The sequence below is a fragment of the Rosa rugosa genome, chromosome 2 (assembly GCF_958449725.1).
Source record: "Rosa rugosa chromosome 2, drRosRugo1.1, whole genome shotgun sequence".
NCBI lineage: Eukaryota > Viridiplantae > Streptophyta > Magnoliopsida > Rosales > Rosaceae > Rosa > Rosa rugosa.
This window is the reverse complement of record NC_084821.1, coordinates 54,280,019-54,424,197: the sequence shown is the minus strand read 5'-3', so window position 1 is coordinate 54,424,197 and position 144,179 is coordinate 54,280,019. Positions and strand designations below refer to the sequence as shown.

The 144,179-nt window shown below is 37.7% G+C and overlaps 10 protein-coding genes, 3 long non-coding RNA genes and 3 pseudogenes across 17 annotated transcripts; 5 read left to right on the top strand and 11 right to left on the bottom strand.

The window, feature by feature from the left end:
- LOC133731043 (NDR1/HIN1-like protein 26) overlaps positions 1–491 on the bottom strand; it is a 2,064-nt pseudogene extending 1,573 nt beyond the window's left edge.
- A 14,032-nt stretch (positions 492–14,523) lies between these two features.
- On the bottom strand, positions 14,524–15,815 carry LOC133731042 (F-box protein CPR1-like). The gene is made up of 2 exons (XM_062158518.1): positions 15,669–15,815; positions 14,524–15,622 (listed from the first exon to the last, which is right to left on the bottom strand). Exons 1-2 carry the CDS (start codon positions 15,813–15,815, stop codon positions 14,537–14,539), a joined length of 1,233 nt encoding a protein of 410 aa, XP_062014502.1. The 3' UTR covers positions 14,524–14,536.
- A 4,743-nt stretch (positions 15,816–20,558) lies between these two features.
- Positions 20,559–21,554, bottom strand: LOC133728339 (membrane-associated 30 kDa protein, chloroplastic-like; annotated as a pseudogene).
- A 1,939-nt stretch (positions 21,555–23,493) lies between these two features.
- LOC133734369 (cyclin-dependent kinase C-1-like) lies at positions 23,494–25,342 on the top strand. Its single transcript, XM_062162004.1, has one exon. It carries the CDS (start codon positions 23,859–23,861, stop codon positions 25,209–25,211), a length of 1,353 nt encoding a protein of 450 aa, XP_062017988.1. The 5' UTR covers positions 23,494–23,858; the 3' UTR covers positions 25,212–25,342.
- Positions 25,343–27,463: 2,121 nt separating this feature from the next.
- Positions 27,464–32,185, bottom strand: LOC133732266 (pentatricopeptide repeat-containing protein At1g53600, mitochondrial). Its single transcript, XM_062159780.1, has 2 exons — positions 29,147–32,185; positions 27,464–27,764 (listed from the first exon to the last, which is right to left on the bottom strand). Exon 1 carries the CDS (start codon positions 32,111–32,113, stop codon positions 29,918–29,920), a length of 2,196 nt encoding a protein of 731 aa, XP_062015764.1. The 5' UTR covers positions 32,114–32,185; the 3' UTR covers positions 27,464–27,764; positions 29,147–29,917.
- Positions 27,805–28,495, top strand: LOC133732267 (uncharacterized). The gene has a single exon (XM_062159781.1). The coding sequence runs from the start codon at positions 28,115–28,117 to the stop codon at positions 28,484–28,486; it is 372 nt and encodes a 123-aa protein (XP_062015765.1). The 5' UTR covers positions 27,805–28,114; the 3' UTR covers positions 28,487–28,495.
- Positions 32,186–65,083: 32,898 nt separating the features above from the next.
- Positions 65,084–71,680, bottom strand: LOC133731041 (F-box/FBD/LRR-repeat protein At5g56420-like; annotated as a pseudogene).
- On the top strand, positions 66,203–68,793 carry LOC133732263 (uncharacterized). 5 transcript variants are annotated; one of them, XR_009857001.1, is made up of 7 exons: positions 66,204–66,496; positions 67,412–67,478; positions 67,622–67,681; positions 67,803–67,881; positions 68,024–68,137; positions 68,257–68,346; positions 68,438–68,793. It is a non-coding gene; the product is annotated as an uncharacterized LOC133732263 (long non-coding RNA). The 5 variants fall into 5 exon arrangements; XR_009857000.1 differs by having other exon boundaries at positions 66,205–66,496; positions 67,809–67,881; XR_009857003.1 differs by having other exon boundaries at positions 66,203–66,496; positions 67,628–67,881.
- Positions 71,681–77,068: 5,388 nt separating the features above from the next.
- Positions 77,069–78,328, bottom strand: LOC133728449 (uncharacterized). Its single transcript, XR_009855856.1, has 3 exons — positions 78,179–78,328; positions 77,487–77,618; positions 77,069–77,423 (listed from the first exon to the last, which is right to left on the bottom strand). It is a non-coding gene; the product is annotated as an uncharacterized LOC133728449 (long non-coding RNA).
- A 10,804-nt stretch (positions 78,329–89,132) lies between these two features.
- LOC133731040 (uncharacterized) lies at positions 89,133–93,847 on the top strand. Its single transcript, XM_062158517.1, has 6 exons — positions 89,133–89,728; positions 89,889–90,145; positions 91,198–91,280; positions 91,985–92,110; positions 92,510–92,797; positions 92,883–93,847. The coding sequence occupies exons 4-6, from the start codon at positions 92,068–92,070 to the stop codon at positions 93,845–93,847; spliced, it is 1,296 nt and encodes a 431-aa protein (XP_062014501.1). The 5' UTR covers positions 89,133–89,728; positions 89,889–90,145; positions 91,198–91,280; positions 91,985–92,067.
- Positions 93,848–94,267: 420 nt separating this feature from the next.
- On the top strand, positions 94,268–97,228 carry LOC133731039 (uncharacterized). The gene has a single exon (XM_062158516.1). The coding sequence runs from the start codon at positions 94,268–94,270 to the stop codon at positions 97,226–97,228; it is 2,961 nt and encodes a 986-aa protein (XP_062014500.1).
- A 3,676-nt stretch (positions 97,229–100,904) lies between these two features.
- Positions 100,905–102,499, bottom strand: LOC133731565 (uncharacterized). Its single transcript, XR_009856718.1, has 3 exons — positions 102,311–102,499; positions 101,305–101,468; positions 100,905–101,172 (listed from the first exon to the last, which is right to left on the bottom strand). It is a non-coding gene; the product is annotated as an uncharacterized LOC133731565 (long non-coding RNA).
- Positions 102,500–110,213: 7,714 nt separating this feature from the next.
- Positions 110,214–114,338, bottom strand: LOC133731038 (FBD-associated F-box protein At3g52670-like). The gene is made up of 5 exons (XM_062158515.1): positions 113,384–114,338; positions 112,945–113,076; positions 112,769–112,850; positions 110,380–110,837; positions 110,214–110,264 (listed from the first exon to the last, which is right to left on the bottom strand). Exons 1-5 carry the CDS (start codon positions 114,308–114,310, stop codon positions 110,214–110,216), a joined length of 1,650 nt encoding a protein of 549 aa, XP_062014499.1. The 5' UTR covers positions 114,311–114,338.
- A 1,481-nt stretch (positions 114,339–115,819) lies between these two features.
- Positions 115,820–118,793, bottom strand: LOC133732254 (FBD-associated F-box protein At4g10400-like). Its single transcript, XM_062159752.1, has 4 exons — positions 118,500–118,793; positions 116,991–117,894; positions 116,285–116,410; positions 115,820–116,207 (listed from the first exon to the last, which is right to left on the bottom strand). The coding sequence occupies exons 2-4, from the start codon at positions 117,885–117,887 to the stop codon at positions 115,935–115,937; spliced, it is 1,296 nt and encodes a 431-aa protein (XP_062015736.1). The 5' UTR covers positions 117,888–117,894; positions 118,500–118,793; the 3' UTR covers positions 115,820–115,934.
- A 5,517-nt stretch (positions 118,794–124,310) lies between these two features.
- Positions 124,311–126,451, bottom strand: LOC133731037 (FBD-associated F-box protein At4g10400-like). The gene is made up of 3 exons (XM_062158514.1): positions 125,561–126,451; positions 124,826–124,948; positions 124,311–124,735 (listed from the first exon to the last, which is right to left on the bottom strand). The coding sequence occupies exons 1-3, from the start codon at positions 126,449–126,451 to the stop codon at positions 124,463–124,465; spliced, it is 1,287 nt and encodes a 428-aa protein (XP_062014498.1). The 3' UTR covers positions 124,311–124,462.
- Positions 126,452–127,438: 987 nt separating this feature from the next.
- On the bottom strand, positions 127,439–129,309 carry LOC133731036 (F-box/LRR-repeat protein At3g26922-like). Its single transcript, XM_062158513.1, has 3 exons — positions 128,365–129,309; positions 127,901–128,032; positions 127,439–127,807 (listed from the first exon to the last, which is right to left on the bottom strand). Exons 1-3 carry the CDS (start codon positions 129,307–129,309, stop codon positions 127,526–127,528), a joined length of 1,359 nt encoding a protein of 452 aa, XP_062014497.1. The 3' UTR covers positions 127,439–127,525.
- Between the last annotated feature and the right edge of the window lie 14,870 nt (positions 129,310–144,179).

Here is a 144,179-nt window from a genome sequence, read left to right as displayed (position 1 = left end):
CAATCCACGTTCACTCTGTATCTCCCGGACACCCAAGTTCCTACCTTCCACCTTAGTCGTCCGAGCACTTAGAGATTCAAAACCAATCTCCCAGCCGTCTGATCACGACCCACTTCATAACCGAAAGAGGGAGCCACCGGCAAACCATTTCCAATCAAAGAAGCCGTCAAGACATTGCTGTCTTCGTGTCCTTGGTAGAAAGGAGGCAGAGATGTGTAAACTGTGATCTGTTGGCCTTTGTATTGAGCATAGATTTGAAGCTCGTCGTAGTAAATGCCAACTTTTTGATTGGGATTCTTGGAAAGCAAGGTGAGTTGGACGGAGGAGTTGAGGAGGTTATTGGTTCCTGAGAGGTTGAGCTGGTAGATATCAGCTTCTTTGAGAGAGAACTGAGGCTTGGTGGGGTGTAGTATAAGCCAAACAAGTAATATTAAACAGAGGATTGTGGTGAAAAGTGTAGAGAATACTGCGAATAGAAATCTCTGAGATCGGTGATTGGGTGCCCAGATGAGTTTTTTTTTTTTTTTTTGTGGTAAAATGTGGCAGAAGCCCAGAAAGAAAGAAAAAAGAAAGGAAAAAAAGTTTTATTGAGGGACAATAGACGTCTATTGTTGGGGGGCAATAGACGTCTATTGCGGGGCAATAGATATTTTAAATTAATGTAATCTCCTCTTTTTTTTCTTTAATTAAAGTTATATTTGTGTAATTTTGGAAAAATTAGTTCTCATTTCGGTAATCGAAACGTCTATTGGGGGGCAATAGACGTCTATTGGGAGGCAATAGACGTTTTAAAATTGATATAATTTCTTCGTTTTTTTCTTTAATCAAAGTTTTATCTGTCAAATTTTCGGAAGATTAGTTCCTATTTCGGCTACCGAAAGTTCTATTGGGGGGCAATAGACGTCTATTGGGGGGCAATACATGGCTGATAGTCGTCTATTGGGGGGAAATAGACGTCTATTAGGGGGCAATAGACTATCGGGGCAAAAGACGTCTATTGGGGGGCAATAGGAGGCAATAGAGGTCTATTGGGGGGCAATAGATGTCTATTGGGGGCCAAAAAACCTTTCCGGTGAGATTTTCAACAAATTCCGGTGATCGGATTCCGGCCGCCGGTGATCGGAATCCGGCGAAAGTTGGCCGGAATCCGGCGGCCGGTGACCGGATTCCGGCGAAAGTTGGCCGGCGACCGGTGACGGGCTCCGGCGAAGTCTCCTATGGTTTCTCTCTCTTCTATTTTCTCTCTCTCTCTAAGTAAATAAGGGGTGAGGGGTAAAATGGTATTAAAAAAAAATTAAAAACAAAAAAAAAATCTTAATGGGGTATTAGGGAAGACTCCCTTTAGAGTGTATTGGGTAAGAGAGAATTAAAAAAACTCAATGGGGTTAGTGGGAAAAAAATCCCTAGAAATGGGGTAAATGGACAAAAACCCTTAAAAAAAAAAGAAGAAGAAGAAGAAGAGGAGAGAGGAAATTATAAAAAAATTATTTAATTAAATAATTAAAATGTTGGTAAAATTGAGGGTTATTTTGGTCATTTGGCATCTCTGTTTTCTTCACGTTCTTGCCACGTCAGCTCTTTAACGGAACCGTTACGAAAATTTAACGGAAGTATGTCGTTGATAGCAATATAAGACTTTAGGTATCACATTGATACATTTGTGAGTCTGGGTATCAAACTGGGCGGTGCACAAGAATTGAGGGACTGTTGGTGCATTTTTCTCTTATTAATTTACAGTTGTTCTGACTTTGATATTGCTGGTTTTTTTTTTTTTTTGAGTTAAATAATAATTTCATTCATAGTAACACAGGCCAGAATGGCACAGTACATAGTTCCCACTAGGGAGAATAGGTGTCATTATACTTGAAACAATTCCGCTCTTTTTCAGAAGCCTAGCAGAATAACATAATTCTAAACTAAAAATAATAGCAGACAAAGTTCCCTGTGCCAATGCGCTCAATTGCGGTACACCAAAAAAACTTTGCACCTAGATGTGTAGAATCAACGATCATTCTGTAGGCAAAGTACCAAAGCTATGGTCCCTAAAAAAATTAGGGAATTATTGAAAGTAAACAAAGCTACTAACATAGGATCCCGAAAAAAACGAGAAATAATGTGGGCCTAGAGGAAATTAATGGATTTAGACTAGCTAAAAACATCAACAACCCAACCCAAAAGACCAAAACCCAAAGAGCACGAGCTCTCCTCTTCTCGTCTGGGCCTTAACTTAAATCAAGCGTAACTGCCGTGTTTTAAGCTTCTTACAAGTAGATTTTCCGACTTTTAGATGAGTCCAGTCCTTAAGCTAAGGAAGGACTCAAGTCGTAAAGCCTATCTATGGAGCCTCTGGCTTTAAGGAAGGATGGAAGTAGTAAAGCGTAACAGTTTGATTGGGTTCCTTAGATTTCCCATTAGGCTAATAAAGGGACCGGGCCGATTCTTCTATTCTAACAGCTATCTCGCATCCATAGAGATGGTCTTCTTTAACCACGTAGTCTTATCTCCAGTAAAATGATCCGTCAATCGAGCCGAAACTCGACCTATGAGTGTCAAGGGAGGATTCCCCACTTAGGGCACCCAAGCACGCCTTTTTTATTAGTACTAAACGGAGGATGGAACGAAGAAGAGAGACCGATCAAGGACCAAAGAAAAATGAGCCCCAAACTCAAGGCCCAACATTACTGGACTGGCCTAATCCCAAACGTCATTTCTTTCTCACACCAAGAGATAGCACCGCCGCACGACCTCGGCCCCACAGCTCCGTGACCCGTACCACCACATCCCCACGCTGCCTCAGCCTCCTCTACTCGTACCGCCACGCTGCCATGGTACAACGCCGCCTCGACCCAAGCAATAACCAGTCCGCTCCACTACGAAACCACCAATAATGCAGCGCACCAGATCATAGGCACCACGAACCAAACGTCCCACGCTGTCCTGGAACCCCAACGAAGTATCAATACCCACCGTGATTCAGAGGCAACGCCCAGAGACCTCCTCCAAAACCCATCATACCGAAACCTCAAGCGGAAAACCCTCTCCCATGAAATCTCCTGAGCAATAGCATCAATATCCCATCCGGCAGCAGACCGCAGCACGTCGGCGAGGCCAGAGGCCGGCCAAGACGTCCCGGTGTCGCCGGACAGGGCTGATCTTCACAGACACAGACGCCAACGGCCTTAGAATTTTCTCAGCGCTAGAGAGAAAACCTAGGTTAGATCAGACTTAAATTATCCTCATGATATTGCTGGTATATATAAAGATAGAACATTTTAATTAAGTGCTAGTTTAACGTTGTTTCCGTCAAATACTCCATAAAGAAAATATATGTAATCCAGCTTGAGAAATGTTGATCGTGGCAACAAATGAGTTTTCCATTGAGCTTTCGATCAGTAATATTTACAGTGGCGTCCTTGAGCTGATGGATCATGGGAGAGATTCATGATTGAGTTTTTCTTCTGGTTAGGTATGCAATTCCACGACTATAAAAAAATAAGACGTTTCAGCCTCTCTACTAGTAGCTACAAGCTAAATCTAATCTTTTCAACAACATATATACTAGAATTTTAGCGCAAGTGATTTGTGTTCACTCCAAATCAAGGGTCAAAGGTGCTACAAAGTGTTTAAAATCAATATTTGAAGAAGTCACATTAGTCGATTGGTTGTTTTTATAAGCTAGTTCAACAGATCCTTTATAAATCTCGGTGTTGTTCAAATCGTGTATGTCAAAATTGAAGTTGTCTTATTTATTTATTTTGAATAAAGGGCCGGTACGACTGCCCTCAAGCCTTGATTAATCGAATACAGGGGGGGACATTGAGCCTAAACCCCTGATTACAATAAGCATATAGAGAATATCCTGAAATACTATCATGAGTCTCCACTAAACAACTGTATTCAACAAGGCACCAGCTAGCAAAGAGCACTCTACTGGCGACGCTATTTGCTTTGACACAACGGTGACATAACGGAAAGATAACTCGATCTGCAACTCAATTACAGCATAGCATAATTTCCATATGCACATCTTTCCCATCATGATGCCACTAGAAAATACATCTAGTGAAACTTAGTTTCACCCTGCCACTAGGAGGCAGCTACCATTTGACCAAGTAACACTACAAAAAAAAATTGCAATAGCCACGGCGCCATGCCGTGGCAAAAGCCTCTTTTGCCGTAGCAAATTTCTTTCTGCGACGGCAATGCTTCAGACGCAATTGGTGGCGTCGCCAATAGTATTAGCGACGGCAAATTCGCCGTCGCAAGATTATTAGCGACGGCAAATCATTTGCCGTCGTAAGAATTTTGCGACGGCATTATTCCGTCGCAAATACCAATGGCGACGCCACCAATTGCGTCTGAAGCATTTTGCCGTCGCCAAAAGAAATTTGCTACGGCAAAAATGCCGTCGCAAAAGTAGTATTTTTAAATAAAAAAAAAAATTTGGCATGCAAATATGCATGCCAATTTTTTTTTTTTTTTTTTTTTATGGAGAAAAGCTATACAGAAAGGAATAAAGCTATACATTCAAGACGCCCTATAACCCAAATATAGGCAACAGTTGAACAAATAGTGTGCTAATAAAAGTGAATTGTGTGGCAAGTTGGCTAATCAATCTGCACAAGTCTCCTACCAAGAAACACTTTAGTGGCTGACCAATAGCTTGCAATCCTTTATTGCAAAATGTTTGTTCTGCTATATGTTCATCCAATAATGCACCCTAGTATACCAGAAGCAAAAAGCCAAACAATCGAAATTAGCAAACTAGTACAACAAATCATGAATGCATAACAAGACTAGTATGTTTAGGACAGTAACAAGATTCTATACAAGGTACACACACACACATATATTGAAATGGATGTAGTTCCTATATGATAGTAAAAGGCCAAACTAGTACAACAAATCATGAATACATAACAAGACTAGTATGTTTAGGTCAGTAACAAGATTCTATACAAGGTACACACACACACATATATTGAAATGGATGTAGTTCCTATATGATAGTAAAAGGCCAGCAAAACAACACCATGAAACACATAGTATTGAAATCACCTTGGCTGCAAGTATTTCTGGGCACCACTTTTCAACAAAATAATCAGTTTCAGGCCATTTTTTAGTCGCACGCCACTAGAAGTACACATGCACCTGCAAGACAGGAACAACCGGGCAACTAAGCAGGTTTTTCAATATTACAGGATATACACAAACTAAATTGGCCACTGCAGTATGAGTGACTATCATTGATATATAGTCAATATTCTTATAATGTATGGTTGATTAAGTACCACATCATCCGAGTATGGTTTTTATAGCGAACATGTTAAAAACAAGAAGAGATGAATGGAGACTAGTGCTAGCAGAGTAAGAAGAAGAGACCAAATCCTGGAAGCAACCGAATTTTAGGTAAGCTAGATCACATGTAACATTCAATACTGGTTCTGAAGTAGGATTCTGGAACACTATATGCTCTTATTGTGATGGGAGTTAAAATAACCAGCCAAAAATGGAAAAGAAGTTACAAGGAAATAACTATTATTATTTAATTTCTTAAAACAGAAATAGACATAGTTGTACCTTAGTATCCAGACTCAAAACCTTGAATCAAATTAAAGCCACAGAAATTGAATCGCTATAGAGCTCTACCAGATGTGTAACTTGAAACACAAAATTCACAAGCCAAGCAAACCTGACCTTACAGAAACTTTAAAAATTGATTGCATTTAATTCATGCTCAACCCAAAGGTATACCAACACAAGCCAAGCCAAAGTGACATTACATAAAGTTTTAAAATTTGTTTGCATTTAATTATGGATATGCTATATTTGATGACTAGCTTACCTACAGACTAGTGGTTGGAGGAAGGCATATGTTGATAGTTGACATGTAAGGTCTCTTACTGTAGAGCCTGTAGCTTCTACCAAAAAACATTTGTCAAGCTTCAGACATTGAACTTTTAACATGAATTGTTGACTAAAATATATATGCACCAATATTATTACAATTCTAGATATAGATTGCAGAAAAAGAAACAACCCACCGTCGTACAAAATCGTGCAGCTCCAACTTCTGACCACCATTACGTTGAACTCATTTTGCATCTACAAATCTCTTCTCCTGGTAAAATACAATTACCAAGCTTCAAACGCCAAACATTAAATGGAATATGTAACTGGAATATAGTGATCCCTTTAGTTTATTACAAGATATATATGATATACCTGGGAAACCTAGCCCTGCAACAATTCGTGCCGCTCCTCAATATCTGTTAATGGATTCATAAGTTCGGTGAGTAGATTTACTTTTGTTTCTCTGATAATGAAAAGTAAAAAGTTAACATCAAGTTTCTCATCTATCAACGTGTTCACTTACCCCTAAAACTGAAAAGAGGAAAAACCATAGTTCCCAGAGAAGAAGAAGAAGAAGAAGAATTAGAGAAAATAATATTACCTATAACGATGGTAATTGATAATTGCACTGAGAAAATACTCAGTGCGATTGCACTCGGGTCTAAGGAGATCTTTAAGGGCAAAATTGTGAGGGCAATCGACTAAGGCCAGGACTTGCTTGATTCTGTTGCAGATCGAGATTGATGGTGTGGTCGGTCTATGAAAATCGGGATTCTCAAACTGCTCCAAGGCATCGAAATCAACTTGCCCAAAATCCTTGCATATCCAGAATACTCAGATTAACTCCAACTCAAATAAGAAAATAACTAGAATTAATCGGGAAGAACAGAAATACTGATGATTGAAGAAGTCGAGAGCGATGAGGATGCAGGTGTAGAGTAAAGCCCGCATGTATTGGCAAAAAGTAAAGCAGAGTTACAAAGGGAACTCATAGCTCTTTCGATCTGCAAAATTAGACAAAAACCTAACCTATCTTATCCAGAATTTGATATTAGATTACATGAAAGTTCACATAATATGAAAACCCAATCAAATTAACAGAAACTTAAAACGAACCCAATCAAATCAAAACCCCAACCTTTTCCTTTTTCTCACACTTTTGCTGGGTTTTATAGAGGACGTTTTGACGAACGATTGGTTGGTAGATCTTATGATAACTCGCCGGATTTGACCTAAATTGGTGCCTTTGATGGGTGTTGCATTCCGCCGCGAATTTGAAAGATCGAGAGTGGAAAATAGCTGAAGGAGGTGATGGAGAGAGGAGGAAATCTGAAAGTACTTATCGGTATCGGATCGAGACGGAGTCATGGACTCGAAGAAGAAAAAGGGCGGAGCAGAGAAAGAAAGAATAGGGATTCCAAGAGATAAAATCGTTCAGATGTTTAAATCTTAAAAGAATACAAAGTATGAGAAAAGAAACATATAAACCACCCTAACACGACGGCAGCTACTTTGCAGTCGCAAACTGTTAAAATTTTGCTACGGCTATTCTCGCTGAAGTAGACCAACAGTGGCTGGCCACGACCAGTGGCCACGGTAATTATTACAGTCGCAAATATTTCACACAATTGCGACGGCAACTGTTTTGCCGTCGCAAAATAGTAGGTTTTAGCGACGGCAATTATACGCCGACGCAAATTAGTGTAGCCATTAGAATTCTTTTTTGTAGTGTAAGGAACTCGTATTTTCATAAAGGTAGAGAAATGTAAAACAACATACTCTAAACATAAACATAAGATCAACATAAAAATAATTTACGAAAGACTAATGATATTAATTTGTGTGTTCAATTAAATTAGGGCATAAAACACTCATGAATGTGGACTAGTCCAATAGAGAATGAAGTTTATGATAAGATCCATGTTGACAACTTATAATGATTGAATTTCAATTAAATTATTAAAAATTTGAAGGACTAAGTGGAGTTTGAAGCGGTTCATTGGTAGCTTGTTAATTAAAGAATGAAGCAATTACTGATAAAATTGAATTTGACTACTAAAATTGATGGGTTTGGTAGATACGTGCCAAATTCCTACGTAAGAAATTCTGGTATTAGTAGACTTTTTTTATTTTTATTTTTTTATTGCGGACAAAGGCACCTGTTAGTAGATCTGAAAATGGATCAGATTTTGATCCAGATCCGTGGTTATTGGACGAGTTCGAATTGAAAATTTGATCCGTTGACCCGTTAATGATCCGGATCCGTTAATCCGTTTATTTAACGGATCAAAAACGGATGAAACATGGATTTAGGTTAATCCGGTATTTTTTTATATAATAATAGAATATAATTTTTTATTAATATATAATTATTTTTCAAAAATATAAAATGTTAAGAATACTTGGAAATTTATAATTTGGTTACCTTAGTTTATCATTCTAGGATAATGTTTTGATAATGTAATTCAATTTTTGGCTATACTCTTCATGTTTTTTAATATTTTATGAGGTATCGTGATAAAAATTTAATATTACTATTTAAAATTAAAAAATATTCATAATTATAAACTGATCACGTTTCGGATTTAGGTCGATCCACTCCAAATCCGGTCCATTTACAAGTCTACCCGTTAGATAGGAGTAATGATTCTCCCATCAATACTACTATTATTTATTTTAGGATAGTACAATGAGGGGACATAGAACATGGACCTCGAGATAAAATACATCCATCCTCAATAAGAATATCCTGAATAATATCAGGAGTATCACCAATCCAAAACTCATCTAAACTCGATGACCTAACAAGGTGCGCAAGCCTATTGGCGACATCATTTACTTCACGAAAAATGTGTCTAAGAGACACCAAGTTGAAAGCCCTCAAATAATGATGACAAAGGGTGGAGAAAGAATGCAATTTATTTATTTATTTATTTATTTTTTTGAAGGAGGTCCAAACGGCTGCTCATAAGCCATAACTATTAATGAAACCATAGAATACACCGCGGGGGTGGGGGGAGGGGGACATAATGCCTAACCCCAAATTATAATAAACCAAAAGAGAACATCCCTAACTAATATCAGAAGTCTCAACTAATCCTGTGTATTCTAAAACACATCAATTAGCAAAGAGTGCACGACTGGCTACTCCATTTGCTTTACAATTTTGGCGACATGCCAGAAAGATAATGCTCACGCTGAGCCATAATACGCTAAGGAAACATCTGTCCTAAGCCAAGGAAAGTGTTGGAGAAGAATAAGGTGAAGGCTGCAACAGATTGTATTCCTACTTCAATGGTGGTGATGAGGCTGAGGTGGAAAATATTGAAGGAAACAAGAATGTGGTCAACCTTAGATTGAGGACATGTAGCTGTAGAAGATGGGACTTGACTGGAATCCCATGCAAGCATGCAGTTTCTGCAATACATTTGAGGAGGCAAGACCCGAATGATTATGTGGCAGATTGCTATTTGAAGAAAGCTTATATGGCTATATACAACAACTTGATAAGGCCTGTTAATAACATGGACTTGTGGGCAAGAAGTGAGGATCCACCAATCTTACCTCCAGAATATATATTCAAGGAAATTGTGGATTTCACTCCTCAAAAATAAGTTCTCTCTCTCGACCACACTTATATTCTTCTTTTGCATGATACTCACAATCTTAATCAAGCTTCGAACTCAACTATGCTCAATCAAAAAAAAAAAGTAAATGATTTATATATATATATATATATATATATATATATATATATTTTTTTTTTTTTTTTATGACAATAAGACAAACAAAAAACCAAAACAGAAAACCTCTACTAACACCCCCTCCCAGCTGATCCAACTAGAACGCTTAGTGTACATGCTAGAAAATACTTCAATGTCACAAGGTTTCATACTATCACCAGACCCCGCAGGACCACCCAATTTCCAGGTCATGGGCCGGGCACGGCACCCAGCAAGACGGTGCCCATAATGGACTGCACCTTAGGCGGTACAGGTCTTATCTTAACCCGGTAGGGCTAACCAAAGTACACACTAGAATCCAATATCAGCCTACAAACTATGGAACTGCGTCCCACATTGAAGAAATGGGAAACTCCTTCCCCTTGCTCAAGGTATATAAACGAAGCTCAACCACCTTAATGAGGGTAATAACTTCTTATCTATTGCTGTTACTTTGTCAAATTACATACATAACCTTACTTAAGCATCGGAGAGGCATAAATCGATTGGCGATCGGAGAGGCATAAACCGATTGGCTCGGTTTATACCTCTGACGTTGTGTATTTCCTTTGACAGGGACCCGGAGTTGTCTTCCTATCCGCCAGCGGGTACAAAATTCTACCTGCCCACCCAGAGAAGCCATCAGAAACACTTGGAACATAGTAAGTGGAAAACAGAAAAATCATACAGAGCTATTTTGAGAATTATGCGCTAAAGAAGCCAGATGATCTGCTACAAAATTTGCTTCCAGTAAACATGCCTGAAGATGATGGAGTTAATTGTTGTGCTAAACTTCTGATATCCTGGACTAGAAGTTTAATTCGCCAATGCACTTCACATCTTCCATGAATGCAATCGATGAGCAACTTGGAATCACCTTCGACAGAAATGTTTGAATAATTATGAAGAATAGTAGTATGTAAACCATCCCTTAAAGCAGTTGCTTCAGCAATAAGAGCATTAGTATTGCCTAACTTTTTATTAGCAGTAAATAAAGGGTTACTGTCTGAATTTCGAATAACATAAGCAATAGTTGCATTTCCATTTTTAACAGATCCATCAAAATTCAATTTAACCTGGTCAATGTTAGGAGGCTGCCATTTAATATGAAAATATTTTGAAACTTTAAGAGTGGTAGTCCTAGAATTAGCTTGAGTGTAAATTGAACCAAACAAAACAGTTTGACATAAGGTGTAGTAACTATATTATGAAACACTAGCTTATTCCTAGAATTCCAAATAGACCAACCAATCAAGAGAATGGAAGCAAGATGATCTTTAGAAGAAGCTATATTACTAATATGATCAATCCAAGAAACACACGAATTATTCCAATTAAAAGGCTCAGGAGAGAGAGCGCTTTAGACCAAACTTGTATGTAGAAATGACAATGCATAAAGTGATGATCAACAATTTCTGTAGCATCAGAACAAAAATGACAAATTGGAGAAATATTATAATTATAATGCGAAATTCTATCTCTTGTTTTGAGACGATTCCTGATTAGGAGGAATATTCAGTTTCCGCATCTTAATTAAAAAGAAGTTCTAGAGTGATTAGGAACTTGTGAATCCAAGATGCACTTTTAATGGTAAAATTATCAGATCTTAAAGGTCCCCAAACAAAAGTATCACGAGTTGGATGGATAGGCAGAGAAATAGCTATAATCTCATTTACAATTTCCTGAGGGAGAATGTTTAGTAAAGCTTTTTTTTTACTATTTCGATCTAAATTTAGCTAATCTGGTAGCTCGAATCTGTAATTTGAAAAAACAAAACATTACATTACAAATTTACAATGTGTGGGAAATTAGTGATTACATCAGTCACAAGAAATGCATTCTAGGAGCCAAATTAGGCTTAAAATGTATTGTCGGTCTCAAAACTCTTCAAATTGTTCTTCCTAACCAGTAGTAATCTAACAAAGATATTAAATCGAATACCGGTGGATGACAAAGAGACGGATAAAAGGAGTGCCTTCTGAAATCCAGCATGTTAGATAGAGTAACTAAAACAGGAAAATCCATGAAGCAACTTTATTGCAGCTACAGAAAACCCATAGTCTTTAGAGTAGTTTGCCCATTCCCGACTCTAACGATATGAAGTGAACAATTATGCTTTACATAGGTATACTAGAATATGTAATATTGCATATTATCCAGCTGCAAAAGTGAGAAACTTGGCTATCAAGCCAATTCTTTCCCCATACCATGTATTTGGCATGGAGGCACAACCGAACCAAAGCCTTTTCCATGCATTTGTGTTGGATTCACATCTTCATTCTCAAGAATCTGAAGCATTTAGTCATTGGTCATAGCATCAAAACCAAACTTAAGATTCCTTCAACTTCGGATATGATGCTATGACCAATGACTAGAATATTCCCATGGACCTTGATGATCTAACAACCTTTTAGTCACTGGTCATAGCATCAAAACCGAACCAAAGATTCCATGAAGCTCAGGTATGATGCTACGATGCTACGACCAATGACTAGAATCTTCACATAGAGCTTGATGAATCTAGCAACCTTTTAGTCATTGGTCATAGCATCAAAACCAAACTAAAGATTCCTTTGAGTTCGGGTATGATGCTATGACCAATGACTAGAATCTCCACAATGACCATGAGTGGTGAAGGTTAATCATTGCTTTGCAAGGGAAATAGTCTCTCATTGCTTCAAATTTCAATCCCCTTAACTGCAATTTCCATAGAGTGAGAGAAACTAAATTCCAACCCATTCAGATTCAAAAAGCAAAACCAACTAATATTCATACAGCAAAATGGTAGACAGCTTTGAAAGAAATCAAACGAGATAAGAAACAGAACCCGAATAAACCACTAACAGGGCAAAGTAACATGGAGGTAAACCCTCAATCGTCCTATTTCAAAGCGCACTATAATAAAACAGCTACCATGGAGATTCTCCATAGATCATAGAACAGAGTATCATTGCTACAAATTTCAATTTCCTCGTGAAGTTTGTCCATGACAAGCCGATCTAATTATATTCGTATCTGCAATTTACATTTGCTGTGTCATTCAAATTGATAACTAGGCCCAAATGACTACAGATATATTTACAGATTGCATCTTTCATTGCAATTCACAGTGTTCCTTCCTCTAGGTTATAAAAACTTGATCTCAAATTAGTAAAAATCTAACAGCTCTAAGCTTTGAAATCATGTGAAAGGCGTAAAACGAGCAAGATTACCTCGATGAATTCCTCTTCTGTATAACCAAGGTGTCGGCGCAAAACCCTAATGATAAACTATAGGATGCTCTGTATTTATAGGCTTAAGTAGCGCTCCACCGATAATCATATAAATTAAACAATTAAAAAATAAATAAATAAAGATTCCCGGCCCAAGTCTAAATGGGCCGAACAGTAGGCGCATCCTAGTCCATTTCAAAGAAAACCAACGCTTGCTTAGCATTAATAAGGATCCTTACTGCAATACATCAGAACATCAAATTTCATCAAAAGATACGCTTCTCCTGATGATTTAGAGCAACTTCTGTCTCAAAGATCAAAACACATATATATCTAGAGCTAGCTTCAAGCACATTAATCCTAAAATCTTTCTCTCTAACCGGTAGCAATAATACAAAAAACATTGCAAATTTAGCCACGTAATACTCATCATAATGCGGATATATATTACATAGGAATACAGTTGGAATGAACAAAGCAATAGTATTAGATAGATAAAGTGCCTTTACAAATTCAGATGGTTGGTAGAGTAAGTGAAATAGCAAAATCCATGCAGCAACCTTATCGCACTTTGTAGCTACAGAAAACTCAGCAGAGTCTTGAGAGTCATTTCCCCCTATTTCCGACCTGCACATAATTGATTTAATGTAGTCTTCAACTAGGCTTTAGCAAGCTATATTACAAGTATAAGTATATAATGGAAAGTAAACTTATCCTTTGTGGTCTAATGGGAAATAAGCAAATAAGCTATATAGCAATATTACAAGCTATACTACAGATTCAGTTTCCCACATTGCGTTTGAAGTATGAACTTATCCTCTGTGGTCTAGTGGGAAATAAGCTAACAAGCGGCCATAATAGTTTAAGTACAACCACAAGGTGGTCAGCAAATATTATATCCTTCCCCATTTTTCATTTGCAGAGCCACTTAGCCTAATCCTGAATTTAGAGCACTTGCCTAAGAAACTAAATCAGAATTTCAGAATACAGTGTCAAACTCTACAGGCCACATGTCCCAAAAAAAATTACAAGCAAAGGATGTAACGAAACCCCATGTTAGTCAGTGTGAAGTATTATATCTGACATCATTAGTCAAGAAAACTTCTCCTTTTACTTCTCGGAAGTGGGAATCAAACTTCCCGCCACAAGAAACATGAAGGAGGCTTAGTTGGAAAATGAACTATTGTAGAGCTAAATTTATAAAAAAAAAAAAAACAAACAAACAAACAAAAAACAAAACGAAACAAAACAAATCCATTGCAGGAACTATTGTACAGATCTATATATCTACTGCAACAGTAAATAAAAACATGACATAGCAATAACACTATAGTAACATCAACAATTCCACAGTCCATAATTTTAGGTAATTCCAAGCTGATGTTCCATGAAACAAGAAACTAAAATCACTGATAATAGGAGCAGTGTAACCATCTTTACTACCATTTTGTTTTACATCTAATGTTGAGAAATTATATAATCAAAATGTATGAAACGACATCAACAGAAACCTGACGACAAAAACAGCCAAAAAACTAAGAACAGAACCAACTGGATTGCAAAGAAAAGATAAGACAGTTGGCAATGGTAATAAATCAATCAGCATACAGAATATCAAACTTTGTGGCTGTGCTACGATGTAACAATCTTAGGTCGCATAAAATTAGCAGCATATGTATTTGAACAAGAAGAAAAACAAACATCATAGAGAGTAAGTGTTGTAAAGAATCACCTTATGTATTCTTTCCCTCAGTAAGAAGCTGCATCCTTCCAGTCAAGCAAGACAAGGCTCTCTTCATAAGAGTCAACAGAGCACAGCTGACCTTGAGAACTCCCAAGACTTTTGAACTGTTTGCTCTGCAGGTCAGCTGAAACTAATTCACAGCTATCTTCAAGTACCAACACCATTTCTCCACTCTTCCTAAAGCATAACGCCATGGGTAAACTCCTTTCCGGACCTTGTGGAGTGAGCATCATCAATTTGATCCACGAATTCTCCACGCGATACTCTTGCATTACCCATATATCAAGAAAACAATCTGTATCACTCTTGCACCTTGCAAACAGAGCAATGGATTTTTGGTCTCCAGAAACAGACAATCGCAAGGCCAATGACGGATCCAATATGAAGTTCTTCAGCAACAATATCTCTCGAATTGACTCAGTGCTCACATCAAATGTCAAAACGAAGTAGATATAATCACCACCGGTGAGACGGAAAGCCAACCAGTGAAGTGCTCCATTAACAAAAGCCTCGGACGAGCAGCCATGCATTTGACATGGAGGAAGATCAGAATTAAGCCCACCCCAACACTTCTTGGCCAGTGAATACACCTGAGCTATAGTTGGGCATCCAGAGAAGCTGTCTTTTTCATCAAAAAGAGTGACAAGCCTCACAACCTTATAGTCATTGGTCACAGCATCATAACCAAGACCAATAGAAGCATCATAGTCACCATGAGTAGAGAGCTTAATAAGGGGCTTAGGAAGGGTCACATACTTTCTCACAGAAGGGTTCCATATAACAAAGTTATAAGAATAAGACACCGCATCATCAGCAAGGCAAACCAACCCATTACAAGTACCCACAACACGAAAACACGGATTCTCCAATATTTCCTTGAGCCCAGTTGGAAATTCAATCTTGCAATACTCCCCAAAAGCAGGGTTTTCATAATGCAAAGAGTAAAGGTCCTCTTTAAACCCTTGGATGGGGGTTTCTCTTAAAAACCAGCAATCATCATCACTAAACACAGAGTGGAGCAGTAGGAGGTGAGTGGAATTCTGGGTATTGAATTTAAGTGTGGGTGAGGTAAGTGCGAATAAAGGTTGGGGCTTTAATCATGGATCTCCATGACTTGCAGACTGAGGTACATTTGACCACAGATTTGATGGGTAGTCTGATTAGGACTTCAGGTATGAGTTCCTCAGGAAAATCTTTGAACAAATCAGTGATAGCCAAAGAAAGCTTAGAGATGGAGGCAGGGTTCAAGAGGGTCTTACCTTCTTCACATGAATCCTCCCACATTGTGAAAGAGTCTCTTCTGTGGAGTGAGAGGGAGAGTGAAATTAAGGCAACGGCGCAAACCCTATGGAAATGATGGAATTTGTGTCTGAAAACCCTATAAGGAAATTGCACTTGATTTATAGTATGGGAAGAAGCAGTATTAGAGTAATGTTCAAAATTGCAAAGCTTCCCACCAGTTTTTGCGGTGAATTACATTTTACCACTATTTGGAAGTAGAGTTTTTTTTTTGGACCCTCTTTGGAAGTTTTTGACTCCGATGGTTTTTCACTTTTTATTCTTGCAATTTTGAAAACTACCACTTGTGCACACAACACTTTGCTCTTAGACTCTTAGTTGTGTAGTCTTTGTATGTATATATAGAGCTGTTCAGAAGCGGACGTCCGCAACCCAGAAAAAGTGCGGATGTCGGGCTGCATCAGGTGCCGACAGGCAGCGCTGCTTGTGCCGGACGGAACCAAGCTACCATGTCGACCCTCTTCTTGCTGTTGGGCTCGTCGATGAAGGGTTCGAAGTCGACCTTGATGGTGCTTCCATGGTTTCAGGCAAGCTCGCCGCGCATCGCTGAGAACCCGATCACCTTCGCCTTCGCGTTGATGGCTATGCCGTCCAAGATGTCCAGAGCCTTCGTCCGGCAACAGAAATGCCGTCATTGATGCCTGATCGAGGCCGGAGGAGCGACGTCCGCACTTTTTCTGGGTTGCGGACGTCCGCTTCTGATCGGTCATGTGTATGTGTGTGTGTGTGTGTATATATATATAGGGTAAATTCCTTCTATAGTACCTGAGGTATGCCCAATTGGACAGTTTGATACCTAATGTATTAAAAAGGACAGTTTGGTACCTGATGTCTTACTCCGTTAGACCTTGTAGTACTTCTGTCAATATTATAGTTAAAATTAGCCATGTGCCACGCATGTGACTAATTTTCAAGGTTATTTTTGTAAATCCAGTTCTAACCCTTCAAAATCAGACTTTTTTTTATAGATTAAATTATGTTTAGTCCCTGTACTATGACCTTTTTTTCGTTTCAGTCCCTGACATTCTCAATTAATCTGAAAAGTGTCTAACGTCAAAATTTCCGTCTGATTGGTCCCTCCCGCATCAAATTAGGAGTTAGCCTTAGGTGAAATGTCCAATATACCCCTCTGTTATTTCTTTTTCTTTTTCCTTTTTAATTTCTTTTTTTCTTTTTTCTTTTTTCTTTTTAATTTCTTTTTTGCTTTTTCTTCTTTTTTTCTTGTTCCTTTTTAATTTTTTTTTCATTTTTAATTTCTTTTTTGCTTTTTCTTCTTTTTTTTCTTTTTCTTTTTTAATTTCTTTTTTTCCTTTTTTTTTCTTTTCGTTTTGCCTACTTTCTTCTTTCTCAACCCACCAATGTCATTCCGATCAAACTCCACAACCCATCTGTTTCTCTCCCCAAATTGAAACCAAACCCAGCAAAGACCTAGCTTGGCGGTGCAAAGATGGACATCGAGCAAAAACAAGAGGCTAGGAGCTGATCGATCACTTCTTCACCTTCTCTGAAGCCATCTCCCTCTGTTGGGATCCGCCATTGCCTCCATCGTCGCCTACGCCATCTCCCAAACACAAGTAGATCCCAATCAGCTCAGAAATTCGCCGCTAAACCACTCCTCTCTTGTTTTCACAGCCTACTTCTCTCTCTCCCACTCAAATCTCACTTTCTCTTTCCACATCAAGCCTCAATTTGGAAACTTTTCACTGAAAACCACCATTTTTTCAGACCCTGAGGTTTTTGGGTCTTGCTCAAAATAGTGATTTGGATTTTGGGTCTGGTTGAAATGATGGTTTTTGATGGTCAAGTTGACCAAAACCAGAAGTGAAGAAGAAGAATAGTGAAGGAAAAGAAAAATGACCGCCGACGTGGAGAATAATAATTGGGGTTTCGGGTCGATCTGGATTGGTTCGCCGACGTGGCGCTACCGATGCAGCAGGATACGATGGTCATTAAAAAGGAAAAAGAAAAAAGAAAAAGGAAAAAAGAAATTAAAAAGGAAAAAAGAAAAATAAAAAAAGGAAAAGGATAAAAAATTAAAAAGGAAAAAGAAAAAAGAAAAAAAAAAGGACCGTCGGCTTGGAGAACAAGAATTGGAGTTTCGGGTCGATCTGGATTGGTTCGCCGACGTGGCCCTACCGATGCAGCAGGATACGATAGTCATTAAAAAGGAAAAAGAAAAAAAAAATTAAAAAGGAAAAATGAAAAATAAAAAAGGAAAAAAGAAATTAAAAAAGAAAAAGAAAAAAGAAAAAAGAAAAAAGAAAAAAAGAAAAAAAAGAAAAATAAATAACAATAGGGTATATTGGACATTTCACCTAAGATTAACTCTTAATTTGACGCGGGAGGGACCTATTGGAAGGAAATTGTGAGGTCAGGGAGTTTTTAGATTAAATTAGAATGTTAGGGACTGAAACGATGAGAGGAATAAATTACAGGGACTAAACATAATTTAATCTTTTTTTTTTTTTTTAATGTACTTACTCTGATCGATCAAAACCAAGACCTTGTTCGTCTCAGTGAAGAGCGAGAAAGAAAGAAGTCAAGAGACTCTTCTTGCCATTGAGATAGATGGAGTGAAGTACGATTCTCATCTTTGTTTAAAGTATCTACAGTGTATAGCAATACTGGTCACCAGAACACTCTACTCATTAACAGCTTCATTCACTACTACCATAACCATTCATCAGCTAGTTTATGCACAGATGCGATTTCGACAACTACTTGAACAAATTCTCTATCACCTTCACAACACACACAGTGACATGCGACTCTGTATTCACCAAACCAATTCAAACAATTCTATATCCATTTCTTAATTCCATCAGTTTCCAATCAGTTCACACCCAACCAAACTTTCTACAAGGAGATAATCAGTTGAGCAATTTCACTCCAATAATTTGAATTTACCTTGGGCAATCAGGTACAACTCAATTTGGGCAAACAAATTGTATCAATGATGAACACGGGCGACTCAAGCGAATTTCGAATTCACCATTTCGACCCACTCGACAAATTTAGCACAGACATGAAAATTTCGGGATTGGATACTCTCTCCTCATTCAGCGATTTGATGATTCAAGGCCATGAGGAGCTACACGATGAGGAGAGGATTCCGGTACGCTGCCTTATCGCCACCGGACGGAGGAGTTACAGCCGAGCCAATGTTTCGGGTCGTCGAGTCGAGAAACGGGTCGAGAGCTCTTGAACCTTCTGGAGCGATCTAATGCGTTGATCTGATCGAAGGTCTATATATAGTCCCCTTAATAAATTTTGAACGGTCCAGATTAAGCGGTGGAGAAATTGAATGGTCCAGATCGAACCACGACAATTTTCATTTTCCTTAAAATTATTTTCTATAATTCCAAAACTTCGAAAAATCATATAAATTAGCTTGGGTGTCCAAAAAATTCCCTGAAAATTCTTCCGAACTCATCATGTCAACTACTTTATTATCAAACCCTTACTTTGAAGAGGAGGGAAAATCAGCGGATTCATAGAGAATAGTGCAAAAAAAAATCTAATTTTGAAAGATTGGAACTGGAGTTACGAAAATAACCCTAAGAATTAGTCACATGCGCGGCACATGACTAATTTTAACTATAATATTGACAGAAGTACCACAAGGTCTAAGGGAGTAAGACATCAGGTACCAAACTGTCATCTTTAATACATCAGGTATCAAACTGTCCAATTGGGCATACCTCATGTACTATAGAAGGAATTTACCCATATATTTATATATTTTCTTAAATTGTCTAGTCTTTTCTGTTTTGAGTCTTTTTCGTGTTATCCTATATATTTAGGTCTTTTATCCTATTGTCTCAACTCTAAAGTAACCGAAGAAATTATCTGACAGAACTGAGACAATAAGAGACCAGGTGTTGGAAAATAGATTCTGATCAAATAAAGAATTTATAGCCAAATACGAATTTAGTAGTAGATGTAGATCGAGGAGAGCCCCGCTGGCCTAGAAGTGATTTAGTAGCTCATTGAGGCACCCGTAGGTTTTAATATGAACACTTATGACTCCAATCTTTTCAACATTCCTGATGTGATCCAGTAAACAACCTTGATATTCCTCTTTGGCTGCGGTTCTCCTGCATCTAGTGCAATCTTGATTTCTATCGATACTTTGATTAACAGATTTTTGAGACCAGTAATTGAAAATGTCTCCAAATTTTTATTCACAATCTCAAATAAAAATTCAATTCAATGCTTAAAGTACGACATATTTAACTGCAGCTTTATCTGAGAGAGTGATTTTTAGTGTTTGTTGATAAAAAAAATTGTATCTCATTATTGAATTTCCCGTCCAAAGCGGTTGTAGATGTCTTATACTACTGAGTCAAAAGCTCATGCTCAAAATTGCACAATACTTCATCATGACCACCATCATTGCGAAAATATGGGTGCGAGTACTTCTGAAAACCTGGTTGCTGCCGATGGGAGAGGGTTGCCGGCGAGTGTATCATATATGTAAAAACGACCACTGTGGCACATTTGTAACTTTCATATGCAAAAACAAAACCATGCAACATAGGGAAAAGAAACACATGGAGGAGAACCTAGCTAAATCGTCCTATTAATTTCAAGGAGCGTACAAATATTAAATCGAGGTACCCATTCAATGATATACCCACACTGTTCTCTTTGACAAATTAGCTGGTTAACTGCAACCAAATTACTTTGCGTCTAAATAATTCAAACAGGTGTGCCTGCAAAGCAAAACTTAGAAGGAGTCCTTAATTTGCTTTCCGTCTCATTTCATTAATCCCCATCTCAATCTCAGAATCCTTTAATAGAAATGTCTTGTTTGAAGCAGCAACAGTTCTTCCAGGCGGAAGCTCTCCTTTCTTCGAACTACCTGCAGAGACAGTTGTTTCTTCAAGTTTGCAAGGTCATCTTCAACAGAAGAAGAGCTCTCTAGCACCGCAAACTTTCCTTCCAGATCATCCGTAAGTGGCCTAGAGCTTCCATTGCCAACACTTTCTCTTCCATCATTCCAAAGGCCGAAAGGGCACTACTCGTATCAACATTCCCCACCATCTCGCTCACTTCACTAGCAATCTTTGCAGACCGAGCCCGCGCTTTTAGGTTATCCTTTTTCGACATTGCCTCTTGTATCTTGCTCTCTAAAAGCTTTGTATTGGACAAAAGACTATCAACAACACCTCTTTGTTGATCAAGTTGAGTTCTCAAAGCACTAGCATAATCCGCCAGAGATTTACGCCTCTTGAGAGCTTCGCGTGCTAAATCTTCCTCTCCTTGCTGAACAGCTAGTTGTGCTTTTCAGTACCAGTTCTCCGAAGCCTGTTGCGCAGCTTCATACTTGTTTTCCAGCCTTTTTTGAGATGCCAATACTTGTGCTGTGGCTTGTCGCATCTTCATCAAGTCATCGTTCATTTCAAGAACTGCTTGCTCCAAGATCTTCTCAGGATCTTCAAATGAAGACATGATTGCATTTGCATATGACTTGATGACCATAGCAAACCGGTCGATAAGGTTCATACGAGCAACAAAAGCAGTTCCCCGTTGTCTGAATTGATTTTGCTTATTGGAAGGAGCAACCCTAATCGTTTCAAGTTTTATAGCTCCCACTACGCCGTTATAGAACGGCGTCGTCAGAGGTCTCCTGACCATAGAGAGAGTGGTAGAGGGTGAAGAAGAAGAGGTGGGCATTGATGCCGTGGACATTCCTATAAAAATCTGCGATTTCGCGGTCATCTTTATATGCTCACAAATCTCAGATCGTTAAGCGTCGGCTGCGAACCCTAGCCTAACTCTAAGGATTAAGGAATAGGAGGATGCTCTCATGTAGCGTCCACCCAAATCATATTATTTCGGTAGTTGCCGAAAGAAAATCATATTATTTTGTACAAAATTGAAATTTTTCAAAACTTCGATAAAAAAAAATATTCGAAAAATATTCCAGACCTCAATTCTAAAATGCCGAACAGCCCAACATTTGCAAGGTCAATCTTGCTGGCACACCATCAGCTCAATAGTACATTAATCCGAGTCCACAAGAATAGCTATTTTTTACGTTGCCTCCAATTAAAAATGAGAGTAAGTAGTTGACCAAGTATTTTCAATAAACTCATGCACATGAAATACATGAGAAATTGAGAATCCCATTACTACTAGAGTAAGAATCCCATTACTACTAGAATGACAAATCTCAATGCCATTAGAACGAGAATCCCATTAGGGTTTACTACTAGAACAAATATAGAGTTTCATTCAGAGACTAATAATTCTATTATAAATATGAACCTTTACTTCTTCAAAATCTCATTCATTCAATACTCGATATCTTTCTCTTATTTTCAGTCACATATATTTTCTTTTCATTTTCCTATCAAAGATGGTGCACACAGAGGCAAGGTTCATGGTCGATGTGGTTGGGAATGTCATCTCTGGTGGGCTTTTCCTCTCTCCAATTCCTGCGTTCATACAAATATGGAGAAAAAAAAAAAGATGTACGTGGAGGCTTTTGATCCAAAACCTTACCTTACAACAGTGTTGAACTGTTTATTATGGTGTTACTACAGATTGCCATTTGTTAATCCAAACAACATTTTAGTTGTCACCATTAATAGAATTGGGCTAATTATAGAGCTCATATATCTTGGCATATTCTTATATTATGCTGTAGCAAAATGATGAAAGAGGGTTGCTACATACTTTGTACGTATGTGAACATGTTTTCTTTGGAGCTATTGTGGTTGGAACTATGTTGGCAATACCCGAGCATAAGATGAAGATGAATCTGAGGGCTGTCGTAGTTGGTTTTATTTGTGATTTTTTTCAATGTCCTTGTGTACAACTCTCCTTTGTTCATCGTGAGTGAGGTCATCAAAACAAAGAGTGTGCAATATATGCCATTGCCGCTCTCAGTTGCCAATTTTCTGAATAGTTGTTGTTGGACTTCTTATGCTCTTATTGGAAAAGTGGACTACTTTATTTTGGTTAGCAATGGTCTTGGTGCAATTGCTAGAGCAATATTTCAATTGATAGTCTATGCAATGTACTACAGAACTACATCAAAAGATGAAGACATTTATGACAAGCCTACTAATGGCATGAAGTGCAACTTTCAACCATGGTCTAATTATTGCCTATCCATCTATTCATAATTGCGTTGAATTTTTTTCTATTTAGTTTAGTTTTCATATTAACATGTACTATTTAGCTGGATTTCTGGGTTGGTTTTATTTTTTAGATTGATATGATGATATTAGTATTTTTTTTGGTTTAAAGGAAAAAACAATAGAAAGAGACTAACGAGGGGAGCAGAGAGAGAGAGAATAAAAAAGAAGTTATTGCATTAATTATGGGTAAATTGGGAAGAAAGAAAAATTAATTTTCACAGCATTAAATGTATAGGATTGAGTGAAATTAGAAGACACTTGGCAGACAATAAGTGGGAAAGGTTAGAAGGGAAAGGTAGATGGGGAAGGTTGCTAGCATTCCTCTCAAATAAATTGAAAGAAATGATAAAACAAGGACTAAAACTTTTCCATAGTCCTTGTAATCGATTTCCTTGTCATAAAAGTTTTCTTTCACTCAAAAAAAAAAAAAAAAAAAAAAAAAGCAAGCCAAAGCATTTAATAAAAACGTGAAACCATTTATTAGTTTCCTTCTTCCGGCCTGAAAAGAAATGTTTCCTGATTTTCCACCGTCCTATTTCTCCAAGGAATTAATTCGAATGTCTCCCTTTCCAAATAGGAAGTGGATTCCTAATGGGAACAACATTCCCAGCCTATAAGAGAGCACACAAGACTGATCATTCTTCAATACGCTTATCCCTCTCTCAAACACTGAAACTACCTAGGGTTTTCTCTCCGAGCACACAGACCTCGACCCATCGGCCTCCTCGGCTCTCCCCTGAGAAATTAATTAAGTGGGTCGTCTGCTTTTCCCTGTTCTTCATTAGGGTATCCTTCAATTCCCGATTTCCCCAAATTGAAATTTGATACTCTAGACATCAGCGATTCCGATTGCTGAAGTAGATCGATTTAGGGAAAAATGGCAGTAGCGGCGCTTGGGCAGCTCAACTTCGATGAAGTCCCCGGCGGATGCAGAGACTTCGATTCCTTCGAGAAACTGCGACTTCTTGGCCAGGGCACTTATGGCGAAGTTTCTCTGGCTAAAGAAAAAAGGACCGGAGAAATTGTGGCTTTAAAGAAACTGAAGCTGGGAAAGGAGAATTATGAGAAGGAAGGCTTCCCCATTACTGCAATAAGAGAAATCAAGATCCTGAGTAAGCTTCGTCACGAAAATGTGATCAAGTTGAAGGAGATTGTGACATCTCCGGTGCGAATTCCGGGTCTTGATGCCGGTGACATCTATATGGTGTTTGAATACATGGACCATGACTTGACAGGTCTAGCTAATCGGGTGAGATTTTCAGTCCCACAGGTTAAGTGCTACATGAGCCAACTCTTGAAGGGGCTTCACTACTGCCATGCCAATGGAGTGCTTCATCGAGATATCAAAAGCTCGAATCTTCTTATAAACAATGAAGGCAGTTTGAAGCTTGGAGATTTTGGGCTTGCCCGGAAAGATTATCAAAATGCCAAGCTTACCAATCAAGTTGTCACGCATTGGTATAGACCTCCAGAGTTGCTTCTTGGGGCTACCAAGTATGGTCCCGCTGTTGATATGTGGTCTGCTGGATGTATCTTTGCTGAGCTTCTATGCCACGGCCGGCCAATTTTCGATGGTAAAACAGAGGCTGATGTTATGAAAAAGATTGTTGAGGTGTGTGGAGTTCCAGATGAGGTCAACTGGCCTGGAGTTTCAGAGCATCCTTTGTATAACACATTCTTGAAGGCAATGAAACCTCAGCAGAGGCCTCTTAGGCCTCTTAGTGAGACTTTCAGACACTGTGATCGCCATGCTTTGGAGTTGTTGGAGAAATTGCTTACTCTTGATCCTTCTAAGCGAATATCTGCCAAGGATGCTCTAGATGCTGACTACTTCTGGACTGATCCATTACCTTGTGATCCGAAAAGTCTACCCAAATATGAGTCATCACATGAGCTTGATATACAAAAGCGTAAGCAGCAGCCATTGCAAGATGAGGAAAATGCTGCAAAGCGTCAGAAACCGGTGCAGTACAAACAGCAACATCCCTGCGGCATTCCAACACCCAGTCATCAGCAATCTGGACAAGCAGAAGCCCGAGAGCAACCTTACAGGCCCAGCTATTGTTCTCAGTCACCAGTTGCTGCATGGTCTCGCCACCGTTATGAGAGTAGGCCTCCTCGGCCCCCTCCTCGGCCTTCTGATGGGGGGAGAAGATATTATCAGAGTGATCGTTCTGCTTCAGGTTGGGACTCAAACATGAGGAGTGGAAGCCGCCATCGGCGTTACTAGCTATTAGAAGTGATGCTTTTACCTATTAACAATGAGTGGATTTGGCCTGATATCTAGAGTTGCTATAGGTTTTACTTGGCATGACTTGAATTGTATATGTTTCCATCTGTAATTTACCCAAACTGTTCAAATGAAAATATTAAACTTCCTTCCATGAATTACTAGTTGTTGTGATTCATCTATCTCTTCAGTTCTTGATTCTGTTATGTTTTTTATGGTTTTGTATTCTCTTTTCCGTTGATGGATTGCTATACTTTAAATAGGTGCCAACTTGATCATTTGGTTATTGATCAAGTGGAACTAAAAGAAAACCAAGAGGAATGAAATATGAGAGAAAAATGCAGTGATATATTATGGCTACACAAACTTGCCCTTTTCCACTCTAACCCTTTGGAGGCCTACCATCTATACAAAGTCAGTTCATAGGCAACTAACATTAGCTAAACCTTTTTACAGCTAATTGGAAAATTTCATTATATATACCTGTTTGTCAGCGGTTCTGTTATGGCGGTTTTAGGCTCCTGTCCTTCAGTCATACCAGGGTTCATGGTGGACTCAACAGCCAGAGTCAAAGCAAGTAGAATCCTTATTGGAAAGTCTTAATTTAACTAACCATAATTAGTCTGTATGGTTAATCTTTCAAAGGCAACTAGGGATATATAGCAAATCAAATCCCATTTCGTGTCCTTAGAAAAGGTTGCAGCTTTCACTTTCATCCAGTATTCTTCTTGCCTGCTAAATTTCATGCTTTCATGTTGGTATAACAGCAGCTTATTGTATATGTTTTCATCTGTAATTTAACCAAACAGTTCACTTGAAAATCTGATACTTTCTTCCAAGAATTACCGCTTTTTGTGTTTCATGTGTCTGATGATTTTTTTTCAGGTTTGGATTCTGTTATGAGTTATGACCTTTTGGTTTTGTATTCTTTCTTTCTGGTAATGGATTGCTATACATCAAAACAGGTGCCAACTTGATCACTTGGTTCCTGATCAAGTGAAACTAAATGCAAACCAAGAAGAAAGAAATATGAGAGAAAAATTAATATAGTGATATTTTATGGCTATGACTCAAACCCTTAGAAGGTCTACTGTATATAAATAGAGTAATTTAAACCTCAACAGTTCATAGGCAACTAACATTAACTAAACGTTTTTACAGCTAATTGGACAATTTCATTCTACTTGTTTGTCATCTGTTCTGTTATGGCGGTTTTAGTCTCCTGTCCTTCAGTCATGCCAGGGTGCTGGGTGGAATAATCACCAGCCAGAGTCAAAGCAATAAGCATCCTTATAAGAAGGTCTTTCACTAACCATAATAAATCTCTGTGGTTAATTCATATCTGGTATGATTTTCTATTTCAGAAAAAAGGAATGCATACACAGTATCTTTTATTGTGTTTCATGCATGTTGCCTTTTGTTTACGTATTGTTTCATTTATCTGGTTGAAAACTTCACTGACAAACAACTGAAGTTTGGATCCTACAATGGATGGTTTTGATATGACAAAATTTTGTTCTGACTGTAGTAAAATAACATCGATCAAGAGAGAAAAGTTTTCAAAATTCAGGTTGCATTATAGATCTTAGTGGCAAGGCAATACTTGAGATATATATCTAGTCTAATCCTATTTTCTGTCTTCGGAAAATGTTGTAGTTTTCACTTTCATCCTGTATAAATTCTTGCCTGCCTGCTAAATTTCATGCTTTCGTGTTGGTATAGCAATAGTTTATTGCATACTGAACGGGAAAGCAGCAGAGGAAAGGTTGCTACTGCTGGACTAAAACATGGATTCTTATGAACAATTGTTGTAACTTGTAAAGGGATGCAAAACAAAGATCAAATACCATATTGATTTATTATGCCATTGATGGTCCTCATAATAAGAGTTTATAAAGGTTTTACCTCTGCTCGTTCATTTTAACCTCAACTTTATCATCTGTGATCCAGTTTAATTGTACGTTGGTGATATAGCTATCAAGACCCTCCATGGGGACTTATGACTACTCGCAAGGAAAAGAGTCTTGAGCTTCAATGTTAGTTTACAAAATGGAAAAATTGAGTGAACAACTCCAAACAGACTTAGTTTTGATTAATTACTATGAGATAACTATTGCAAAGTCGGTGAAATAAGTCCGTTTGACTTCTATGATATAGCTCTCTTGTTCCAGTTTTGGCCTTAGTTTTTCTGATTTAGAAATTGCTATGTTTTTAGCTCCTGTCATCAACTCATTATCATGTAACAGCTAGTTTTATTTATTTATTTTTTCGAATTATTTCCAAACATGAACTAATTCAACTTTTCCCCTCGGTTTCTCAAAAGGTAAAGCAACACAATATTTAGTGCTCGAAGTGCAAGTGCTCTGGCTTTGCTCTGTTCGTCTACAGTCAATTTAGTTTTCTGTGCTATTTTGATTGCTAGTCAGGTTTCCTGACTTTGTCGTGGTAGCAGAAGCAACCTCCTCTCTTGGTTTTCTCAACTTTTCCACGCTAGAGCACGCTCAATATCTGGTTGAATTCCATCGAGGGATTCATGCACTTAGCTTCAACAGGCTGCAAAAGATAATCAAGTCAATTATAGAATGCCTGTACAACGAAAACAAAATCTAATGAACAAGTCTTTGGCAATATTCTTTTGCACATATAAAATTCCGATGCACCGAAGAGTCAACTTATGAACAAGCTAGGCTCGAAAGAAATGTTATCCACATATATAAATAATAAAATCATATGCGCTTCATGCTTTCTATCTTCATCCTGGAATTGATTAAACCGTAAAGATTGCAGCAAAAAAATCAAATTGTTTAATAAGGTCCAACCACAACCACTCCTAAGCTTGATCACCATGCATGTAATATAAAGAGTGCGCTATACCTTCTTGCTCGATATGCAAAGTTTCAGAAATGAAAGATTTATTTACAAATCTCATAGCCTATGGTACTGCCTCTGTGATTTGTGTTGCTTTTATAATATTGTTTATTTGTATGTACAGAAACCATGGTGTTAGGATTGGGAACCACAAGAAGAATCAGCGATATGAAGCCAGACTTGCGGCCGAACAAGCTGCTTACAGAAGCAAATTGCCCAAACCATTAGATGTTGAAAGAGGTAGTAGTGGAACCAAGGATGGTGGGATGGTGATTTTGGCAGGAGCTGGCGCTGCTGTGGCCACTGCAGCTGTAGCAGGCAGTGGAGCTAGTACTAGTGATTTTAATGGTGGCAGCGGTGGCTGTGGGGGTTGTGGAGGTGGTTGTGGGGGTTGTGGTGGAGATTGAAGTTATGGTTCTGGTGACTGTTGAAAGGTGATATTACATCATACTACTATTTCCTTTTCTTTCTACTTTGATGATATACGATTACATCTACCCTGTGAAATTCATTTGCAATATAATTACTACGTCCAATAACTCTTAGGTTTCATATGCTTTGATGTTGCCTAGTCTTCACTATGTTTTGTTAAAAAAAAGGGAATGTTTTCCTTCATTAGAAAATGAAGTTTTTCAAGAGAATTTACAAGGGTATATCGATATAAGGTTCAGATTACTTTATTATGTAGTTAGTAACTTTGTCAAATCTAACCACACAGCAGTCACAAGAATATGACAAACAATATTTTGAAATACATTAGTATCCAAAAATTCTAACAATCTACGAACGCTATCGGTCACTGGGAACCCTGGGCTCCAACTCTCGTTTTAGCCATATGCAAATTAGTGCTATTCGATCACTATATCGATCAATCTCAATCAAATGCGACTTCATTTAGGAGATAGCTAGGGTTTGGTTCATTCCCTTTTCCCACATGGATAACACATATGCTTGTAGGCGAAAATAGTCAAAATACCTAAGACTATAAATTAAACCACAACCAGCCAAAAAATATATTTTCATGCAGTATCAAAAAAAGAAAGTTGCTCTTAGCTAGCTCTACATACCTGCGCATTTCCATGGCAGTTCTGATGCAAGGTGGTCACCATGTTCCAGTCGGCTTCAGGTTTATGGGTACCGAAGAAGAGCTACTTTGTTACTATCTTCGTCACAAGATCAAAGAAGAAGGGTTGCCAGAAGGTGTTGTTCATAACTGCAATGAATATGGTGAGAAAGAACCATGGCATATATGGGAAGCATACAAAGATCCATCAGATCAAGAAACAAATGACCTCTATTTCTTTACTGATCAACCCAGGAAGAGTTCTCCAAAGGGATCGCTTACAGTCGGAAGAGTTGGCACCCGCACCTAGAGAGGCGAAAAGACTGGGAAGAAAGGCATGCTTCTGGTTCTGGTAGTGTTATCGGGTCGAGAATAAGATTTGTATACACGAAGCATGGGTCGGTTCAAGATGGTCACTGCTGGCTCATGAACGAGTTGGAGCTCAATGAATCTTTACTGCACAGAAACGATCAAGTGAAGGAGAAGAGATATGTTCTTTGTATTCTTAGAAATATGGATAAAAACAATTGTCAAATGAATAAAACAATTGTCTCTTCTATTTATTTGTTTTCTTGTTTACATGAAATCATTCCATACAGAACTTGCAATGGTAACCCTTTCCTTTGTACCAAAAGAAAAAAAAAATGGTAACCCTTTCCAAATGCGATTTTCATCTCTCAATTGCCTTAATGCTCCACTAAAATAAGCAAAGGCAGAGCTCGATCTGACACCCCTGATCGTTAAAATATTGATCGATGGCAAAGACCTCTTCAATTTACTGATGCAGAAAACAATTCAAAGAATGATCACCTTTGGACGATCCAGCTAGCTGTCCTATTTCCATTGTTATGATCCAGAGTATCACTTCAATATCTTGGAAGTCCTGATGGGATTGATCTCCTGCAAGAAATAAATGAACCTTGTCCTTCAATGTAACCCAGCTGCAGCCTGGACTCTTCCTTATCCCTTTTGAATTCTTGGTCATCCTCACTTGGTCTCCATCCTTCACTTTCCCTAAAGTAGAATATATATTGGATAAAACCACATAAGGGGTTGCATTATCAGGCTCCAATTTGATCAGGTGCTGAGTTGCAAGCTCTGCAAGATCAAGACGTAAATGAGCCCTGCTAGCACCAAGAAGCGCTCCCCAAACCCCAGCATGGGGCTCAAACGGCATTGAATGAATCAACTCGACAGCTTCATCTAGCAAGCCAGATCGTCCAAGGAGATCAACCATGCAAGCATAGTGATCCGGTCCTGGTTCTATGTGGTGCAATGATTGCATCGAATAAAAAAACTGCCGTCCTTCTTTTACTAGCCCCACATGGACACAAGCTGAAAGAACACCCAGAAATGTGATTTGGTTTGGCTCACAACCTTCATTCTGCATGCTCCAAAACAAGTTCAGGGCTTCTTCCCCAAAACCATTTTGGGCAAACCCAGTAATCATGGAGTTGAATGAAACAGTATTGGGTGAAAAGATACTTGTGAAGATCCGATTGGCATCAATGACATTCCCACACTTCGAATACATTGAGACCAGAGCATTTCGAACAGATAAATTATTTTCCATATTCACCTTCAGTGAAAAAGAATGGATCTGCATCCCCTCATTTAGAGCGGCCAAACTGGCTGAAGCACTGAGCATACTGCTCAAAGTAAGTGGATTAGGCCTGGTTGTTTTCCGAAGCATCTTGATAAACCAATGGAGAGCCTCCTCATATTCCTCATTATTTACAAAACCTGAAACTAGAGCAGTCCAAGCAACATCATCCTTCTCAGGCATCAACAAGAACAATTGGATGGCTTTCCTAGTCATGCCCTTGCTTGAGAATCCTGATATCATGGTCGTCCATGAAACTACATCCTTTTCAGGCATCATCTCAAACAGTTTAAAAGCTACTTCAACTTCGGCACATTGAACATAACCTGCGATTAAGGAATTCCAGGAAACTATATTTGTCTTGCTCATCATACGTATTATCTTAGTAGCTTCATCTACAAAACCAAACCTACAATACATAATGATAATAGAATTTCCTAAAAAGACATCATAATCAAATCCCATTCGGGAAACTAACCCGTGCATCTGAATCCCTTCTCCACATCTACCAAAAGCACCACAAGCGTCAAACATTATGCTCATGGTAGTGGAATTGACCTCCACTATACCCTCCCTTCTCATATCCAAAAACAATTCAAAACCCCTTTCGAACATTCCCTTCTTCATGTACCCATCAATCATTGCCGTCCAAGTAACCACAGTCCTCTCCAGCATCACATCAAACAAATTTCTAGCATCACCAATCCTTCCCAGTTTGCAATACCCATCAACCATGCAACTCTCAGAAACCACATTTCTCTCTGACATTCCCTCGAAAACTCTAACCGCCTCTTCGATTCTTCCCGCCTTCAAATACCCATTTATCAACGCATTTGCACAAACCGGTTCCCGCCACTGAACTGGCATCTCACAGTAAAGCCTCTCAGCCTCGTCGAACATCCACGCCTTTACGAAACCAGTGATCATCACACTATAAGACACCACATTACGCTCAGGCATCGTACAAAACAACCCAAAAGCTTCATCTACATTACCTTTACTCCGAATATAAGCCGTGATCATCGCATTATATGACGCTATGTTTCGTTGGGGCATTTCATCGAACACCTTACGTGCCGAGCTAGTTTGGCCATTCTCTGCATATGCAGTAAGCATGGCAGTCCAGGTGATAGTGTCCTTAGTTGGCATACGATTGAAAATCGACTCTGCTTGTTTGAGATCACCATTTCTTCCACTTTTAGTGATTTGGGAGTTGCAGTAAACAAGAAAGCTGCTAGCTTTTCTGCTTTGGAAGTCATAGTATGCTTGAGTAGACAAATATGAGCAGCGAGCCTTATAACGTGGGAAGCTATAGTTGAGGATGTGTTTGTGGAAAAGGTTGGTTGTAGTTTGGAGTTTTGTTGGCATCTTAGACTAGAGACTTCTCATCTCTCAGACTTGTCTTGGAAGATCTGATGAAATTTGATAATAGGCCATGGAAGCACATTCAGGTTCATGAGATTGGGCCGGGCTGACAATTCTGACCCAACCCATAACAAAGCTGGTTAGGGAATTTTTTTTTTTTTTATATATTCGGATGTCTGAACTGAGTCACCTAAAAAAAAAATTCATACTTAAGAAGTTCGAATCTTAAAATTAATTTGATACTAGCTACACTTTCTGATCCATGCGTAATGCCCAAGCTCGTGCAAGCATTTTCTTTCTCTTTGTTTGTTTTTCTATTAGATAGGAATTGACACCCCTTCTATCATTAACGATATCAGATCTATTATCTTATCAGACCAAAAGGCAAGAAAGACAAAGTGAGTGATCGATTAGGAATTTCAATTCTAGTTCGATTGAGAATATTGTGAAATTATAAAGATTTTTTAAGCAATTATTTGATTAGAATCGATTTCTTTTGAATGTTCGTTTCAGTTAAAGAGATAAATCTCTCAATCGTTGAGAAATTTAGAAGTTGAATCCTTCCAATTGCACATCTTAGGCTCTTGCATCCTTCATTATTATTGCCAATTAGAGTGGTTGTTCTTCGGGTCTTGGTCATCGACTCATGGAGGAATTGGCACAAAGTTTAGGGTAATTATGTTTTGATTATTGTATTTGATATATATTGATAGAAATTGAGTTTGATGATATGATTATATACATTTTTGAAAGAAATGTGGATTTCATTAAACGCATGCCAAGATGGCCATTACATATCCTTCTGCTGCCTTCAACTAGACAAATCAAGAAGTTGTAATAGAAGAACTACTGTGATACATAGGAGATAGACCATCTATATTCGAACTAACCGCTCACTTATTTAAGTGAGCCTATAAACTATGGAGATTGTAAGACATAGTATATAGGCCCCTACCACACCTGCCTATATTTTATCCTTGCCCTGCAAGTTAGGGCTTAGGGGTTCTGTCGAGCACAAACACTTCCTGAACCCTAAGGAGATTTGACCTAGCAGTAGAGTGAAGTGGGCCCCACTGTAGAGCCCAAGCCCATCACTTTCTTCCTGCATTTTCCTTGTCTGGCCCATAATAGCAATGTTGAGCCCATTCCCAAGAAACATAAGCATAGGCCCAATAGTTTGACCTAACCCAATTGGGTCCAAACCCAATTTCACGAAGGCATCAACGCCGCTGCCACAGTCCTCGGCATCACCGTCGCAGGAAATCACGCCGCCCATCACACTGCCAAAGACCAACCTAGCCATCTAATACCACCGGGCAACCATTATCGAAACTGATTTGGACACCCAGATCGAGCAACTTGTCTCCATCAGCTCTACCATCTCAGGCCGCTTCTATCGAGCTTGGCCGGACAACACTCCTGCCAGCAGCTCCATCCCAACTCTACCGCCCATTCGAGCCTTATACAACGACGGTATATCTCCGTCATCCCAAGACAGATGGAGATCGGGCCGCCACCAATCAGGCCACCACCCAGTAGACTACCACCCCAATTTCAGGTCGCCGTTGAGCAGAAAATTGCTGGTCGTTACCATCCATAGACGGTCTGCTATCGCCGTCCCTAAGAGTGAAGCCGCAAAAACTTTGCCCCGCCTTCGTGCGTTTCCGTTGCCCATCCCCTCCTCGATCGTTCTTGCCCAAACTTCCAGCGGCCCTAGGTCATCGCTGTCAACCCCAATCCGAAAAGAAGGATCAAGAGATCGGGAAAAATAGAGCGGTCCATACTTAAAGCTAGATTCGCCTTCCTTTGTTAAGAGTGGACGGAGTCGTCCTTGAGATTCAACATGGCCGGAACCGCTGTGCTTGGCACCGCCCCAGGGGAACAGTGTTAGGGTGAGCACGAAGAGGAGCGCTCTTAGAGAGAGATTAGGGTTTGCCATATTCTTTTTGTTTCTGTTGAGTAATTTTTGCACATATGATTATATATATGCTGCCTAGTGATTGTAAATTATTATTAATCATTCATTATGAACTCAATCTTTTATGGAGTATGATTTTGCATACTGTTTGTTACTGAAAGTCATTAATAATAGTTCTTTTTTTCCGTTTCTTTCTTTCTTCTTCTTCTCACTTCACTTTATGGTGGGTTTTTCCTTTAGAACAACGGAATTGAATGTAGCCCTTTAACAATGAAACATTTCTTGTTGTGTTATTGAAGATGAAAATGCGTGTTATCTACTAACCAAGAATCTTTTTGCTACCGAGAGTCAGTAGGCGATATCTATTATTAGTTATTGAGGTACAATAGTATTTTGAGAAAATATGTCTTAGCATGTCAATAGCAATATCTATTTGCTACTGATTGTCACTAGCAATCTTTTTTGGGCAATTAAAAATGTTCATATTGTGTTGTAAAAAGATGCAAATATCTATTTTCTACTGTGCGTTAATAACAATACTTCTTTGTTATTAAGTATCAATAGCAATCTTCTTTTGAATAAAAAGATGTTCCTATTATGTTAGTGATAATGCAAATATCTATTTGCTAGTAACTATGAATGAAATATCTATTTCCTGTCAAGATTCAGTGATAGCTATTTAGGGTCATTATGGTACTTAGGGTCAATAGCAATCTTCTTTTGCACGAAAATATGTTCATCTTATGCTAGTGATGATGCAAATATCTATGTGCTAATTGACTATCAATGAAATATCAATTTTCTACTAAGATTCAACAACGATATCTATTCTTTATTGAGGGTCAGTATGCTACTGAGAGTCAATAGCAGTCTCCTTTTGCATGAAAAGATGTTCCTATTATGGTAGTGATGATATTGCAAATATCTATGTGCTAATTGACTATCAATGAAATATCTATTTGCTATTGAGGGTCAGTAATGATATCTATTTGTTACTGAGGGTAAATAACAATATGTATTTGCTATTTATCCTGGTAATTTGCTATTATTTCTAATTGTTAGTTTTGGTAAAGGATTTCAGTCATCGGAATTGAGTGACAAAATATGGAAAATCTTGATCTCTGCATGTTAATGAGAATGATATTAGTGTAGAAATAAGAAGATTGAACCTACAACTTTGAAATCTCATGTTTTGTAGTCATGATATTAGTGTTTCCTTAGTCTAGTTAAGCCAAATATTTTGTAACTAATTTCATTTTACTTTGTATATATTGAGAGTAATGAGTTGAAATAGAATGGATTAAATTCAGTTTACCCCCTAAGGTTTGGGGGTAATTTCATGTTAGTCTCTGTCCTTTCAATTTAATCAGTTTACCCCCCAAGCTTTCCAATTTCAATCAGCCGTGTCCAATTTCTACTATTCCGTCCAATTTGGACCATTAAGTCTGACTTTTGAGGGCTAAAATGGTCATTTCAAGACAAAAAAAAAAACTAAAAACAAAAAAGGAATTTTTTTTTCTTTTTTGTGTTTTTTGTTTTTTTTTTTTCATTTAAAAAAAAAATTTCCATCTTTTTTTTTTTTATATAAATTGTGTCTTCAACCTATACACCACAAGTTATAATAGGTTTATAAAAACAAAAAGATACTCTAGGTGGTTGAAAGTCTCTCGCTGATCTACGATATTTATGATATATATATCTCCGATAAAGAGAAGAATTTTAGGATATATCCCAAATAAAGCGAAGAAATGTCTGTGTAAAATTATTTTTTACAGATAAAGTGTAAAATCGTGAAGAAATATCTGTGTAAAATCATTTTTTACAGATATTTATAAATAAAGTGTAAAATCGTTTTTTACATATATTTCTTCACTTTATTGGGGATATCTCCTAAAATTCTTCACTTTATCGGAGATATATCACAAATATCGTAGATCAGCGAGCGGCTTTCAACCACCTAGAGTATCTTTTTGTTTTTATAAACCCATTATAACTTGTGGTGTATAGGTTGAAGGCAAAATAAAAAAAATAAAAAATGATAAAACAGAAGAAAAAAATAAATAAAAAACGAAAAAACAGAAAAAATAAAAATAAAAAAAGAACAAAAATATAAAAAAAAAAATCTTTTTTTTTTTTTTTTTGTCTTGAAATGACCATTTTAGCCCTTAAAAATCAGACTTAACGTCCAAATTGGATGAAATGGACACGGTTGAGGAGAATTGACAAGCTTGGGGGGTAAACTGATTAAATTGAAAGGACAGGGACTAACATGAAATTACCCCCAAACCTCAGGGGGGTAAACTAAATTTAATCCAAATAGAATTCAACAAAATACTAGGAACATAAACCTCTTTTTGAAATGTTATTGAGAATCAATAGCTTTCCAAGAGTTGTTCTTAATAATTGCAAGCTAAAATTGGTTAATGTTTCAAGATGATTGGTAATGTGTAGGCCTGGGCATTTTAGCCTGAAAACTCAGACCAAATCGATCCGGACCTTCAGGTCAAGGCCGGGCTTTGAGGGAAAAAATACACAAAAAAATAAAGCCCTAACCATTTGTGTTTAAAAGGGTCGATCCCGGGCCCTAATATTCATAAGCTTGAAAGCCCGAAGAGTAATAACCCTACATCCCTACGCATATTGTCTTCACTAAGACCCTTGACTTCAGTCAACATTCAAAACTTCAAAGTCGCAGCCTTCTTCAGCAACCCCGACCCTTTCCCAAACTCAACCCCGACCCTTTCCTTAACTGGAAATCTGGCATCTGCAGCCTTCGTTTCAGTTCTTCGAATCCCTTTGTAACCAAAACCCTCCAATTTTGCCAGTTTCCCTTAGCAGCTCGAACCCACTAGAATTTCCCTTAGCCCTCAATCGATCCCTAGCATTCGTGATTTCGAATTCGAACGAGTACCTAGTTTTTCCCGATTTCCAAAAATCCAGCAATCCCTAGCCCTCAATCCCTTCTGGCCTTCTTCGATTACAAACTTCAAAACCCAATCCCCCCAACTAGAATTTCCCTTAGCCCTCAATCGATTCATAGCTTTCCCGATTTCGAATTCGAACGAGTACCGACCCTTTCCCGATTTCCAGAAACCCAGTAATCCCTAGCCCTCAATCCCTTCTAGCCTTCTTCGATTACTAACTCGAAACCAAATCCCCTTCAGTTTTCCATTTCGAAACCCGAAGCTTCTTCTCTATTTGTTGTTTTTTTCCTTCTTCTCTACTTAATCAGTTTCAAGGAATTGTTTTTTTTTTTCTGCTGCTTTCATTGGTTTTGCAATTTTGATATATGTTGGAAACTTAGATATTGCTGGAAAGGAGTAACTTAAGTATATGTGATATGTGCTTGCTTGTGTGCCTAATGCATTTGAGTGCATTTTGCTGTGCATTGAAATCTATGCTTGCAATGGAACTTTTAATGTGATCTTGTATTGAACTCAAACTTCTTTTCATCAGCTTGCTAGTTTCTCTGTTGTGATCAGCTTGTTAGTTTTTCTGCCAATAACTTCTTCCGTTGTAAGCTTTTAATGTGATTTGTTGTAGACTAATAATGTGATCTGCATAATGTGAAATGGTTGTAGGATGAAGCTTGTTTGCTGGACACCATTTGCTTGCAGCAGCTGGATGCTTGGAAGCAAATTAATGTTATTTACTTATTTGTTTACTTGGTCCGTAACATTATTTCATTATTTGCTATTTGATTTGGAATTTTATTTGTTCTGTAACTTTGATCTGTTTGAAACTCCAATTCTTCAGTTGGTTGTTGTATTTCAACTTTGAACTTTTGTGAACTTCACTTCTTAGTTCTTCATTCATATGGTTCGAACTTAAACTTTGAAACTTCATTTGTTTGTAACTTTGAAGAAGCTATGAAGTTTGGATGTTATTCTCTTCATTTTGTAGCTTAGTTTGTGATGTGTATGATGTTCTTCTAAACCAGAACATGATGAAACTGTGGAGAAAATGAAGGTAATCAAAATTAGACTTTTGGGCCTGAAAACCCGGCAGGACCGGCCCGGGACTGAACGGTCCGGGCCTTCATGGTCCCTATAACTGAAAAACGTTATTTGAGCCCGGCCCGAATAAAACGGGGTTGATCCCGGACCTAGCAAATTGACATGTGGTCCCGGCCCGTGCCCATGCCCAGGCCTAGTAATGTGTGTCAACCAGTTTTTGATAATGGACACGTGAATTGTCTTTTCTGCCACTTCAATGTTATTCAGTGGCATTTTTGTAATTTTTTAAAATATTAATACCTTTTGTTGGAAAGCCTCAGCTTTACCTGAATCGCGGAAGACCACTTGGTCTATACATTTGTTTCCTTTGTGCTTGGGAATTGGGGTGAGACAATTTACCAATAACTCATCTTAAAACCCCAAAATAACACACTACCATATGCCTATTCGGCTAATGTGGGAAAACTAATAAGTGAAAACGTAAGAAATAAAACAAAATAAAAACCATGTTCCAAACCCCTATACAACTCAAAGGAGCAACAAATGATACCCACAAATGCATGCAACTATGATATAAGACGTTACAAGTACCACCCATATTACATCTTCTCCTTTCCTTTTTATGACAATATTGATTTCTTTGTAATTTTTAAATGATGGTAGTGATTTTAGTGATACAATTCAGAGTTTCAGACTTCAAATTTCAACTTAGTAAAATAGAAGTCAAGTTTGTTTCAACTTTGATGTTACGATTAAGGAAAAGCGCTCGATTGACAAGCTCCTTATAACCGGAACTGTATAAAGGATGCTCTATATCTCAATAATATTGCACACTAAGCTTGAGAATCACATTTATACCTTAAGATATCTATACCCTTCATCCCAAGTCATACCATACCTTTACAAACACCGTAACTGAAATCAAACCCATATATATGCGTACGTAAGAAATGATTGTATGTTTTTGTTCTGAATCTTCTTTTTACTTTACTTAAATATTCATGAAGATAACGATAATTTCATTTTACTTTTGAACTCAGATACATCCCATCAAGCCATCTTCGATTCTTTATCTTCTCACGCAGCCATCCCAACTTTCACTCTTTGTCTCCGTTCTCTCATATAGAGAAATCTTTGTGCCTCATGCATGCACATACTGAATATCTGCATCGATCGGGAACTTTGGTTAAGTTATCACTTATTTATCAAACTAATTAATTAATAGTATCATATATATTCTAATTAACATCATATAAGGGACGGGCAGTGAGTTCTCAGAGTGTGGCAGACCTTTCTTCTTAGGGATTGAGGGTGAGACTTGCTCCTTACATCGTCCGCTTATGAGGAACTAATATCTTCTAATCCATTATTTAACTAAAAAAAGAATTAAGGCCATATACTTACTATTAGCAACAAAGGAAAAAGAGAATAGTTGCTAGCATACTACGTGCTCTTTCTCAACTTGTTCTTAATTTCTTTATTTAGTTATTCTTGTAAACAGTATTAGCCAGTCAATACATTTGCTAACTCAAAATAGGGAGCATTTCTCGATTATTTTTGTGTTACTTAAAGTTTGAGAATCAAAATAAATTTGAAATCAAATATCAAAGTACTTCTGAAATGAAGTCTTGGTCTTACATGTTTATTTTCTTCTTGCTTCAAATTCTCATCTGTCTGTCGGTGAGCCATGGCTTGTTGGTTAGCTAGTCTAACTAACACTGTGGAGGTCATGAGTTTAAATCTCACTGACATCAGGAGTGGGGTGGGCCCGTCCAGAATATTAAAATAATAATAATAATAATAATTCTCCTCTGTTCGGTTTCAATGGTAGCAATTTGCCCTACAGTTTTGGCAATAGTAAAAATGCACAGATATGTTTGCTGCAATATGCCTTCAACCACAAAACGCCTTTCTATATAAAGGGAACAGCTGGCTGACAAATAATTAAGCATCCAATTATTAATAGAACTACGTCCTAAACAATGTTTTGTTTACATAAAAATAATTATGCTTTAATTAATGGTACTAGTGTTGGTGCATTGTCGGGAAGCATATATATATATCGATCAAATCTGGGTGGGGGTTCATATTCACAACCCACTAATAGAGGAGTACAGGATTTTGGGATCCAAAACCCACCCAAATATTATGTGCTGGCACCACATGCACCATATTGTATTGGATGTCACGCATATTTTACTAGTTTGGTTGCGCAATTAATCTGTGACTTTGATCCGCAGCATCTTTCTCCAACCAAATCTTTGACTATGATCAACCCCACGATTGCTTTTTTTTTTTTTTTTTAAAAAAAAAAACCCCACCCCATTCCCACCCTTGATGGGGCTCGAACTCCTGACCTCTTATATATGAGACCAAAGCCTTACCACCCCACCAAACACACACACCCAACCCCACGATTGCTTAGACATTGTTTCTTTTATCCATAGAGGAGTAAGTGGAAAAAACAGGATATGAATTTAAATTTAGGGGGATGATTGGGTGATAAGTGGGAATTGACATGCACTGCCAACATATTTGAAAGTGTTAGCTTCCTTACGATGTAATTTTAGGAACTAATCGGTAGCGAGCTAGTGTGCTTCTTTAAAAAGCGGTTCTAACAGTACTTGGGAGCCAAATTTTTAAAAAAAGGACTTCATCAGGTGAGGCATTTTGGACAAGTGAAGTGCCTCATCTAGAAGAAAGTTATGCCTTGGTGGAAAGTGACGGACGAGTGCAAACACGTTTGCGTTTCTGGCAATATGTCAATTTCATGTTACACTTAAGAGTAAATTCCAGCTGTCCCACTTAAATTTGCGCTTAAATCGCATCACAATCGCATTACTTGGGAGCCAAATTTTCAAAAGTAGACTTCATAAGGTGAGGCATTTTGGGCGATGTCCCATGAAGTGACTCATCTAAAAAAAGGCTATGGCTTGGTGGAAAGTGAAGGACAAGTGCAAACGCGTTTGCGTTTCTTGCAATATGTCATTTTATGTTACACTTAGAGTAAATTCTATTTATCCCACCTAAATTTGCCCTTAAATCGCATCACAATTTTTTTTTTTCTCAAAACTTTTTGGAAGCATTACATCATAAAAAAAAAAAAAATAATAGAAAAAAAATATTTCCCTAATAAAAACTACATTCGTCAAACACAATCAACAACTATATCATTCTTAATCCAAAACCATAAAAGGCAGCAACCAAGTGGTACTGTGTAAGTATTCACTTCAAAGTCTTCTTAAACAAATAAAAATTGCTATCCAATCCAACAAATTACTTTGGAAAGGTGTTTTTGGTTTTCTTCAACCAAAACATAATCTTTAGACTTTAGGGTTTTTAAATGGAGTATGATGTATTTCTTCACTTTTTTATTGATGTACACCACAAGTGGTGGGTGTCCACGTGGAAATATGCCATACATATCATGATCTGCCTACTTATATAAAAAGGGCCTAAACCCTTTACACCTCTCATCAAAGTCATTTCGGTCGTAATAGAGCTTCCAACAAGTTCCTAGTGCAATTTGCCTTCTTTCAGCTCCTTAGCCTCTTTTCTGAACAACCAAAATGGCTTCTTCACTACCTGAAAGCTGGCCATGCATCAACATGGATGTGAACGAGTCTAACCTGAGCAGTGACCTAATCATGTCCTTGTGGGAAGAAACACAAGCCGATCAAGAGCACGACGAGGAGCGGCTGAGCAGCCTAATCCGAGCTCTAGAAGTGGAGCTAGATCCTACTAGTAAAACTGACGGACATCATGAAATGTTCATGGACACTAATAATCCTCAGTTCGGCAGCAGCAACAGCGCTGACAATTTTCATCCGTTGGATGTGGGATATGCGAACGGAGGTGACTGCTCGGCATCTGGATTCGGTTGGGTTGATATGGAAATGGGGTCTTCTTCACAGGGCGATGAACCCATTGATAACTGGTACCTGAATTCTTGTGATTTTGATGAGATCGACTGCATGTCGTCGAATTTTGGAGGGCCTCAGACTGATCCCTTTGAGGAACATGGGCATCAAAATGTGTGGAAGGAAACTTGTAATACAAGGATGCTTGTATAATATATTGAGTCTTATTACTTAGCAATGATATTTGTTTACTTGAAAACTCTACAAAATGATGTTGTTCATATCATAATTAAGTTTGTGAAGGTGAGAAGCCAGTAGCAAGTGACAGAAAATCAGAATTTTCTATTATTTGCTCCACAGCACCAATTGATCTAATTAACAAGAAAATTAAGCTACTTCAAAAAGTGGTTTGCTTGTGTCATTAATTAATTAAGAAATTAAGCATGTATATATTTTTCATTTGTCCTTATGGAGCACAAGACGTCAATGTTAATAAAGGGAAATTCTCAAAGAAGAATAAGTTATATACAATCAAGGTACATGGCTTCTTGTCAAAGTCCAGAGAAGCCACATCGAAGCTAGAATTAAAAGGATAAATTTCATCATCAAGAACATATATTTGTACTTGAATTTTTTCACAAGATTGGTACATGCTTTGAAGATATTTAACATCAATACGTAATCGACATCAACTTTTCAATATGTGGGTGGTTCACTACTCACGGACATAAAGGATGAACAAATCAATAGATTGATAGTGATGTGATACATCGTTAGCTATTATAGAAGGAAATTATCCTATTTTTATGCAGTAGATTTTAAATTTCCACTATTACATTAACCAAACACACACACACACACACAGTCACAGATCTTATCTAGAGCGGAGCTCCGCTTTGAAATTAAAGTGCAGATTTAGAGTTTGGGGTTACTTTTCGGTCGTATATCCACATCTCGACCGTTCAGTTTTTAGGTACTAATGTATAGATCATCTCTGCAAATTTTCATCCAAATTGATGATCATTAAGACATTAATAACTGCCTTAAAGCTAGTACGGTTTAGGTTGGACAGATTCAATTCGTTTATTGGTTTAAGTGAGTTAGATATCTTAAAAATCATCAATTTGGCTGAAAATTTGTAAAGATGATCTATACATTAGTACCTAAAAACTGAATGGTCGAGGTGTGGATATGCAACCAAAAAGTGACCCTAAACTCTAAATGCGCACTTTAATCTGTATATATATATATATATAGAGCGGAGCTCCGCTTTGAAATTAACGTGTGAAGTTCGAGTTTTCAGTCACTTTTCAGTTACATCTCCACATCTTGACCGTTCAGTTTTTAGGTACTAGTGTATAGATCATCTCTGCAAATTTTTAGCCAAATTGATGATCCTTAAGGCATTGATAACTGATTTAAATCTAGTACGGTTCAGGTTGACAGATTCAGTCCGTCCATTGGTTTAAGCGAGTTAGATACCTTAACGATATTCAATTTGGCTGAAAATTTGCAGAGATGATCTATACAGTAGTACCTAAAAACTGTATATATATATATATACAGATCCTATCCAGAGCAGAGTTCCGCTTTGAAATTAACGTGTGAAGTTCGAGTTTTCGGTCACTTTTCGGTCGCATATCCACATCTCGACCGTTTAGTTTTTAGGTACTATTTTATAGATCATATCTGCAAATTTTCAGCCAAATTGATGATCGTTAAGGTATCTAACTCGCTTAAATCAATGGACGAACTGAATCTGTCAACCTGAACCGTACTAGCTTTAAGGGAGTTATCAATGCCTTAACGATAATCATTTTGGCTGAAAATTTGCATAGATGATCTATATGCTAGTACCTAAAAACTGAACGGTCGAGATGTGGATGTGTGACCGAAAAGTGACCAAAAACTCGAACTTCACACGATAATTTCAAAGCGGAGCTCCGCTCTGGATAGGATCTATGTGTGTGTGTGTGTGTGTGTGTGTGTGTATAGTCCTTCTCTGCTAAGGATATCCTTACCTTAGCTAAGGAATGGATTTCCATATTTTGACCACTTTTCGATCACATATTCACATTTTAACCATTCAGTTTTTTAGGTCCTAATGTATAGATCACTTCTGCAAATTGTCAGCCAAATTGATGATCGTTAAGGTATCGAGCTCGATTAAATCAATGAACGAACCGAATCTATCCAACTGGAACCGTTCGCGTTCATAATTGTAAATTGCAGTTTTGAATGCCTTAACGATCATCAATTTGGTTGAAAATTTGCAGAGATGATCTATACATTAGGACCTAAAAATTGAATGGTTAAGATGTGAATACGTGATCGAAAAATGGTCAAAATATGGAAATCCGTTCCTTAGCTAAGGTAAGGATATCCTTAGTAGAGAAGGCCTGTATATATATAAGAAAAAAGATATAATATAAATTTAAGACATATTCTTCTCATAAAAATTGTTTTTTTTTTTTGTTGAAACGAAGGATTCATTGTGTTAATATGACTCTAACCGTATTCTTTAGTCTTTCACGAAATAACCTTTCACAACTAAACATTTCTTTCAAAACATGCTTAGGTTACTCTCTCTAAGAGGTAGGTGGAGGCTGTGGCCTTCTGGCGGCGGCTTTACGAATTGGGCTAGAGGAGAGAGGTCTTCCTCCTTGTCTGGTCTCTGGGAGATAAAGGATGGCAGGTTTCCCTGTCATCGGCTTCTCGAAACTAAGAGTGGTGATGCGTCTGCGCTGCAGGGTTGTCGCGGAGATATTGGATTCGGCTCAGATCGGATCGACTATGGCTGGACAGGAGTGCAACAGGGCTCCGGTGAGCGAAGTGTCGGGCTGTGGTTGGCTTTGGGTTCTCGACCTCGGTCTTGCGGCTGGGTGCTGATGGGGGATGGAAACCTTGAGGACTGCGGTGTCGGGCTTACAGGTCCAACTCTGTTCCTTGGGTTGAAGGCGACTTGGTGCGGCGATTGCAATGAGAGGCGGTGGCTGACTGTCTTGTTCCAAGGTGTCAACTGCTGCACTGGTGTGGGGCTGAAGGTTGCCAACGGTGGTGCAGGTGGTGTCGTGAAGGCGGCAGATTTGTGGCGTAGGGTTTTCTCTAGGTTCATGGATTGGGGGCCTATGAGTTTGGGCTTGGGCTTGGGCTTGGGTTTGGGCTCTGGGTTTTCTGTTTTTGGTTTATTCTTTAGGGATTCCTCCTATTTTGTGGGTGGAATTTGTAGGATCTCTCTGAGATTTGTTGCCAAAAATACTCGGGATGTCTTGGCCTCTTGATTTTCTAGGACATTTTAGGGTAGATTTGGGCTGAGCTTCATGGTCTTTAAAAAGGTTGAATTACTTAGGTAGTGACTCTTTTGACAGCCCCACAGGGGTGGGTCATTATGTGTAATTTCGCTGATTAATGCAATGAGTTGACATTTCTCTCAAAAAAAAAAAAATATGACTCTAACCAAAGTTAAAATAGTACAAAAGACTACTCCATGTAAAAATATATGAACACTGAATAGCTAAAGAGAGTTTCTATTGGGATCTCCAAATCTGCTCACTTGACCTCACTCTATTATGAATTATTAAATGACATATATAACCTACTATAAAATGACTATTAAGGACAATAATTATACCAAAAAAATATTATATTTATTTTATGTAGACTTTCCAATTCAATAATATTAGATTGTATTCCTTATTATTTTCCTTATCTATTTTCATTTTCCAATTTCACTACATACTCATTAAAGCATTCATATATATTTAATAAGAATTAAAAATATGATTAAGATCATGTGACATAAAAATGTATGATATATATGTTGAACGCATATCGGTGAGGGAAAACAAAATAAATCCTCTTATGATTTATGACCTAAATCTAAGTCAATTCATTATATTTGCAAAAAAAAAAAAAAACTAAAAATATTTAAATAATTAATCATGTGGTACAAAAAATACAGAAAAAAAAAAAACGAATGATTTTTTTTTTTTGAGAATAAAAACAAATGATTTCTTCTTGCACAGCTAAAATAGAAAAAAAAAAAACATAATAGTTGATGGCATTTTCTTATTGATTAGACATTAATTTTTGAAACTCAAGTTTGATTATGAAATGTATATTTAGTTAAGATTTATAGAGTGATTAAATCATTGAAATGACTAAATTTTTTATTTTAAAGATAATAATTTGTTTGCAAATTATATGAGTGAGGTTATTTGAGGAAGTTTAGTGAGGTTTAGTAAGTAAATTTAGTATTTGAAAATTTGATAAGAGGTGTAAAAAGCATAGAGGTCAAGTGAGTAAATTTGGAGGTTCTAATAGAAAAACTCATAGCTAAACCTAAACAAAAGCACTTTGCCTCTATAGACAATCTAAATTACTATTTTAATATACGCCCAAATTTTGTCAGATGTAATGGATTAAGCACAATAATTTTTTTTTTTCAATATACACCCAAAATGTGCCAATTAGGATAAATACTATCTCTTATTTTTTCTGAAATTTACACAATTGCCGCAATTCAACTAGAGAGATTCGTACGTAGGGCAAACGTACCACGTGGTTGGTAGGGCTGCCCAATCAGTGATCATGCAAGGGGGTGTTTTTGGGTATTTCATTTTAATAAGTAAGGATAGTTCCAAAATACACTTAAAAATTTTTGAGTTTTGATTAAGCTGCCCCATTGCCATGTGGTACATTTTTCCTATGTAAGAATTTCTCATTCAACTATAACATCAACATAACAAACGAGCATTTTTACCAAACCTACCATTCAAAAAAAGTGAGTAAACTCTGTACCTATCTTTGACCTAGCCGCAAGGGAGTGCAGTCAGAGACCAAACCCTTTTCGATCCTTCCTATCGTCCGGTGGTAGATCATTGTTAGCGCTAGCGCTGACGTTGGGATGCTGCCGGATGGGAATGGGCACCATTGCCTTTCGAGATTGTAGAGTTTGAGGCTTTGATAGTGAGTGGGCGGTGGTGCTCAGGTTCTAGGTCCCTCTGAGGTTTTGCATGTTGCAGGTACTGTTGCCGTCTGGGTTCTGCCTGGCGGCGACGATGGTGACTTCTCGAGGATCTGCTGGAGGATTAGGGAGCAAAGGGCCCATGTCCGGGTGGTTGGTCTTGCCGGATCGCTCTGGATGTTTGGGTTGCTGCATCTCTCCGGTTCGATGGGAGTCTTCTGGATAGCGGCATCGTGGCAGTGAGGCGTCGCGTTAGAGGTTTTGCTGGTCTTGGCGGGGAGGTTCCCGGGTACATGCGACTGTTCTGATAAGAGGGGTGAAGACTTGATGGGCCACGCCACTCATGTTGGGCTTTGGGTACTGCTCTCCTTTGGGCCTGGGATGCTATTTAGACTAAGTATTTTTAGCTATTTCTATTTTCATAAAATTCCCTACTTGTTTTTAGGGAACTAAGCACTTGTTGTGCAATCTATGTTTGGTTGTAGCTTGCACACTAAATTTTTGTTACACTAAATATTTGAACCTCCGGGCGCACCACAATTGCGTGCATTGGCAAAGGGAGGTTCAAGTCAAAAGTATTTTGCTGAAGCCTAGTTTAAGTTTAGTTTTTAGCAAGCTCTTTGCATCATCGAACAAGATTTGTAATAGTGAATGGTACCGGGTGTCCTTATGAACCGTTTGTATGTGCTGTTATGGCCGTTCTATCAATGGAATTCACGTGAACTCAAAAAAAAAAAAAAAAAAAAAAAAAAAAAACATAACAAACGAGCATAATTGACGCTATGCTTTTAAGTACCTTGATTATGGATTTTTATTGTATACTAAATATTTTTCTGTTTTACTTAATTTCATTATTATTTCAAGAATCATGAAGTGTTGTTATATTTTTTTGAAAAAATTAGGTGAAAGAGAATTTATTCTTTTTGTTGTATATAGAAGGTATAATTCTATAAATAAGGTATATATGTTCTTTTCAGCTATAACTTAAAAGTTTTGTATTGCTAAGGCATCTGATTATTAGAATACTTTTTATAGTTAACTTGATTTTGAGCATGTATCTAATATATAGGAGGGGTTTTTTTTTTTTTTTTGGTATCATCCCTCTTTGTTAGGTTTTTTACTATATTATACATTTATACCTATGATTTTGGAAGATATATATCATTGTGAGTCGACCTTTTTTTTTTAACTTAAAGGTTATGTTAAAGCCCTACTTACAAATACCTATTTAGTAGGTACATTGCAAATGTAATAGTTGAGAGTGAAAAGTTATCATGAGAATATGATACATATACCTAAAAAGAAGAAAAAAGTAATCAAAGAACAAGATACGTGTACCTTACAATTAGACCTTTTTCGAGTATCTAGAGAGGTACCGAATGTGAGCCTAAGAGTGCAAAATGCATTTCTTTCCGTAAAGCAAAACTCTTTTCCTTTTGTCCTGACACAGTCTCTAACACATTTCTTTTCTTTCAAAATATTTCTTCAATTGTTCATTGGAGACGCAGGTGAGAAACACCATGCATGTGACACACACTCTTTTTTTGAAGCGATAAAGGCCTTCTCTCTTAGTGTTCAAATCATAGTCTCTTTCCATCTTTTGAAAAAAAATAATTGATCCCATTGGAAAAGATATTTGAAATTTGAAAAAAAAAAAAAAACCTACATATAAGGAAAACAAGAACTAACCGTTTGTGTTACAAATGGAATACTTTTGTAATGAGCATATATAATATATACTAAAGTCAGTAATAACAATATAAAGCAAGGAAAAAACAAGGATGTAATTGACCATGACAAAGTTTAAATGAACTGATGTTTAACTTAATATTTCAAATTCAAATAGATGCTAAGATTAAACTTTTCCGGTAGTACGAATCGCTACGCTTCGCTTGTTTCTATATGATAATATGCACCTTGTCAGCAGAAGAGAAATCGAAGTCGACCTGCAAATGCCAAAGCAACTATCAACATGCCGGTACCAAAGACAGAGAAAGAAGTCAGGGCTTTTTGGGGCAAACTACTAGAGTTTTCTTGGTCATCAATACGACCTGTCCTTAATAGGGCAAATGACCGGCTCATTAGGAATTTTTTTCCTACTAATAAAACTTTGGCAAGTCAACTGCTGAAGCTGAAAAGAAAGGTTTAAACCACCCATTCCTAAGATACAATCATCCAGTCACTTCCTCTCCACATGTTCAATCTTTTTTTAGCGATTTCCCCAGAGATCTTTATCATTAATGAAACCTTCATTTTGCTCATTCATGGAGTTATATATATTTAGTAGCAAACAGCATGCTAAGAGCCGTGAGTGGCTTACCAGACTCCTTTTGAGGGTTGACTGCCTAAGCTTTGAAATAGAGCTTCTCGCACATGCCTCGACGTCGTCCTTTTGCATCTATCTAATCGTCTAGCATTTTCCTGGAATATCTTATCTACCTATAGATCCCTACCCTTTGGATTGAATCGAATGAATTTGCTCGCGCCTCCTTACGTACGCCTCATTTTTGTTCTACTTAGGTGGGAATAGAAAAGAGGTATTCTTTCAGAACCTTAGCGCTTCACACTAAGAAAGTAAACTACCGTTGATTTTCCAGTTTTTACCATATACCACTTCGAATGGTTAAGCTCCCCTTTTTACCTAGCATAATTACTAAATAACTAACAGGCTTAGAAGACTATCCCCCTATTCCTCGGATACAATTTGATCATTCTACGGCCAAATCTCAATTTGTGGAAAGCCTTCGATGGCTTCCCTATGAGAACATAAATTTTTAGTCAGCCATGCATACAAAGACACTCAGCAAGTGAACTAGGTCCCCGCATGCGGCTCACACCATTCGAGGTGGCCCAACCATTTGCAAATCCTGTAGTGAAATTGAGACTGCTCAATCTCGGGCGTGTAGGCAACGTTGTCAATGCAGAAAAAGGAATCCGTACACCAGACTATGGTGCATGCCATACCTACTAATCTGTCTACATGGTTCATTGGTTGGCATATCATGGGCTGTTGGATCAGAATCCATATGATGGTTCGAGAGCAGTTTCAAATATTCTTCGCATCCTGCTTCGGTCTTATGTTACCTGCCGTAAATTGAGGATCTTTAATTCCAAACACTATGGTAGCATCAACTCTAAGGTTGCCCAAGGTCTTCAGACATTTTATCTGGGCGTGTGTTAGCATTGAAGCCACCCTCAAGTGCAAGAGGTACAAGTTATAGAATAGGGGATTAAGTAAGGATGTCGAACCCACGAGGATTGGTAAATCCTTTCCTAGCTAGGGAAAACCTAAGGAAAAACTAGAAGAATATGCAAATGTACAATCACAAACAAAGGCTCACAAGTGAACCAAAGTTCATGGTGAGTATGTGCAAGATGGTGTGTAGAGACTTGATTTTGATTTTGAGATTGGTTTCTATTCAAATTGAAACAATGAAAGCAAGTAATATAAACTAAGCTAAACTAAACAAGTTGTTATCAAATGGATGGGAGTTAGGGCATCGGGTTTCACCTTTTGCCTCCCTTGCAAGCATTAAAGCAATTGAATATGAATGATGCAAAACTAATTGTCCAACTACCCTCTTAGCATCCGGATAGGACTACTAAGGCTTAAACCCCTTTCATTTTATTAACTCTAACCGGATAAGTCTAGAGCTAACTACCTAGAGACAAATTCAATTACCGGATAGGTCTCAATCCTTTGCCCCTAAATGCATAAAGCTTAGAGTTTAGGTAACCAAGCAAGCAAACCAATCCTATCTCTAGGTGATTTTAGCTCACCACCCTCACATGCACACCTAGTGTGCTTTCATGCTCCCTTTTTGCCTAAAGGTAATCAATCTCTAGGAAAAACTTCATGTCATGGCAAACACATAACTCAAATTGATTAGGTCTAAGTAATGCATTCAACTTTTGACTTAGCATGAGAGAATGACAACATGAATTTGCATCAATTTATAAACAAAAGCATCAATCCAAGCAAGTTTGGCTAGGGTTGCTTGCTTGGCTAGGGCTTTCAACCCTAGCCCCAACTAGTTCACTACTCACACATAGTTAGATACACAAGCTTCAACATTCTATTAAACATCAAATACATAAAGAGATAGAGAGGTAAAGGGTGACTATTGATGATGCCGGAAGAGGTGGTGGAGATGGGTCTCCAAGAACATGATGTGGTGGAAGTTACCTCCTTCTCCTTTCTCCAAGCTCTTGATATTGGTAAGAATAGTAAAATTTGGGATCTCTAAGGTGAGTTGTGGTGTTGAGTGGTGGAGGAAATGGAGGTTGTAGTGGTGGAAATGGAGGTTTTAGAGGTGGAGATGGTGGTTTTAGTGGTGGAAATGGTGGTGTCTTCTCTAGAGAGAAAAATGGATCTTGGATAGGATGAAGATGATTGAATGGAGTCAAGAATGCTGAAGAATTGCCTTTTGGCCTCTCTTTGATCAGCTATGTATGTCCTCTTTGGTCCCAAAGTGTGCAAGAGATGCTCTTACACCATTGTCCCCCAAATGGTCCCAAATTGGCAAGGTGACAAAAGGACAAGGTGAAGGGAGATATTTGAATTTCAAGTGATGGGAGATTCTCATCACCATGGTCCTCCTTTGCTGGAGAAAAGACCCTCCATGAGTGGCGGCTCGCCGGAAAAATCGCCGGAAAAATCGATTTGCAATTTTCTTCCAATCTTCGTATCTTCTTCCCCTAACTTCAAATCTCCGCATTTCAAGCCTCAAATAGTAATTTTATTCTCAATGCAAGGTTTCATACAAATAAAAGGAAATGGATTAAAAAGGGCAAAATAACATGGAAGACAAATCAATTTTCATAATTATGGGGCACAATTGCATAAGTAATTTGTGACTCAACAACGTGCTTTCTTGATTGCCTCATTCTTCAACCATGGGTTAAGATGTGGCTAAAGTATCCCCGATGGTACGCTGACAAGCAGGGAGACCAAGGCACTCACCTCATCAAGGGGGAAGAGCACCCTATTGAGAGGAAAAGACATAACCGGATTAGCTTACTATTGATGATAGGGCCCAAGGAACAGAGGCACTAGACTTAGTAAAGTAAAGGGGGTTAAGGCAAGCCCTTTCTTGATTTGTGGTGCGTTTAGCCCGCGATTCGTGGGCAATGATTTTTTAAAGGAAAGCCTGGTCCTTTATTTACAGTTCTTGCATTAACCGGTCCTGAATTAGGTGTAGCTATATCACGAGGACATTGTTCTTATGCCTCTTTGAAGTGAAGCCCTTATATCGAATGATTAATGATAGAGACCGAAATCACGACATAAAAAAAATAGGTATAGCCAAACGGAAGGTTCTTTTCTTTAGCAGGTTGGTTACACCTACAACCGAAATGGATAGCGAGCGTTTCGTGCACGTTTTGAAAACGGATTCCTCATCTTGATCGACTGTAGTTCCTACCACTTGCGAGAAACAACGTGCAAAACCTTACTAGCCCTTGACATATGAACAACAAAACCCGTTCCATTGTGTTGCGAGCTCGGTTAGGGAGTTCCTCACTTCGTGGCATCGCTGTCTGAAACTTCTCCTTTTAGCGAGACTCGTTGATAGGAAAGGAGAGGAAAAACAAAGCAATGCCAAGAGCTCCGTCAATCCGTGGACATGGTGCAACAAAAAGAGAATTAGCAGAATAGGATAAAGAATTTTATATTATCATCGACCTTCCTACCCCACCCACCACCCTGATCCTGAATCTGCTTTAGATGTGAATGCATGCTATGAAAGATAAAGTCGAGTCTGATACATCAACTGTCTACTCAATATCCTTATATGAGTCCACAATCACTACACGAGATGAACCTTGGTTTGGACTTCTTGCCACCAATGCTTTCTATTTGCATTGGACCTACCAGATCCATGTGTAACAGGCTCATACAAAGTGGGTGACGGATCCAATTGATTGTGTAAAGCCTGCGAGAAGAAAATATACATAAGTTCGCTACATTCCCCCAACAACATGAAAGTCTAAGAAATACCATTCTGGCACAATATAAGGCGGGGATGGGCATCAAATTAGCAGGTATATAATTGTCGGTAACCGATGAAAAGTGGTGGGTGTCCACTAACGGCCATTCCTGGCTCGGTTCAGATAACTCAATTTTGGGAGGAGTCAGTAGTTGGGCACTAGATTGGGAACCACGGGGATTCGAAATGTTGAATACATCGAAAATGGTCAGGAAGAAGAGGAGTTGTTGGGAATACCTACACAATCCAAATATTTCTATTTTTTCCTTTGAATTGCTCAAATATATCCTATGAATTTCATATCGTGTTAGCCTACCAAGCACTTGCCCGCTGTTCCTACCGAGAAAAGGAAGTTTTTCAATCACTAACTCAAATCCATTGTCGAACCCCACTCAGCGGAATATGGAGGTGCTTATGGTAGAACGGGGGAGCACGCAGATCCCAGAAACTATGCGTTTCTCCTATAAAAGAACTTCCCCAGTTGGAGAACACATTAGATATTTACCAAGTTAATGCTCACCTATTTTTATAGAAATATCTAAAAAAAGAATTGATTTCACCGGTATAACCATAAAAAAGATCATTAAAAAAGCATGTGTCGTTATTAAAACATTATAAAGTTGATGATTCCCACCAAGAACTCCCTTTCCTTGCTCCCCGGGCCTGACCTTCCTGACTCAGTTAGTTGGGTTCCTGTTGTACGTCCATTCTTGTGGAATTAGAAGACGGGTTTTGAGAATAGCGCTCCTACTCCTTCTCCTTTTTTTTTGCCTAAAAAAACAAAAAAAAATAGAACCTTTTAGTGATTTCCTCTTCTGTGGACGTACCAGAATTTGATCCGGGATGGAAAGAGAAAGACTTTGTTTCTGAACATCTAGTTAGTCCACTCAGGGTATGGACTAAAACAAGTGCTTGAAAGAACTTGATTGATAAAGTTAGCTAACCCTTACGGCTTGAAAAAATCTACTATGATATTATTTCGCCGTCCTGATTGAATGAGGGAACCGCTTTCTTTGGAATCGGTTAGCTTACCTTGTGAAAATTGATATTTTCATCAAAGGGAACTACACCCCCTAGCCTATTGGGCTGGGCCCTTCCCCATAAGGCCCCACCGTCAGGGCATAAGCGCCCTCTTGCTACAGAAAAAGTAGGTATACGGGGTATCCTTTCCCTTGGGGTCAGTAGATGCTCTAACAAGAGGTCTTTGGGACTTTGAAACACACCACACTTAGAGACACGAAAGCGTAGGTAACGCCAGTTAGCGAAGCGGCGTTAAGCATCCCTAGCGGTGCGAAAAGAGAGGTATTCTATTTTTTTCATTGAGATTGGGTTGGTGTTCATTGTACCTTAGTACAAGATCGTAAAGAAAGCAATGTTTTTTTTACGCTTTGTGACCTACGTACCATGGACCCATAGAGAGGGTAAAGGTTATGCGGCAGTCAAGGCGACCTTATTAAAGATAACCTTCGGGACATAAAAGCCTATGGTAATCTCGTCCTTGTAACTTGATTATAAGCGAATTTGTTGTTGTTGCACCCACGAAGTATGGAAAGTGCCAAACATTGGGAACTACCCGGGGAGGAATTAGGAACTTGTTCATTGGATTCCAGAGGAACTACTTCGTTAGGATTAGGGAATTGCTGTGATTCTTCCTGAATAGCCTGGATTCAATAGTAAACTTTCCCCTATTGACAAAGCTTACTTTACCCACGATAAGGGCATGCTTCACTCTGCCCTGTTAAAAAGACCAAAACTGCAAAAGAGATTCGCCTATTGCTGATGATAATACTTAAGATATTTCTAGTTAGAGGTAAAAGAGCCCAAGACGCGCATCCACTAGATAAGTATATAGTTCGTTGTGATCCTCAAGGGGCTCTCGGGCTCCTCTTGATCTTATTCGTAGTTGGGAAAGGGGAAGGAGTCTAAATCAATGGACATCAATGAACCATCATTGATGGACGTTGCACATGACATGAGCAATTATGATCTGGAAGTCAATCCGGAGGGATCTATTATGACATAGCCGTGAGGCGCTTAATGGACTCTTTTAATCTTGCCTCATGTTGTTACTACTACTACTACGCCTAAAAGGTTCGACAACCTAAAGGAAATAGGGCTCAAAGAGTCAATGGATCTTGAGGTTATGAAAGAAAGATAACCCACTTCCCCTTGCAAATTGGGAAGTTGCCTCCGAGATCTATTACTACATACTCATCTCACCAAGATAGAAACTATGGGACTCTTATGTATATAACATTCTGACGAATTTGTCAGAGAAGGGGGATTTACTTACTCGACCATTAGGGAGAGGGATAAACTCATCCATTGTGTAATTTTCATACTGATGTTCAAAGGAAGCAGTAGCTTCTATCCTTGGGCTTTCTGGATCAACAAATTAAGGTGCGGACGTTGACCTTTTCTTCTATTTGGATTTTTTATGGAGATAACCCCACAAATTGTTTTGAGGCATCCCAACAATTTAATGGAGATAACCCCAACTCCGAGAAGAATTCCTTTTAATTCAATAAGGGATCAATCTGACCATCAAAGGAGAGAAAGTGAGACGCGTCGGGCAATGCCTTACCAGTGTTTGACCTCAAAAGAAGATTTTCGAGCTCTGCCTCAAGCTTTGCAGCTCGGTCTTGCTGCGTCTGTGTGTTCTCATCTAAGAAAGATGTACAGGTCTCGCGGAGCGCACTTGTGAAGGACCAATGATGAGCCATATAGAGGATAAGAGAAGGAATGCTTTGTCTTTAAAGGTAACGAGACGAGCTCTCCTCTTGATCAACCATAATTTGAAGGTAAAACGGGGGGATGGGAATCTACTGGTACACCAGAGGTGCGTCCTTCCCGGTCCTCTCAATGCTCTAATGTCAGTCCATTTATTTACATATTTTTTATTTACACATTTTTTTTAGGTATTTAGTAAAAAAAAAATATATTAAAACATATACTTAATATACTGTTAATGCCTAAAAGTTCAGCGGTAGCTGAACCTTTGTTAACGCTGATCCGGTGGGCGGATCAATACTTGTGACGTTCTCAAAGCTTCCGCTACCTGTCAAGTAAAATACAGAGGGCATCAGAGGGAGACCGCGCTGGGCGGTCTTCGACTCTCCGATGCCTAAGTTAGTCAATGTATTTATATTGACAAAGTAACAGTAGATAAGTATTAAATGCGTAATTAATGAGGGGAGAGGAGAGAACCTTTTTATAGGTGAGGAGGAGGTTGATATTCTCTTTGTTTTCGATGTGGGACTGATGTGCTTCAGTCCCAAGCTCTGGGAGCTTCTGATGTTATCTTAGCGCGGCGCGTGGCGGCGCGTCGGCGGTGATCTGGGGGTGATCCGAGGCTCAGGCTGTTGCTCGCCTGGCTGTGTATCTGCATGTTATTCCCTTCGCGGGAATTAGTACTTCTAGCGGTACAATGAGCGTGACCCATTATAGCTAATTATGCTTGCAAATGTACATGTATGTACATATACTGGGGCCTGGAATTCCGGCAAAGACCAAGAAGTATGACACAAAGAAAGCGTGAAAAGATTTCGTATTCAATTATGCACGATTTACTGATGGCGAAGAAAGGCGGCTCGGCAGGGAAGGAATGGGATATCATCAAGGATGACTTCTTTGTTGGCGAAACGAAGGGTCCCCGAATACACTTGAATATGATTTTAGCATTAAATTAATGATCCTTTATTAGTTTGGTTAATCTTGGTTTACTGTGGAAGTTGTTCAACATGGCTGGGGATCTCGCTCTGGGACTCATACAACCTAGACTAAGAAATATTGACATTAAGGTTTGGGAAAGAACAAAAGAGACCAGAGAATCGTTTGGAGAACTTAAGAGCACGTTTACTTACTTGGAATGGGAGGGAATGATTACGGGGTAAAACTATTCCTAAATTTACTAACACATAAAGAAATCGGAATGATTCCGGGTAAAAGTATTCCTGCATTTACTAACACATGAAGGAATCAGAATTGGTGTAGGTCACACCTCCTTATAAGGAATCGATTCCTCAATACTCAGGAATTTGATTACGAAAGGGGGAGATGGGTTTAGGAATCAACTAATCCGGAATCAATATCAATTCATTTCTTCTACTACTCCAGTTGTCTCCGATTCATGATTATTTTTCATTCCAAGTAAGTAAACGTGCCATAAAAAAAGACAAAAGAGGACGACGTCGAGGCATGTGCAAGAAGCTCTATGTCAAAGCTTAGGCGGTCAACCCTCGAAAGGAGTCTATTGAGCCACTCACGGCTCTTAGCATGTTGTTTTCTGCTGCCCCAGTAAGAAGTTCATGAGGTGTCGCTGCATCTTATCCCCCCCCCCCCCCAAAAAAAAGGAGAAAGATGGCCCGACCCATTAGACACTGCTAACAAAATGGAAAAGGAAAAAAAATTTCACCACCAATAAGGATCCCAAATTGCATGAGCAATAGGTCTTACATGTAAAGGATCCTGTACCCATGCCTCAAAATTTCCTTGCCAAGCTACTGTGGAGGCCAAGGTTTCCGAGCCCCTCTCTCCACCACCGCCCCTGCCGGAAATTCCTGAACTGGCGTTGAGGATTGACGGCATTCATCAGTTGATTTAAAATTCACTTTTCTTTTCTAATCGAGCGTGGGTCTCTTGAGTCGTGGAATCCCTTTCATCTTGATTTAGGGAAATAGGCGCCGATCCTATGAAAATCCGTTTAAGTTAAAAGCACCGGTTTTCTTCAACCTTTAATCCCGCTAACTCCGTACTTTGATGACATCCTAATTTTTAGTTCGAGTCCAGAATTTCACTTAGAGCACTTGAGGCACTGAGCATAGCAAAGTGGAGCAGTGAAGAGAAAAGAGTATGTGCTTAGTGCAACACCTCATAGAACAATGAAGTAATGTATCTATACGCCCAAAAAGAAACTTGTTCATTTATGTTACCTGTTGTGGACCTTCAATCTTTCACCTTTCATAGATCTAGGGACTGGTACTTAAATTGGCTCAGCAACTGGAGGATCCGTATCTGACTTTTGATCTTTTGGATCAAGAACGAGTTTTGGTATTGCTACTGCACATGACTTCGGAAAGCTAGGTGGTTATCCACAGCGCTCTATTTTAAATGCTGTGCGGTGGCCCTCATGCGAGTACGGGAGGTTCGCGAGAGTGAGAGCCCTTTCCTTTAGAACTATAGAGTACAAGAATACAAAAGCTGAAGTAAAAAGTAAAAAAAAAAAAGTATCACAAACCCTATTACCTACCACAATTATAACCCATTATAGGGCTAATCCGACCTTCGGATGAGTGAATAGAGTTTGTCGCTTCCCGAAGACAGGGTATTCATTAAAGTAGTAATCATCAAAGGAGAATTCTTTGGGTCCAATAAAGCAAGCCAAGTCACTTATGGCCTTCTAAAGGCCCACCCCGATGTACACATCAGAGACAAAAAAAAATGTTTCCTGCAAGAACAAGTAGTCATAGAACTACTCGTAACTAGTCCACTTTGACTCATAAAGATGTATAGGGATCGGCTTCCACTAGTAACTCTTTCCGTTGCGTGGAGGGATAATAGGCGTTCTAGTTGCTCGTAGTTCGCGTTTGATACCAGATAAAGCAAATCTTGGTTTTCGTTTTCCTTATGATGGACCTGGAGGGGGGGGGACATGCTAAGTATCCTTTGACAACCACTCTCTCCTGTGAAACTCCTCCTTTAACTATGATTGATCTGACTATTTTCTACAGTTTGGAAGAGATTTTGAGAAAAGGTTTTAGTACCGGTGTATCCTATATGTACTCTAGTTTATTCAAAGTGGCAAAATAGATCAAAGAGGCGAGCTTTAAGACATTCTTTGATCCTTGGAGAAGTGGAAGAAGCGGGGTAAAGGAATTGGTCGACTCATCAGGCTCATGACCTGAAAACTGCAGGTTCGAATCCTGTCCTGAGGGCAAAAAAATAATAATAATATATATATAGGCAATGCAATTATCTTCTAGTTGCGCCTCTAACCTTACTATGCTAGCCCGCAGTGTATAGTGCACGCAAGAGTTGCTGCCCACTCTGCACTGACACCATGCCCTGGGTATAAACATTTTTCGAGGCCCACCCTTTCTTAGAACCTTGTCAATGATCGAACTTAAAGATATGAATTGAGTGCCATTTGATGAGTAACCGAGAATAAGGGAGAGGGATATTCTGAATTCAGAGATTGATGCCACTGCAATGAAGTCCATTGTAGGTTTTGAAGTCTTAAAATTCACAAGTTGACCCGCATAGATGGAAAAAATATTCTTAGCGCAGTTTAGTTCCTCCTTGTCAATCTTACAGTATGCTTAGTCTTACTTCACCATCGAGAAACAAAAGAAGACTTCCACCTCCAAGTTTAACTCAGACGTAGCTCGCTTCTTTTTGGGTGTGAAACGGTTTTCCTGAAAAAGTCAAAACGATATGACTTATGATACCGAATCCAGGCAGAATGACCGAAAAACCAAAAGAGATGCTATCCTCTCCTGAGGTACGTAGGTCTTCTCGCATGAAAAATCCTATGGAAGAGTTTCCTATAACTCGTGCTAGTGAATAGGAAAAGCAGATTTAGATTACTAATGATAGATGGAGACACCGAATGTGATAGAACATGTTCGGGAAGTATGTCAACCACAGACTTGTCACTTTATTTAAAACCCATGGCATCATCCATCAGACCTCTTGTCCCCACTTGCCACAACAAAATGGTGTGGTAACCGGCCACATCGGCCCGGTAACCTTCGTCATCGTCGGTTCCCGCAACCAAGCCTTTATTTTATATATATATATATATATATTTTTTTTTTTTTTTTTCTTCTGAAGATCGATTCGTCACTAGAGTCGCCTCCGACGGTAATTGATCCCGACCATAAATGGAAGCCCTTCTTTTTTATTGAAGGACAAACTCTCCTTTCTACAATATATCTACAGTTAAGCCATATTTGTCGACGCCTCAGTGTGACTTCATGACTAGAAGTCGCGCCCTGGGGTGGCCTTTCGCCCGCAGAGTGTTCTTAGGCAGAGGCGGAGGGAGGCAGGGGCCCAGTGGGTCCCGTGCCCCACTCACATTTTCACCAAAAAAAAAAAAATATATATATATATAGTATTAATATTATATTAATATCAGGTTTTTAATATATATTTTTATATTATTTTTTTTTCACTTTCAGAAGCAGTTTTTTTTTTTTTTTTTTTTGAATAACTTCTTTGTTTTCTCTGTTGGGATTGGTTGAGTGGGCTCCCACGTGTGATTTATATGATATTTTTCTTTTCCTAATTTTTTTGACATCAACAATAAAATTGATTATGATTCTTATTTCCTTTTTTTTTTTTTGAGCAAATGATTCTTATTTCCTTATTATTTACAGATTTTTAAGTCTAATAGGAAAAAAAAATAGTATTATATCAATAACATGATATATATATATATATATATATATCTCGTCAAGTAACAATTCTCAATCAATTCTTTTGTGAATAACACTTCTTTTGATTCTTACTACTACTCTATTCTTCATTCAAATATGTTAAGATACTTTAAAAGAAAAGAAAATCCTGGTGCAGAGGAGTCATCGGGTATAAATACCTCATTAGATTCATCTCCCGCAAAAAAAACAAAGAAGAATGATAGTAATTTAGAGAAGCTTTGTCCCGAAATTAATGAAAAATATCCTTCTGATCATGGAAATCGTCCTCCAATTTCAACTTATAATCCTAATGTTCAAAATGAAGTACGCAGATATTATCTACAAAAAGGTCCTTGTCAACCTAGAGCTCACGAGTTTACTGATGATTGCTTGATTTCATATATTGAGAAAGACATTTTTACTAGCATAGATAATGAGACTATCATGCAAGGATTTCAAAATATGAAATTTCATCGAGGGCAATTACCGTTGTAATAGATAGAAATTACATATAAATATTTTGTATTTTTTTTTTGGTGCCCCAGTGAACCTTAATTCCTGGCTCCGCCACTGTTCTTAGGCACGAGGTAAAAAGCAGGAGTAGTAGAATCCTATTAATGTACTAGATCGAGAGCTAGCCACTTAAAGTTAATATAAAGCAAGTATAGATGTTCCTTGCTTCTTCATTCCTCGCTGGAAGCTCTTTTGTCTTCTAATCACTTCCATTCCCGTACACGAGTACCATCCTTCAAGACCCCCTTTTGGAAAACGCACTGGCTTTCACTCAAGTTCGAGGATCCATTAAAGGAAAACAAAAAATGCATGTTACAGACGGCAGAAATACTTGAGGGAGGAGAACTTTTTTGATGCTAAGAAAAGGAATTCTTGTTCTGCAGCCTGGAAAGGAGTATTGGATTCAAGAACTCTGAGGGTGAGACATTGTATTGTGTCTATGTAGCAGTTGGACAAAAACGCTCAACTGTGGCACAATTAGTTCAAATTCTTTCAGAAGCAAGGGATGCTGAAGGCAGGGGTAGTGACTGGAGTGAAGCCGTAACAAGGTAGCCGTAGGGGGTTCATCGTCCTCCTTATTCGAGTTCTACTAAATCAATGGTGGAATATGCCCACACGTGTTCAACAATGAAAATTGTAAGGAGTGTTGTATGAGACTTGTCAAGTTGTCAGCTTGGTTATTGGGTAAACTCAGCTAGCTCTATCAAGAACAAAGAGTGTAGATACACTCTATATGGAAGGTTTGTTTATATGGAGTGGATGTAAATTGAAAGAAAACTATGTATGAGTTTTTCTAACACCACTCAAGCACCTCTAGCGCCATCAATGCTTCAAAGCCCAGATAGTGATATGAGTCATATGGCGGTGTGGTTTAGGCACCGTCACAGAAAAACCACCAAACCCAGCCGTAGACAAAGTTGGAGCCACTGAAGCAGGGACCCTAGCTAGACAAAGCTTGAAAATGATCGAAGGCCTAGGGTTGGGGTTTGTGGAAACCCTAGCTAGAGCCCATTCTAGATTACGTCGTGTCTGTGTCATTACTTTTTGTGTTTCCACTGCTAAGAGGGGTCCTGGTATGGAGCCAGAACCATCGTCACATGGTCGAAACCCCACGGACCGCCATGAAGGATACGATTGTGGTATTGTGCTTGTGTCAGCATGAAAAGAAACCTGCCATTGTGCTCCTGGACTATATGAACGTTCCATTCAAAACCCAAGCTCTCCAGAACATAACTAAGAATAATCTTTTGTTGAAAGCCCTAGCAGTAAGAAGTTTCTCGACCGGGTACGTACGACTATGTCTACCACAGTCTTGTATCCTTGAAGGAGCGGAGATCAACAAGCTTTTTCCCATCCGCCAAAACCAGCGATGCCATCAGCCGCACTGCCATCTCAACCACAAATTCCATTGCTTGCAAGGAAAGGAAATCGGAATATTTTTGAAACTAGGGTTTCTTTCATCTCGCTAAGCACGGCTAGGATTTTTTTATGAAGAAAAACTTTCCTCCCCATTTACAAATGGATCAGTTCTTAACATTTGAACGGGTGTTTTTTTTTTTTTTTTTGTTAATTTGCACTTGTTAGAATAGAATTATTCTTCTATTTTTATATCTCTAATTAGCGGACCTAGTAGAGAAAAAATAGTCTCTATTGGTCAAGATCGGAGAGTAGCCATACTGCTCATTAAAAAAAAAAAATGCTCCTAACTTTCTATTAGTCTATTTCATACAATTTGATGACTAAATTATGTAATGAAATTTTATGTCTTGTAGATTAATTAATTGAATTCTATTATAATTACTAGCTAACCAAATTATTGGTGGCAAAAAATAGAACTATTGGTCATCATGTCACCACCTCCACTCTCCAAAGAGATCCTTTGCATTATTTTTGAAAAGTATGTACGAGTATGGAGGACATATTAGTCGGTTGGTCTAAGTATAAAAGAAAAACACCCAATTATATAGTAGCTTCATGCATCAGCATATTGTCTAATGTCTATATATACTTATAAAAGGAAGGTGCATGCTTTGCTTAGAATGAATTCCAACTTGTCACATGTACCAAGTACTTGAAGATAGATGGAATCCATAGAGTTGTTAAAAGTTGGTCCATCAATTTTCTTGGTGGACATAACTCACATGTACGTTGTGGGATCATTCACCCTCCATTAATTGCTTTAAGGTTTATACACTAACTTGAGATCTCAATCTAAATACCACCAAACATGTTGCGGTGGCACCATGTGCATCAAAGCAAGTGTTGGATGGAAGGAGAACTAGCTAGCTATGGGTATCGATCAATCAAACCCTATTCATTGTTTATGTCAAAAGCTAACCCAACATCAACATGTGTGATAAAGATTGTTCAATATCATAGAGATATCAACACCCCACTTAAAAGATTCATCATCTTATTGGTACTTATCTAACATCAATTGTATAATGTAGTGTCATCAATTATTTTATGAGCAATTTGAACTTACATGAGCCACTCGATCTTTAAAACACCAAAGCAAGATATAAAAAATATCAGTACTTATCTAATAATATTGTCAAAGAATGTATCCCCTCATGTAAGCATCAAGAATGGTGCAACTCATATAGAGCTGACCACCCTTACTTTAATATTGTTGTTATTTGGTATTGGATCAAAAACTATTGAAAGATACGTGTCAACGTGTGTTGTGTCTTTCGGTTCTTCTGCCGTAGACGCACCAATTAATCTTCGTGCATGCATTAGCACCACCGATCTTCCTTGTTTTGAAAGGTGGAAAGGCTATGAGGCTCGACAATGGGACATTTCTTTAATGGTACAAATTTGAAGCTGGTCTAGTATCATTTTCAATAATTAATTCCAGCATTGAGTTTTTGGTTGAATTGATTTACAGTTGATGGTGAATTTAATGACCCTCCGTATATTCAATATTCTACAAAACAATATCGTCGAATCTTCTTATATGACAATGCTGGTTGTTTCCTCAATAGTAGTGGATTAGGATAGCGTAGGGATTGAAGAGAAGGTCTGAAAAACAACAATTTCTTTATATTATTCCAACCATTTATTCAATAATTTTAGGTTTATTTGTAAAGATGATTCTTGCAAAATGTTTACCAAATCCAACTCTACTTGGCGATATAGTCTATGCACCAAACCGTTTTGATGGATTTTTAATATTTCAAGAATGATTCTTGCTTAAGGACTTAAAAGAGAAAATTATTCCGAAACTTGAATTGCATTAAAAAAAAAGAGAGTCTTACTCTATACATTTTTCAAGTTCAGTGCAACCAAATTTCCATAAAATTAAAACAGTAGATATGCAAATGATCGAATTATCAAATTGAACTACACACCGACAAGAAGAAATGTGGTCATTAATAGCCCTAACACGTACCAAATGCCACATCTATACTTGTTAATTTGATGCTCATGTGCACATGATTGACTGGTCCATAATGGGAGATTACCCTCGAGATGCGCCTATATAGAGGGCCCAGCTCACTTTGAAGTGTCGTGTACAATCCTCAAAGTTCCAAGGACTATTGTTTCTTGAGTTTGGTATTCTCCGTGTTTCTTCTCCTTTCCAATAAGATTCATATTTCTGCACTACAATGGGTTCTAGCACCGCACAGTTAAGCATGATGGGCGATGATGATGAGTTGGGATTTGAAGCCTTCCAAACCAATGGTGCCATTCTCATGTCTTTACTGGAAGAATTTCAAGAAGAAGATAGTGACGATGAGGAAAGAGTAAATAGCCTAATCCAATCTCTGGAAGCGGAAATAACCAGTCCAAGTGCAGCGATGGACAACAATGGTTCGGGTTATATCGACTCGGAATTGACCATCAGAGATTTCGAAGAAGGCAACGACTACTCTGGTTCATTAGTTGATAGTGAGTTCGGGTGGTTTGATATGGAGCAGGTCCCTTGCTCACCAAGTGATGACATGAATTGGTATATGGATTCTTGTGAATATAAGATGGATTGTCTCAATGACTCTGGAATATGGGTTGGTGATTATTCTCATATTTGCTATGGAGCTGGCTTAGAAGATAATGGGTACAACTCAATATGGCAGGAAACTGCATATGATTCAATCATGTATGACTGAGCTAAATATTGGCATATATTGCTACCCCATTTTCATGTATATATATTTGGATGATTTTCATAGTTAATATTTAATCCCAAGGCCTTTACAAGTCTTTTCCAATAATAACCAATGCAATAATTCTCAAGTTCTCATTGGAAAGATTACAATAATAAAATTTGCCAAGTATTTAGAGATTTAATAAGTAAATAGAACACAAACGGACTACAGCAGAATGAAAGTTCAAAATTTAAATAAGTTAAAAAGTTACTTCTTGATAAATTGAACTTGACACGTTGCTGAGCCTCTTGGACACATTAAAAACTCATTGTACAAATCCTCTAGACCATGTCGAAATAGTCATCTCAGTAGAAATAATCATTTTTTCCAGAACTTTACCATTCTTTAACAAATACTTTGCGACTTGCTTTTCAATTGGCCATCCCTTGAATCCTCTCATGGAGATTGTCTTGAGATGCAACACCAAACATATAGGCACCAGTTTCGAGGGTAAAACTATGGTATGTTAATATTTCTCATACATCAACTATTTTTACCACTTTGAAGACTCATTTTACCACTTTAAGGACTCATTTTACCACTTGAAGACTCATGTAGTAACTAAGAAAATTTACCACTTTGAAGACTAAGATTACTATTTTGATGACTCATTTTACCACTTTAAGGCAATTGTATGCATGTCATACGTTAACACATTGTAGAATTTCCCCCAGTTCCAATGAGTTCCATTGTTGTCTGAAGGTTGTTTTTTATTTAAATTATTATGAAGAAAATTCAAAAAAAAAGAAAGAGATGCCTCCCCTTTAAACCTGTATATATGAGTACACAATTCGTATCAAATAACACAAATAAATAGACTTCCTTACATCTACTATGACAAGATCTTCTAGATTTGGTGTTTTCTTGAGCAACACTTCTAGAAATTCCCAATAATAGCACAGCCAACCATCAGTAACCAGCTTCAATCGGTTCAAATTATTAAAGATTTAAAGACGAGAAGATGACAATTCTACATGAAAAGTAAAGTACAAATAAACTTATGTAAATAGTTATTACCTAGCTTAGGTAACAGATGCTCTATTTAAAATCATAACTTGCTAAAATTAAAGAAAGATAAAAACAACAAATAAATGTAATTGCAAATGGTGAGCATGCATTCATGCCTCATAAGTCATACCTTAACTCTTCCTCAAATATTCTTTGTTAATCTTTATTAATTAAGCCAATTGTCAGGTAGAATGGTTAAATTTTTGAAGTACCTATAATGCCCATGGTTTATTAAAACTCCACAAATATATAAATACTGTACGAAGGATATGATGGTAATCTTGATAATAAAAGGCAGACAAAAAGTAAGGCAAGAGGATTCTGCGGCAGAAATAAGAAATTAGAAAAGAACAAAAAAGCAGTCGCACACGATCTCCAGATTAGAGGAGAACTGCCCGGGCACGATCTCAACACAGACGGAGGCTCAATACGATGTGGGAATTGATCGGAGTACCAATGGAATTGCCCGGGCATGATCTGCATCAGTACTCATTCCTCTTCCAATTTACAGTTCTTGCGAACGTAGAAAACAAACACAGAAAGAAGAACAGAGCGGAATGAAACCCAGAAGGAAATCGGCTGCCAGTTTGCAGACTTGATAATTCCCATTGGGTAATTTTCAAATTTCATTTTTCAATTGATTTTCAAATTCAATTGGTTATCTTTTCGGGTTTTCTATAATCCAATCCACGGGTTATTGCCATGGGTGAAACCTGACATTGGATTACGTTTAATACTTTAACGGTTAGTTTAGTTCATCTCTATTCAAAACTAATTACTGTTCATACTCCTTCACAATCTCATATTCACTTGGTTTTTTCTGTATCTTTCGTGTTTTTTTTTTTTTCTGGAGTAATTGTGAAGTTTGCTGTGATCCTTGGGTAATTGATTTCAAGTATGTATATTCACAATTTTGGTTCATTTGTTTAGAGTTTGTTTCAAATGAATAAATTCTTTTACTTATGGAACATGTGCATTACATTTATTTATCTTTGGGTTTTGTTTTTCTCAAGTAGTAGGGTTTATAGTCAGTTTCAAATGAATTAATTCTTTTATCTTTGGGTTTGGTTTTGCTCAAGTAGTAGGCGAATCCACTTTTGCATTCTTTTAAGGAATATTTGTGTTTGGATTCTGAATTGTGCTTCAGTTCTTGCCTTGAAGTTGTGTTAGATCGATGTAATAATTTAATTAGATAGTTAATGTTTGTGTCTGTCATGAGCAGGTGGAATACTGACCTGGGTTTCAAATGAGGAACCAATTATGACAAAGTTTATAGACTATATTATTAATCATGCAAGTTTCAGAAGTGACAACCATAATAATGTTGACAATGTAATTGCACCATGACAACTTTCTGTTCTCAAAGATAGCCATTAATTCAGTTGCCAATTCACTGGCTACAACTGCACAAACATTTCCTTCCTCTTTTTTAATGTCCCCCATGATTCTTTTGTCTTTAGTTCTGTTTCTTTCTTTTTATGTGTCTGATCCTTTAATTTGGTTTCATTAATTTTGTTTCCTATACAGGTGAAGGAAAATAATCTCAGTGGTCTACCAAAACAGTCACATTATTTGGGTTCGCATTATCACAGAGGTGAGGGAAAAAAATATTTATATGGTTTCTTTACATAGGTGAGAGACAAATACGGCGGAAAAAAAAAAAAAAAAAAAAAAAGCTTATTACTTTGTGGTTCTCCATCGGCACCTTACTGTAATACTTATACGTTCTGTGTATAGGTACAGCTGGAGGTCCAGACTTGAAAAGTTTCATTGTCCAATTTCCTGTGTCCCGAGAAGGTAGTTCAGTTAAAGGAAAATAAAGATAAATCTCGCTTAAGGGGGTTTTGTTTTGAGTCTCTCTGTGTTAGATTGTGTGATCTTCATTCAATAGCAATGCTATCAAACTATTGCTTTAAAGCTGCAGGTCCAGACTTGAAAAGTTTCATTGTCCAATTTCCTGTGTCCCGAGAAGGAAGTTTAGTTAAAGGAAAATAAAGGTAAATCTTGCTTAAGAGGGTTTTGTTTTGAGTCTCTCTGTGTTAGATTGTGTGATCCTTTATTCTTTGGGTCTTTACACAGGTCAAACACTATTTTTTCTGATGGTTCAGTTTGTTTCCCTTTATTTTGTTTTCAATATAGGTGCAGGAAAGCAGGGGTAGGTACACGAAACCAACCATAGAGTTGGAGGAAAACAATCACAGAGGTCAACAACATCAATAACATTAGTTTGGTCGCAAAGAAACAATCACAGAGGTGAAGGAAAAAGGAAAAGTTATTTCTATGGTTCTGTACATAGAAACAGAAAGTGAATCCAACCAGAATACACACTGATGTTCTACCACTTACTAACTTCATGTTTTCCTTTTACACAGGTTCAAGCTCATCAGTTCTGTACGTGAATTCAACCAGAAATAAATTTGATTTCTTTCTCTCTACACAGGATTTCTTGGTGGCTCACACAGGTGAGAAACAAATTTGAAAAAAAAAAAAAAAATTTACTGCTTATAGCTTTGTCGTTCTCTTAACTTACTTTATATTGTTCTTTTCACCTAGGTTCTCTGGGAGAATTACACATAAATATTGCTTGGAAGATGCATAACTGCACAGTCATTTAAGGAGGCATAGACGCAGCGCAGGTTAATTATCTTCGATCTTCACATGGAGTTCATGAAGATGTGATGTTATGTTTTATGACAGTTTAGAGGAACCTACCAGATTCAATGACAGATAGGGATAGTGTCATGTTGTTCAGAATGACTTATGTTTCATTCATTGCAAGAAAGCATGAATTTGAAAAATGTACTTGGATTCCAATCCATGATTGCACACTATATGCAGTGGCAACAATATGGAGCGTTTAAATGTTACTTTTAGAAGAAAGTTTTTGCACCAAACCTAACAAGGGGTTTAACTTGGTCGGCACAGTGAAATTGTGTGGGTTTACTGAAATTGTATTAGCAAATAAAAAATTTCCCTATTTAGGGAATAAGGTCAGAAAAAAATAAGGACTCTTACCCACAAAAAAAAAAAATGCAAAGATCTACACAATTCAAACTAAAGGAAAACAATACAGTATTGTTTTACCTTTTACTTTTTTGCGATAGGTTTTTTTTGTTATCTTCCACAAAAAATTATAAAAAAAAAAAGAAACCGGGCCTCACCACAGGAAAAATTGATATATTTTATGATATTTTTATAGGAACAAGCACGGAGAGATATGAATCAAAAAGAGGAAGGACAATACGCACGCGCGAGCGCGGCCCTTCCGCACGCGCATCGCGCGTGCATGAAGGCTAGTATTAATAATAGGGTTTTTGTCCATTTACCCTAATTCTAGGGTCATTTATCCCATATACCCCATTAAGTTTTTTTAATTCCTCCTTATTCATAAAGACTCTAATAAGGTCTTCCCTAATACCTAACTAAGTTTTTTTTTTTCTTTTTTGTTTTTTGTTTTTTTTTTGACTATTTTACCCTCACGCCTTTCTTACATAGAGAGAGAGAGAGAAGCCGAAGTCCGATCACCGGCTGCGGGACTCTGGCCAATGATCGCCGGATTTCGGTCACCGGTTGCCGAAATCCGTTCTCCGAAGGTCCTCAAAGAGGTCATTGGATATCTTATAGGTTGCTGGAAAGGTTTATTGCCCCAAATAGACCTTTATTCAACCCCCCCCCAATAAACCTCTATTACCCCCCAATAGAGGGGCAATAAAGGTTTATGAAACCTCATCGGAAGTCCTCAAAGTGGCTGTCAGAGATCTCATATAGGGCCGGAGAGGTTTATTGCCCTCTAATAGACCTTTCAGTTGCCGGAATGGAAACTAAGCTCCCTAAAGTTAGACAAATAAAACTTTAATTAAGGAAAAAAACGAGGAGATCGATGACATCAATTCAAAACATTTATTGCCCCCCAATAGAAGTCTATTGCCCCTCAATAGACCTTTAACACACTTCTATTGCCTCCCAATAGCTCTTTATTACGAGATAATAAAACCTTTTTTTTTTCTTTCTATCCATAGTTTACAAAAAAAAAAAAAAACTGATTTGGGCACCCAGAAAATGATTTAGGCGCCACTGCATTCTTGTTCTTCGAACCCTCAGTGGCCTTCTGGAAGTTCAATTGGTGCCCTTCAAACACATTCACCGGTTCCTTAAGTGCCTTCTTCGCACCTTCCACACTCTTGTACAAGAACAAAGCAAACCCTCTCAATTTCGGTCTGCGAATCGAAACCCATTGGCCCGGTCTCAATTTCTCCAAATCTTCCAAACAAAGCCCTCAATTTCTCCACATCGGTCTCATGCGGCACGCCGCTGACGTAAATCTTCCTCCCCGCCGAGTCGGACTAGCCGCCACTCGACGACGAAGACAGCGCCGTCGCCGTATTTTTCCCCTAGCCCACCGAGGCCAGTTGGCAGGAGGCGCTGCGGTTGTCGATGCTCTTCTAGGGCTCCTTCAATGCCTTGAGCTTCTCGAATAATCTGGAAGGATTACGTTACAGTTTTCAATGACCGGCGACCACGCCGATGAGGCTTTGGCCAAGATCGTGAGAGAGTGAGAAGAGACATGGAGTGTGATCGGAGAGATGAGAGAGAGTCGCATTTGATGTAATTGTATAATTAGGCTGAGGGTAAATTTGTCATTTTTCTTTAAATTGGGTTAGTGAGAATAAAAATCTGTTGCTAGGTAAGTGGGATAATTTTAGCTAATTTTAGTGCTTAGGGTCAAGGATCCATAATAATAACTAATGTTTCTCTTCTTTTTCTCCCCACTCTTTATTTCCTTCTTAGAATTTAATTTAAGAAATATATAGTAGAGGAACAAGAAAGGCTAGAATCACCTCCAGATACTCAACATCAATATCCAGAGACAGATATTTGACATGTGATATCAGTGCTAGTGGAACAGTTACGCAGTTGGCATCAATTCCTGAGGAGCTGTAAACAGTAAAATTGGCTTGGACTAGGGAGTTTGCACTCTCAATAAAATAGTTTGAATAGCCATCTAGCTCCAGATCAAGGTTTTCAAGCTTGGGAGCATCAATATAAACATTGTGCCCATCTCCATTATGATTTTCAACTTGCAAACTTATGCTTAAGTTCCTCAGTTCAGGCTCAGAAATGTTTAATATCAAAACTCGTTTAATTCCAAGTGTTCCATCTATAGTCAAATTCTCGAGCACAGGAAGGTGAGGAAAGAGCTTGGAGTCATGATTAGGATATTCAAGTGTAGCCTGGAGGAACTTGAGTGATGGAAATTAAACACCCCAATGTAGGAGGATTATAAGTAAGACAATTTGACCACACCTTCAAAACCTGCAGTGTCTTGCACATGAAAAGGCTTTGCGGGAACTCGATTCTTTTTTTCCTTCGTGGTTTGTCCTCACAGGTCTCACAATAGAGAGAAAGATCAAGTTCAACAACATTACACTTAATTGCAGTGCGTATCCAGCCATCAACACGAGATAAATTACCAACCCTCGAAAATTCAGATATAGTACACATTCGAAGGCGAAACTTTTGTATGTCTAATGAACCTCGACAGAAGAGTATACGCGCGACAAAAGTCTTGAATCGATCAGAGCTATAGCATCCTCTCTTGACAGTATAAAAATCTTCTGTGTTATCGAAGTTTAAATTGGGAACCGAGGTGCATGTGTCCTTCCATCTGGTGGACAAAATGGTAGTCCTCACAGCATATTTAGTTTGAAGGAATGAAAGTATATGACAAATAAGGGCATCTGGTAATGCACTGATCCTATCTTTTGCAACTACTTGACGCTTTGACTTCAAAACCATTTATCCCTTTACATTTCAGTTACGAAAACGAAAATACGTACAATAAGCTCTAATTTCTTTTAAGCTTATTGGTAGGTCCAATTCTTCATAGATTATGGAACTATGTAAGTCTGCAAATTATTTAAGAGAATAACTGAAATAAGAATCTTTAGCTGCAAAATACATATGATTCTGCATAAATGCATGTACACTTCACTTACATATTCGATGTCAAGAAATTCCAGATTAGGTGATCTTTCGAGCAAGTCGAAGAGGAATCTCCAGATATAGCAATCATGAATCGTCAATTGCTTCAAGTCATCAAAACGTGGCAGACAAAAAGCCTTCATTAAAGATAAAGTATTGATCAAACAGTGATTCATTAGAATTTACAATTTAGAACCAAACATTTCTTTCTAAAATATATTCTGTTTAAATCATAAATTGCCTAAATAAAGGACAAATAAAAAAAAATAGTGCGGCTCTCACTCATTATTACTGAGTTAGTAAGTATGTACACAAATGAGAACTAAGGAAAGAATGAAAAAAGTGGGCAAAGTTTAACCTGAATCCTCAATCATTACCTATTTTTTCTTTCTTTTCATAAACCATCCAATCATTTCTTTTTATCCTTTCTAGCTACCATCCAAACCGAAAACATCAAGAGAAAGGCTTTTAACATTGGAGGTTCTTTCCAGAAGTGCCGTAACACGGTTGAGCTACTTGCTTAGGTTTCTGTTACTGAGATAAGCTTTGACTAAGGATTGTGCTTTCTCCAAGGAAAAACTGCACTGTAGATGACCTAAGATACAGGTTTTCAAGATTTGATGTGAAAACTGCACTGTAGATCACCGAGCAAATCCATGATCAACCTTTTCAGTTCAGGTGCAGAGATGTTGACATTCAAATCTTCAGTTGGTCCATTGAATGGGAAAAGATCGCTCAAATCTTCAAGCACAGGGAAGTGAGAAAAGAGCTTTTGTATTGAGGAAATATCAGCAGAATCAAATGAAACATTCAGGGACATGAGAGCTGGGAAGTAGGAGTATTGATAATAAAATTTGATCACAGCTTCAAAACCACCGGTATTTTGCACATGAGAAGGCACTGAGGCAACTCTAAAGTCCGGCTGTCAGAAGGATGTGACCGAACAGAAAGTTCAAGTTCAACAACCTTGTGCCTAAAGGCAGTGTCAACGAAACGAGAAACTTGTATTGTTGTACTGCGACGTAAGTTTATATTAGCAAAATCATTAAGGAAGCTAAGCAGCAAATTTTTAGGGTGACAGATACAGAACAAAGAGGAACAAAAACATGAATACAATAGCATAAGATTCATGAACGACTGTCAACTGGCAGAGATATAACCCCAAAAGTTAAGAAGCTTAATGCAAAAGAAAATATTATACCAGAAACAAAGAACTGCAGATGGACTCAACTTTTAAGTTTTAACCCCAAAGGGGATGTTTTTAGCAATGTTTTAAAAAGCGCGCGTCAGGCGCGCCTTAGAGCGTGAAAAGCGTGAGGCGCGAAGAAAATAGCCTCTGTTTTCCAGATGAGGCGCAGAGGCGGCAAAGGCGGCTATGGAGGCGTTGAAGGCGTTGAAGGCGCGCCTTAAGGCGGCCTGAGCGTACGCCTGGGATTTTTTTTTTTTTTTTAACAAACCAAAACGACGTTGTTATGGTCTTTTGAGTGAGTTTTTCATTTAGGTCGTTTATTATACCCGAGCCCATCCCCAAATCCCTCAAAACAGCCTCCTCCCCAACTCTTCACTCTCTCAAGAGCAGCTAATCCCAAAATCTCAATCCCTTACTCGAAAATAATGAAGAGCCCATAAGTTTTTTCAAGAATTTGGTTCTAAAGGAGGCTATTTTCTGAATTGGAGCAAGAAATAAGCTCGATTTGAAGAGAGTTGGAGAGTTGTAGACTTGTACTTCGATTTGAATTTTGAAGAAAAGGAGTTTAAGGTATGATCTTGCTTTTCTCTCAGCTTTCCTTGCTTTCTTTGGATGGTTTTGTGTTTCTTTGGTTTTGTGGAATTGTGTTTATGCCTTTATGGTAACCATCGAGGGAAAGCAGAATGAAGGAGTGGTGTACTGCAACCCAATAACCAGTAATTGATTTGATGGATTTCGTTTGTGATTTTTTGATGCGATTAGTTCAAGAATTTGCTCTGTCCTTTGTTGATTCCACATGTGCCGATTATATGATGGTTCATCAACTTATAGTCTTGTTCTTCTTCAGATTGTGTTTTTCTTTCAATTCTGACATACATAATACATAGTTTTCCCATTATTGTTTAGATTATAGGAGATGTTAAAGCAATAGTAGGTTTAGTTAATTCGAATGCTTCAGAGTTCTGATGGTGTATCGGGTTTGCTCAATACATAGTATGAACTTGTTTGCTTTAACTACTAAAGCTTGAAGATATAGATAGAAACGAAATTTGATTGCTTTATTATAGGTTTGGTGATTTTGTTGAATCATATGGGTTTAGTACTTGCTTATTATGAATGGATGACAATTTATAATGTTTTTTTGGTTACAATACATGTTCTATATATAAGACTAGTTCTATACATAATGTCACGCCCCGAATTTTAAATACAGTTAAAATCCGAAACATGAATTATACAACTTAATAGAATAAACGTCCTGAATTTTTTCTCACAAACAACCACACTTCACACCTCTCAATATTACAATAAATCAAATCCTCAAGTTAATTATTACAACACACTCTCACCAAATCAAATTGTAAGGCTCAATGAGCTTAACTCACCTCACTATTACAAATGCTGTAAAACTATAACAAATACTCTAACCCGCTCGATCACCGCCCTGATTCTCCTGACCTGCAGGATTACCCGCTACACCGTTTGAATAGTGTACCGGGATTGCAACAATACAAACCCGGTAAGCTTTTTGCAAAGCTGGTATGAGTAAATGAAAGGATTGCACGATTTAAAGTAACACAATCAACTCAAGCACATTTTAATTTTGTTTTGCATAAGAATTGAAGTGTACAACATCACTTCAAGCATCAATCAACTCACATCTCATCATGACTACTCAATAATAAACAACTTCTTACTCAATATATACTCACAGGCTTATGATTTATTTATATAAATCATCCCATGCAGTATATTATACTTACAAGCTTATGATTAATTATATTAATCACCCCATTCAGTATATCATACTTACAGGCTTATGATTAATTATATTAATCTCCCCATTCAGTATGTCATGTCATACCCAAGGGCATATGATAACTCGTTTATCCCCCAAGCAGTATGATGGCAGACAGACTAGAGCTCTAACTGTATCGTAAAGTGTCACCTGGGCCAAGGTTCACCTTACGAATGACTGCTTTTCTCAATTCACTCGACTCCTCATTTAATTCATCTCAACGACTCAACTATCGCACTTTACTCAATTACCCATTATCATAGACAACACAACATCTAAGATAATTCACATATTCCAAAGGGTAATGCTCAAAATATAACTCAGTAAATTACACCATCCAATATATATTCCACGTAAATATATATATACGTAGTCACCCACACAAGAGTGACCACTAATACCAACTATAGTTCACATGCAATAAAATCTAGAAATTCATTTTTATAGTTTAAATACATTTTACTTACCTATGGACCGTAGTCGATCAAGTCCATATAATTTAAAACAAATATTTATTTTCATAAAACAATTTCCACAATTTCTCAATTAAATAAAATCACCGAATTTCGGTTCGTGAATGAACCATGTGCGATTTACTCACCTCGATATTCCCGCTGCGTCTTCAATTTAACACAATACACACCGAAATCGTTCACCCAAGGGAGACCGTCAATCACCTAATCACACATGACCTTATTTTAGCCAATAACTCAAAAACATACTTAAACGACAATCCAACGGTCGGATCGAAATTAAATGATGATCCAACGGTCGGATCCTCACGGATCGCCTTTAGGATCACCCTCCAAAAATCATCACGAAGATCCAACGGTCGGATCTTCCTGAATCGTCCTTACTAACATCTTCACAAATTTATACGAAAATCCGACGGACGGATTCTCACGAATCGCCTCCCTAATCACTGTTTTGCATTTATACGAAGATCCAACGGTCGGATCTTCGCCCATGACCACACAAAGTCATCGGGACAGTCATACGATCAACATGTTATAATTTGAAGTAAAACCGATGGTCAGATCTTCGCAGATCGTAAACCGAAGATAAACCGTAAAAACGTTAAATAGTAACGTCAAAACGTAAATCCATTATTTATCCACATTTTCTAAAATAACCTTGTAATATATCAAAACGCTCGTATGGATGCGTAGATCATCGTCCAGATAATATAAACTCAAAATAAGGTCCGACCCGCCGCCACAAGCGGAGGTCAGACGGTGGTCAACGCGGCGGTCAACGAAGGTCAACCACCTCTGATGCAAAAGTCGTCAACTACAAACTTCTTCAAAATGAAAGGGTGATCAACTTTCATACCTGGAGCTAAGCCTGGTTCGGCCTAGATCGTCCTAGATCAAGCGTTGAAGTTGGATTAATCTCGGCCGCACGATCGGATTCTAGATTGAATCAGAGGCGTTCAAAAAGTCAAACCTTGATCTAGCGGTCTACACTCAAAATCGTGATGAAAGACTTACATGGGGATGATCAGGGGGAAGAGGAGATCACGAAAATGGGAAGGATCGGCCCGTGCAACGCCGGCGTCGACGTTTTCCGGCCGGGTCGGTTTCGCTTGTCTGGGTGTCTTCGATCCTGCTTTCGGGGCAGCGGCGGGCCAAGACCACACCGGAGGGCGTCTGGGCGTGGAGCGGCGATCACGGTGGTGTTCGGGTCCGGGGCTGGAGGACGCCGGAGGAGGGCCGTTAGGCCGGGTCGGGTCGAGCGGTTCGGCCGCGTGGGAGAGGAGAGAGAACGGAGGGTTTCGGGGACTGTTTAGCAAAAATTAGATTTTTTCGTCCTTAATGAAAAAAATCAGAAATTTTTCCTATTTATAGAAAATTCCCAAATTTCAAATATTCATAACTTATTCATACGAACTCCGAATATTGTGTTCCACATATGCACGAGATCGTATCGACGAGCCCTACAACTTCCACGAGCCCCTAAATAACGTTCGATTTCGAAAATTAATCGTTCAAACTAATTCCACAACTTCTCCGAGACTCGTACTCGCTCCCACTATCGTGAAATCATTTCTAAAAAAATCCACGGAATTTAATTTGGATTTTTCGGGGTATTACACATAAATACAGCAAATTTTTACGTAAGGCTTACGCCTTACGCCTCAAGGCGAGCGCCTTGCTAAGGCTCTCCCGGCTACGCCTCAGCCTTTTAAAACATTGGTTTTTAGTAGTTTTTACTACATTTGAAGAAAAGTCCTTCCAAAATCTTGAATTACATTTGAACATAAAATCCTGGTAAAACCAAGAAGAGCATCCTAGTTATATATCTCTACTTGACAAGTTTTTGAACCCCGTTCGAACATTAAAAATTCATTGTACAATGCCTTCTCTTCTGCTCTCGGAAGACTTGCTGAAATGGTAAAAATCATCTTATTCAAAACTTCACTGTACTTTAGCAAATACTGAGCTATTCTCATATCATCCTGACTTCCCTTGAAGTTTGCTATCGTGATAGTCTTGAGATGTGACAACATACAAACAGGCACAAACTCCGGAGGGGTAAAGACCTCATGCTCGATTCCGCAATGCTGACAACTGTTTAAAAAAAAAAAAAAATCCTCAAAAGCTGCATGCTGATAATAGGAAGTGAAAATACACCTTAAATGTTTGATAACAAGATATTCTAGATTCCGTGATCTCTTGAGAAACTCTGTTAGATATCGCCCAAAAGGAGAAACCGCAAAGAGTCAGTTCCAAATGGTTCAGATTATCAAAAGCAGGAACACCACCCTTCATGAAAAGAAGTATTGATTAAGTAGAAAATCATGAAGACATTAACAATTGATCATGCATATAAAAACTATGAAACACCGAGATGAAAAAGCAACAAGAAATTCAAGCACTATTTATGGTAAAAAGAAAGAAAAATAAGAACCATTGGAAAAAAAAAAGAATGAAAAAGTGGAGGAAAGAAGAGGATGTGTTGCACAACACCCTCAATACTGTTAAGGGGAATGGCAAATAAGGATTTTCTTACGTATATGGTGCTATTTCATTATTTCCATCACAAAAAAAAAAAAAAAAAAAAAAAAAACAATCCATGTATTGTTTGACTTCTACGATTTCAATCTGTCCAACATCAAAGTTCTATTTCCCAGCACTAGACAGAATAGACAAGCTATCTCACAAAATTGTTACTCAAACTCAGTGTATTAGAAGCAGATCGAGCAAGGAAGAATCTACCAAACAGGAGATCTTATGCCTATCTTTCCATCCATTCTTCAAGTAGAAGTTTCTATAATCCTCTCTAACAAATATAGTGTAAAAGAGTAAGTTACAGACATACTTACCACCAAATTACGAGTTGAAAGAGACAGCTGTTTGACATTGGAGATGGCTTCCAGAAGTCCATTTGTACCGTCAACATGTCTAAAACGGCTATTAAGATAGATATTGGCTTTGAAGAGGGACTTTGCATTGATCTCAAATGAAAACACTGACGAATCACCGGCAGGGAGGTTAAAGACTTCAAGTTTTGGAGCATTAATATAAAAATTATACTCTTCATCCTCTAAATTGGTAATGTACACTTCTATTGTTAATCTCTTCAGTTCAGATGCAGAGATTTTGAAATCCAAAACATCATAACAGTCCCCAAGAGGTCCATCAATTCTCAAATCCTCAAGCACAGGGCAGCTAGAGAAAATCTGTCCAAATGATGAGTTATTATGGTTAGGAAAATGAACCAGAACGTCGAGGACCTTGAGATTTGGGAAACACCCAGATTTTGGAGGATTGGCAGTAAAATTTGACTTCAGGTACAACACCTCTAGTGTTTTGTTTGGCGCAAAAACCAGTTGGCTTGCAAACTGTCTCTTTTGAGCGAGTGATTGCGCAGGCGTGCCAGCACCGCGGGGTGCAGTCGTTGGGGTAGTCCCTTGACCTGACTTCTTCTTCAAGCGCTGTGGACGAGGAGAGCACCAACCTCGTCACAGGGTTCTTCTCTAGCCTTCCGGAAAAGGACTTTCTGCCTTACGGATAAGGACTTTGGGTGTGATCTCTTGCGTTCACCGAATCAATACTTAGTATTGCAGACTAAGCAGAGCAATCATTGGGAAGTTTGGAGAAAGCACGGGTTGCGCTAAAGCGTGACTTTAGCTTCGCTGGGTTGCGAGGGCGTTACCCTTGCTTCGCTGGTAGTAACGGTGGCGGTTGCGCTCGCAGTCGGCTCCTGGGGAGACTAGGACTGGAAGTACGGTTGCCGGGTTGATCTGGTGATGCTGACAGTCGGCTCTTGGAGAGACTGGGACTGGCGGGCGGTCACCGGGTTTCAACGAAGTTGAAGGTTTGCTCCGGGGAGGCTTTGTAATCGCTAGGACTGATTGATTTGAGAGAGGTCTTTGTTGTGTCGTCTTTAGCCTCTATATATAGGCTGCTGCAGCTTCTCCTTCCAAATAGGAATGCAATGCTATATTTTAGGCCACAGTTATTGGCCTTGAATCAAATCAAAACACTTAATAGTTTTGATATCTATCGTAGATTCGCCTCTGTACGTGGCTAGGATATAGGCAAGATTAATTGCCTCTTGGAATCCTGGATGTAATCTCCCTCTTAGGCAACGTAATCGCCTCAAGGACTGATTCTTGGATATGCACAGATTTCCTTTGCGAGCATTTCGTAGCTAGCGGCATGCCATTATATATATATATATATAAGATCATGTATAGGGGATATGTTTATTGCAATTCAAGGATAATTATATCCTTCCTTCCATATGTTCCACGTCCACCTTAATTGCATGGGAGACTTGTCCTTAATTGCACCATGCATGAACCACCGTATATATATTTCATGAATACCTTGTTGACCAAAATCATGCTTCCTATCTCTCCCACATCCAGCCATCCCAATTGCATGAGAAAGCTTAGCTGGGCTCACCTTGATACTTCCTTAATTGAACAACCAAAGACCTTAATTGCATGAACCACCGTATATATATATATATATATGGCCAACTTGATATTAGCGAACCAACCAACTTGTCCGCGTTCGCGTCCTTGATCGCAATATCTGGGGAATCTTGATAATTACCTTACATGGCTCGCGTAATCTCGGCCATCAATTTTGTCTTCCCGTTTTGCAGTCTTGACAAACAAGCAAATCACCATAATTATCAAATATATTGATAATTACTAGTAAATCAAGGAATATTCAGATTTGCTTCAAGATTGCTTGGCCTCCAAACAATGTATTCCGAACTTGTCGCAAATAAATAGCTTGGGCCACGGATATTGGCCCGGATTTCTTCGATTTCCCCTTATCTGGAAAAAATGTTATTTTGGGTTCAAACATTACCCCCCAGACCTCGAAGTCAAAGTTCCCCGTCTTGACTGAAAAGGTCTTGAATCAGCTCTAGTATTGCAATAACGTCGTTTTAAAGCCACTCGCATTGGCTTAATTGAAATCACTTACTGATTAAGAATAGGCCTCTGGTACATTGATCGCAAATGCTATGAACACTTGATCTCCTACGTTAGATAACAGAGATGCTTCCAAAAACAAAAAGGCCACAGATATTGGCCTTGTTAACATTAAGACACTTTAAGCAAGTCTTAACCATATTAAACTCATGCCACAGAATTTTTGAAATGCCTTCCCTATATGTGCCTCCCCGTGCGAACGATTGAAAGAGGCTGCCTATGATCGCAAACGAATAGCCGTAGAAGCTGGTCACAAAATATATATATATTTTTTATTTGTTCACTATGCCAAAAAAGCTATCAGACAACAGATAGAGTTCAGACTAAACTCAGACGACACATAAATTAAATGTGTTGTCTGAATACAATGAGAAACCATACTTGTTTTATTTTGAAGATATGGTCAGACTCAGACGACACTTAAATGTCGTCTGAAAAGACGAAAATTTTCTATATTGAACCCTAGCAGAAATTTTCGAATTCCCTCCAACAAATTTTAGTCTTTTCCCTCTCAAATGCTCAAACCCTATAGCTGACTAGTCAATAGAGTGTTATTCAAATGACACAATTTCTTAATTGTGTTATCTGAACAAGGTGAGCTTGACTATTTTTGTTTCAAAGTCTCTTTTGGCATAACACTCATTCACCATTTCCCATCTGTGCTCACTCGCTCTCCCTCTCTCTTTTTCACCTTCAGTGACATAATCCCCTTTAATCCTTATGATCAATTTCTCTCAGTCCTTGTTCAAATCCGATCACAATTAATGGAGCGAACGTCGTCCTTCTCCTTGCTTTCCATCTTCGAGAAGAAGACTACCCAAATCGATCTCTACCACCATCTCCTAAATACTCTCTCTCTCTCTCTCAAACCCTGTTCCTATCTTAACCTAAATTTCCCGATTCTCTCTCTCTCTGCGTTAGCTGTGCCTCAAACCCATATCTCATCTCTCAAAGGATTAATTTTAATTGGAAGGACCAAAGGATGTAGAAAGGGGATCTCGCTCCGTTCCTAGCATCTGTCAATCTCGACTGTCAGTTCGTTCTCTCTGGCTCCAAGGATGCTGAGCTTCGTCTCCGGAAGATGGAAGCCATCACCGAATCTTAGGTTTCTTCTTCAATCCAAGAGAAACCCAAAGGAGGAGAAATTATGCAGTTCCGCGGCTCTCCTGGTACTGCCAAATCCAAAGATGACGAGGCTGCTTGAGACGGAGACGAGCCCAGTTGCTGGAAGCATGTGGACGTGGCCGAGGTACCGAATAATTGAATTAATGCTTGATTCGATTCGATTTGAGGTTGTAATTTTGTGATATAGTTTACACATTTTTGTTAAATTGTACTTGGTTTGCTCTGTGGTGTGTTTTCAGGTTTGGTGTTTGATGTTCTTCATTTAATTTTTTTCCATTGTTTCTTGCTTTCAAGTCAAACTAATTTTCTTTGTTCTAGGTGATTAAAGCTTTGTTATTTTCATTTATTTTGTGCTGCTATATCTTTGTGTTCTCTGTGTTTAATTGTCTGGCTTTCTTTGTTTGGTTTTTCTTAATTGTCTGTGTTCTCCCGAGATTGATGTTTCGTTGCATCTCCGAGAAAAGAATGAGTTTATTCCTTCTGATTTTTCCATTCGTTCTGATGGTCTTGATACTACATATACATCTTCTCCGAGATGTATACTTGATCAACCTTTGCTTAAGTTCTGGTACAAGCTTGATCGTACTTTTAAAGTTCCACGGGCAAATATATACTTTCGAATCAGTCTAAAGGGTGGATTTGATAACTTGAAGAGTTCTCTGTTGACTGTACTATATATCGACCTTCTTAGAGATGAGCTGAATGAGATTTTATATCAGGTCAATGTCTCATCTCTTATAATTACTAGTTACTTTGTGGTTCAGTTTAGAAGGCTGATATTAAATGATGTTTTTGGGAATGCCTGTTTGCACTTGGATCAATTTTGAATCCCTATATAGTCTGGATCCAAGTGTGTCACTACAGGGACTCGGATGCTATAGTGGGTTGTAATGAAATCTACCATTAGTTTTTGTCTTGAAAATTTGTGTTTCTTTATTCAAATCTTTCTAGGCTGTTCTCTTCTCTAGTCTGTTCTGTTCTATTTCCATTCTTAACACACTCCGTCATCTCAACATTTATTAATTCAGTTGTGATATACAATTTCTACTAGCAGTGTTCCACAACATTAAGTAATTTGTGGATCAAATGTTGTTTTCCCTGGAAAGTAGAAATGGTCAATCAATATCTATACATGACAGTAACCTGTATTCTCTGTATTCAGGCCAGTTTTGCCCTGCTGGATACTTCTTTGTATGTGAATAATTACTATCTGGAACTAAAGTTGTGGGGCTTCAATGATAAGCTTCCAGCTGTATTGTCAACAATTCTGACAACAACCAAAAATTTCCTGCCAACTTATGATCGTTTCAAGGTATGCTGGCATAGCCATTGTCTGCACTCTAGTGTGTTTTGGTTTAAGTTTGATTATTCATGTCAAAAGGAAGTACCTTGCTGGTTTCTGGCTTGTTTATGATGAATTCACACATAACATACAGGTTATTAAAGAAAATATGGAGCGTCTGATAAAGAACACTAATATGAATCCTCTGAGTCATGCGGAATACTTGAAACTGCAAGTTTTTGTACCAGAGATTCTACGATGTAGATGACCAGTTGCATGTTTTAAATGGATTGTCTGTTTCTGATGTGAAGTCATTTATTCTAGAGCTTTGGTCCCAGGTATACTTCACATATAGTGAAAACTTATTCACTTCCTTTTCTTCAACTTTCATGTCGGTATTATTAAATAGTGAAAGAATCAGAGAGTACGTAGCTGTCAAATGAGAAATTACGTTATTGTAGTTTGGGGTTTTTTAGTGGAAAATGTAGAACTATTTTCAACTTACTGTCATCTCTATATGTGCAGCTTTACATTGAAGGCCTTGGTCATGGAAATCTGTTAGAAGAAGAAGCAATTAGCCTTTTGAATATGGTGAAAACAATTTTTTCTGGACAACCACTTCCTACCGAACTGATGCTTAAGAACAATTGTAGTTGTCTCGCTCCTGATGCTAACCTCATTAGAGATGTCAGTGTAAGTATAAGACTGAAACAAACTCTGTGATTCAGGTAATAAAAACGGATTTAAATGCCCTTTTGTGCTGCTATACATAGTTGTTGAGCTTTGAACGCCCTTAAGTATACATTTTTGTTGTCATTGTGAGCCCTGTTATCTTGTAGTAAATGTTTTAGTCGGTTAGTGTCACTTGTTTTGGTTTTGTTCGTTTTCTCTCTGATTTTTGTTGTTGGGTTTTAAGGGCCTCATCTTATGATCTGTTTTATAGATTTAAAAGGTTCATGTGGTCGATTTAACCATGGTTTCAGTTGCTGTACATTTTGTTGCTTTTTGGAGGCTATGCTCCTTGATTTGCTTGTTTATCATTTAAGGGTTTGCAGTTTTATGCAGTTTATTACTCACCCAATCTTTAGATATTTAAGAACTAAACTTTGATCTGATATAGGGAGTGCCCTCTAGACTTGAAAGAAGCAATATCCAGTGTGTGTTTTGCTGCACCAAGATGTGTTGATCTGCCACAGTTGCTTCAAGTTCAAATGTTATTATTTGTATCTAAATGAGGGAAAGAATTTGTATCAGCTGCAACAGAACTAATGCCAGATTGTGGTGTCAATTGCCAGGTTTTATCATCTTCTAATAGTATAACGGTTTTCCTTGATATTCATCTTGTAGTGCACTAAATTGCGAGGACAGTAGTTGTTCTATATAAGTTTCTACTCTATAGTTATGATACTGCACTTTTACTGCAGTTGATAGAGCTGAGTAGTGTGTTTGAGTCATGACTTCCCTGTGGATGATTGCAAGGATATGGATTTAGTTGCTAGTCTATTAAAAAAAAATGCTATGTTGCTAGTCTAACTCACAGTTTTTGTGATATATATCCCTCATCCAATTTAAATATCTCTTCTTTTGTGTTTGGGTTTACATTTTTATAAGCCTTGTTAAAGGTTTATTTCTTTTACTTATTTAGTTAGGTGCTATTGTTTTACTTGGTTAGTTGGTTTTGTCTTTCAGTTTGTCAATTACTTAGATTATTAGATATTAAGTTTATTTCTCCTTTTTAGTTTGTTTTGGGGCGTGGGCTTTTATTTGAAAAGGAGAAGTTCAGTTTTTGGTGGCCGAGAAGAAGAAAGAAAAAGAAAAAAAGAAAAAGAAAAAAGAAAGAAATGAAAGATGGGTCGGCAAAGTGATGAGAAAGAAGGAAATAGAGGGAGGTGGAGAAAGAAAGAGTAACAAGGGAAAGAAAGAGGAAAATCAGAAAGAAAGAGAGGAGCAGATGGGAAAGTCGATGACAGAGAGAAGAGGAGAAAGAAAGAAAAGAAGAAAGAATAGGAAGAGTGCTCTGGTTAATGATGGGGTGAGTTTAGAAAACCACAAGGTTTCGTTCTAATTGAGTTTGGGTCTACGTCTTTGAGCAATTTAGTTTGAACTTGCCCAAGTTGTGTGGTTATCAAAGACTAATGATCATGACTTACTATGTAGCTATGTAGTCTGAATTTGAAATTAGTAGAGTGTCTGAATTTAAATTTAGTTGTATGGCAGTTGTGACCAAGTGACTAGATAGCTGATCAAAATTGCAATTTGATCTTTTTGTTTTTTTATTAGTTGTTCATTCCAAATTGTGTATGAAGATGCATTTAAGCATGAAAGAGAGAACATAAATTTTGATTGAAGTATATGATAAACTGATAATATAGTGATATAAGGAATGTAAAACAAAATGTCAGTGATACTGCAGTCATAATCTGGCTGAAATTCATTTTGTTGGGATTACAAATTTACAATGCTGTTTTGGATATATACCCTCTCAATATGCAGTTATCAATTGTATTTCCTTTGTTTTTTTTTAATTCTATTTCTTGATAAATAAATCAGCAGATGAATCAGTAGTTACATTTGCTTGGACTTAGCCATTTGCTTTTGTATTGTGATTAGTTACATTTGTTTGAATTTCTTTTCATGAGTCACTGAAACGGATTGATTAAACTAAATCGGTCTTGCAATTTAAAATGACCTTACTTGGTCTTGCAACCTGGTCAAACACTCCTTTTATTTTTTTATTTCTCAGCCTTTCAATTTTCTTGCAAGTGCATCAGATGAAAAGGACAAAAAAAAAAATAGATTAACACAAATGTACTGCAATAGTCTCTGAACCATAGACCCATTATACATCATCTTAAATTTTTTCCACTGCAGTGTACAGGTTTGCTGACTGCGGTGCTTAAGGACTACTCTACTATATATATGATATCAGAAGCAGGTGTCCAATCCCAGCCTGAAGGTATGGATAGTTTCTTTTCCTGTTATCTTTAGTTAATGTATTGCTTGCTTTGTCTTTTCATCAATCTTAGTTCTCATTGTGAAAAAAAGTATCTATTTAAGTCATTCATCTCATCTCCATGAACTGATATAATTGCATTGAACTTTTTTTGACTAATGCTTTTTGTTTACTTAGAATAGTGTAAATTGAGAATGAGTGTGTGAAGAGTAAATTATTTTGTACTGGTCTATATATATGCATACAGAACATTTTGTCACTTCATAAACCAAATAGCAACATTTTTTTAATCAAATGTACAATTTCCCTCGCTACTTTTGCTACCAAAAGTGAAAAGCTTTTCCAGAAGATTCATTCTACCGGCTTAGACAAAGTAACCAAACGAAATGCATTTGCTTGAGAGAAGAAAAGTGTTTCATTGAGTGCCTTTGAATTTTTTATTTTTTGGTAATGGTTTTTCAATTTCATGCTAGGATATGTCTGCTGGAGCAAAGGACAACTTCCAAAACCAGTTTTGGGCTGGAAACCAAGATAGTGGCAGCATCCATTCCTTTTATGATGTCGCTGCTAACCCAGATTCGTATGGCAAAGGCACCAGATTTTTGAGACAAGTAGAACAATGTATAATGTAGTTTTACTATATCCAATGTATCTATAACGTAATTTCGATGTAAATTCAACCATATCAATAGTATACCCGCAGCACCGCGCGGGCATTTTGCCTAATAGGAATATAAATGTGACATTTGAAATACCATGCAACCACTAAATCAAAGTCAAAATATGTTGTTGGAGCTACTTAAGAACAACAGAATTTAGGAAAAATCTATTGTTATATTCCCACTCAAACAACAGAAAATTGTGGTCTCACAATCAAAACAAAGACAAAAATATATAAACTTCTGTTGACTCAAAATAAAAACAACGACATATAATTGTATTTTAAATGAATGTACAACAACAAATAATTGTTTTGTGTTAGTAGTTTAACTAACAGTTAACTGTTAGTTATTTTCCCACTCAAACAACAGAAAACTGTGGCCTTACAATAAAAACAACGACAAAAATATATAAATTTTCGTTGACACAAGACAAAAACAACAACATATAATTGTATCTTAAATGAATGTACAACAACAAATAATTGTTTTGTGTTGGTAGTTTAAATAACAGTTAATTGTTATTAGAATACGAAACAAACAACAGAAAACTGTTGTTGTAAGTCATTATAAATAACAGATAACTGTTGTCTGAATTCTCTAACAGACAACAGATGACTTGAAAACCTTCTGTCGTCTGATAAATAAGACGACAGAGGAAATCTGTCGTCTGATGCCCCAAGAGACGGCACCGTACTAGACAACAGAAATTTTTTTAATCAGACGACAGATCTCCTCTGTCGTCTGATTGCTTTTTTGGCATAGTGGTTGTGCTTACTTCTCTGCTTCACGGAATTTTCAAGCCGCTCGCGACCCTTCGCGGTGATGAAAATAGACCCCGGATGCAAATGTTCGCGAACTCTGGACTCTCCGCGATGACCAACCTCTTTTTGCCCGCGTGCTCCTTGTTGCATAAGGCCAGCAGGTGTTGGCAATTGAACCAACCTAACATCATTTATAATAAATATTTCTGCCAAAGCAGAGGGGCACGTATGGCCATGTGTACATCAAAACCACTTCGTTGGCAATGCAGCTCAGGCATCATGATCATGCCCCTACAGAAACTTTATATATATATATATATAAACTATCAGGCTAATCGGGAAAGCCTATATTGTCCATACTGGATAAGAACATGCTGTAGTATCCATAAGTTTGTGGCCACATGACTTGGCCAAGAAAAGAACCTGTGAGCCATTCCTCATGGCAATTAAAGATCATGACAATGCCTGGCTGGCAAAAATTTCAACATACATCGAATTAATCATGAAAATACTGCCGAGCTAACCAATTTGCAGACAAATCAGTATTTCTTTTTCTATGAATGCCACAGTTTGGCAATAGAAAATTTTCCACCAACCCTCTTCTCTTCGCTCCTGCTGCAATTTTATTGCTTTAATCTTTATATAAAGAGCTTGATGGCTTAAAACATTCAACCACTGGACTGGCGAACATACATATAGTCCTCAGCTAGGAATTCTGATATACCTGCAAGCGAAAAGCCACATGTTGGCTTTTGCATTCTGCAACCTGTAAGAGGATTAGAACTATGCAATATCCTCCTCTGCAAATTAATGTATACTGCCACTATACTTGGCATTAAATCACCTCAAAAAGGTAAAGTCTTTGTAAAATATTGTGGCCACAAGTATTGGCCTGGATAATATTGAAATTCCTCCCTCATATATATAAATATATACATATATCCAGGAAATTAAAATCACAGCAACCATAATTAAAGAACATGACCTGTCTTCGTCCAAGTAGGATGTTGTGTTACTCCCCAATCTGCAATCTTGAGTGTTTCATTGCATAGTTCCCAGATTTGCCCGTAAAAGCGACCAAAGCACCATACACACTTGATGATTGTAACCTGGCCACACAAATATATTGCCGCTATACCTGGGATTATACTTTTCTTTACCTCTAATAACAATAGAGTTTCAGCAGACTCTTCCTGGAGTTCTGGAAGTCATGTGATCTTAATCCCAAACTCGTTCCTCCTCACATACTTACTGCACATGTCTCTTGGATAAGAAGATTTCCACAACCACTTCTTGATTACACTCGAATATGCTTCAACGACAAACAGCCTCTTGTCTCAGTACTTCTATAGGCACCCTGCAAATCAATGCATACTGCCACTGTAATTGGCATACATCACTTGTGTTAATCATCAATCTGCTGATCACCTGCGCGTAGTTGAATACACTATAGAACATCCCGTGGTGCACTTGTGAAGCAATAGCCAAGGCAAACTACTCTGGCGAAACGACTTCTGTCTGCTTCTTCTCATGAAAATCTTCGAACTCTGAAATTTTATCATCACGAGAAGGCTAGTGAGCTCTTTTTGGGGACTGATATTCCCCTGTAATCTTCAGTTCTGCCCCCCAAGTCTGCAAAGCACGCCATCTTCATAGGAGGTTTCTTTCAAGCATTCCATCGAACACCTTGTGTGCGTACCTCATGTTCTCAGACTTGTGATGCAAACTCAATCGAAAAGCCCACAGAATATCAATTTATCAGCGCGGAAGAAAACCCACGACTATCGCCCGGAAGTTAATCTTGATCTTTGCAACAGCACTAGAAGACTAACCTGGACAGGATGCGTCATCTCCTGTAATTTGGTTTGGCTGTCCTGACATCTGCCACTGGGATTGGCATATTGGCCATTGGAGACCACTCGCTGGCCTCAGATCGCCTTCGCCGGACTGTGCATAGCTTGCAAAGTGCTACGCCGGATCTCTCTATATATATATATAAACACACACATATTATATATATATATATATATATATATATATATATATATATATATATCTCTATTAATAAAGCGAAGAGGGTGTTACTGTTCATCTTTGGGGAAACTTTCGAACTTCCCATTTTGCCCTTGATATTGCCCATGATTTACAGAGAAAATAGAAACTTAGAAAGAGACGGATGGTTCTGGGGTTTGCCGACACAGAGGAAAAGAGAGGAGACGTGGCTAGGGATGGTTTAGTTTCGCTCTGATAGAGAGACAGATGGTTTCATTTCCATACAGTGATAGACAGAGAGAGAGGGGAGAAGAGCTTAGGCGACGGAGCGGAAGAAGGATGCGATTTCCAATCTGAAACTGAAAGAGACGACTGATTCGAGAGAGAGAGAGATCGATTACACCGCTTTCATCTTTCGCTTCTGTGTTTCTTCGCTCCATAGAGATAGAGAGAGAGAGAGAGAGAGCGAAGAAAGGAAGAAGGAAAAGAAGAAGACATTTGGGAGAAGACAGAAAAGAGAAGGTAAGCTTGAATTTTGGGTGTGATTGATCGGGTTTTGAATTTCTTTTGATTTTGTGAAATTGAGCTCATTTGATCAAATCGGAGGATCCGATTGAGCAATCAGAGATATATGAAAGACTCCAGGTAAGCTTCTTATTTGATCAAATGGTTTGACATTTTGGGTGCAATTGATTGGGTTTTTCAATTTCGGTGCATGTTGGTTTTTATACTTTATAGCTTCCAGAGTTCTTCCTCAATTACAGTCTGCCATTCTTCTATAACCTTCTTATTCGATGGCTGCCAGTTCTAGGTGATAGCTGAGAGAGTGATTTAGAATAGAAAAGAGAGCAGCAGGCGAAGGAACAGTGATTTTGGGTGATGTCACATCGATCTCCCAGTTTTGGTAGTTGATCGATAGACACAGAGAGAGGGTTCGATCGATAGACTAAAGGAGAGAGGGGTAGAGTACCAGTTTGATCATAGAAATGGAAAGAGGCTTTATCACCTGCTCGGGACATCAACTTGAAGCTTGAACAGGTGAAGGAAAGTACTACCTTTTAGGTAATTTGAGGGATGCATTTATTTGTCTCTGGGATTGATTGCATGTAATTTTGTATAATTTGTTTTGAGTTTTGGGAGTGCTTTTCATGTTTGTGGTTTCTGGGTCTATTTACATGGTGAGCTCCTTACAGTATATGCTGGTAAGGAATATGAAGGCAGGGTAAATTGAATTCAAAATTGAATGCCTTTGTTTGAACTTGAGTATTCAGCATAGGAAGATCATATTACTCTGGCAAAACTTGCAAGCTCTGCCTACTTTTTGTATCTTCTATCAATGATTGTGTCTGGGATTTTGGTTTACTTCTTAATATCATACTAGAGGGTCAATTATTATAGTACTAAGCTTTTAAAATCTGATTTGAGTATCTCCAGGGCTACAGCACATGGTACAAATGGAAAAGAAAAAAAAGCTAATATGTAACTGATGCATAAAAGTTAATTTTAAATCCTAAACTGAATTAATATATTCATCTTATTTAATTTTCCATATATTCATTGCATTTAAACACAGCTGATCACAAGCAAAACAGCAGAAGAAGAATGTAGGTCGTTTCATATATTTGTATCAACTATAGGTAGAATCAACAATCTGTTACTTTATTTTATTGAATGATGCATAATGAGATTTAACCTATTTGGAATTTCTCTCATGCCGCAATTCATATATTTTTTTTTTCCATAATATGTATATGAGCCTTTAATTCTTTTTAAGGCTATTATACACTGTTGCACCACCAGGCTATTAAATGGAAGATAATTGCAATGGCATGTTATACTTAAAATCATGCTCTGTTCTGAGTCATATGGCATCATGTTTGCTTGCATGTCCTGACCATAATCAGATTAAGGAATAACTTTATCAAGAAAAGAGAGGCCAATGTAACAGGAATAACCAAGTGAACCCATTGAAAGTAAACTCTGTAGTTCAAGCTTTGATTGCTCTGTATTTTCTGCCTACATTTTACAACTGAAGTTTTACTCAAATTACAAGTCTATATACCTATGTGTTAGCAGTTTTTGTAACGACTTCTTGATGTGCGTTGTTATATCAGGCAATCTGGAGCAGGAAGCAAGGTGATATGACAACACCAGCTTAAACTAAGCAACAGCAACATGTGAAGATTATAGAAGAAAGGTATAGAAGATTATAGAAGGAGGGCAGCCTGTATTTAAAAGAAAACAGAAGGAATTTTTTTTTTTTTTTTGGAATAATGCTTACCCATGAGCTCCTTAATCTTTAAACTGGTCATCGCCTTAATTACAGGCTGCTGTTGCTGTTAATGACAACTGCCAAAAAGTCATTAACTAGAGAGAACAAGATAACCATGTGGTCTTTATTTCCTTGCTATATTGAAGTCTGGAAGTATACACATACATATGCAGCTCTGATACCAAATGAATTGATATGTTTGCTTTAATTGGCTACATATATTTTGTAATTACATTAATTGATGTATAGATGAGGTTCTGAAGGCATCCAATTGACTTCTTGCATAGAAGGATTAAAACTTTAGTTTGGAAATAAGAATAGTAGGTTGAGAAAGGGCAGCTAGCTCTCTAAGCAGTTAACTTTAACTTTAACTTATCGAAAGTATAAGAACCAATAGTAGTTCTTTCTTATTGTACATTATGCCTTTTCACATATTCATTTGCTGGGAAATTTAGTGTATATGGGGGAATGAGGCCAATTTGTTCTGTTCAGTTACTTAGTTTAATGCCTTTTCAGTTTATAGTTTAAAAGTCTAATCATTACAACTTTTCATTCATTAGTTTTCCTTTCTGTATTACGTTAAATTTGTTTTAAATTAATTGTAGTGATGGTATTTGTATTGCTTGCAGCATGGAAAATCATCATATTGCTTGCAGCATGGTAAATCATCAAAGAGAGGGGCAACAATTTTTAACTTCTTCACAATGAGCGAATGGAAAACATAGAGCTAGCAAATGAAGTGGAATCAATCACCGGTAACTTATAGATTCATGTTCCGAAACACAAACATCTTTTGTATGCATATTTTGCACAGTTTTATTTCTACATGTATGTAGTTAAAAAATTTAGAGTTTTCGCAGTAGTTTAATTTTATCTTTTAAGGAAGAATTTTAGAACATTGAGAATTTGAAATCAGAACAACTTAAAGAAGAACTTACATAGCAAAACACCCCCTGTATTTTCGTTAAATGGAAAGCAAATGCCAAAAATTCATATCCATTGCTTCAAATGCTACAATTTCTCTCAGACTTTTTATGGACATATATATATATATATATATATATATATATATATATATATATATATATATATATATATATATATATATATTTTTTTTTTCAATGTTCAAGCAATCTATTATGTGAAAAATATAGGTGCTTTGCGACAAGATCAGGCTTATGACCAAAGTATACCACCTCCTAAAAGAGTGAGTCGAAAAGCACAATGGCAGGCTTCAATGAGTTCAAAAGAACGAGATAATTATTTGACACGACGACGGGCCAATTATCATTGTCATCGCGAACAGACATCAAATTGTGAAGATAATATCCATGTTCGAAAGAGAGTGCATTTAAGCCATATATGGCAGATGAGTGATAGCGGAGCTAATCAGAACGCTACGAACGCTACAAACAGCGATGATGACGTAGCAGTCAATGAAGGTAACAAGTTTAAAACATTAATATATTCTTCAATAATTTATTTCAGTAATAAGCACAAGTATTGACATTGATATTTTTTTAACAGGAACCTCTGAAAATGTCGTTCCTCAAAATGACAGATCTTATAATAGCGGGGTTGCGCAAGTATGTCGTAGACAGAGACGACGCAAACCTCATAATTGTGCCCGAAATTTTCATGAAAATATTGGAATAAAAAAGTATCATTTGCCACCACCAAAAACATGTCCATATTGTCATGCCCGTCTGTTTCATCATGAAACCAAAGATATGTGTTGCTTAAATGGGAAAACTGTCATTCCTCCAATTCAATCTCCTCCAGAAATGGTTGAGTTATTTTCTGCTGAAACTCCACAAGGTGCCCATTTTAGACAAAATATTCGTGCTTATAACCATGTGTTTTCGTTTACATCAATGGGTGTGCACATCGATCAAAGTTTAGCGACTGGTGGTAGTACTTTCACGTTTCGTGCTCAAGGATCCATATATCATAAGATAGGAAGTCTTCTACCAGATGAAGATAACAGACCAAGATTTCTACAATTGTATATATACGACACAGATCATGAAGTAGACAATCGTATGTTAGAGAATGAAGCATTGCATAGAGATGTGGTTGAAAACATACAACAAATCTTAAACCGACATAATCCATTTGTGCACGTATTTCATCATCTAGCTCGATGCCAAGATTTGGAAACTTGCAAACTCATCATTAGAGAGCAACCTGCAAACCAACTTCAATATAGTTTGCCCTCAGAGTCTCAAGTTGCTGCAATAATAGTGGGTGTAGATGATGTAGAAAATCTGAAAGGTCGTGATATAATGGTACAAACAAGGCAAGGTCAACTTTTAAATGTCCAAGATTGTGCAGGCTATTATGATCATTTACAATATCCATTGTTGTTACCTTATGGCACATATGGATGGGATGTGAATAGTCGGAATAATAATGGTCAAAAATTGACGTGTCGTGACTATTATGCATATATTTTGCAGGTTAATAAACTATTCTTCATTCTCTTATTGTGAATAAATGTATATGATATTTATTTTTAAAACATAGTCATAATTGGTAAATTTTATCATTTCAGATTCGTCCACATGATGAATCGATTTTACTTCGAGGAGGCCGCCTGTTGCAACAATATGTCGTCGATAATTATGTCAAAATCGAAGCACAAAAACTGAGATGGATTCGTAATAATCAAAACACCCTGCGACGTGAACTTTATGATGGACTCCATGATTCACTGAATGCCGGTGAAAACAATGCAGGTACTTTATTATTATTATATAACAGTAAAACTTTCTGTTAATTTGAGAACGCTGCAAAAGCAAGTATTCACATAACATTAAAATACCAAAACAGGTAACATTGGTCGCAGAACTATTTTACCATCTTCTTTTATTGGTAGTCCACGTGATATGCACCAAAGGTACCAAGATGCAATGGCTTTAGTCCAAAAATACGGAAAGCCAGATATTTTTCTCACAATGACATGCAACCCGAATTGGGAAGAAATAAAAGTTGAATTATTACCGGGTCAAGTGGCACAAGATCGTCCAGATTTATGTACCCGGATTTTTCGCGCCAAATTTGAAGAGTTAAAGGAAGATGTTATTAACAAAGGAGTCTTAGGTAACATTATTGCATATGTTTATGTCATCGAATTTCAAAAACGTGGTCTCCCGCATGTTCATATGCTCCTTATGTTAAATGACGATGATAAACTGAATAGCCCTGATGATTATGACAAAATTGTTCGAGCTGAGATACCAAGTCAAAATGAAGAGCCAAAGTTGCACAATGCAGTATTGAGGCACATGATACATGGTCCATGTGGAATACATAAGCGAAATGCCCCATGTATGAAGCGTGGAAGTTGCAAACGAGGTTATCCTAAGCCTTTTTCAACCAATACAATTCAAGGGAATGACTCTTATCCCATTTACCGCAGGCGAGACATTCACTCAAATGCAGAAGTTGATAACAGTTGGGTTATTCCGTATAATCCTTGGCTTCTTGCAAAATATGATTGTCATATTAATGTTGAAATTTGTTGCAGCATTAAGAGCGTTAAGTATTTGTACAAATATGTATACAAAGGTCCAGATAAAGTAACATTTGAAGTTCAAAGCGAAGCCAATGAAGATGAAATAAGGAATTTTGTTGATGCGAGATGGGTGTGTGCACCAGAGGCTTTGTGGAAAATATTCAAATTCGTGATGAACCGAATGTATCCTTCCGTTGAACGATTGCAAATCCATCTTCCAGACAGACAGAATGTTTTTTTTAATGCATATGAAAGAGTAACAAATATCCTTGCTAATGATAGGAACTCGATGACAATGCTTACAGAGTTTTTTACAAAGAACAAGTACCATGAAAGTGCGCGTCAATACTTATATCGAGAATTTCCGGAAAGATTCAGATGGATTGACAACCAACGGACATGGGAAGAAAGGCAAAATAACCAAAAGGTAATTGGTAGAATATACACAGTATCCCCTTCAGAAGGAGAAAAGTTCTACTTACGTGTTCTTTTAAACCATGTTAGAGGACCTACATCATACGAGGATTTAAGGACAGTAGATGGCATCTTGCAACCAACATTTAAGAAGGCAGTTGAAAAACGAGGTTTGTTGGAAGAGGATGATAGTATCCGACAGTGTTTAAATGAAGCATCAACCATACGTATGCCTTTATCTTTAAGAAGATTGTTTGCCACCATCTTGGTTTATTATGAGCCTATTGGGGTACGAAGTCTATGGGATGAATTTTATAAATTCATGATAGAAGACTATACTTCCTCAAGCACCATAGACAATGCACATATCAGAAACAAACTTTTGCGAGACTTAAACGAATTGTTGGCGCAACATAATAAATCTATTGTTGATTATGATTTGCCGCAAATGACTGAAGATTACAGTGAAGATTCTACACTTCCTAGACTAATACAAGATGAAGTTTCAATTATCATTCCTCAACAAGACCGCAATGCAGTTCATCATCTGAATGAGGATCAAACATCTGCGTACAACACAATAATATCTGCTATTGAGTGTAAAAACAATGCCATATTTTTCATCGATGGTCCAGGAGGGACTGGAAAAACATACTTATATCGTGCATTATTAGCCACCTTGAGAAACAATGATCATATTGTACTAGCAACAGCAACTTCTGGAATAGCAGCAACTATACTTCCTGGTGGGAGAACGGCACACTCAAGGTTTAAAATTCCACTCAATTCTGATGTATCTTCCACATGCTCCATTAGTAAACAATCCAATTTAGCAAAATTGATACAGAGATCATCGGCAATTGTTTGTGACAAAGCACCAATGATGCATAAATATGCGTTTGAAGCTCTTGATCGAACTTTTAAAGACATAACAGGAGTTGATTTGCCATTTGGAGGTAAAGTCATGATCTTCGGGGGAGATTTCCGACAAGTTCTGCCAGTTATCCATAAAGGTACAAGGTCAGAGATGATCCAGGCCAGTCTGATTAATGCTTCATTTTGGAAAAATGTAAAGATTCTTCGTTTGAGACAAAATATGAGATCCATCAATGATCCAGAGTTCTCAAAGTTTTTACTTAATGTTGGTAATGGAGAACAACCATATGTGACTGAAGACATGATAAAATTACCGTCATGTATGGTGATACCATGGGAGGATAAACAGTCAATCAACCAATTAATTAGTGAAATTTTTCCAAATTTAGAATCTCATATAAATGACGCAACGTACTTGGTTGAGAGGGCAATAATCACTCCAAAGAATGATGATGTTGATGTACTTAATGAGATGATTATAAGGCGATTTCCAGGGCCTGAACACATTATGTACTCTTTTGACTCAGTTGAAGATGACACCAGAAATATGTACCAACAAGAATTCTTAAATTCAATTTCACCTTCTGGTATGCCCCCACATCAATTAACTATAAAAAGAGGTGCCCCAATTATACTTTTGAGAAACATTGACCCAAAAATAGGATTATGCAATGGTACAAGATTGGCTTGCCGTGGATCATATAAGAACCTTATTGACGCAGAAATTTTGAATGGTCAGTTTGCCAAAACGAGAGTATTTCTACCAAGAATCTCTCTGAAGAGTGCCAAGACTTCTGGACTTCCTTTTGAGATGACAAGGAAGCAATTCCCTGTAAAGTTAAGTTTCGCACTTACTATAAACAAATCACAAGGGCAAACAATACCAAATGTTGGCATCTACCTTCCAGATCATGTATTCAGTCACGGGCAACTATACGTAGCTTTATCACGAGGAATTTCAAGAGCTACCACAAAAGTGTTAGTAAAGAAAGGTTCATTAGAAGGGGAGGAAGGGGTGTTCACAAGAAATGTTGTGTATAAAGAGATTTTACTTTCTTCAAGTTAGTATGGTACTGTAAGGTACTTAATTGTAATACTTACTGTTTATTTGTATGCGTAATCTTAATGAAACTCTACTTATATTTTCAGCCACATTTACATTTTCAGGACTCCAATTTTGATTGATGGTAATATATTTAATAATCAATCTTCATATTTGGGTGATAATAGCAATTATTGTCGTATTTGCAAATCCTTGAACTGGGCAATAGAAAGCCTATTGCAATTATCTGATTTTGCATGAATAACTTTTCTCCACAACTGTTGAAGTTTCGTTTAAATTGTAGAATGCATAAATCATTTCAAAACATTACATAAACCAATGTAAAAATACAAACCAAATATGATAGATAAAAATAAAAACTAATTACACGCACGAGCACCGCACTTCGGCACGCGCGCAAGCGCGTGCACGAAGGCTAGTATTTATAAACACACACATATATAGATATATCTATATATAACACACACACACACATATATATATAAACACACACAAATATATATCTATATGTGTGTATATATATATATTTATAAACACACACACACACACACATATATATATATATATATATAATATTTTACGGGCTTTTACGGGCCGGGCCTAGCGGGCCTTTGGCGGGCCGGGCCGGGCTTTTTGCGGGCCGACCCACTACCCACCCGAGGCGGGCTTTGCGGGCTTTTTAACGGGCCGGGCCGGGCTTTTAGCCCTCAGGGCCGGCGGGCCTCCATCGGCCCACTTGATCCGCGGGCTTTTTGATGAGGCCTACCTCAACTCATAAAAGACAGGGTTAACTGGTTCAATGTAATTTTGAGAAAAGGACAAGGACGGAATCGGAATTTAGGAGAGCTTCTAACGAAATAATGAAGACCATCAAAATGAGTGCTTCCTAATAAACAACAGTTATGAGTTGGGCTGTCAATTCCAACACGACCCGATAACACGACTCGAAATCTGCACGAAATAAAATGAGTTGAACCGACACGATTAAAAAACCGGTCAGCCTCGAGTCAACCCGCCATGACCCATTTAATAAACAGGTCGGCCACAGATCAACCCGTTAATAGAAAGTGAACCTGTATAACCCGATTATCCTATATGTCTTCTTGAAATTTTAGACGTTAAGTGTATTTGATTCTAGAATTGGACAATTTGAAATATTTTTCTTCATCATTATTGCATTTAATTATTCATGAATTATATATAATTTATATTGTTTAGCTTGTTGAGTTTCTAGTTAATTTAATCACTTCATGCATTTTTTTTTTAGTTAAATGGATCACAATGTTAACCTTTAAATGAGTCATTTTGTTCAATACGGCACAGCCTATTTATTAAATGGATTAAATGCGCTGGAAACGGGTAACCCGTTTATTAGGTTGAGTTTGAGTTTAAATTTTCGACTCGACACGATTATTAAATAGGTTGGATTTGGGTTTGTCTCCTATGACATGACAGATGTCTTAACCTAACACGACACGACCCATTGACAGCCCTAGTTGTGAGACCCACTTTTCGATTACATTATGATAAATCAACTGTTACAATAGATATAAGTACATGGGAAAAACCACTGTGGTTCTTCCTCTACCCTAATAACTTGAAGAGCAGGAAATAAAAGGGCGATCCTAACTAAAATATGCGCTACCTGAATACATTTCCTAAAGATATGTACATAAAACTATGTAAAAGAAGTGAAAATAAGGTCCTCACTTCCTCTATCAATGCACTTTCTACTGAACAAAACAAGTTTCACAACATATAACATTATATCTCACCCTGATCATCCATCTCTAATAAATTCTTCATCAATTGAACTCCAACGAACAAAAAAACATGTTCAAAAAGCTTCACAGTCCAGACAATTTATATATATCTCTGATTTTGTACCACCTCCATGAAACATCAATTCATTCCACCATCACTGAGTCCATTTGAGGAGGTCTTGAAAAGGCACCTAACTAGAACCAGCAATAATATATAGTAACTAAATTACTAATCGTTAAGGTACCGAACTTAAACACACATTTAGCAATCATTTTGGGTGGGGGACCAGTTCTTTTTGTTTTTCCCCACTTCTTTATATACTAATGTCTTATAAGACATTAGTATATAAAGAGTGATGAATTGTCATGATATACTTCACTAGCTTTGTATGGGAATGCCAACAAATAACATGTACAAAATCTTGTACTTACAAGATGGACTCAACTTTTTATCCCCAAAGAGGATGTTTTCACAACTTTTCAAGAAAAATCCTTCCAAAATCTTGAATTACAGTTGAACATAAAATCCTGGTAAAACCAAAGAAGGGCATCCTAGTTAAGGTGATGCAACTAGTTATATATTTCAACTTGACAAGTCTTTGAACCCCGTTCGAACATCAAAAATTCTTTGTACAGTGCCTCCTCTTCTGCTCTTGGAAGACCTAAAATGGTAAAAACAGTCATCTTATCAAAACTTCACTGTACTTTAGCAAATACTGAGCTATTCTCATATCATCCTGACTTCCCTTGAAGCTTGCTATCGTGATAGTCTTGAGATGTGACAACATACAAACAGGCACAAACTCCGGAGGGGTAAAGACCTCATGCTCGATTCCGCAATGCTGACAACTGTTAAAAAAAAAAAATTAAATGCAAAATCCTCAAAAGCTGCATGCTGATAATAGGAAGTGAAAATACACCTTAAATGTTTGATAACAAGATATTCTAGATTCCGTGATCTCTGAATAAACTCCATTAGATATCGCCAGCAGGTAGTGGAACCCCAAAGAGACAGTTCCAAGTGGTTCAGATTATCAAAAGCAGGTACACCACCCTTCTCATCAAAAGAAGTATTGATTAAGTAGAAAATCAGGAAGACACTGACAATTGTTCCCGCATAATTCTATTACAAACTGTGAAACATCAAGATAAAAAAGAAACAAGAAATTCAATCACTATTTATGGTAAAATTAAAGACAGAAAAATAAAAACCATTGACAAGAAGAAGAATGAATAGTCCAGGTACGAAGGGGATGTGTTGCACAACTCCCTCAATACCAGTTTTGCACAAAAAGGGAATGTCAGATAAGGATTTTCTTAAGGAAATGAAAGTAATTACTCCCTCCCCACCCCACCACAACAAAAAAAAAGAAAATAAGAAACAATAAATGTATCGTTTGACGTCTATGACTTCAATCTGTCCAACATCAAAAGGATTTTAAAACTTTGGACCTACATGCATGATTCATCCTCCGCACTTATTCAATAGAATCACTGCCAAACAGAAATTTCTAATTCCCTGCACTAGACACACTCACTAGCTATGATGAAAATGAACAGACCTGTATGTATGCAGATATGTGGTATATCTCACAAAATTGTTATTCAAACTCAGTGTATTAGAAGCTGTGCAGAGAAGAATCTACTAAATAGAAGATCGCGCGCCTATCTTTCCATCCCTTCTTCAAATAATAGTTTCTATAATCATCTCTAAGAAATATAGTGTAAAAGAGCAAGATAGGCGCGCGATCTTCTATTTAGTAGATTCTTCTATTTAGTAGATTCTTCTCTAAATAGAAGCTCAACACCTCTAGTGTTTTACAAGTGAAAAGGCTTTTCACGAGAGAAATCTTCCTCGTAGCCTTTTCACTCGTAGCCTTTTCACGAGAGAAATCTTCCTCCTTTGGTTCGTCAAAGTCAAGATAGAATTTTTTGATGTCTGACGAGTCACGAAAGAAAAGAACACGATCCACAAACGTCATGAAAGCATGATCATCAATGAAATCTCCATTGCGGAACCATAGGTCGGAAAGAGAAGTCCATAAATTGTTCCACCTCGGGGACAAAACGGTGGTCCTCACAGCAGATTGTATATCAAGGCAGGAAAGTATTTTACTAACAACTCCATCAGGTAATGCGCTAAACCTATCTTTAACTCTTGCTCGACTCTTTGACATTGAAACCCTGATTCAAAAATACAACACCATTCATAGAAACTGAATCAAAGGGCACATGAAATTTTATATGAAAAACAAAAAACAAAGATAAAAAGTTGAAATTCTTTACTGTATACTTTATAGCAAACAGAGGATCTACCTTTTTGAATCAGGAAGCTCTATCAACTGTATAACGAGGATGATTGATGCCTGAACCGTTCAATGATCATAGAGAGGGAAGGAGGAGAAGTAGAGGCCCTCTCTTCCGATTTGTTCCAATGATGAATGACGGCAAAGAGGAGGAGGAGGAGAATGTCCGCAACTCTGCACGAGACTCTGCAAGAGAGAGAGTGAACTTTCAAGGGCACTGTCCACAAATTACAGAGTATTTACTTTATAAATAAAAGCAAATTGCACGGAAGCCGAACAGACGATTGCATAATTAATTTGTATCTGTGAATTGTGCCTAGCTAACAACAAAGGGACGCTCTAGCTGAAACCATACAATGAACCTAATATGAGTCAAGCTTAAGGGTCTGTTCAGCTGATTATTTATTACTTGTTTACTAAATGCCATTTATGATCAAAATTGGACCTTTCCAAGCCTCTATAATTTTCTGGGTTACCATATATGATTTCAATAAGCCAAATTTAACCATGTGTATGCACTCTCACTTCAGTTATTTCTGTAAAAGCTCTAATTGGTAGAAGCATTCCATCATCTCAGCAACTCTATCTTGAAGAGTGAGTGACCTTCTAGGACTCTAGGGCACTCTTTGAGAGATTTGAACAGAGTATTTACTTTATAACTAAAAGCAGAGAGTGCACAGAAGCCAAACAGACAATTGTTGAGTGTATTAAAATCTGGGTTTAGTAGCTTGAGAAACCATTTATTCAGTTTACATTCTGATTTAGTGTGTAAAAAGAAAAAATATGAAATTCTTGAACTTTTATGTGTCTTCAAGCAGAGGAAATACTGAAAGAAAAAAAAAAAAAATACTGAATTTAATTGGCATTCCCTATCTTTGATTCTTGCTCGCGGGTTTGAAATCGAACCCATTTCTAGCTAACCCAAATTACCAGAATTGTTAACGATTAACACAGTAGTAAAATGGAAATCACTATTTTAACTTGGATTCCATGGTGTATGTAATTGTAGCATATACCTTATAATCGGAGATCAGGCGTGCAAGGATTTCTCAACTATTGAGTGCCGGAATGGTCCGGGGTTCCGGTTCCTCCAATCAACTCGGAAACCCTAAACCCCTAAATTACAATGCCAGTGAAGAAGAAGACGGCAGCGTTTCAACACATTTGAACTTGGGCTGTGACTGTACAGTTACTACTATACCCAAAAAAATCTAAACGCACATTCAGCCGCCGTTGTGGGTTTGGGACCACTTTTTTTTTTTTCCTCCCCACTTCTTCATATACGAAGGTCCTATTTGTTCATGTTCATTTGCCCGATAATGATAGAAGCTGTGCAGGGAAGAATCTACGAAACAGGAGATCGCGCGCCTATCTTTCCATCCCTTCTTCAAATAATAGTTTCTATAATCATCTCTAAGAAATATAGTGTAAAAGAGCAAGTTACAGACATACTTACCTCCAAATTATGAGTTATAACTTATAAGAGACTAGCTGTTTGACATTATTGGAGATGGCTTCCAGAAGTCCATTTGTACCGTCAACATGTATAAAACAACTAGAAAGATCAATAGTGGCTTTGAAGAGGGACTTTGCATTGATCTCAAATGAAAACACTGACGAATCACCCGAATGGAGGTTAAAGACTTCAAGTTTTGGAGCATTAATATAAAAATTATACTCCTCATCATCATCAAAATTGTCAATGTACACTCCTACTGCTAATCTCTTGAGTTCAGGTGCAGAGATTTTGAAATCCAAAACTTCATAACACGCCCCAAGAGGTCCATCAATTCTCAAATCCTCAAGCATAGGGCAGTTAGAGAAAATCTGTCCAAATGACGAGTTACAATGGTTAGGAAAATGAACTAGAACACTGAGGACCTTGAGATTTGGGAATTAAACACCCTGGTTTTGGAGGATTGGCAATAAAATTTGACATCAGGTACAACACCTTTTGCAAGTGAAAAGGCTTCGAGGCAATTCAAAAGTCTTGTCTGGATATAAGTTGACGCAAAGATTAAGTTCAACAACATTCCGCATAATGGCGGTACAAATCCAACTTTCAATTAAACCGGGATATATATATATTCTACGTTTTGGCTAATATTGGTCATAATTCATAAACCCGTGGAGGACTGTTATGGACGGGAAGCAACTTAAGAAGGTTGATTTGCATCACAATATTTGCAAAGGTCAACAACCGTCAACCGAGCTGGTGGATTTGCATGCAGTTAAAATTGGTTTTTTGAAGAAAAAATAAAAAATCATCTTGATCATAAGCATGTCGAGATTTATCGATCTACTAGGAACATATTTAGAAAGCAGAACTGTTCTAAAACTTAGGATTGCAGTCTGGGAACAAAGTACTCTTGTAGAACTTGAAATTAAATTCAACTTGACAAGTAACCGAAACCCGTTGAAACATTAAGAATTCCTTGTATAACTTCTTTCTTCTATAAGAAAACAGTGCTCATCCAAGAGAATACTGTGTACGAAGACAGTTTGACAAACATCTACACCGTCAGCTAGATTCTCAAGCTGTGCAGAGAAGAATCTACCAAACAGGTCATCGCCTATCTTCCCATCCCTTTCTTTTAGTAATTTCTATAACCCTCTTTAACAAATATAGTTTAACAAATATAGTGTAAAAGAGCAAGTTAAAGATATACTTACCTTCAAATTACTAATTGAAATAGATGGTGTTTGACATGTGAAATTGGTTCCAGAACTCCAAATTGTATATTCAGGCCGTTTTACATAGCTATAGGGATCGATATTGGCTTTCAAGAGGGAGTCCGCATTGATCTCAAATGAAAAGGCACTATTTTTTTTCTTTTTTGTTTGAATGAACTAAACTTGAGCCATTATTGTGACCCATGTATACTTTTTACCACTACTCTAAAGTCCAAAGCCTTCACTAATCTGAACAAGATGCAACTTAAATACGCAGATTTTCCCAGTCTTAAGTTCCTGCAAGTAAACAGTTCACGAGGTTGATTACCAGTGCAATATTCCATTTCAGATTGAGAGGTATGTGTGAGACCATGGCATGAGTGTATAATGTAAACATTTGGTCCCTCAACATTCAGATACATGCGTGTCACAAAAATTAACAAAACATTCACATAGTTAAAGCTAGCTGCTAAAAAAATTTCAATCATTTAAGCGAAAATAGAATCCAACTAAATAATCAAAGATGATGGTTTCAAGATACAGAGTGCGCCTTACTCAACCAAAAAGTTCACCTTCCTTCCACAACCTAGAAACAATGTTCCAACATAAAATGCTTGACAAACCAATCATTACATCTTGATAAATTCAACTTTACAAGTCATTGAACACCTTTCAAACATCAAAAATTTCTTGTATAACTCCTTCTCTTTCTTACACAGATGGCCTGTATAGATTGTCATGTTATTCAAAACGTGACCATTCTTTAACATGTACTGTGCTACATCCATCTCAAATGAAAAGGCACTAGTTTTTTCTTTTTCCTTCGAATGAACTTAACTTGAGCCATTATTTTGACCCATCCCCCATGTATACTTTTAAGTCTGAAATCCAACGCCCTCACTAATCTAATAAACAACAAGATGCAACTCACTTAATACGCAGATTTTCCCAGCTTTCAGTTGCTGTAAGTAAACAGTTAATGAGGTTGATTACCAGTGCAATTTTCCATTTCAAATTGAGATAGGTAAGTGTGAGACCATGGCATGAGTGAATAATGTAAATATTTGGTCCCCCAACATTCAGATACAGGCATGTTTCAAAAATTAACCGAACATTCAATAAGCTAAAAGCTGCTAAAGAGATTTCAATCATTTAAGAGAAAAAAGAATGCAACTCTAAACAAAGATGATGGTTTCAAGATAGAGTGCTTACTCAACCAAAAAGTTCATCTTCCTTCCACAACCTCGAACCAGAGTTCCAACATAAAATGCTTGAGAAACCAATCATTACATCTCTATAAATTCAACTTTACAAGTCATCGAACGCCTTTCAAACATCAAAAATTCCTTGTATAGCTCCTTCTCCTTTTTATACAGACGGCCTGTGTAGTCAATGTAGATTGTCATCTTATTCAAAACATGACCGTTCTTTAACATGTACTGTGCTACATCCATCTCACCCTGATGACCCCTAAACCCCTTTATGGTGATGGTGCTGAGGTTTCTGTTAAAACTACATGATGCAACAAGGAACACATCAACCACAAGACCATATCATAACACACATACACAACATGAATTAAACCAGCTGCACTACATCCACACATAAACTGCAGAATAGCTTTCCTAGAGGAACTAGGACTCCACCTGGATCATTGGCGCTCTGGATCCCTGCAGAAACAACTTGACCAAGGTTAGACATCTTTGAGCAACTGGAAACGAGAATGAGTAGTAGCAGAACTAGAGCAGAAAGCCTTCTGTATGTCAACACCAAAAGCTTCAGAATGGGGCTGAACAATATGCAATACTCGGTGTTGAATACAGGGACTTTGCTCCCTATTTATATATTGGCCAAAACCACGAGTTAGACTCATCCCATAAGGAGTCCAACACTACTTCATGTTTATCGAGATAGGAGACTTAGAATTTATCACCAACACTTGATGTAATACAGGTTAATTACTAATGAGCTTCCTACTTCTATCAAGAGACATACTCCTCAATAGATAACCAGAATTAGAGTTATGATTATATACTTCTTGTTATTTATGTAAAGATAAATCAATTGGTTTTATTCTTGATGTAAATCAGATAATGTTAAGTCCATATTTTCTAACAATCTCCCACTTGGACTAACATTGTCTGCATACAAACCAATTGAACCAATAACTCAACATAACCAACAACTAAAGTGTGCACTGAAGTATACAAAAACTCACTACTCATCCAGCTTGGTCAATTACAGATAATAATGCAGAACCTCAAACCAACTTTGGTTAAATAACCAGATTGATTAAAGATCACTAACATTACACACTGCAATCACATAAGCTCAAGGTGATAATAAGAGCAAAATTTGGATAAGTATATCTACCTGCAAAAATCCAATGCTCATAGTCCAACAGAATGATTTCGACAATTCAAAATCTTGACAGCAAAAACTGAAACACTAGTGAACTGGTATTTGCTTAACTAAAAACTGAAACTGAACCTGCAAAATTCCTCAATGCAGAAAAGTTCACTTGATAACACACATTGATATTTTAAGATTCAAAAACTGTAATTTGCAAGACTGCAGAAATTAAAATAATGCTAAAACCAAAAGAACACATATATGAAATACCTCATTTTATTCATAAACTGCTGTATCAAAAATTACAAGCAAAAAGTAAAACGACAATGACTGAACCAAGTATCCTATTACATAGAATAAATTCTAAAAATTAAAATTTTGGCTCCCACTGAACTCAAGCCTCCAACCCAGACAGAATTCCCATGTTCTTGATATGCTTCTGAAAACTTGTAACTGATAATGCTTTAGTAAAAGGATCTGCAAGTTGTGACTCAGTGTCAATATTCAAAACATTTATCTCACCATGTTTCACTCTTTCTCTAACACTATAGAATTTTAAGTCTATGTGTTTAGAGTTGTTGGATCTTTTACTGTTTTTACCAAAAAATACTGCAGCCTCATTATCACAAAATATTTTCAATGCATCTGAACCAATTGAACTTAATACTTTAGTATGCAATAGAAAATGTTTGATCCACAAGCCTTCACAGACTCCTTCATAAATGGCTATGAACTCAGCCTGCATAGTGGAGGTTGAAATCAATGACTGTTTCATGGTTTTCCATGCAACAGCCCCTCCTGCAAGCATAAAGACATAACCTGATGTGGACTTTTTAGAATCCGGATAATGGCCTGCAAAATCTGAATCAGTATAGCCAACAAGTTCAAGCTTCTTAACTTGTCTGTAAACCAACATGTGAGATTTTGTTTTCTGCAGATATCTAAGTACTTTCTTTCCTGCAACCCAGTGCTCATGACTAGGATTAGACTGAAACCTAGATAGAATTCCAACTGCAAATGATAAATCAGGTCTAGTGCAGACCTGTGCATACATTAGGCTACCAATTAACCTAGCATAAGGCTTGCTTTCCATATCAGACATCTTCCCCCCATTTTTAGAATTTTTGTTTTTAGACAGTTTGTCACCTTTGGTCATAGGAGCATCACCTGATGCACAAGACTCCATTCCAAATCTCTTTAACACTTTTGTGATGTAATTGTGTTGAGATAAGCCTAATAAGCCTTGTGCCCTGTCTCTCTTAATCTCAATTCCTAAAACATAGGATGCCTCACTCAAATCTTTCATGTCGAAGTTTTTAGACAGAAAAGCTTTGGTATCTTTAAGCAATTTTATGTCAGTGCTAGCTAAAAGAATATCATCTACATACAGTATAAGAAAAATAAAATTTTTCCCAACTGTCTTAATGTACACACATTCATCTACAATATTTTCTGAAAAGCCAAAAGATGAAATCACTGAATCAAACTTCTTATACCATTGTCTAGAAGCCTGCTTAAGTCCATAAATTGATCTTTTCAGTTTGCATACATGATCTTCTTTTCCTATTTTCACAAAACCTTCAGGTTGTTTCATATATATGACCTCATCTAACTCTCCATTCAAAAAGGCTGTTTTCACATCCATTTGATGCAGCTCCATATTATAATGAGCTACTAGAGCCATTATAATCCTAAATGAATCTTTAGTTGAAACTGGAGAGAATGTTTCTGTATAGTCTATGCCTTCTTTTTGTGTAAAACCCTTAGCTACTAGCCTGGCTTTATGCCTTTCTATATTACCATTTGCATCTCTCTTTGTCTTAAACACCCACTTGCAGCCTATTGGTTTTTGGTTTAGGTTTGGTCTGACTAGTTCCCATACTGAATTTTGCTTCATTGACTCGATCTCAGCCTTCATGGCCTTCTGCCATTCTTCAACTTCATGGCTCTCAATAGCTTGCTTGAAACTTGAAGGATCATTATCTTCACCTAGGATATCAGTTTCTTGCAGGTACACTACAAAATCACTATCTTCCCCATATACTGGTCTTCTCTCTCTCTGGGATCTCCTAGGCTGAGGTGGAATTTGTTCTTCTGCAGGGTTATTTTCTAAATGGATATCATTCATAGGTTCATCTGCATGAGGTTCTAAGGCTACTGGTTCTTCTAAAACTTGATTTTGGCTTTGAGTTTCTGTATCTGCATTGTCTGCATTATTTGACTGAATTAAAGGCAAGATATTCTGTAAATTTTCGTTTTCAGTAATTTCTTCTAACTCTAAAGACAAGTCTTCAAAATTAGTATTACTGCAACCTTCATCCAAAAATTTTGCTTGATGAGTTTCAAAAGTTCTGGTAAAATTTTGAGCTGCATAGAACCTATAGCCTTTAGATTTCTCACAGTAGCCAATAAAATGGCAACTGACTGTTTTGGATTCAAGCTTCTGTGTTTGTGCATTTGGCAACTTTGCCTCAGCCTTGCATCCCCACACATGGCAGTGATGCAAGCTAGGTTGCCTTCCACACCACAACTCAAATGGTGTCTTGTCTACTGATTTACTAGGTGATCTATTGCAAATATAATTTGCAGTCTTAAGAGCTTCACCCCATAAAAATATAGGTAGACCTGTAGTGCACATCATACTTCTCACCATGTTTAACAATGTCCTATTTTTCCTCTCTGCTACTCCATTTTGTGTAGGATTATAGGGAGTTGTGTACTGAGCCTTAATGCCATTTTCCTGTAAATAAAGTGCAAAAGGACCCTTTTGCTGGCCTGCTTCAGTGTGTTTTCCATAGAACTCCCCTCCCCTATCAGATCTTACTAACTTAATTTTCTTCTCTAGCTGCAATTCAACTTCAGTTTTATAAATTTTGAATGCATCTAGAGCTTGTGATTTTTCTGATAGTAAATAGATATAGCAGTACCTGGAAAAATCGTCTATGAATGTGATGAAGTAAAAATTTCCACAGATGGTTTTGTGTTTAAATGGACCACATATGTCTGTATGTATTAATTCTAATAGGTTTTGACTTCTTAAGGCCTTTTTCTTTCTGTAGTTTGTCAATTTCCCTTTAAAACACTCAATGCAGTCATTTAAATCTGTATAATCCAATGCAGGTAAAATTTTATTTTTCTCGAGTGTTTTCAGTCTTTCTTTGGATATATGGCCTAATCTTCTATGCCATATATTTGCAGACTTATTATTGAACAATGTTCTCTTTGTACCTGTGACAGTGTTATTCTTTATAGTGTTTTGATTATTTTCAATCAACATAATCTCTTGTTGAGCAACAGAACAATCTAATTTCAAATAATCATGCATAAACACACCACAGCCAAGATAATTTGAACCCTGAAATAACTTTATTCCACTGAAATCAATAATGAGTTTGCAACCAATCTTAACTAAAAGACCTACTGAAATCAAATTCCTTTTCAAGGAAGGAATATAATAAACACTATCTAGAAAAAGAAAATTTCCTAAGCCTAAATCAATCTTCAGGGTCCCAATGGCCTTAACTGCTACTCTCGAACCATTTCCCACACAAACTTGGACCTCACTTTTCTTTGGTGTCCTCCTGTTTGTTAAACCCTGCAAGGAATTCGTAATGTGTATGGGTGAGCCTGAGTCTAACCAGTAAGAGTGAGATGCTATATTAACAAAATTAACTTCTAGAGAAAAGACAGAATTTGGAAAAGACTCACCCTTCTTTATCATCCAAGCCTTGAAACCACTGCAGTCTCTCTTCATGTGCCCTATTTTCTTGCAAAAATAGCACTTAAACTTAAAAGGTCTCTCAGCTTTGTGTTCTGCAGGTTTGCCAGGTACTTTAGTGGTGGTAGTCTTCTTGGCCTTAAGTTTGTTCTGTTTCTTCCACTTAGGCTTCTCAACTAGATTGACTGCAGTAGTTGGTCTACCTTCCTTCCTGATTCTCTCTTCCTCTACTACACAGATAGAAATCAACTTGTTTAAGTCCCAGTTAGACTCTTGGGCATGGTAGGAGGTTCTCAGGTTACTGTAGGTGTTAGGCAATGACTGAAGTGCCACATGCACAACCTGAGAGTCTTTAACTCCCATGTCTAAATCCCTCAGCCTCGAGTTGAGGTCAATCAGCTCCATAATGTGCTCCCTCACACTTCCTTTTCCTGAAAACTCCAGCTCATTAAATCTTTTGGATAGCCTAGCAGCCTCAGCTTTGTCACTCTCCTGATATTTATCTCCTATGGCTTCTAGGAAATCCATGGCAAGCTCTGGCTCAATGATCGAGCCCCTAACAGTGTCAGACATAGAGGTTCTTATCACATTTTTGGCTTTCCTGTTGGAGCTATACCACTCCTTATAGTATTTTCTATCTTCTTCTGTGCTCTCAGTGTCTAGCTCTAATGGTTGTTCCTCAATCAAGCAAAGATCCATGTTTTGATGCATAGACAGATAAAATTCAACTTGGTTTCTCCACTTCTTATAATTCCATCCATTAAGCAACTGAATTTGGCCTATAGTGACCACATTTAGACCTAAAAACACAGAAAAATAAAGAAAATAAGATTTCTGCAGTAAAACTTTTATCTGTGTGTTAATCTTTAAAACGAAATCATGTATTTGAATAACACAACCAAAATAAAGCAAAAGACATAAAATTCAAAAACAGTCATGAGCTTTAATTTATGCAGATACATGATTAGTTTTTTTATAAAACCCCATAACTGAATTAATATCAAGCAACACCTTTGTGGCATAAAACTCAATATTCTAAAGTTCTAAATCACCATACTGTATTTTACAAAAATCAGTCATTCCTTGAATCAGTCAAGATCTTTGGACAAGAAAAGCTTCAAGGTATCTAAATAGATAGTTGTGATTACATATGATGCTGTTCTGCATTTAAAATTACACAGTGAACAACTTCTTTGGAAGACAAAATATAAGTGCAATTTTAAATGCAGCAACACAAGTTTCAGTTTTGTTAATACTCAAATTTTGTAAAACGACAGTGAAGATTTGCTTTGTGCAAAATAATCAATATAATTTTCCAAGAATCACAAAACTAGAATTAATAACCATATGTTCAGTTTCTGTATGAACTTATTAATTTATGCTATGATAATAACAATACTGCAGTTTATAATATTGGGAGATATATTTCTAGTTGTTAGCTAAAAACCATAGCATACTTAAAACAAACAATACTCAATCAAAATCATCAAATCATACCATCACAGTAACCATACAATTCTCAATTTCACACTTTTCATCACACGATCACAGTGATACACTCAACCATATATGCAGAATTTCTTCAATATGCATGATCAATCATTCCAAATATGATTATGACAACCCTTTCCATATGCTAAACAGTAATCCATATGACAACCCTTTCCATATGCAGAAATTGAAATACAAGTTCTGGGATTCCCAATGAACATACCTTGGCCTCTGCTACAGCGCTGCAACAATTATTTTATAGCGGAAGCAAAAGAAAATAAGCAGCAATTTCAACCCTTTCCACATGATCCAATTTATTCTAAAAGGGGTCTTGAATCCCATAACTGAGAATTCATCTCAGTAAGCCCTATCAATCCGATCCCTAAAACACAATGTGACCGTTATGTTCTAACGGTAATATTCTTTAAATAATATAAATTCTGTACTCGGGTTTGGGCTTATTTAATGAATTGGATTAGTACTAAAACTGGGTTAAAAACACTTGAGGCCTGTTTTACCATAAATAGAAAATATGTTTTATTTTCCAGAAAATAATTTTCACAGTATGGTTTTCTAAAGCAAAACGCATGATATGTGTTTTATGAAATTCCTAAGCTCTGATACCATTTGTTAAAACTACATGATGCAACAAGGAACACATCAACCACAAGACCATATCATAACACACATACACAACATGAATTAAACCAGCTGCACTACATCCACACATAAACTGCAGAATAGCTTTCCTAGAGGAACTAGGACTCCACCTGGATCATTGGCGCTCTGGATCCCTGCAGAAACAACTTGACCAAGGTTAGACATCTTTGAGCAACTGGAAACGAGAATGAGTAGTAGCAGAACTAGAGCAGAAAGCCTTCTGTATGTCAACACCAAAAGCTTCAGAATGGGGCTGAACAATATGCAATACTCGGTGTTGAATACAAGGACTTTGCTCCCTATTTATATATTGGCCAAAACCACGAGTTAGACTCATCCCATAAGGAGTCCAACACTACTTCATGTTTATCGAGATAGGAGACTTAGAATTTATCACCAACACTTGATGTAATACAGGTTAATTACTAATGAGCTTCCTACTTCTATCAAGAGACATACTCCTCAATAGATAACCAGAATTAGAGTTATGATTATATACTTCTTGTTATTTATGTAAAGATAAATCAATTGGTTTTATTCTTGATGTAAATCAGATAATGTTAAGTCCATATTTTCTAACAGTTTCTCAACAAACAAACAGGAACAGACTCTGGTTGCTCCCATTGTGGCAATGAATGCTCATCATCACGAAATATAGTATTCTGGAGAAAAAAAAAATTAATGAAATGAGAATTCACTTGATAGGATCTGCACGTTTGCGAACGTAACAGAACTGTAAAGATTTAAATTACTTACATCTACTAAGATAAGATTTACGAGTTTAGGTGATTTTGTGAGCAGCAGTGCTAGTACTTCCCAGTAATGGGAATCACGAAGTACCAGCTTCATTTGGTTCAAATTACTGAAATAAAAAGGATGATGCCAAACCTTCAAAAAAAAAAAACCATTATTATACAACACTTGTGCAGATATTAAATTGCAAGATGAAGAGTAATAAGAACAAAGAGAGCATCATAAGAATAACAACTAAGCTATGAAAAACATGAAGATTGAGAAGGAAGGGGATGTAAGTGACTTCTCCTCCATCGATGCCTCAGACCTCAACTCTTCGTCAATTGTATAAACAGAATGCTTGTATAGTTATATTTCAGTCCCTCTATCCCTTCATTTCTTTCCTATTATCTTATTCTTCACTGTACATAATGTAAATGAAGAAAAGTAAGGTTAGAATTACCTCAAGACAAGGATCACAAATGTCAAGAGAGAGATGATTGACATTTGTTATTTGTGACAGAAGCGCAGCTAAACGGTTGAGAAAGAACAGTTGGTATTCTTCTTCAACTCCACAATACAAAATACTGGCAGTGACTAGGCCTTTTGCATTTTCCAAATAATAACTTGATAGACAAGCTGCCTCAATATCAATGTATTCAAGCTTTGGGGCATTAATAGAAAAATTGCAGTTCCCATCAAGATCATGCACACCTATTCTCAACTTCTTCAATTCAGGCGCAAATACGTTGATATCACAAACAGCGCCAAACTCAATTGATCCAAATATAGCCAACTCTTCAAGCATAGGGCAGCGAGTAGACAAAATCTTCAGTGAGTCCGGATCCGGATAATCAAATTCAACATGGAGGAACTTAAGGTTTGGAAAACACCCTGGAAAAGGAGGAGGATACTTAATGGTCCTAAGATTTGAATACAATTTAAAAACCTTCAGAGTTTTGCACATGAAAAGGCTCTGGGGGAACTGAAAATCCTCTTCTTGACAAGAGAGACAAAGATCAATTTCAACAACATTACGCCAAACGGCTGTGCAAATCCAATCATTGATACGAGAAAAATCTTTAGAATACAATATTTTAAGACCAAGCTTTCTAATGTCGGATGAATCACAGTATAGAAATACACGATCAACAAACGTCGTAAAAGTAATCTTGCCATTGGGATCTATCAGGACATCAAATGAATCTCTTACGTCATCAAAGTCTAGATTGGGAAGAGAAGTCCACATTTTCCTCCATCTTACAGACAAAATGCTGGTCCTCACAGCACATAGTGTTGGCAGGAAAGAGAGAATGTGAGAAAGAAGTGCATCTGGTAATACACTTATCCTATCTCTCATTCCTGCTCGAGGTTTTGACATTGAAACCATTTCTGCCTTGATGCTTCAAACCTCTATATCTCTGTACATGCATTTCAATGAAAAAAAAGTAAGGAAAAAAAGAAGAAAGAACAATCAGAATAAAATCTCCTTATATAAAGGCTCTGTTTCGATAACTACTTGGCAAGGATAAAAGTGAAAGAAAGAGAAATACCTGCTAAGATCTAGCTTCTGAGTTGGTCCAGGAAACTAAGGAGCCTTGCTAATCAACGAGAGCATTACACCATGTCCGCAACTCTGCAAGAGAGAATGAACTTTCTATGGCACTGTCCCCAAGTTACACAAGAGTATTTTCTTTTATAAATAAAAGCAAATTGCACGGAAGCCAAACAGACGATTGCATAATTAGTTTGTATCTGTGAATTGTGCCTAGCTAATAATGAAGGGATGCTCTAGCTGAAACCATACAATGAACCTAATATGAGTCAAGCTTAGGGGTCTGTTCAGCTGATTATTAATTAGTTGTTTACTAAATGCCATTTATGACCAAAATTGGACCTTTCCAAGCCTCTATAATTCTGGGTTACCATTTATGATTAAAATAAGCCAAATTTAACCATGTGTATGCGCTTTCATTTCAGTTATTTCTGCAAAAGCTCTAATCGGAAGGAGCATTCCTAATTAACAAGAGCACTAAATCATCTCAGCAACTCTATCCTGAAGAGTGAGTGACCTTCTAGGACTCTAGGGCACTCTTTGAGAATTTGAACAGAGTATTTACTTTAAAACTAAAAGCAGAGACTACACAGAAGCCAAACGGACAATTGTTGAGTGTATTAAAATCTCAGCTTAGCAGCTTGAGGAACCATTTATTCAGTTTACATTCTGATTTAGTGGGTAAAAAGAAAAAAAAATGAAATCATGAACTTTTATGTCTCTTCAAGCAGAGGAAATACTGAGAAGAAATTACTGAATTTAATTAGCATTCCCTAAAGAAGCTTCTCTTCAAGTGCCCTCTACTCGAAGACTTAACTATAGAAGTTAAACAGATGTGTTGAATCCTCTCATTTCTTCAATCATAAAGAAGCACCTTCAATTGCTTCAAGTTATCAAAATGTGGCAGACAACAAGCCTTGATCAAACATAATGCGATTGAAATTGGATCAGTTAAGCTTGAAAGACTTGGTGACTTTAGGACAAATAAAGGTACATAGGAAGTATCACTGTGCACTAAGGATGAAAGAAGATTTATCTTTCTTCTACTGCATTGGTGAAAATACCAACAAATAATAATAAGAAACCAAAACCAGGCTACAAAAAGAGCTCAAACTAGTAATGTTGGACCGCGAGCTAATTAGCAAAATCACTACGGAAGCTAAGCAGCAAAAACTTAGGGTGACAAATACAGAACAACGAGGAACAAAAACATGAATACAGTAGCATAAGGATTCATTAACGACTGTCAACTGGCAGAGATATATGTGTGTCATCCCCAAAAGGCCAAACTTTAAGAAGCTTAATGCAAAAGAAAATATTCTAACAGAAACAAAGAACTGCAGATGGACTCAACTTTTATCCCCAAAGAGGATATTTTGTACAACTTTTCGAGAAAAATCCTTCCAAAATCTTGAATTACAGTTGAACATAGAATCCTGTTAAAACCAAGAAGGGCATCCTAGTTATATATTTCAACTTGACAAGTCTTTGAACCCCGTTCGAACATTAAAAATTCTTTGTACAATGCCTTCTCTTCTGCACTCGGAAGACCTTCTGAAATGGTAAAAATCATCTTATTCAAAACTTCACTGTACTTTAGCAAATACTGAGCTACTCTCATATTATCCTGACTTCCCTTGAAGCTTGCTATGGTAATAGTCTTGAGATGTGACAACATACAAACAGGCACAAACTCTGGAGGAGTAAAGTCCTCATGCTTGAATCCGCAATCCTGACAATTAATAAAAAAAATAAATGAAAATCCTCAAAAGCTGCATGCCGGTAATAAGAAGTGAAAATACACCTTACATGTTTGATAACAAGATATTCTAGATTCTGTGATCTCTTGAGAAACTCTATTAGATATCGCCAACAGGTAGAACCACCAAGAGTCAGTTCCAAATGGTTCAGATTATCAAAAGCAGGTACACCACCCTTCATCAAAAGAAGTATTGATTAAATAGTGAAGACACTGATAATTGTTCATGCATAATTCTACTGCAAACTGTGAAACACCCAAGATGAAAAAGAAACAAGAAATTCAATCAGTACTTATGGTAAAAAGAAAGAAAAATAAGAACCATTGACAAGAAAGAAGAATGAAAAGTGGAGGTATGAAAAAAGAACAATCGATGTATCGTTTAACTTCTATTACTTCAACTTGTCCAACATCAAAGGGATTTAAATCTTTGGACCTACATGCATGCTTCACCCTTCACAGTTATTCAATAGAATCACTGCCAAGTGCCAAACAGAAAGTTATAATTCCCTGCACTAGTCACACACTACACTAGCTATGATGAAAAAATGAACCGACATGTATGTATGTAGATATGTGGTATATCTCACAAAATTGTTACTGAAACTCGGTGTATTAGAGGCTGTGCAAGGAAGAATCTACCAAACAGGATATCGCACGCCTATCTTTCAATCTATTCTTGAATTAGTAGTTTCTATAATCCTCTCTAACAAATTACAAATATAGTGTAAAAGAGTAAGTTACAGACATACTTACCTCCAAATTACGAGTTGAAAGAGACAACTGTTTGACATCGGAGATGGCTTCCAGAAGTCCATTTGTACTGTCAAAATGTACACAACAGCTAGAAAGATTGATATTGGCTTTGAAGAGGGACTTTGCATTGATCTCAAATGAAAACACTGACGAATCACCCGCAGAGAGGTTAAAGACTTCAAGTTTTGCAGCATTAATATAAAAATTGTACTTCTCATCATCAAAACTGTCAATGTCCAATCCTACTGTTAATCTCTTCAGTTCAGGTGCAGAGATTTTGAAATTCAAAACATCATGACCCTCCCCAAGAGGTCCTTCAATTCTCAAATCCTCGAGCACAGGGCAGTTAGCGAAAATCTGTCCTAATGACGAGTTATCATGGTCAGGATAACGAACTAGAACGTCAAGTACCTTGAGACTTGGGAAGCACCCAGATTTTGGAGGATTGGCAATAAAATTTGACTTCAGGCTCAACACCTCTAGTGTTTTGCAAGTGAAAAGGCTTCGAGGCAATTCGAAAGTCTTATAGTCTGGATATAAATTGACAGAAAGATCAAGTTCAACAACATTCCGCCTAATGGCAGTACATATCCAACTTTCAATACGAGAGAAATCTTCCTCCTTGGGTTCGTCGAAGTCAAGAAAGAGTTTTTTGATGTCTGAGGAGTCGCGAAAGAAAAGAACACGATCCACAAACGTCATGAAAGCATCATCATCAATGAAATAATCATTGCAAAAGCATAAGTTGGGAAGAGAGGTCCATAGGTTGTTCCATCTCGGGGACAAAACAGTGGTCCTCACAGCATATCGTATATCAAGGCAGGAAAGAACTTTACAAAGAACTTCATCAGGTAATGCACTAATCCTATCTTTAACTCTTGCTTTACTCTTTGACATTGAAACCCTGATTCAAAAATACAACACCATTCCTTTAGTTGGTACTTAGTTACATAGAAACTGAATCAAAGTCCACATGAAACTTTATAAACCTCTGTCTCATGAAAAACGTAAAAACAAAGATAAAAAGGTTGAAATTCTTGACTGACTCTCACTCCTTTTGGTTACACATGCATGAAACTAAAGCTATATGAATGCCAATTTGCCTTGGCGGATTTCTATGTAACAGATTATACTTTCCAGAAAAGTTTTCGCAGGAAACTTACACAACCAAGCTGAAAACGTTAAACAGAGTTTTTAAGGGTTCACCATATTCACTACAGACATAGAAATAAAAGTGAAGATATACATTTTTCTGTAGAAGAGAACACAGAACCAAAGACTTGAACTTTGAATTTTGAATTCCTTCTTTTAATCTCTTTAACTCTTACTTGACTCTTTGACATTGAAACCCTGATCCAAAATACAAAACCATTCATTTATATCTGACTTAGTTACACAGAAACTGAATCAAAGTCCCACTTGAAATGAAACATACAAAACAAAGAAAAAAAAGTTGAATTCTTTACTGACTCTCACTCTTTTCGGTAAGCAAACAGATTGAGGTTTTACCTTTCAAAATCTGGAGACGACGCTGCTCTATCAACTGTATGATGAGGATGATTGATGCCTGAACCGTTCAATGATAGTAAAGAGGGAAGGAGGCGAAGACAATCAGAAATAGAGGTCCTCTCTCGAGTTTCTGATGATACTCTTCAGAGATAGAAGGAGGAGAAGTAGAAAGCCCTCTCTCCCCATTTGTTCCGATGAGGATGAATGACGGCGAAGAGAGGAGGAGGATGCTGTCTCCCTCGCCCCGATGAAGATAAAAACATAAGTTAACTGGTCCAATGTAATTTTTGGAAAAGAACAAGGATGGAATCGGTAATTTGAGAGAGCTCCTAACGAAGTAATGAGGATCATTAAAATGGGTACTTCCTAGTAGCCCTCATCAAAAAGCCCGCGGATCAAGTGGGCCGATGGAGGCCCGCCGGCCCTGAGGGCCAAAAGCCTGCCTCGGCCCATCAAAAGTCCGCAAAAACCCGGCCCGGCCCTTAAAAACCCGCAAACAAAAAATATTATATAAATAACACAAACTGTTGTGCAGAATACCTAACTTCGCTGAATTACTGGGAACTGCTCGAATGGAATTAGGAGTTGTACCCTATATGCACGGAAAGCCCCATGTGTCTAGTTTCTGAATAATTTTACGGTTTGCGATTCCGACTTTTTTAGAAGGAGTTATGACAATTTAAGTGAAGGCAGTTCTGCTTGGACGGGAATCTGCCACATCTTTTACAAGTTTATGTCTAGAAGGCCCATCACATATATTTGGAAACCTTCAGTGTGCCACATCATCATTTTATGTGTGTGTGTGTGTGTCTCTTTGTGTGAGTGTGAAGTTGTTGTAATTTGGCTTATGGTGAAATTGGACGTTCTCATACTTCTATATAGAATATGTGCATATATATTCTACATGTCATGACTACGGTTGACCGATTCGATCGGATTCGAAAATATGGTGAAATTAGCTAAATTTTTTACCACACTGATAATTTATTATAATAATCTCATCCAACGGTCGGTTTTTCCATTTTATTTGAATTGATAGAGGTTGCCCTTTGGAGTGTATGATATATAAATATAGGTTTATAAGAGTAACTAAGTTTGACCTAGCTGATCGAATTCGAAACGAGAACCAAATTGGCTGGATTTTCTACAACCACCATAAAACATTACAATCTCTCCATCAAGCGGTTGGTTTCTCCGAATTCATTTTCCATCGATGGAATTTTTAGAATGAACCTCAACAATTTAAATGCAATGTATAAGTTATACAACTTTAGGAGGCAAATTGGTATAGGCCAACATATTTGTAATTAAAATTGAAATTTTTATCTTATGTCTACGCACATCCATCGATAAAATATTTACAAACGTGATGTAAAAAAATAAACACGTTTCGCGGTCGTTAAGTCATCAGTCAACCAAGAAAACATATAAATGACTACAGTTGACCAATCCGATTGGGTTCGAAACTATGGTGAAATTGACTAAATTTTTAACCACACGCATAATTTATTGTAATAATCACATCCAACGGTCGGTTTTCCCATTTTATTTGAATTGATAGAGGTTACTCTTTAGAGTGTATGATATATAAATATAGGTTTATAAGAGTAACTAAGTTTGACCTAATAGATCGAATTCGAAACTAGAACCAAATTGGCTAAAATTTTTACAACCACCATAAAACATTAAAATCTCTCCATCGAGCGGTTGATTTCTCCAAATTCATTTTTCACTTCATGTTAGCTTTAAAATGAACCTCAACAATTTAAATGTAATGTATAAGTTACAAAACTTTAGGAGGCAAATTGGTATAGACCAACATATTTGTAATTAAAATTGAAATTTTTATCTTATGTCCATGCACATCCATCAATGAAATATTTACAAACGTGATGTAAAAAAATAAGCACGTTTCACGGTCGTTAAGTCATCGGTCAACCAAGAAAACATATAAATGACTACGGTTGACCAATCCGATCGGGTTCGAAACTATGGTGAAATTGACTAAATTTTTAACCACACGCATAATTTATTGTAATAATCACATCTAACGGTCGGTTTTCCCATTTTCTTTGAATTGATAGAGGTTGCTCTTTGGAATGTATGATATATAAAAATAGATTTATAAAAAAATTAGTGTCTTTAAATATTTATTATAAATAAAGCCCACAAGGCTCGTCCCGAAAAAGCCCGCAAGGCCCGCTTTATATGGACGCGCTTGGATCCTTCGATTTACAAAAAAGCCCGGCCCGGCCCGGCCTGCCATTATTTAAAAATATAGTAAGACCCGGCCCAAGCCCGCTATAAATGGGCCGGACCGGCCAGTTGATGAGGCCTACTTCCTAGACTACTAAACATGAGACCCATTTTTCGATTACGTTACGACAAATCAACGTTTATATATTTATGTATGTATGAGTAGATCAGTTCTAAAAAATTTCATCTGAATTGCTAATCTTTTTCTTTTAGAAAAGAAGAAAATTGCATTATATAATTGAGATAGTTACAACAGATATAAGTACGTGAGAAAAACCATTGTGGTTCTTCCTCTACCCTAACTTGAAATGCAAGAAACAAAAGCGCAATGCTACCTAAAATATGCGCTTCTTGAATACATTTTCTAGAGGTAATATGTACATATAACTAGGGGTGGATTTGATACTAAACCGACCCAGTTTTGCCCAAACCGCTGCCGAACGGACCTCCGTCAGTATCAGGATTTTCAAACCACCACCGATCCGATATAGTCAGTATACCGACTATCGGCAAGCCGAATTTTTGGTTGGTATTGTTCGGTTTTGGGTGGATTTGCTCGGAGAGATTCACTGATGTTGGAGATGAAGATGATCTGATAATGTTGATTCGATAATGGAATATGTTGTAATTAGAAGATCTGATGTTGATCTGATGATGGAATTTATTGTAACTAGATGATCTGATGTTGATCTGTGTTGATTTCATGGGGACTGGGAGGAAGAAAAAAGAAAAAAAGATGAGAGGAAGATTAGATGCAGCAGACCTAAACGCAGAAGGAGAAGAAGAAGAAAGGTCGAAGCCCAGGAGAGAGAGAGAGGGGGAAAAGATTCTGTTTTCTTTAATCTATTACCAAAGAACGTACAAATATAAAGTTTGTACACATTATATTGAGAGCAGCTCATGCTCTAGTGATGGGGAGTTGAGCTGCTGTGAAAGAGGTGGGCGGTTCGAATCTTACCTCTGTCAAGGTTTTATACATTTTGTAATTTGTATAATTATTCGGTATGAGGTATTGTATACGGTTGGTACGGTATACCAACGGTATGCAATATCTCATACTGTAGCCGAGCCGAAGACGAGCTATCGGTCTCAATCGAGCCGAATTGTCGATAAGCCGAGATTTTTGGCCAACTCAGTTCGGATCGGTTCGAAACTCGGCCGTTTCAGCCCATTCGGCCCAAAATGCCAGCCCTACATATAATTGCGAAGAAGAAGTGAAAATAAGGTTCTCGCTTTCTCTATCAATGTACTTTCTACTCAACAAAATACACTATATAACATTATAACTCACACTGAGCATCCATCTCTTATTAAATTCTTCATCAGTTGAACTCCAACGAACAAAAAAACATGCTCAAAAAGTTCCACAGTCCAAACACTTTAGTATCTCTGATATATCATTCCCATCAATGAGTCCATTTGAAGAGGTCTTGAAAGGGCACCCAACTAGTACCAGCAATAATATATCTATAATAATAGTGACTGAATTACTTTTTGTTAAGGTTTCAAACTTAGATGCACATTTAGCCGTCGTTTTGGGTCGGGGACCACTTTTTTTTACTTCCCACATCTATATATACTAATGTCCTATTTGTTCAACTTCATTTGCCCGATAATAATAATACAACCTTGGGGTCCATTCAGGGTCATCCGATAAAATTGGAATGATCTAGAGAATATTGCATGCTGTGCAAGGGTGACTTTCGATTTAGTAGTACAGCCTTGGGAAATCTTCTCTCCAAGTGCCCTCTCCTCGAAAACTTCAAAAACAGGTGTTGAATCCCCTCATTGCACAAAGCCACAAGGGCGAGAACTACACTGGGAGAAGAGAGCGAACAATAAGAAAGCAAAAGCCTACGTAAAAAAACGACTTCAATTGCTTCAAGTTATCAAAACGTGGCAGACAACAAGCCTTGACTAGAGATAAAGTACTGATCAAACATAATGCGATTGAAATTGGATCAGTTAGATTAGAATTCAAAAGCTTGAAAGTCTTGGTGGGTTTAGGACAAATAGAGATACATAAAAAGTATCCGTGAACTCAGGATGAAAGAACATCATCTTGTTCTACTGCATTGGTGAAAAGACCAACAAATAATAATAAGAAACCAAAACCAGGCTACAAAAAAAGCTCAAACTTGTAATGTTGGACCGCGAGCTAATTAGCAAAATCACTAAGGAAGCTAAGCAGCAAAAACTTAGGGTGACATATACAGAACAAAGAGGAACCTGTATGAATACAGTAGTATAAGATTCATGAACGACGCTCAACTGCCAGAGATAGAGATATATATGTATGTCATCCCCAAAAGTTAGGAAGCTTAATGCAAAAGAAAATATTCTACCAGAACCAAAGAGCAGCAGATGTGTAATTACCGGATGGAACAAAATTGATAGAGTTTGAGTAATGACAGTTATTCAAACAAGCAACAACACAAATAAAAGAACACAAGAATTGCTGACGCAGTGTAAACCTCTCCACTGAGGAAACTTCATTGCGTGGCTTTTAACGTAACCAACACGAGAATTAAATCCAATATGAATCAAGGTTGTTACAGATCACAAGTAGTGGTATTCAACTCAACCACATTGACTAGCAACAATGCTAACTTGCTCACAACTGTAAAAGACCTATTCTAAACAACTATGAAGCAATCTGTATGGATGAAGAAATCTGGACACGCTTTCAGATTCAGTCTTGCCTTGAAGCCTCACTGATCTCAATCACATATGCAAGTGATGAATGCAGTGAACAAGCAGTATGATCAATCAATCAAACAAACAATGAGAGTTTTGTAAAACAAGTAGTGCAGACTATGCAGCACAATTAAAATTCTCAATCAGAAAACTCTACATCGTAAAGCAGTTTTCAAAACCTTTTATAGAGGATAAAGACTCCCCCTCTTTCCAATCACATTAAACACCGATTGATATAAACATGGAAAAGTTTTTCAAAACAATATGTAATCACAATCTTTTATCTGATATGTATTCAAAAAAAATAATTCTAAATGCAGATAAGATTTCCTAAACTCCTTTCCTTAAACACTATTTGAATTGGAGAGTTTAGACCCACAATATATGCATCAATCACATGCAAATTGATATGATATGCAAACTAAAAGCTCTCTAAACCTAGACCACATTTTCAGAATTATATGGAGGAAAAACAATCGTGCACAATCAATGCGTCTAACCCTAATTGATTCCTATTAGGAAAAATCTTTTTAACAAAAGATTGCCAATTAAAATAAACATACCTAAATCAATTAGGTCTTCAATGAGACGATTTTAACTGGTGAAAAATATCTTTGCATAATAAAATTTAAGAATAGAAAGATACTTTCCAAAAACAAACTTCCTAAAACCTAGGACTGACTCAAGGATTGTAACACAGGTTGCAATCCCAATGCATATGCTGACTCATGAGATGCATTTACCTGTAACGTATTTGAGATCAGTATTAGGCCCTTTTCCAGCTTCTTCAGTGATGAATTGTCATGATATACTTCACTAGCTTTGTATGGGAATGCCAACAAATAACATGTACAAAATCTTGTACTTACAAGATGGACTCAACTTTTTATCCCCAAAGAGGATGTTTTCACAACTTTTCAAGAAAAATCCTTCCAAAATCTTGAATTACAGTTGAACATAAAATCCTGGTAAAACCAAAGAAGGGCATCCTAGTTAAGGTGATATATAAACTAGTTATATATTTCAACTTGACAAGTCTTTGAACCCCGTTCGAACATCAAAAATTCTTTGTACAGTGCCTCCTCTTCTGCTCTTGGAAGACCTAAAATGGTAAAAATAGTCATCTTATTCAAAACTTCACTGTACTTTAGCAAATACTGAGCAACTCTCATTTCATCCTGCCTTCCCTCAAAGCTTGCTATTGTGATAGTCTTGAGATGTGACAACATACAAACAGGCACAAACGCTGGAGGAGTAAAGTCCACATGCTCACCTTTGCAATGCTGACAATTGGTAAAAATTAAAAAATATATGAAAATCCTCAAAAGCTGCATGCTGGTAATAAGAAGTGAAAATAAAGTAATAAACCTTACATGGATATCAAGATATTCTAGATTCCGTGATCTCTTGAGAAACTCTATTAGATATCTCCAGCAGGTGAAACCACAAAGAGACAGTTCCAAATGGTTCAGATTATCAAAAGCAGGTACACCACCCTTCATGAAAAGAATGATTAATTAAGTAGAAAATCATGAAGACACTGACAATTGTTCATGCATAATTCTACTACAAACTGTGGAACACCAAGACGAAAAAGAAACAAGAAATTCAATCACTGTTTATGATAAAAGAAAGAAAAATAAGAACCATTGGCAAGAAGGAAGAATGAATAGTGGAGGTACGAAGGGAATGTGTTGCACAACTCCCTCAATACCGGTTTTGCATATAAAAGGGGAATGGCAGATAAGGATTTTCTTACGTTTGACTTCTATGATTTCAATCTGTCCAACATCAAAGGGATTTAAAATTCTGGACCTACATGCATGATTCACCCTCCCCACTTATTCAATAGAGTCACTGCCAAACAAAAAGTTTTAATTCTCTGCACTTGGACTACAGTAGCTATGATGAAAATGAACCGACATGTATGTATGTATGTAGATATGTGGTATATCTCACAAAATTGTTACTCAAACTCAGTGTATTAGAAGCTGTGCAGGGAAGAATTTACTAAACAGGAGATCGCGCGCCTATCTTTCCATCCCTTCTTCAATTAAAAATCCTCTCTAAGAAATATACTGTAAAAGAGTAAGTTACAGACAACTTACCTCCAAATAATGATTTGAAAGAGACAGCTGTTTGACATTGGAGATGGCTTCCAGAAGTCCATTTGTACTGTCAAAATGTACACGACAGCTAGAAAGATTGATATTGGCTTTGACAAGGGACTTTGCACTGATCTCAAATGAAAACACTGACGAATCACCCTCAGGGAGGTTCAAGACTTCAAGTTTTGGAGCATTAATATGAAAATTATACTCTTCATCCTCAAAATCGTCAATGTACAATCCTATTGTTAATATCTTCAGTTCAGGTGCAGAGATGTTGAAATCCAAAACTTCATCATACGCCCCAAGAGGCCCATAAATTCTCAAATCCTCAAGCACAGGGCAATTAGAGAAAATCTGTCCGAATGACGAGTTATTATGGTTAGGAAAATGAACCAGAACATCGAGGAACTTGAGATTCGGGAAACACCCAGATTTTGGAGGATTGGCAATAAAATTTGACGTCAGGTACAACACCTCTAGTGTTTTGCAAGTGAAAAGGCTTCGAGGCAATTCAAAAGTCTTGTCCGGATATAAGTTGACACAAAGATTAAGTTCAACAACATTCCGCCTAATGGCGGTACAAATCCAACTTTCAATACGAGAGAAATCATCCTTTGGTTCCTCGAGGTCAAGATAGAATTTTTTGATGTCTGACGAGTCACGAAAGAAAAGAACACGATCCACAAACGTCATAAAAGCATCATCATCACTAAAATCTTCATTGCAGAACCATAGGTTGGGAAGAGAAGTCCATAAATTCTTCCATCTCGGAGACAAAACGGTGGTCCTCACAGCACATTGTAGTTCAAGGCAAGAAAGTATTTTACAAAGAATTTCGTCAGGTAATGCACTAATCCTATCTTTAACTCTTGCTTGACTCTTTGACATTGAAACCCTGATTCAAAAATTCAACACCATTCATTTATTTCGTACTTAGTTAATTAGAAACTGAATCAAAGTCCACATGAAACTTTATAGACCTCTATGTCTCATGAAAAACAAAAAACAAAGATAAAAAGTTGAAATTCTTTACTTACTCTCACTCTTTTTGGTCACACATGAAACTAAAGCCATATACATCAGAATCAGGTTAGTCCTGGAATGTCAATTTGCCTCTGGCGGATTTCTATCCAACAGATTATACTTTACCGAAAAGTTTTCGCAGGATACTTACACAACGAATCTGACAACTTTAAAACGGAGTTTTTAGGGTTCACCATATTCACTACAGAGATAGAATTATAGAAATAAAAGTGAAGATATATATCTTCTCTGTTGAAGAGAACGCAGAGCCAAAGACCTGAACTTTGAATTCCTTATTTTAATTTTCTCAGTAGCCAAACAGATGGTAACAAACTAAGGATGTCTTTAAAACAAGAGGAAAAATACCTGATAACCGTAACAAGAGCACAGCAGCGTTTTCACCCTCTCAAAAACCTTGAAGTCTGAACTATATATATAGTTTTTGGTTTTTGCCTATGTGAGTGTGGACTTAAACTCCCCGTTTAGGGTTGGATATACAATTACCAAACAATACAAAAGCCCAGGCCCGATTACGTATCTCGTGCGACTCTCAGTACATTGTTAGGATCAAGACCATATGGCTCAAAAATAGTTTTGAAAGACATTGTTAGGATCAAAGAACTCTAATGCTCCTTTCAAAAAATAAAAAGAAAATACTAAATTCCAGTGGTTGAGCACTATTACATGTACTAAACTCAGGGAGTCAGGGTTGCAATTAAACTGGGAAAATAGAATCCAACTAAATAATCAAAGATGATGGTTTCAAGATACAGAGTGCTTACTCAACGAAATTTCAATCATTTAAGGGAAAATAGAATCCAACTAAATAATCAAAGATAATGGTTTCAAGATACAGAGTGCTTACTCAACCAAAAAGTTCATCTTCCTTCCACAACCTAGAAACAATGTTCCAACATAAAATGCTTGACAAACCAATCATTACATCTTGATAAATTCAACTTTACAAGACATTGAACGCCTTTCAAACATCAAAAATTTCTTGTATAACTCCTTCTCTTTCTTACACAGATGGCCTGTATAGATTGTCATGTTATTCAAAACGTGACCATTCTTTAACATGTACTGTGCTACATCCATCTCAACCTGATGACCCCTGAATCCCTTTATGGTAATGGTGCAGAGATTTCTCAGCAAACAAGCAGGAACAGACTCTGGTTGCTTCCATTGAGGCAATGAATATTCATCATGAGATTTAATTCTCTGAAGACCAAAGAATAAATGAAATGAGAGTTCACTTTATAGGATCTGCATGTTGGTGAACATAACAGAGCTGTAAACATTTTAATTACTTACATGTTCCAAGGCAAGATCTACAAGTTTAGGTGATTTTGTGAGCAGCACTGCTAGTACTTCCCAGTAATAGCAATCATGAAGTACCAGCTTCATTTGGTTCACATTACCAAAATCAAAAGGATGATACCAAGCCTTCAAAAGAAAAAAGAAAAAGAAAACAATTATTATATATACAAGACTTGGGGTAAAAATAAATTGCAAGATGAAGAGTAATAAGAACAAAGAGAGCATTTTAAGAATAACAAATAAGCTACGAAGAACATAATGATTGAAAAGGCAAGAGATGTATGTGCCTTTCCTCCATTCATGCCTCGGACCTCAACTCTTCATCAATTGTATAAACAGAGCACATGTATAGTTATATTTCAGACCCTTTTCCCCTCTATCCCTTTATGTCCTTCCCATTATCTTATTCTCCACTGTACATACTAGGAATGAAGAAAAGTAAAGGTTAGAAGAATTACCTGAAGACAATGATCATGGATTTCAAGAGAAAGATGATTGACATTTGTTCTTTGTGACAACAGCTCAGCTAAACGGCACAGTTGGTATTCATCTTTATAATTAGAAAAATGTTCTTCAAAAACAATACTGGCATTGAATAGGCCGTTTGAATTCTTTAAATAATAATTTGATAGAGCAGCTGACTTGATATCAATGTATTCAAGCTTTGGGGCATTAATGACAAAATAGCAATTCTTATAAGGATCAGACACTTTTATTCTCAACGTCTTCAATTCGGGCGCACATACGTAGATATCATAAACCCTAGCACAATCACTGAATCCATGTATAGACAACTCCTCAAGCATAGGGCAGCGAGTAAAAAGATTTTTCAGTGAGTCTGGATCGGGGAAATCAATTTCAACATGGAGGAACTTAAGATTTGGAAAACACCCTGGCGGAGGAGGAGGATACTTAATAGTCCATGAATTTGAATACAATTTCAAAACCTTCAGAGTTTTGCACATAAAAAGGCTCTGAGGGAACTGAAAACCCTCTCCTTCTTCAATTTCATCAGAGAAGACATGAAGATCAACTTCCAAAATATTACGCCTAACGGCTGTGCAGATCCAATCATCGATATGAGAAAAATCTACAGGATAACGAATTTTAAGACCAAGCTTTTTAATGTCGCATGAATTGCGGTATAGAAATACACGCTCAACAAACGTCGTAAAACGATCCTTGCCATAGGGACCTATCGTGACACCCAAAAATGAATCTCTTTCGTTATCAAAGTCTAGATTGGGAAGAGAAGTCCACATGTTCCTCCATCTTGCAGACAATATGCTGGTCCTCACAGCACACAGTGTTGGGAGGAAAGAGAGTATGTGAGAAAGAAGTGCATCTGGTAACGCACTTATCCTATCTCTCACTCTTGCTCGAGGCTTTGACATGGAAACCATTTCTACCTTGATACTTCAAACTTCTCTACCTCTGTACATGCATTTCAATGAAAAAAAGAAAAAAGAACAATCAAAATAAAATGTCCTTATATAAAGGCTCTGGTTCGATAACTAATTGGTAAGGATACAAGTGAAAGAAAGAGAAATACCTGGTAAGATCTAGCTTCTGAGTTGGTCCAGGAAACTAAGGAGCCTTGCTAATCAACGAGAGCATTACACCATGTCCGCAACTTTTCAAGAGAGAGTGAACTTTCTATGGCACTGTCCACAAATTACAGAGTATTTTCTTTTATAAATAAAAGCAAATTGCACGGAAGCCAAACAGACGATTGCATAATTTGTATCCGTGAATTGTGCCTAATAACGGAGGGGGGTCATAATTTGTATTCAATTAGGAGTCTATAGGATTTTTTTGTATTTTAAGAGTCCTTTAAAATCTGGTGGTATTCAATCAAGATTTTTAAAAGTCCTTTAAAATCTTGTGGTATTCAATTAAGATTTTAAAAAGTCCTTTCAAATCCAGTGGTATTCAAAAGCCCAACGATTTTGAAAGATTTTATTAGATGCTTGATTTTGTAGGATTCTAGGATGCCTGGTATAAATACCAAACCCTATTAGAAATCCACCCTCTAGACGTGAGATTTTGACGTCTTTCATTTTTTTTCTCTCACTCTGAAGATGAAAAGGCGTCAAAGACAGAAAACGGACTGACAAAGAGAGAAGACGAACTGACATCGAGCTGACCTCAACCTGTGAACTTGGGGGAAATTATCACTTGCTAAAAATGTATTTTTGATACACATGCTAGTGTTGATTGCAGTGATTTTGGCTATTTTTGATACGTTTATGTGAATGTGCTGGATCTGCATATTTGGTTTGGTATTGATAGTTGAAATAATACTTGGCTTCTTTTGGGGCTTTTTCTTTTTTAGGCTGAAATTTTTGTTTGGCTTTGTATTCGACTATAATGTTTGGATATGTAACTTTGTGTACTCTGTGATTTTTACCCATGAAATAGCAGTACTTTTCTATTTTTGCTCTCTAGTCGCATGGTTTGTGTTGTTGTGGTCTGGTTAATGCATCAGATTTTCTCATGTTCAAATTTGATATGGCCTTGGTTTTGGTATGATCCCTGTGATTTCGTTGTGCTGCATGTAGTTTAGGCAGATTGATTATAAAAATGACTTTTGATATATGATGCTGTCTTATATAGCAGCTTTTGGGGCATATGTTTCCCTCTTTTCCTAAAATGTTAAAAGCCAAAGTTTCTTTCTTTTTTCACTTGTTCTCATTTCCAAGATTATATACATCATCAGTCTTGTATCATTGTCTATGAATGTTAGAGTAGTTATGAGGGTTTTGTTGCAGAACTAATTAAATTATGTGGATTTCTTTGTAATTTGAAGTTTTGTATACTGTACACTTTGAGCTTCAACATTTTTTTTTAATGTCTACCTATACTCTGTTAGGTTTGAATTGATCTGTTTGGTTTCAAGTTTTTGTTCTTCATTAGCTATGAATTATATCTATTACAACTTTGCTTTGTATCTTTTAACACCTAAACACTTGCAAATCTTTCAGACTAAAGAAATTTGATAGAAATAATGAATTCAGAATTTCTTTCTCGAGAAATCAAAATACAATTGTGTTTTTGAGTACTGGTACTTTGGTAGTCCTGTCTTTTAACTAAATACAATTATGTCTAAGGGTTTTGCAGTTTAGAGAGAGAATGTCCTCCTTCTCTCTAGACTTCCTAACCACTGGCCCAGCTTCAATCAAAATTTTCTCCACCACAAGGACAGGTTAGATGACTCTGGTACTAAAGTTAATGGAGGAACATAAAGGTTGAGCCCTTCTTGTCCTTCAAGAAAGGAGCTTTTGGTCCCTGCGCTTTGGCTCTTCTCCGTCATTGGGGTTAAGAGCCTACAAAAGGGATCGAATCTTGACCTTAGGCTTTCTCTGCTTGCTTTTTCTTCCAGATTCTTTCTGTCTTTCTTGTTTCGTGCATGCGATTTAAGCTTCATCTTTAATTTTCTACCTACTCTCCCGAGTTAGGGCCCCAACCCCATTGTGGGTTTTGTTGTGAGCAGTGTCTCACCTTAGTTAGAGCAGATAGCTTCTATTTATCTCAGTATGGCAAACACAAACAATAACAACATGGAGTATGATATCCCCTTTGAGGATGATGGAATCATTGAAGCAATGTCAGTAAACTTTGAACAGAGTGCTGATTTTGTTGATTTGGAGTTTGGCATTGACCTTCTTGGTATCCTTATTGCTGATGAAGAACCAGGAGTAGGTGGAGTCAAGGCCATCCTAATGGGTATTTGGAAATCTTTTGGACAAGTCCGAATTATCAGAGTCAAGAAGAACACTTTTGTTCTCACTGTAGGATCTGAAAAGTTAGCTCGTAAACTGATTGAGGAAGGTCCCTGGAGCGTTAAAGGTCACTGTTTCTCGGTTCGGCATTGGCCGAGATACCACTTTATTGATGATATTGAGGTAAATAGAGCTACTTACTGGATTCAAGCCCACGGCATCCCGCTGGAACAATTAACTATCAATAATGGAAGAAAGCTGGGGAACCTGCTCGGATCAGTGATTGAAGTAGAAGACCCCAAAAAAGTTGGGATGAGGGGATTCTTAAGGTTAAGAATTGACTTCGACACTAGGAGACCACTTGCTACCTTTGTACAGCTCCCACGACCTGGATCATCTCATGCCAAAGTTCGGCTACAGTATGAGAATCTGAAAAGTTTCTGCTACAAGTGTGGAAGATTGGGTCATATGGTCTCATCCTGTAGGTATGAAGTTAATCCCATTCTCATAAAGTTAGGGGTTGTTTATAACAACTCTTTGATTGCGGAGCCCCCCCAAAGACTAGTTTACACACAAGTTTTTCATCCGCCGGAGTTCCCATATGCTCCGACCACCGGAGTTTTCAGTAGGAAGGAGATACCAACAGATCTGAATTGTAATTTGAATTCTAGGAAGTTGGTCTCCTTGGATGGGGACAGCACAGTAGGGTATGAAAGTGACAACACCTCCATGCCTAGGTGGTCAAAGAAGGACAAGTCACCATCTCACATCATGATTCCAAAACCTAGGTGGCCTAATTGTGGACCTAACCTGTGGGATCCTGAGGCACATGGGGCTATGTACAGAAATGGAAGTGTTATAAGAGCTTTGGGTGGGCTAAGGATACAAGAGGGCAACTGGGCTGACCCAGAGTGCATTCCTCCTTGGGCTTTCAGTAAGCAGGAGGAGTACATCAAGGCCAATCCTCATTTTCCAATGCCAACCAGTATTGATCCCTTTGTTGAGGCCTCTCCCTCGACCAATAGGCCCAGCTCAGTCAAGTTGGTAGAATTACCATCTAATTCCAACAGCAAAAAGACCGACCTCGAATCAAACACGGTGGCCTTGGCTCAGTACACAAGAAAACGCCTAAGAGAATTCCTGAAGCTGAAGGGGGAACTGCTACACCTGTCAAAAGGACAAAGACAATGCCAAGCTCTAGTTTCAGAAACTCTTTGGATGGTGGAAGAGCCAGAGGACGAGGGCGAGGAAATAAGGGCAGAGGTCGAGGTAGGGGGAAATCAACTGGAGTCACTACGGATGTGTTGAGTAATGGTGCTGTTGAAGGGGATAATTTAGTTACACGGGATTCTTGTGAAGCTAATCTGAAGCTTAATCTTCATGAAGTTGAAGTCAAAGGTATGGAGGATTTAACCCACCTCCAGGGTTGTGGCGGCTGGCCGAAACCAGCTGCAAGGACTCAATGATGTGCCTTGCCTGGAACTGTCAGGGCTTGGGGAAGTCTTTGACAGAACAGACACTATGGGAGATTACCCACTCCCACAACCCTAGTTTTATTTTTCTTTCAGAAACACATCAAAATAGCAAGTTTGTTGATCAAGTTAGAAGTAAGATGTGCTTTACCATGGGTTACAATGTGGATCCAGTTAATACAGCAGGGGGTTTGAGTCTCTGGTGGAATCCTGAGTATTTGGTGGAGGTAGTTGATTTCTCTAAGTATTTTATTGACACTGAGGTCACGTTCCCAGACTCCTCAAAGGTGAGAATCTCTTGGGTGTATGGGCCTCCCTACTTCACTGAGAAAGAGAATTTTTGGAACTCTAGAAGCATGCAATGCAGGGACACTCAGATTCCTTGGTTGGTTATTGGGGACCTAAATGAATTGCTGTGTCACTTTGAAAGGGAAGGCAGAGCTTCTTGGCTGAATAACCGTAGACAGTTTCTGAGAACGTTCTTGAATAACAACCTACTCCTTGATGTTGGTTTCAGTGGGCAACGGTTTACCTGGGCTCGAAAAGAAGATGGTATTATAGTTCTACAAGAGAGACTGGACCGGGGATTGGTTAATGAGCAATGGTTACTAAATCGGCCTGAGACTAGTCTTTCACATCTCCCCCGCATTGGGTCTGACCACAACCTGATCTTATTGAACACTTATCCAACTTTGGCAAGGCGGCGGAAAACTAGCTTCAAATTCGAAGCATACTGGGCTGACGATGATGAATCCTACAAGCTAGTAGAAGATGGATGGAAAAGGGATGTTGCCCTTCCCACAGCCACTCAATGGTCTGTGAATCTCAAGCAGTGCAGCTTTCGACTAAGATCCTGGAGCAGATGCAAATTCCCTAAGTGCAACAAATCGGAGATAAAGAATTGCCTTGTTCAGCTAGATGAGCTTCAAACTACCTCCCCTTTCTCTAGTTCTAACTCACAGTTGGAATTAACAAAAAAGCTGGGGGATTTATGGCTTAAAGAGGAGAAGTACTGGCACCAAAGATCCCGTATTAATTGGCTGAAGGCGGGAGACTCAAATTCCAGATTCTTCCACTTAACAACGATTCACAGGAGGCAGCGCAATCGTATCCTAAAAATCCAGAATGATAGGGGTCTCTGGTTAGTGGGGGAAAAGAACATAAGAAGGGAGTTTGAATGCCAGTTCCATAGGGTCTTTACCAGCTCTGGAAATAGAAGATGGAATGGAGTTTTTGATGGAGTTGGCCATACTATCTCATCTGAGGATAACAGATTGGTAACTGCCCCTGTTTCTATGGATGAGGTCAAAGAGGCTGTGTTCCAATTAGGTGCCCTTAAAGCACCAGGGCCAGATGGGTTTCCGGGCCTTTTCTACCACAAGTACTGGAAGATCGTCAATGATATTGTGGTGGCTGCCTCTATGGATTTCGGTTTGGGCAAGGTTAACATCAGTGAGATGAACAAGACTCACATTGTACTCATCCCAAAAATCCCCAACCCAGAAAAAACTTCTCACTTCCGGCCCATAAGCCTTTGCAACAACTCCTATAAGATCTTATCTAAGATTTTAGCGAATAGACTGAAATCTTTGCTCCCTCAGCTAATCTCTCAGAACCAGAATGCTTTTGTACCTGAAAGGCAGATACAAGACAACATCTTCTTGGCTCATGAGGCATACCATTACCTCAAGTTAAAAAGAGAAGGAGACAACCATGAGTTAGGCCTTAAACTTGACATGAATAAGGCCTATGATAGAGTAGAATGGGATTTTTTGGCAGCTGCACTGTTGTGCTTTGGTTTTGACAGGAATTGGGTTAATTTAATCATGGATTGTGTCTCTACTGTGACTTTCTCTATAGTGCTGAATGGAAACCCTGGTGATTTCTTTACTCCTACAAGAGGCTTGAGGCAGGGAGATCCCCTATCCCCTTACCTATTCCCAATAGTTAGTGAGGTTCTCTCCCTCAGACTTACCAGAGCAGTTCACGACCATTCCCTAACCGGGGTTAAACTCAGCAGGAGCTGCCCTATTCTATCCCACCTATTTTTTGCTGATGATGCCCTCTTTTTCCTAAAGGCTACCCTTCCCAATTGTTGGCAACTTGTCCTGATCCTGAAAGAGTATTGCGTTGCTTCAGGTCAGCTAATCAACTACGACAAGTCTAGCATTTATTTCTCTCCAAACACCCCAGATCAGATGAAGCGTCTTATCTGTGAACTATTCAACATATGGCTGTGGATAACCCAGGTAAGTATCTTGGCATGCCAACTATTTGGGGTCGCTCAAAAAAAGAAGCCCTTGTTTACCTAAAGGAGAGAATTGTCAGGAAAGTGGAAGGTTGGAAGCAGAGCTCTCTATCTCTGGCTGGTAGGGAAGTTCTAATTAAGTCAATAGCTCTAGCAATTCCTTGCTATCCTATAGCTTGCTTTAAGTTCCCTAAAAGCATATGTGGGGAAATCAATTATGTGTTGAGCAATTTCTGGTGGGGGACCTCGGAGAAGGGAAATAATATCCATTGGAAGAGTTGGGATTTTTTGGGATTACCTAAAAGCTCAGGAGGTTTGGGTTTTAGGGATATTCACCAGTTCAATATGGCCTTGTTGGCAAAGCAATGCTGGCGCCTTATACACAATCCCTCCTCACTATGGGCACAAGTGATAAAGGCGAGGTACTTCCCAAATGGCAATTTTTTCACAGCACCTAAAGGACACCGTGCCTCGTGGGGGTGGTCTAGTCTCTTAGAAGCTCGGGATTTGTTACTTGGTGATACTTGCTGGTTCAGCTCCTCAGATGGTGAGTTCTCTAATTGATTGGGAGTCTCGGTCATGGGTTCTGGACCCAATCCTACATTTGTTACAACCATCGGAAGTTCCCAGAATTTTGGCAATGCCAATAGGTGATGGAAATGGGGTTGATAAACTTATGTGGCCTTGGAACAAAGGTGGGGTGTACACAGTCAAGTCTGGTTATCACAAGTTCCATTCCTATCAAATTAGAACCATTCCCCCAAGATGCAGTTCATCTCATGTGGTTAATCCTAAATGTTGGAGCCTGGTTTGGAACATTAACACCCTTCCAAAGATCAGATGCTTCATTTGGAAAACATTAGTGGGTGCAGCTTCCACAATGGCAAGCCTACATAGGAGGAAATTGGCTACTTCACCACTATGTCCTATTTGTGGTTCTTTTGTGGAGACTTCTGAACATGTTCTCTTCTTATGTTCTTGGGTGGAGGGAGTTTGGTTTGGCTCAATTCTAGGTTTCAGGATTGACAAACAAAGCTTCATAACAATTGATAAATGGCTCTGTGATCTAGACAAGAATCTACAAAATAGTGCAGAGAAAAAGCGAGTTCTTACCTTGGTCAGTTTCTTATGCTGGGAGATTTGGAAAACTCGCTGCCGCTTTGTGTTTCAGCATATCCCGGTCTCTCCTTCTTGCTCTCTAAGGACTGCAATGAGTAGGGCTTTTGAATTCTTGGATAGTACTGCCCCTTGCCTGAAAACTCCCAGATCAGCTTCTTTGTTTTGGAAACCACCTCCGGCCAATTCAATCAAGATCAATTGCGATGCTTCTTGGTTCCCCCCTCTCGCCGGTGGCCTGGGAGCAATCGTTCGAGACAATAACGGCTCTATGATTTGTGGCTCTTCCACTGCAGCCTATTGCGAATCAGTTGACCAAGCCGAAGCAGAAGCAATCCTATTAGGTGTGAATCTAGCAATTGAGTATAACCTCCAAAGAGCTATCGTGGAATCTGATTCGAAAGTGGTCATTGAGGAACTAAATTCAGAGACAACTTCAAACAACTGGAGAATACTACCAATTATCCAAGAAATTCGAAGAATGAGTACCTGCTTTGATGATGTGCAATGGGAATGGATCCCAAGAGAAGCGAACAAAGCAGCTCATGCTGCTGCAGCGCTTGCCAATGGGTCGATGGGTCTGCAAAGATGGGCTAGTCAGCCACTATCTTCCTTGTCCTTGGTTCTCAGAAATGACGGCCTTCCTTGTCCACCTATGGCGGAGGAATGATCTGCTTTGTCAATCTTTTGTCTGTTAGATTACTTTCTGCTCTCCTCTGTTTTTCTGGACTTAGGATGATTGTAATCTTTACTTGTCGTTGGCTGGGCCTGTTTCCTTGGTTGTCTGGGCTTTGCCCCGTTTTTTAATGAAATATTTCAGTACCAAAAAAAAACTAGACAATATTTTTTTCATGTTTCTTTCTATTGGGAAGTTATCCATCTTTAGTTTCTATAATAACAAATCATGTTATTTGTTTTGACCACAGTGACATATTATTGTTTTTATCCAAATATGCTATATTGTTTGGATTTGCTGCTATATGCTAGCTAGCTCTTACCATAATAAGGTATCTAGCTAAATAATTTCTTTTGACTGTGATGATATAGTCTAATGCATTATTAGCATTCAAGAACATTCCGGGAGAAATTTTGTTTTCATGAGTTTTTGTCCCAATGCTGAGCTGAGGTGGATCTTTAACTATTTTTCTTTGGAATGAGCAGGTTCCTGCTTCGTTTATTGACTATGAGCCGAACTTTGATTTCAAGAAAGACATTGAAGCAGAGAGGTAATAAGATAATTATCCCTATGAGTTTTTCATGTGTCTGGTTATGATTATGATGACTTTGTTTGGAAAGCTGCTTTATGAAATCTTCAGTAGACTTTGTTTCATACTTGGAGACCATCCATATGCTTATTTGGTTGATCATCAACTCAAAAATCATTCTGGCTATTAACAAAAAAGGATTAAATTCTGCTTACTACCTTGTACTTTCAAGGGTTCATCAGTTCAGTCCCTGCACTTCTAATTTAATCAGAAAAGTCCTTGCACTCTCTAATTTCATCAAATTGATCCAATCCGTCACTATTCCGTCAATTTTGCTGTTAAAATGCTGACGTGGGACCTTCTCACAGGGAAAATTCTCAAACTACCCATCGCTAGGTAGCCCGCCGACCCGTCAATGTTGTGAATGCAGATGGGTAGTTTGTCAATTTTCCCCGAAAATTGACGGAATGGTGACGGATTGGATTGATTTGATGAAATTGGAGAGTGCAAGGACTTTTCTAATTAAATTAGAAATGCAGGGACTGAACTGATAAACCATTGAAAGTACAGGGTAGTAAGCAGAATTTAGTCCAACAAAAAACAATGAAATCACACCACAATATCACCTTTAATTTATATCAAATGTATATTGTACATATAGCATCATATTGACAATATTCTTTCTATAGTCTGTCCTTACAAAATGGATTAGTTTGTCCACACACTCCACTATTATATTTAAATAAGCTAGCTATGATCAAACTGGTCATTACTAGAGTTACTTATGCAAATATATATGTAATCTAGCTCACATTTAATTAAGCTAGCTATGACTTGGTTTGCATTTATGATAATTTTTGACGTGTTTATAAATAAGAAACAAAATAAAAGAATATATATAAATGCTAATGAAAATTTTTGTATGTATGTATAATAGAGTATTATCATCATGGTTGATCCACAACAAGATGTAAAAAAAAATGGGAATTATGAGCAGTGGACCAAGGAAGAGAGTGATACCTTGTTAGAACTCATGGTTGATGCTGCTGTTATTAGGGGATGGCGTGACAATAGTGGCATCTTAAGTAAGCAAACAATGGAAGAAAGAATACTTCTTGTTGTTAATGTAAAACTTGGGTGTCACAAGACCTACAAAAACTACCAAAGCAGGCTTAGATGGTTTAAGGGTCGATAGAACTCTTACTCTACCCTTATGCGTTTTAGCTCTGGTTTTGGATTTGATTCAACTACAAAGAGGTTCACTGCTTCTAATGAAGCAGAGTTGGTGTTAGCTTGTGTCGGACTACATAACTTTCTTCGCAAAAAATGTCGTGAGGATGAATTTCTTGTTGAACCAGAAAATGATTCATCATCTTCATCCTATCTAGATATGGAAGAGGAGAATCTTGAACTACTTTCTCAAAGTCAACAACGACAAAGAGCGGAGGCTAAGAGCATCTCCAACAGACTAGTTATATTCAAATTTTAGCTATATATAACTATTTTTAAAGCAAAATTCAACTCCAACAGACTAGCTATTGCTAAGTTAAATTTAGCTTTTGCTAAATTGGCTAGCTATATTTAGCTAGAGAATCATGCATAGCTAAAGCAAAAGTTATATTCCTCTCTCCTTTTTTGTCCACATGTCATTTTATGATTGGATAAAATATAGGAAATTATTTATAAACAGCTACTACTGCTGGAGCAACATTGTTAAATGAATAGTTATATTTCACAATTTTAGCTATATTTAACTACAAAATAATTCCTACTGTTGGAGATGCTCTAATGCTTGAAGGGTTACTATTGCTGAAGCTATGTGGGAAGATAGACCGTGAAATGATGATAATGAAAGTCAAGAGGATAACAATGATACTCAAGGCAATGAGAATGAGAATAATGAGGAACATATGGATGATGGGGATCAAGAACGTTATGATGATAATGAGGTTGGAATGGATGAGTATGCAGCTTCCTAATGTACACATTTTATTTCCTTGGCATTTTTCATGATGTGTTCCTTTGGTTGTCTTTACATTTTTGCTAATCTATTTTGACATACAAAATTTATTTTTATGGAACTTTTTTTTTCAAGTCATAATAATTATTGTATAATGTTTGTCCAAAAAATTATACTATTCTATTATGTTATTTATTCAATTATTGTTATAAGGACAATCCATGTACTTGTAAAATCCAAACAAATCTAAACAAATCTTGCTAATACAATACATTAAAATATGTTTAAATCCGTGTGGAATTAAAACAATCCGTGGATTCTACATTCTACAGAATCCACGAAAATCCACGGATTATAAAAAATCAATCAGAATCATTTAAAATCTGGATTGAATACACCCCCTGAAGGGACGCTCTAGCTGAACCCATACATTGAACTTAATATGAGTCTGTTCAGCTGATTATTAATTACTTGTTTACTCTTAAGCAAGTAAAATTGGACCTTTCCAAGCCTCTATATAATTTTGTGGGTTAAAATGTTAAATTTAATCATGTGTATGCACTTTCATTTCAGTTATTTCTGTAAAAGCTCTAATCGGTAGAAGCATTCCTAATTAACGAGAGTGTTCCACCATCTCTGCAATCTCTATCTGAAGAGAGAGTGACCTTTCTGGACACTAGCTAGGGCACTCTTTGAGAATTTGAACAGAGTATTTACTTTATAATTAAAAGCAGAGAGTGCACAGAAGCCAAACAGACGATTGTTAAGTGTATTTGTGCCTAATAATGAAGGGGCACTCCAGTTGAATCCATGCAACTAACCAAATCTAGCTAATAATAGGGTAGCAAAAGTCAAAACTTTAACATTTTTTTCTTCTCCAACTCCAACAGATTCTCTATTTTACAGCAATCTCTAAAATCTTCATAATCATTCCTTAAAATTTAAGAGATTACTGTAAATTTAGGGAATTTGATTTTCTCTTTCCTCACTATCCCTAAAATGGGGATGATGTTCGCTCAAAAATTGTCTCGGCCACGTGTCACTGGGCCGAGGGCTTCTTTGGCTTACACGTGTCCTTCTGGAGTGGTGACATGTGAGCGGGCGTGCCAACTCGCGGCCGATAGGCCAAGTGAGGTTTTGTTCTAGATTGTAGATCTTGCGCCGATCTGACTTCTGATAAACTGATTGTGGGTCGAGGAAGGATCGATGGCCGCGGGGTTCTCTCTGTCTTGAATGCAAGGACTTTAGCACGGATTGACTTACCTAGCGGCAGTCTTCGTGCTGTGTAACTCGGTAAGTGAATGTGAAAGTGAAGTGATGATGATTCTTTTTGTGATTTTGTATAAAGTAAATGACGTAAAGTAAACAACAGTAAATAAATAACATAAACGAAAGTGCAGGTAAATAAAGTGCAGGAACGTAAAAGTGCGGCAAATAAAATGCAAGAAGATAAAGAACAAAAATGTAAACATCAGGAAATAAAGTGCAGACAAAGTAAACAACAAAAAGATAAATTGCATGAATGTAAAGAACAACAATGTAAAGTGCAGGAAAGATAAATACCGGTAAAGAGAGCGATAAGATAAACACGTAAAGATTGATTAGTGTTGCTGAAATATTGAAATGTATTGAAATAAAATTTGAGTAATCGCGTAGAGCGTTTGGTCAAGGACCTCTAACAAAAATGCCTAGGGTCCTTTTTATAGTGAATGATACATTACTGAATAAAGGAAAAGATACAATCCTGGCTGTAACTATCGAGACCGTATTGATTGCATGAATTCAAAGTTGAGAATCAATGCGCGGTTACATGCATTTGAATGCAGTAACTGCTAACTTGGGAATTAAAACTCATAACCGTGCATTTAATCTCCGCGGCTTTCAAATATCCTGAATCATTTTAATGCTTGCATCTAATGACCTTTATAAACTTGACTAACACCATTCAATCGCGGCAATTCATTACGCCGCAGGCATTCAATAGTGGTCATCTATTATGTCGCGGTTATTCATTATGCCACGGCCATTCAACAGCCATCCCAACACACTTCATTAATTGAATTCACGTAAATAGCTATAGTCTGGGCCATGTAAGCAAAAATACTTTGTGCGCCCGACCCACCTGTTTACCGGCCACGTGGGTCTTGCCAAATTTAGGTTCAAACAGATAGTTATAGGGAATCTGTTGAAGCAAAAGAGACTCATTTTTCCCTAAAATAGAGTAAAATTAATTAAAATATAGGGAAGCTGTTGGAATTGCTCTAACTAAGGAATGAGAGCATTCTTTACATTTCATTACTTTGGTCAATGTGCCATCAATGGCAGCAACTTATGATCAAGATTTGACCGGTTCCAAATGACAAGCCTCTATATAGTTCGTTGTGTCAATTTAGCAATGTACATACATTTTCATTCCATATTAAGATGTGCAAATCGTTGACCATGACATGAGTGCAGATTCTGCAGATGTATTTAAACTATGTCAGCATAATTTGAGTTTGCCTAAGGAAAGATAATGCTTTTAGAGCATTTTTAGCAGACTCTCTATTGTGGTTCCTTAGCTATTTTGGAAAGCATGTTTAGCTTTTTATCTATCTTAGCAGCTGCACCAGAATCCTAAGTGGCTCTTTATTATAACTTTTAGCTATCTCGCTCCAAAATATAGAGAGCGGGATGAGGCTCTCTATAATTTAAAACTTTTTTTTTTAAAGTTATTTTATGTAATTTATAAATACATTTAAACTATTGGGAAAAAGATGCAAACAGTACCCAACCTATGGCCCACTAGTAACTTCAGTACCCAAGTTTTCAAAACTATCACAATGGTACCCCAAATATCTTGCCTGACCCAACTTTAATACCTAAAACACTGTTGGCCGTTACGGAGTTAGTCAACTGTCAAATTTTGAAGGGTATTTTCATCATTTCACTAAATTTCTTCTTCTTCTTCCTCAAGCTCTCTTCATCTTCTTCTTCCTCCTAACTCTGTCATCATCTTGTCCAGACCATTGGCAAAAGAATGAAACCCAGAATTGGGGCAAATTAACTTCATTTCTTGGATCTGATCAGGCATCACCCATCTTTCTCTCTTTTTTTCTTTTCTTTGGGCTGGGTCACAATTTTTTTTTCCCACTCTTTCTCTCTTCTTCCTTTTTTCTTTTCTCTCTTCTTCTTCCTTCCCCTGCTGGTAGATCGAGGGTGGGCAGGCTGTAGGCTTGCTGCGTTGGGTGGGGACGCGAGCCGCAGGGCTGCTGATGCTGGGGCAGTAGCGCGGAGGGAGATGTACGCGCAGAGGGGGGGAGGGCTAGGCGAGGCTGGGCAGCGCTCGCCCTAGTGTGCTGGTCTGGCCGGCTATGGGGCTTCGCGGCAGGGGTTGCGGCGGGGGGGCGCTGGGCTGGAGAGGAGGAGGCGCGGGGCTGCTGGAACCAGCGCTCGGCCTGGTGTGCTGGTCTGGCCAGCTGTGGGGCTTCAACCAGCGATTCCGCCATCGAGATCGCTCACCGAGTTTCCTAAACTCTCCCTCTCTCTCTCTCTCTCTCGTTGAAAATAGAATTTTTTTTCCTCCTAATTTTCCATTTGAAACATACACACAAGATTTCTTTGGGTTGTAATTGAAAAATGGATTTGAGCCTATATTCTTTCCCTAACCTCCCCTAAAGATGCTTGCCGATTAGCCTTGGTCTCCTCTGCGTTTGGATCTGCAGATGGCAACCATGGTGGGAACTGGGAATGGTGGATGTAAAGACAGAGGGTCGGTTTTACCCCTAAGAAAATGCCACGTGGCATGATAGTTAACGCCCTCATGGACGGCGGGTATGAAAGTTGGGTCGGGCAAGATATTTGGGGTACCATTGTGATAGTTTTGAAAACTTGGGTACTGAAGTTACTAGTGGGCCATAGGTTGGATACTGTTTGTATTTTTTTCCCTTAAACTATTTAATATTCATTTAAAAAATAATATAAATTCAAAACTAGCTAAAATAGAAAGCATTGATGCAGACGTAATTCTAAAGTGGCTAGCTAAAATGACTTTTTAGCTACTTTAGCTAAAATTTGACTCAAAAATGGCTAGTATTGCTAAAGATGCTCTTACAAATTTGAAAACAGAATTGTTCGAAACAGAAACCTGCACTTTGAAGATCAAATACTTGTGACATTCATTGACATGTGATACAAAACGATTCAATTAACAATTAAAATTTCATGCCCTGGCAAAAGAAAGTTAACAATTGAATTGAAAATCAAAATGATGATTTCACAGGCATTAAGAGCCATCCACTTATAAGTTATATTTTCTTTTGTCACTTTTTCAATATGAAATTTTTTCTCTCCAACACGGCCACGTGCAACCTAGCTCTAGGTATGCACGTGCAATTAATTGACAAACCCAATTCCACATTGAAAATCGGGTCACAAGTCCCATATTAGAGACTTGGCCAATCACATAACAATCCAAGGCCCACACCCAGCACTTGGTAACAATCTAATCAGAATTTTTCGATGGTAATATTTTGGGTTCCTTTTCGGGCTCATGACAATTGGAGACGCAA

Bases quoted from the DNA above. Each gene is read 5' to 3' on its own strand.
- LOC133731042 (XM_062158518.1), bottom strand. From the start codon at position 15,815: ATGTGGGAGGATTCATGTGAAGAAGGTAAGACCCTCTTGAACCCTGCC. The intron at 15,623-15,668 runs GTCAAATGTACC...CCATGATTAAAG, and splicing joins GACTACCCATCAAATCTGTG to CCCCAACCTTTATTCGCACT.
- LOC133734369 (XM_062162004.1), top strand. From the start codon at position 23,859: ATGGCAGTAGCGGCGCTTGGGCAGCTCAACTTCGATGAAGTCCCCGGC.
- LOC133732267 (XM_062159781.1), top strand. From the start codon at position 28,115: ATGAAAGATTTATTTACAAATCTCATAGCCTATGGTACTGCCTCTGTG.
- LOC133732266 (XM_062159780.1), bottom strand. From the start codon at position 32,113: ATGCCAACAAAACTCCAAACTACAACCAACCTTTTCCACAAACACATC.
- LOC133731040 (XM_062158517.1), top strand. From the start codon at position 92,068: ATGGAAAACATAGAGCTAGCAAATGAAGTGGAATCAATCACCG. The intron at 92,111-92,509 runs GTAACTTATAGA...TGAAAAATATAG, and splicing joins TGAAGTGGAATCAATCACCG to GTGCTTTGCGACAAGATCAG. The intron at 92,798-92,882 runs GTAACAAGTTTA...TTTTTTTAACAG, and splicing joins TGACGTAGCAGTCAATGAAG to GAACCTCTGAAAATGTCGTT.
- LOC133731039 (XM_062158516.1), top strand. From the start codon at position 94,268: ATGGCTTTAGTCCAAAAATACGGAAAGCCAGATATTTTTCTCACAATG.
- LOC133731038 (XM_062158515.1), bottom strand. From the start codon at position 114,310: ATGGTTTCAATGTCAAAACCTCGAGCAGGAATGAGAGATAGGATAAGT. The intron at 113,077-113,383 runs GTAATTCTAACC...TTTTTTTTGAAG, and splicing joins TTTGTGATCCTTGTCTTGAG to GTTTGGCATCATCCTTTTTA. The intron at 110,265-110,379 runs GTTGTGCATGTG...TCTGTGTAGTAG, and splicing joins TGGGAGTTAAAGACTCTCAG to AGGAAGAGAGAATCAGGAAG.
- LOC133732254 (XM_062159752.1), bottom strand. From the start codon at position 117,887: ATGTCAAAGAGTAAAGCAAGAGTTAAAGATAGGATTAGTGCATTACCT. The intron at 116,411-116,990 runs GTAAGTATGTCT...CTTTTGATGAAG, and splicing joins TTTCAACTCGTAATTTGGAG to GGTGGTGTACCTGCTTTTGA. The intron at 116,208-116,284 runs GTAAGGTGTATT...ATTAATTGTCAG, and splicing joins AATATCTTGTTATCAAACAT to GATTGCGGATTCAAGCATGA.
- LOC133731037 (XM_062158514.1), bottom strand. From the start codon at position 126,451: ATGTCAAAGAGTCAAGCAAGAGTTAAAGATAGGATTAGTGCATTACCT. The intron at 124,949-125,560 runs GTAAGTTGTCTG...CTTTTCATGAAG, and splicing joins TTTCAAATCATTATTTGGAG to GGTGGTGTACCTGCTTTTGA. The intron at 124,736-124,825 runs GTAAGGTTTATT...ACCAATTGTCAG, and splicing joins TAGAATATCTTGATATCCAT to CATTGCAAAGGTGAGCATGT.
- LOC133731036 (XM_062158513.1), bottom strand. From the start codon at position 129,309: ATGGTTTCCATGTCAAAGCCTCGAGCAAGAGTGAGAGATAGGATAAGT. The intron at 128,033-128,364 runs GTAATTCTTCTA...TTTCTTTTGAAG, and splicing joins TCCATGATCATTGTCTTCAG to GCTTGGTATCATCCTTTTGA. The intron at 127,808-127,900 runs GTAAGTAATTAA...TTTGGTCTTCAG, and splicing joins TAGATCTTGCCTTGGAACAT to AGAATTAAATCTCATGATGA.